Source organism: Magallana gigas, chromosome 6 (assembly GCF_963853765.1).
Source record: "Magallana gigas chromosome 6, xbMagGiga1.1, whole genome shotgun sequence".
NCBI lineage: Eukaryota > Metazoa > Mollusca > Bivalvia > Ostreida > Ostreidae > Magallana > Magallana gigas.
This window is the reverse complement of record NC_088858.1, coordinates 53,399,420-53,525,890: the sequence shown is the minus strand read 5'-3', so window position 1 is coordinate 53,525,890 and position 126,471 is coordinate 53,399,420. Positions and strand designations below refer to the sequence as shown.

Sequence of the window (126,471 nt, the reverse complement as noted above, 5' to 3'; positions counted from 1 at the left end):
ATCTACCAATCTGAAGGTCCCAAGTTTGAATATCGCATGGACTTTTATTTTCATGAATAGTAGTACAATTTAAAAATTGGGTTTTTTTTCACCAATATTGAATTTTTTCTGTCATTTTTAAGTCGATCACGTGTAAGAAATTCATATCTTTAAGTAATTTAGAAGTACAGGTTTGTATGCAGAACTTTTCATAGAGGTGTGGAGGACCCTTAATCACGTTAGTGGATAGAACCTAGCAAGCAGATAAAACATAACAAAGTTAATGGATAGATCTAAACCATTCCAAAGGATAGAACATAACCAATTAAGAAATGGGATTATACCTAGCAAGCAGATAAGACATAACAAAGTAGATGTATAGAACTAAACCATGCCCGTGGATAACACTTGACCAAACAAGACAATGGGACTAAACATAGCAAGCAGATAGAATATAACAAAGTTAATGGATCAAACTAAACCATGCCCGTGGCTAGGGTTTAACAAGGTATGTGGAGAGTAATTAACCAGTCAAGCCGACAGGACTAAACGAGATTTGTGGATACTTCTAAACTGGTAAGTGGACAGGACTAAATAAGATTTGTGGATACTTCTAAACCTGACAAACAGGCAAAACTAAACGAGATTTGTGGATACTTCTAAACCTGACAAACTGACAAAACTGAACGAGATTTGTGGATACTTCTAAACCAGTCAAGCGAACAGGACTAAATAAGATTTGTGGATACTTCTAAACTGGTAAGTGGACAGGACTAAATAAGATTTGTGGATACTTCTAAACCTGACAAACAGGCAAAACTAAACGAGATTTGTGGATACTTCTAAACCAGTCAAGCGAACAGGACTAAATAAGATTTGTGGATACTTCTAAACTGGTAAGTGGACAGGACTAAATAAGATTTGTGGATACTTCTAAACCTGACAAACTGACAAAACTGAACGAGATTTGTGGATACTTCTAAACCAGTCAAGCGAACAGGACTAAATAAGATTTGTGGATACTTCTAAACTGGTAAGTGGACAGGACTAAATAAGATTTGTGGATACTTCTAAACCTGACAAACAGGCAAAACTAAACGAGATTTGTGGATACTTCTAAACCTGACAAACTGACAAAACTGAACGAGATTTGTGGATACTTCTAAACCAGTCAAGCGAACAGGACTAAATAAGATTTGTGGATACTTCTAAACTGGTAAGTGGACAGGACTAAATAAGATTTGTGGATACTTCTAAACCTGACAAACAGGCAAAACTAAACGAGATTTGTGGATACTTCTAAACCTGACAAACTGACAAAACTGAACGAGATTTGTGGATACTTCTAAACCTGACAAACTGACAAAACTAAACGAGATTTGTGGATACTTCTAAACCTGACAAACTGACAAAACTGAACGAGATTTGTGGATACTTCTAAACCAGTCAAGCGAACAGGACTAAATAAGATTTGTGGATACTTCTAAACCTGACAAACAGGCAAAACTAAACGAGATTTGTGGATACTTCTAAACCTGACAAACTGACAAACCTGAACGAGATTTGTGGATACTTCTAAACTGGTAAGTGGACAGGACTAAATAAGATTTGTGGATACTTCTAAACCTGACAAACAGGCAAAACTAAACGAGATTTGTGGATACTTCTAAACCTGACAAACTGACAAAACTGAACGAGATTTGTGGATACTTCTAAACCAGTCAAGCGAACAGGACTAAATAAGATTTGTGGATACTTCTAAACCTATCAAGTGGACAAAACTAAACAAGTTTTGTGGATACTAAACAAGTTTTGTGGATACTACTAAACCTGGCAAGCGGACAGAACTTAACAATGTTTGTGGATAATACTAAACCATTAGCAAGCAAGAAAAGGATAAAATCAAGCAAGCAGATTGGACTAAACATATAAAGTAGACAGGGCTTAATTAATAAGTGAAGAGGACATATCAAAGCTAGCAAATGATTCAAATCAATATTACATTGTAGGGTTATTGAGCAAAACAATCATAATAAATGAAAAAAAAATAATAAAGGCACTAGTCTATTTTCTTAAACTGACATTTTTGTCGATTTTGTAAAGACGGCAATTTATAAATAGAACCCTTTATTTCATACAAAAAGTTCCCTACAGGGTTGAATAATACAATAAACTGCATAGTTTCTACCCACCATATAACAGTTTTTGTAATCCGAGCTGTGCAAGAGGTCGGGTTAGTAAAGTTTATTGAGGTGTAACGCACTGACCCAGTCTTTACAAACGTACTTTTCCCTCCTGCCATAAAATCAGTACCAACATGAACCTTTCTCGTTTTCTATGACACAGAGTCTTCTTGCCTTCTTTACAAAACAATTTAAGTGATTATATTTATCACAATATTAGACTCCATCAGGGAGGTGTCAAGCCGGAGTCCAGAGAAACCTAAATAACAGCGCCATGGCTCTTTAACGAGGACTCGTGTGGTCATATGATAGTGGCATGTTTCCAAACTGCCTTCAATTCTTTTATAAAGTGGCATCGTTTATTTTCAAATGCATACAATGAAACGCCTCAACTGCCTCAAACGAATGATATTCATTATATGCTGATACTTCAACATTACATGCGGATACTGTGTCTTTATATGCTGATACTTTAATCAGTACGTTCAGTAAAATTAGTAATCAATCAAACCATAAGCTTAATGTGATTGAAAGCACGGACAGTGCTAACTTAAGAACCTGTAGTACATGTAGTCCTCCATTTATAAGAAGAATTGGCTGTTTCTTCTGTGTAACCCACTGATTGACTGATTTACGTACTGTTACCTGCTTGGTATGGATAATATTGAAATGAATGATCAAAAGTGTAAATGAACACATTACAATATTTCTTTGGTGGCTCATAGGCTATGAAGCTACCGTTCATTGAACAAAAATAAACAGATGACTTTTTTCCTGCTATGCTCGATTCCTTCATACCAGAACGAATGCAGCTCATCATCTAGTTGGCATCTTTTACTATTGCAATGAACCATCCCTTATATACTTTTCCCAAATGCCCGTTCACATGATCACATGTCATTTACTGTTTTTTCTGTCCATGTGTTAATTATAATATATTTTAAACTTCCTTTGATGATAACACCATTGATCAAATCTTTACCTTAATAAAAAGTTGATCAAATCTTAATGTTAATAAAAAGTGGAATAATATTCTTGTAAAGCAATCAAAGGCAACTATAACCTACGTTATACATTAAATATACATAGAAATTGTTAGATCATGCAATAATTGCATTAAAGATAGATATAGTTAAACCGGAATTCGATTTAATTTCTAAAAGCTTTTTTCAACAAAACATTTCGTAAAATAATCCATAAAATGTAACTCAGTGGTCGATTGACCGGATGGCTTGTTTACCGTCAGACTGTGATCAACATCCGGTATCTGGTTCGGTCCTTCCCATATCGTCTGTATCTACTTTCAGCTGTATACATCTGCAACAGGCCACCGTCGTTTATCAACCAACACAGACTCGAGATGACAGTAAGCAATCCATGGTACTTATATCTAATTGGATAACGCTTTGTTCAATGTTCTACAAAATTCAATTTGCTCAAACCAGAGTAATCGCAAGGTCCCAGGGGATAGACAAATAAAATTATTTGGTTTATGAAAAGGCCGAGATAAAAGGTTTTTTTTTTATCAAGATAAGGGTTGCAAGAATAAACAACTCTCTCTCTCTCTCTCTCTCTCTCTCTCTCTCTCTCTCTCTCTCTCTCTCTCTCTCAGAAAAAAGTCACACAACGAAAACTTTCCATATAGCAAAGAATGGTTTTTGAAAGTACTGAATTATGTGAACATTTACTGTTCAGGTTTAAATAATTCATTCGTTATGTCTGAAACGACTTCTTTGATTACTCAAATTGTGTAAAAGTGATGAATAAATGATGTTTGTAATTTAGACTTTCGCTCAATCAATGTAAAGGCTCCTGATATTAAATGTTTTCCCCTGGATTTGATAAGGGTTGCCAGCTCCCTTTGACCAGTTTTTATTTCAATGTGAATGTGATACTTTATGAAAAGGGGGAAATAGACAGGAGTTCTTATAATGTAACTTGATAAAGAAGAAGATATATTTTCTTTTATTACACGACCTTAAAATTAAAAAAATATTTGACTTCACTGAATATACATAGAGGGCATCTTGAATTTGTTTAAATTAACTAAAATAAAAATTACAGAGCAATGGATTTGTATTATAGATTCTTGTTAAAATTATTAATAATTACTCATGAGGTAATAATAATGTTAGCAGTTTTGATATTGATTCACGAGGCTGTAAAGTTTAAAAAGAAATAAAACCAGTTCAAATTAACTTTTACGGAGGTATTAAATAAATAAATATTCTAAAATCGCAAGTATTCTTGAGCAATAAATACTACTGAAGTATATATAATTATTTGAAAATTACTTTAAACTGAAAAAAATATGACTGAAACTGTACCTCGTTATTGATTTTATGATCAATCTAAAAAAATCGATTTTTTTCCCTTCAAATTGTAAAAGCAAGACTTTAATATCATAAATATATTTGTAGAAGTGCAATTTATTTTAATAACATGAATATATAAAGTGGAAGAAAAACTTGATACTAGGAGCGTGAGTTAATGGCAGGATTCCACTATTATGACGAAATAAATAATAAAAAAACCAACAAGATAGAATCTTTGAAGCGTTGGGTTCTTACTTGCGCACGTGTCAATAAATCAACAATTGCACATGATTTTGTAATAAACCAGAACAAGTGATGAAACACTTTCTGCACTCAAAAGAGGGCAAAGCAAAATTTGAATATTTTATAAAGCGTTCTTTACATTGTTTTAAGAGCTGTGTTCCATGATAAGTCTTTGATAAATATAAAAAATAGATAAACAATTGCACGTATTACTCCCAGTACCAGAGAATGCCCAAGCGTCTTATCACTCGGCACTGGCTCCGTGCCCCCAATTCCCACTCAACATTACTCCCTCCGAGGGCTTAAACTTGTCGTCAGAAGAATCCTAGTCGTGAAATATGTGTCAGATACCACGGTTTGGTCTAATTGCCGGTTAAAGAGATTCAATTATTGGTCTATATTGCTACACCGCCACAGTGATCTGTAGAGACTGATGAACTAGAATCATGAACGGTTGCAGTCAATGGGCTATTAGACGTAATTAGGGAAAAGTTATCGAAATGAACAATTTTGTTTTCATTTGATTGTTCCTTACATAAAAAATGTACTAAAACAAGAACACGGTTTCTTCACATTACATAACTGGACTCAAGAACCATAGAGTTCTGTGAAGCTATTGGAATATCTAGTTGCATGGTACTTTGATTCCAAGAACGGAAGTTTAGGACGGAAACTGCAATGTCGTTAAAAGAGTGCAACGGATGAAGGGTTTACTCCAATGGCGAACCCGTGGTTTTCCAGACGCCAGCCAACAATTGTTGTTCAGCTATTATCGAAGCTCATTCATTTTGGTCATCCTTAAGGAAGAAATTGGTGTCCAACCTTTATTATTTAACGACCCCCTGATGGGCACATTGTGACGTAACAATTATGTGTCACATGACGGTAGATATATGTAGTTATGTAGATTCGTCTCCTGCGTACGTTGAGGTTGTTGAACTTTTTCCGAAAACAGCATTAAATGACTAATTTTGATATTGACTTTGCTCTACCGGAAGCTGGCTAGACAATAACAACGACGACTTCCGATGGTTACTTATAGTGCGATTTCGTTAATTTTCTTTTTCTTTTAATGTAGTTTCTGTTCATAATACGCACTTATATTCTTAACTGTCTAGCATGAGAAATGTTTTTTCAATGTGTTTCTTCTAATTTTTCTGTTGTCGATAAAAATATATATGTAAGCCTTAAAAACGACATTTCAAAAATTAAAGAAAATGTAACTATAGCAATGGACTATATAGATTTTCAACGACACGCCGGTTTGATTAAATAATCTAATTATAACGTTATTCTATTTGGTCTTTATAGTTTTGAAATCTCTCAAATACCGTTCCGTATTAGGGAATTAAAAATATGAAAACTTTCTTTCTGATCAATATTGCTGACTCAACCATTGTTTACAGGCATTTTATGACAACCGGTGCAACAGTCATTGCAGTTTAAGGAATTATCTGAATTTAAAAAGGCCATTTTTGCGAAAACAAGAACTGATTTTAGGGAGTGAAGGATACCATAAAATGGGAGTCGTCCAACATCTCAAAATCCGTTTGTCACCTGGAGGTCATTTTAAGCGAAATGAACGGATTTCGTTATGTAATATGAAACTAGTTTTACTAGGGCTTCGCTACAGATCCAAACGCAACTTGCATCACCCAATCTCGCACCGAAGCCTGATTTCTGCTTAAGAGATTACTAAGTACAGTCTCAACACGTGGCATTAATATCAGGTGTTTCATAAAACCTTTCAAATCTAAAAATTGGATATTTAAGACGGCATTGTTCTGATACGAGTTTAATGCAAGATTGCTCATAAAGAATATTAACGTTACTCTAAATGCCGTTTTTAAAACTATAGCCCCTCTTTCCCGCAGAGCACGATTTCTAATCGAACACACATTAAGTTTGGTGGGAGTTCTTTCTGATACAGGGTCTGTATGGATGAGTGCAACTTGAAGTATGAGAAATAGATAGGCAACCAATTTTAAAATGCACCACTTTGTTGGATTAGGGTATATCAATCAAAGAAAAATCGTGGATTGTATATCTAGTAGAAATAAATATTGAATATATTTTAGTTTAGATTTAAAAATGATGAAAAGAAAAACAGTATAGCATAAAGTTAATGTACCTCAGACAAAAACATCAATAATTGCAGAACCAATGAAAAAGTCCTTAAAACTGAACAGTACGTTAGAATTGCAACAAGATGGTAAATTTTAAAAAAGGGTTTTAAGCTAAAATTGAAATGAAAAGAAACAAAAACAACAAACAACTTAATCCAACCGTAAACGACGTACATATGTATGTACGTGAATGTGTACCTGCAACAAATGAGTGTGTGTGGAAGATTTTTTTTTTGGAATTGATGGGAAAGCGGTTCCTAATGACTATCAACAAGAAAACAAACAGCTATTACAGTCAAAGAAATGAACGATCGTCATTATTCGCGCAGTGATACGAGAGGACCTACATTCTCGTGGAATTACCCGCGCACGTGTCTCAGCGTGAGGGGGCGGCTTCCCCCTGATTGATCAGCCTAGCACACGGCAGATACGGGTCTTCCCTGGAGGGATTTCAATTAAACAATTACAAAGTGTGATGAACATTCAAAAACTGCCGAGAATAAAAGTGCTTACTGGTAAAAGTTGTGTAGCGTGATTGATGGATCGCCGGTTCTTCTGACTGAGGTCTCCATTCCTAGTTTATAGTTCTGCCAAGACATTTCCCTGCAGTTTTTTGCCGTGTTATTTTCTTGTTTATGATCACTCGCCAGCCTAATCATACTCTCAGAGCATGTTGCCAAATGTCGAAGATTGGAGATTTATTTAATAAAACATTGAATCATGAATCCTTAATAAAAATAAAACTGTAACAGAGTGTTGCCCCGAACTGCACTTAAAGATAAGTTACAACAGCAAAAATATAAGATAAGCAAAACATAGATTAAAAGTCTTCATCTAAAGAACAACATACTAGAATAAAAGTCGGTTGGATAAGTTACTGGGTTCCTAGCATATAGAATTTAAAATGTTGCCTCAAATAACGTTTCAGTTGTTTTTTAAAGTGCCGAAACGAAACGTGCTTCTTTCAGCAATAACCTTCTTATCTTACATATCACAAGTTATCAAAAATGCATTTTATATCATGTTACATAAAACTTGGCTCGATAACAGGGTCGCCTGGGAGTGATTCTTCTTTTAGCACTTAGCAATCACAATGTGTTTCATATGGATCAGAAGTCTACAAACTCGCACAAAATAAAAATACAGAAATTATTCAAATGCACCGAGTACACGATTCTAATGTACGTCTGATTCTGGAATTAACAATGTTTTATATATGAATAACATTTTTGATAATAAAAATGACATCACATTACGACTACTCTAGAAATAATTATAATATTTTCTGCAGCAAGTTCACAATTGCAACTTATCCGTTCCTACAAGCGGAAAGAACAACTTTGAATGTATTTTGTAGGCTTCCATGATAATTTATGACAGCCTCTTTTCATTTACAACCAAGGGAATGAATACCTAAAATATCCTTAGAGACATCTAATTTTCTCAACCTAAACTACATGTAACTGATCGAAGTCACTTAATTTTGTAAATTGATGACGTTACAGATTCGTTGTGTTTTTCTAAGCTCAGTAGGTAAGGTTCGGGATGTTGCCGTTTGCAGATTCGGACAAAAAGTTACCCAGTAAAATTTAAAGTCACAAGTCACGTGGTAAACAGTCTTTGATGGTGTTTGGTCGTTTTCTCCTAGTATTGGATTCATGTTTATTAATTACTTTTTACGTGGATGCCAATGCTTGTTGTAATAGTAAAACATACATGGACTGGGTAAACAGCCAAACCTGTGTACATTGATTATGGCTGTCTTTAGGCCTTACAGTGCTTGTATATACATGCAATAATTGTTTTGTAAAATTAAACGGTAAAAAACATTCTTCAGTTTTATAAACACCAGTCTCTATTATTCTGATTAAAGTGACGTATGACTCATCCATGTTTTAAAGTACAGATGAAACCAAAGCAAGTAAAATCAACACAATGGCAAATGACAATGCCCTTCGCGATGATCACAGAATACAAGGTAGTTCTTCAGGTAATCAGGAAGATCGTTATGATGTTCTAACACTAATTAAATCATCCATAAGCCTTGAAGACTATATGCATCATTTCTAATTCACAAGTTCTATCAATGTAAAATAACCACCTGTAGCTAAATGGGGAATTTAACTAAATTTGATCCAAAATATTTTTGTTCATTCACAACGGATGATGACCTACAGTCAGCATTGATCATCTCAATCTTGCGTAGCTATGAGGAAAAACTGAAGACAACGTCTGAAGTCAAAAGAACCAGCCTTGTCATAAATATTAGTTATATCTGAAAAAGCATGCCTATTTCCTGGTACAAAAATTCAGCATCCTTTTTAAAATAGTTTCCACCTCCCTGTCTGTTGCTATCTGTTGCTAGAGCTCTCATGACTCTACGATACGCACTTACTTTATCCTTTGTTGACGGCGGAGGCCGCGCGTTCGAACAACCCTATCCATTTTCTCGTGCTAGTTGATTGCGTTAACAATTTGTACATCAAACGGTATCGCTAATTGTCTCATCACACATTACCGTACAGGAAAACAAGAAAAGTTTGCTCTGAAGATATCAGTTCATTACCAACTGCATGCAATGACTTAGCCTGGATTTAAAACGTTCTTGTAGACTTTGAATGAATCTGCATCGAACATATATTTCGCTTATTTTCTTCGCATAAGCGCTTCTACTGTTATGGAGAACTTTCATATATCGTTTGATCAATAATGCAGTAATATCAGATTTATAGTAACAATACTAAAACACATGTGATTGTTGAGTAATTATTGATTAGCGATTCTGATAATGAGTCTTTTTTTTTATTTAATGCATGTATAATTTACTTTACCCCACTACATATGGAAATTGTTCCGTATTAAGAAACAGAATTATTCGGTGTTTGGGTAAGTCGAGGAAATAGTTCATGTCTTTGGGATTCATTCAAAAAGTACAGAATCAGAATGAAACTGTACATCAAGTAAAATTTGTCCCAAAATGTCAATATTCTTACTACAAGCGTGATGCCTAATCGCATTAATGTTGAAATTATCATTTTTATCACATCTTTACTAAAAAAGATCCCATATTTTTATATTCGGTAAAATTGGAACGTAAAATTTGATACGTACATCTTCTAAGACTTCTCCTTTCGGCAAAATGACTACCCAAAGCTATGCATAATGTACATGCGCATTGTAAGCTACGTAACCCGTCACTCCGCTAATCACCTAGCTATACAATTCAGTATATTATGAAAATGATTCGATTTCTCTTTAAAAAATTATTTACTGAATCATTTTGATTACATTTATTGAAATCAATTTCTACGGATTTTTATTTTCTATATTATTATTTTGATTAAATTGTTATAAAAATTATAAAATGATAAAATTAGACACTTAAAGTAATACAACTGTGATAATCTTTTACATACATGTTCGTTACAAGCAATAAAAGGTACGGTAAAACAATTTGCCATTAAAGAGTCAAGGTCGTTGGTTATGACCAAACATTCAATGGTAATTTTTAACATTTCAATACTTTAGATCTTGTTTAACACAGTGATTGGCAGGTTCGTGGTTAGTAACGGTGTGCTCCCCTCTTCGTCTCGTTCTCGAAGATTTACAGCACTCATCCATCAAGTGAAGGTCATAATTTACGAAGTTTCAGGCATTACCAGCAGGGTTAGCATAATAATGGATGAGGTCCCAAATCCATTGATACCAGCAAACCCGTATATAAATAACCGGCAATGAAATCCCCGTGTGTTGAGCTCATCCACTAGATATATCCGTTTTACCTACATCTGTGCAGCTAGTGCTCTCTTCATATATAATTCACTTCAAAAGCTTTGTAAGCTACTCCAGCTTACATAAAAATCTAAATATATCGCACTGTTTTACTAGTGTTTCCTTTCTAGAACTTTTAATCTCTTTCTGTGCCAGCGGCGTGTCAAGCGCCTCGGCATTGCTTCCGGAAGTCATAGAGCGTCCTGGCTGCTACCGCAGGAATTTTTGTGTCCCTAAAAACGACCTTGTACCTACTTTACCATGACCTTGACTCCTATGATCATCGTACAACTATATGACGTAGTCCCAATTATCTCACAGGTAACAATGAGTCTGGATATAAAAAATATATTGTTTAAATACATCTCGAAAAATAAGTTGAGCGAAAGACTTTAAGTGAAGGATTGTAACAAAGGGAAGTTATGGTAAAAAAAGGATTGCTGCAAATAGTTCTATGCCAATATCCTCATCAAGATTGTAAGGAGTGCGCCATTTTAAAGAGATACAATGAAAAGAATATTGGTTTTATCAAATATAAAGGGATAATTATAAAGGATCGGTCAAATTCCTGTACGAAGTGGCGTTATCGTTAATAAGTATCAACAGGGCAGATGTTTCAGCAGTGTGGTCCCTCAATACCGCTACAGGATTGTAAAAGATGTCTGAACGTAGCGTGACTGCAGTCCCATTATTTCCACGAGCAATTGTAACTACGATTTGAAGAGATAACTGAAGTGGTGCAGAACTGAAGTTCTCAGTAGGGGTTTCTCACATAGGCACTTGACGTCATTAATATTTGTTCATTATTTTTTTTCCTTCTTGATAAAAACATAGGTTAAACTAGAGCAGAGCTCGTGGCAAAGCCACGAGTAGGTCTTCCGTTGTTGCTGCGAGATGAAAATTTATGTGATTTGGTGTCAAACGATTATAATGACTAATGACTAAAATTTCACTTCTGCTTTTGTTATAAAAACGTGCTGTGATTGAAAGCCTGTATAAAGACAGGAAGAAAATGTTTTAGGAAAACTATTTGTCGAACACAGTTTGTGTTATTGTTTTGAAAACTCTTTAAGGCCCTGTCACACAAAGTTGCGTTCCCAGTGCGTGTTCACGGCGTTATTAATGGATTAATGGAATCGCCGTAGGATCGCAAGAAAAATTCAGAAAGGCGTTCTTACAGAGCTCCCAACTACGTTTCCACAGAGTTCTACTTTGCGATTGACTGCCCTCTAGCTGGGTATCCGCCGAGCGCTCATGACGTGCTAGGAATTTTTACCGCGCATCCACAGCGTGCTCTGCGCGCTGACTGCGTGCACATGCGCTGTTGGAGACTTTACGGCGCTGTCATTGCGACCTTACTCCACTTCTACGGCGTGTTTATCGGAACGCAGAGCCACGGCGCGTACTTTGTGCATGTTCAAAGTACGCGCCGTCGCATGGCGTTCTAAAATGTTCTAGGCTAGGATATCCCACCGCGGCGAACGAAGATGCCGTTGAGTTGTTACGGCGCTGTAGAAGACTCTAATTCGTTTACCATGGCGTTTTACATAATTCAATTACGCAGCGGGATCGCTGTGAGGACACGCTCCAGTGTGACAGGGGTTTAAACAATGAGAAGTTTAATGGCGAGTTAAATTTTTCAGGGTAGCATGGATTGTTATATGTTACACGTACTGATGATTCATGTAAGGAAATGTAATAAAAACGTGCATAAAAAACACGTAACTTCTGTAAATAAATCTTTCTAATTTTTTTAAGACTATGTGCAAGTTTGAATTTGTTTCGTGCTGTCAAAATTGGGTAAATAGCCAAAATTGATGGCATCTATGAAAATTTATTCAGGGCTGATATTATTTGATAATACGAGTAGACTTGAACATTTAAAATGATAATCAGCTATCTAAGATCATCGGGAGAATTTATGCATAAGTGAGCGTCTAAAATTTTCTTCTGATATACAGACACCGCTATGTAACGTAAAATTTGATATTAACATTATTTACAGAAATGAATATTACTTCTCCCTACGATGCAATAATATTCAAAATCCCTATTTTTAAGTCAGTTTTTTCTCCTTTATCGGATCAACAGTTATTCTCTCGGAGAAAGTTTACGTATGTATTTAAAAAAAAAAGAAGGAGAAATTATTGAGGCAGGGGGTCTGGGGACCGCCTTGAGGCCCCCCGTGGGTCCCGGGCAAAGCCCTGGTGGGGGCCCAGGGGGCGAAGCCCCCGGAAGCTCCTGGGTTTTCATGTATTTTGAAGGTAAAACCAGGCTCAAAATATTTTTCAGTTATGTACACTTTACACAAAAGCCTTTTACATATATATAACAATTTGACACATATTGTTACTTATACTTAATACCTGTATTGGATTAAAAACAAAACATTTTGGGCATTTATGAACTCCCAAAATTAACTAGGTTATCAAAGTTACAACATTGTAATGTCGTTACGGTATCCGACCCCCTATTAGCTGTTAGAAATATCTGATGCATCAAATCTTCAATATTCTTACATTAAAATAGTCTATTTACCTAGAAAAAAATTCAAAAAATATACAGTTATTCAGAAATGTCTGCTTGCGTCGCAATATGGAAATGACAGCGCAGTCTACACTTGAAACAAAACTGCTGGGATTTCCAGTCGTTTCTTGGTCGAAGCCCCAAGTTCAGGGCCCTGGGGAATTTGTTGCAGCCACCATAATGAAATGACCAACACTGCTTGTTTTAAACACAGTTTAATTGGTTTGTTATCAGAACCTGTCAACATGCATTAGGATTAGATGTTTATAGATGTTTATAGAGCAGCAGAATTACAGTCAGCATAGCACAGCTAATGTATCGATGAGGTGTAATATTGAGTCAGGCATAATTATAAATAAAGTGAAACACAAAATCTAACTTTTCTATGTAAAATTTATCAAAATCATCTACAGTCATGCATACTTTGAAAATTTTAGGGGGGGGGGGGGGGCGATGATTTCTATGGCGACCACCTGCATAGCATAATGTAGTCGTATTTCATAACATCTTATCCCAAGAAAACATTACATTTGACTTAAAACTTTTAATTATAATATATATTATTCTGTTCATAACTATATATAATAGAAGTTTAGCGTATTCGACATGTTAATTTATTATAGCCACGTTCTCAGATTACGATCCCGCACCTTTAAAGTAGATCCAGTGTTCTGTGACGTCACACTTTTTTGTTAAACTTTGAATTCTTTAAAAAATGTACAAGATAGTTTTATTTATTTTATGTGAATATAATCACATGGATGTAATTAGAAATATTGGTAGGTTAAAGATATTTTCGCACTTAATTTTATACTAAATTTCCAAATTTTTTATATATTTTATCTATGCAAAGGGGAAATAACTCTTTTTCTGACTTTTCTCTCAGTTGTATGTCTAAATGCTATAGTTTTTCTTATTCCAACGATTAATTTTAAAAAAAATTTGTAATTTTAGTTTTCTGATAAAGTTGACATTAAAATTAAACAAGAAAAACAAATTTCTGCCTACAAGATTTTACTTTTAACAGAAAAAAAATACATTTTTCTAATGCTAAAATATGCTTTAGTTTATGTTTATCTGGCATCTCAAAAAGTGTGATGACATGTATATATTTTCTAACAATTGATGACATTTAAGTCTATTAAGTCGAAATCAGTTCGGTTTTTCAACTTTCCTCAGAGAATTTTACGAGTATGGAGCTACCTTAATGTGAAAATGAAAGTCTTGTTGTTTGAAAATTGACCACTTTGAAGAAAGCACCCTTCGAACTGTTGATGAATTACATAACAATTGATGATCTGCAGCCATAAATAAGCTTGGGCTATATATGTTCTGAGCTGTTTGCGCTGTTCAAAGTGACACAAGATTTTCGGTAGCACGTAGCGATTGAATTTACGCAATAAAGAAAGTTGAAATTTACAAAGACTGACCGAATAAAAAAACGGGTGGGAAAGAGAAACACGCTCAGGAGAAAATGTTACACATAAGAAGTCACTATCAAATGATTTTCGACAGATCTGGAATTTAAAAAAAAGAGAGCACTTGGCAGCGGGACGGTGGGAGGGCAACACAGAAATAAGTTCGTTTTCACAATGAAACTAACGACCATGTAGAAACAATACAGAAGTTATTAATATGTGACCGATAGAATCTAAACAAAACTTGTTTCAAAACTCATGTGAATATTCTTTAAAATAATCACCGAATGCCTTAATTCAGGGCATTCTCTTATTGTGTCAGCACCTACCGCAAACATGGCACTTTGATCATAATTTGATTTGATTTTTTCAATTACCTTGTACGCTGTCGTATAAGTCAATGCTAAATCAACTGTACGAGTAAAATAAATTTATCGGGTGCGGGTGCGAATCTTGTGTATTAGATAACCGTTTACCGCTAGGTAGTGCAGCCGTGGATGATTTCCTCGGCCGCGGGCGAAGGATAGATTACATAAAGGTTTAACGCATACACACGCACAGCTCAGAACCTAGAAAGATTTGAAAAGTTTGCAATTTAATGACTAAATTCTATCAAATAGAAATTCTTTTTATACTTAAAACCCACAATTGATATATATGTCTGATATTGCATTAGATTTAGAATGGCATTGCTTTTATTAATTAACTGAACGATTTCTTAATTGACACCCTATCGTTTAATCCAATTGAAGAATAAACCTTTATGTGTAATCAAAACTGAAATAATTCTTCAGTTCGCAGCTAGATTAACTCATATATGAGAGACGCAACTCTCGTGTATTAGATAACCGCTGACCGCTAGGTAGTCCAGCCGCGACCATGGTGACCGATTTTCTCGGCCGTGGGCGAGGGATAGCTTACGTAATAATACACAACTAAAATGTAATGCACAGAATTTTTTTTCAATAAGTATTTTGTGTTTTACTAGAAAAGAGAAAGAATGTGTTGTTTTTCGATTCTCGTCTTTAAGGATTGTGCACTATAAGAACTAAACAACAATGACTTTAACTTCTATAAAAAAAAAGCATGTGTTCTAATTTTTTTCTCATGAATTGAAGCCTCCTGTATAAATCATCATACTTTCTGTGGTAACTTTTTGCCAGTTTTACGCGCAAAGACTTTCGTTAACTTGCCAAATGAAAGCAGGTACATGTTAACATGTAAAGCTTTTTACACTCACACTACACAAATCACTTACAAAATAACATTGTAACGACCTTTATGAGATCCCAACAAACAACTTTTCCAGCGACAGCAATATCGAAATGCTAACCGTTTTTGAGTTATTAAGCACAATCTTTTGAGGGCTACTGGCCCTTAATTTAAGGGACCAGCCCTTTTTTTATTGGTGTCAAATGAAAGCCCTTAACATTATGCACAACTTTTGTTCTATATGTATTTAAGAAATATTTCAAACTAAAAAGGTACGAAGCTAAAACATGAGAAAAATTTCGCTATTTTTAAAACATAGATTTCGATTGATTAATTCGAGTGGAATAATTGGAAGAAACTAAAATCAAAAAATCAGAGGACAATATTCAAAGTGTCAATAATAAAGATTTTTAACTATAAATTATTTGCTACGGACCATTTCGGAGCCTTTGTCTGGAAACTAACGCCCCTAAAATTTTAGAAAAAGGGGAATAACTCAAAACCGGAAGTTGCGATTTCAATTTTTTTTTGTGCTCTAGAAACCTTATTTAATTTACAACATACCGTGAAAATTTGAATGAAATCAGATGACAAACAAAAAAGTTATTGAGGATTGAAAAACGTCTAGAAGAAGAAAAATTATAATGAAGAAGAACCATCAGAATCAGTACAAGGTCTTCCGTTGGAAACGGAAGACCTTAATAATACCGCAAAAGCAAAAGGTTCGCCGTACCTCTCAGCTCAACAGGTTACATTCTGAAGGCACGTTCTAAATATCATTGGAGCGGAAAAAGGAGATAAAGCTAATTCATTTCGTGATTAAATGAATTTAATTGAAAATTGTAGTTTTTTTAAACGGATATGGTCACTAATTTGGTCAAATTTTATTTTTTTCTGTTTTATGTTTACAATAGAGAGGTTTAGCCAACCAACGTGTACGAGTAGAAAGAAAATACGTGCATTATGTCATCAGTTTTTGTAATAGGCTTTATATATTTACTTATTTATTATATGATAAGGCTGTAATATTTAATGCAACTACTTATACCAAGAAGAATAATTTTTCACTAAATGTATTGTGATGTGGAGGTTTTTAATACACTGATTGATTTTTTGCAAAACATGCAATGATGATTCTTAAGTATCCGTTTTTAAAAATCATACACATATGAATAATTTAAACAATGGTGTTTAAGAAAAATAACACTCGCTATCTTTAGTTTTCGATGGTGACCATTAATACCCATAAATATAAAACTTCCTTATTCATTGCTCATTCATTTTAAACATAAATAAAGAGTTCCTAGCATTTTTCACCTAGACTAACATCCATTTTAGGTCTAAACCGAGAATTTTCTTTTCAACGTTCAAAATGTAAACAAAAACATGACCTAAGCTTTGTTTACATAACAAAGAGTTGCGAGTTATGCATCGCTTATATCTCGACAACTGACCTTCAAATTTTGGTATTTGCAGAGGCACTTTACATGAGGGTCGGATAGAGGGAAGTTTGAAGCAGTGTCTGTACTTGTGGCTTAACGAATTCCGCAGACTTCCACGGAAGGTGACATTCTTTTACAAGCATGGACACATGTTTCATGATATTGCACGCTACGAATATTTAATGACAAAGGATCTTCAGTGGCAATCGAAAATAGATGGAACTGAAAATTCATTATCAATTCTTGAACCAAGATCGAGTCTGATCTCCTACACCCAAGATAACCCTGAATCCCTTACCCCAGAGTCAGCTTTAAAAGTTTGAAGAATCAGACGTAGGTTTTCTCATAATAAGGAATTTAGGAAATATTGGTTGAATACGAAGAGATAGATCTCTGTATACATTATTTGATTCTCATAGCAAAGACAATAAGAATGGAAGAAATGTTCCAGATGGCAAAGTTGTTGTGCTCCAGTTCTCTTTCCTTTCATAGTTGATAACAGTTATAATAACGTTACAGAAATGGCGCGTAGTCTAAGTCACTATGACCAACCATTTGAGATACATAGTCATCATTGTTTAAGAAGCTACAGATAAAACGTTATATGCTGAGCCAATTCAGAATAGTACATAGTATGATTCTATTGTTCAGACACAAGAGATACCTGTTGTACAACCACAACATACCGCTGTTGAAGAAACAGAAGATATCTAATATCTTTATGAAACAGTCACAAGAAGTCACTTCTGATGTCCATACAAAAAAAAAGGTCCAAATTCAAGATGAACCTACTGTGTCTGAGGTCTGTTGAGAGCGGAACTTGCCGGACAGTAGTTCACGTGACCATAAAGCAGATGATCAAATGAAATGTTTTTATTCACAAGCGCATCCTAGTACGCACTTTCCAATTGCCATCAAAGATGTATACAGACAAAAGGAAAACAACTAACAACATGGTACATGTAGAACTCGTAAAGGAAACTGTAAAATTTGCAAAGTAGAATGAAAAGGATTACCATGTAAAATTGAATTATAATAAGTCAGAAGAAATGGCAATATTAGTAGACTTTACCATTCAAGTTCAAAGTATGGCAGACATACACAAAGGAGAAACACCCCAGCAGATAACAAAAAAGAGTATAGTGTAGAACAGTTTATATACCGTTTTCGGACAGTACGATCCAGCAAATGAACATGAGGTTTAACACAACTGGCTTAAGCTGCTCTGTGTGAGATTGGCATCCGAACGATGGAAATAGCATCACTGAGGAAATAATTTCTTCTTTTATGGACCATAACCTCTGCAAGAGCTCCACTTATTGAGGAAAAGTTGAGGGCGATGATATATCTGACTCTTGAAAAACGATAAGAAAAGAAATATTTTCCTCTGTGATTTTATTCACATTTTTTGGAAGTAAGTAAAGAATAATGTTTTTACATTAAGAATATTCACATTGAAATGATAGTGATGTGATCTTGTGAAATGTGTTAGTGTAGTGGAAGTGTATATAGTGCTCTGTTTTTTGTTAACAGTTGATATACAAATAAGTGTTCATTATATATGTGTTATATATATATATATATATATATATATATATATATATATATATATATATATATATATATATATATATATATATAACATATTAATTATTCAGTTGAATAATATAAGTTGAAGTTTTATAATTGTTCATGATTGTAATAAATGAACATGTTGCGCCGTGCAACACCGAGCAAAATTGGCGAAAGGTAAATTTGGTTCACTGGGAGCACTAGTTATGGCACAGTCAGAAGGACCTTCCATAAGTATAGCAGTTATTACAGTACACCACAGTTTTATCTATTGGGGTAGCACGCGGAAACTTAGCTCTGAAATATACCAAACGAGCGTCCAGGAGTATTATGGATGAAGAGAGATTGAATGCCATACTTCTTCTTCACGTGTGTCACATTAAGTAGTTGATATGTATACCAGAAAGCAACCAAGTAAAATGCTTTTCCTCAATCTTTTATCAGAGAAATAAAATTTACTACGCACATCTTTTATTGTTGATTAATATTGTGTATTAAAAACAATATATGGTATTTTTTCTCAGTTACACTCGATTCATTAAAAGAACTGTTATTGAAAATACTTGAAGTTCATATTTACTCTGCAAAATCTCTAAAAACCAGGAGCTTACCTCCTGTTCGCCCCCATCTTAGATTCCTGGATCCGCCCCTGATTCATGTTCATTATAAATCATTGACCTATACATTAGGCCTTCAATACAGGCAAAATTCAAAGCACATTATCAGTTTAATAATTGAATGCGCGCTCCATAGTCATTTGATACGGTTTAATTGAACAATTCTGTCTTGTAGAAGCCAGCCGCCAAACAAAAAAAACACCTTATCCCCAACCCTGTAAAATGTATAAAAATAATTTTGCGGAACCGCTCATTGCAGAAACACTCGTCAAACTGTTCAAATGACACTTAAACTGACATCCATTCGGTGTAAATAATGATGTACTCCCTAAACCATCACATTAATTTAGATATGAATTAATTTCTATCAAATTATCGTGGTCATTCTTTTCAAGTTATTTCATTATTAAAGGTTCATAGACAGCAAGGATAGAGATGTGTGCCCAAAACTGTTTGATAAGTCTTTGTACAGTGATAAGGATAATTCCCCACGAGACAAATGGCCCGGAGTTCTATCGTGCATTATATTAATTCAGTTTTATTTAGTGTACAGCACCCACGCATCAAACGAAGATCACCAACGGTTGGTTTTTTAATTCATAATTAAATTTTATTAAATCCCAGCGGAATTTAATGAAATTTGCAGTATTTTTGCTTTCTTTTTTTTTCTTTTTATCGAAATGCAGATCCCATATTTTTCTATCTTAAAATATGAAAATAAATTTTTAAGAAATGAACTTTGCGAAAAGTAAAAAAAAAAACGTCTTCATTATCGAGGAAAAAATTGAAAATGTAAATCAAATATGTCAAAACGTTTTTGAGTAGCATGAAAATATAATTTGTTTGTTGAAAAACCAAAACTCTCAAATAAAACTTTGCACGATCTGTTTCATCTTTGGATGTCTAACTAGAAAAAGACATTAATGATAACCTAGCAACAAAACGTGATGGTTTTAATTTTTCCATCGTCAATTTACCTAGCTTATATAGCAGTATACCATCATCACCTGCGTTTGGGATTTATGTCTCTCAGCTTCTCAGCAAGAACATGCTCTATAAACGAACAATTTCTTAAACGAGCTACTAACAAACAAGATGTTGGAACAAGAATATCAAGAACCTCGACCAAAATCATCTTTACGCAAGTTTTATGGTCGATACAATGACCTTGTCAGCAAGTATAATGTTTCATTAGGACACATGCTGACTGGCGTTTTTCATACTTGTTAGACCATTATTTATACACCGGACTGACTACAGTTTCTTCCGTTTTGCATGACCTTGACAATGAGAACACAGTGGATGCGACCGATCGGCAGGGGATGCTTTCTCCACCCCTAGGCACCTGATCTCATCACTATCTTTTGAGAGGTCCGTATTGCTCTGCTTGAAATTTGTATTTCACTTCATGGAATTTTGAGACAGTTTGTTATTGTTATTTTTCACGATATAGTTTGAAATTTTCGAAACTTCAAATTCAAATGAATTTAGATCATTACAAATTACCTCTAATAATGTTTATAATGCAGACATTGTACGATGAAGTGTTGGACAAGAACAAAAAAATCATGTGACTGTACTTATATCATTTATGAACAGAAATAGCACTGTATAAAATTGGACAAGTAAAAAGCTGTCAATGTGACAGCAAACCGGGTTTTCTTTTACCGGTATGTGAACTGTATCCATAATCCATGTCAACCCCTATCCAGTGAAATGGAGTACCCTATATGCAATATTTTGCCAAAAAATGACTAAGTTCAAAAGCTGGTATTTTTTTCATAAATTATCAGAAATCAAAATCCTAGCAATATGCACACCTCTAATATATGTACAATTGATCTGCAAAAGAACAACTTCCTATCTTGAAAACTGTAGGAGGAGTTATCCGTACAATGAGGGTACCCTATATGCAATATTTTGCCAAGAAATGACTAAGTTCAAAAGCTGGTATTTTTTCATAAATTATTGGAAATCAAAATCCTAGCAATATGCACACCTCTGATATATGTACAATTGATCTGCAAAAGAACAACTTCCTATCTTGAGAACTGTAGGAGGAGTTATCCGTACAATGAGGGTACCCTTTTGGCAGCCGCCTTCCCGCCCGCCTGCCATTTTCACCATTTTAAAAACCGGATTTTTTCCGTTGGAAAACCCGGTTAAAAATTGTTAGCTGCAGGTCTGTAGCTCCCGGTATGAAAAACAAGAGGCCCATGGGCCACATCGCTCACCTGAGGAACAATAGGTATAATAAAATCAGCTTAATGGAGTCATAATTAATACAAACTATCTGGACAATGTACAATAATACATGTAGATCCTGTATAAATAAAATCCATTTTTCCCCTGGATATTCTTATGTTTATAATCATTAGTCCCTTTTCTAACAGGATGATTTTATAGTCATATCATATGTTGAGTATTGCAGTTCTCAAAAAGATCCTTAACAATAGTTTATATATGGGTAATAAACCTACATCAAACTCTGAACCTTCTTGTTAAGCCAAAGAATTGTCCAGGGGCCAAAGTCTTAACAATTATAAAGAATCATTTGGCTGATTAGTTTCTGAGAAGAAGATTTTTAAAGATTAACTCTATATATTCCTATGTTAAACTTCAACCCCCCATTGTGGCCCCATCCTACCCCCGGGGGTCATGATTTTCACAACTTTGTATCTACACTACCTGAGGATGCTTCCACACAAGTTTCAGCTTTCCTGATCTTATGGTTCATGAGAAAAAGATTTTTAAAGATTTACTCTGTATATTCCTATGTAAAAGTTCGACCCCCCATTGTGGCCCCACCCTATCCCCGGGGGTCATGATTTTCACATCTTTGAATCTACACTTCCAGAGGATGCTTCACACAAGTGTCAGCTTTCCTGGCTGATTAGTTTCTGAGAAGAAGATTTTTAAAGATTAACTCTATATATTCCTATGTTAAACTTAAACCCCCCATTGTGGCCCCATCCTACCCCCGGGGGTCATGATTTTCACAACTATGAATCTACACTACCTGAGAATGCTTCCACATAAGTTTCAGCTTTCCTGGCTGATTAGTTTCTGAGAAGAAGATTTTTAAAGATTTACTCTATATATTCCTATGTTAAACTTCAACCTTCATTGTGGTCCCACCCTACCCCCGGGGGTCATGATTTTCACAAATTTGAATCTACATTACCTGAGGATGCTTCCACACAAGTATTAGATTTCCTGGCTGATTAGTTTCAGAGAAGAAGATTTTTAAAGATTTACTCTATATATTCATGTGTTTAACTTCGACCCCCCATTGTGGCCCCACCCTACCCCCGGGGGTCATGATTTTCACAACTTTGTATCTACACTACCTGAGGATGCTTCCACACAAGTGTCAGCTTTCCTGGCTGATTAGTTTCTTAGAAGATTTTTAAAGATTAACTCTATATATTCCTATGTTAAACTTCGACCCCCCCCCCATTGTGGACCCACCCTACCCCCGGGGGTCATGATTTTCACAAATTTGAATCTACACTACCTGAGAATGCTTCCACATAAGTTTCAGCTTTCCTGGCTGAGTAGTTTCTTAGAAGAAGATTTTTAAAGATTTACTCTATATATTCCTATGTTAAACTTCAACCCCCCATTGTGGCCCCATCCTACTCCCGGGGGTCATGATTTTCACAACTATGAATCTACACTACCTGAGAATGCTTCCACATAAGTTTCAGCTTTCCTGGCTGATTAGTTTCAGAGAAGAAGATTTTTAAAGATTTACTCTATATATTCCTATGTTAAACTTCAACCCCCCATTGTGGTCCCACCCTACCCCCGGGGGTCATGATTTTAACAACTTTGAATCTACATTACCTGAGGATGCTTCCACACAAGTGTTAGATTTCCTGGCTGATTAGTTTCAGAGAAGAAGATTTTTAAAGATTTACTCTATATATTCATGTGTTTAACTTCGACCCCCCATTGTGGCCCCATCCTACCCCCGGGGGTCATGATTTTCACAACTATGAATCTACACTACCTGAGAATGCTTCCACATAAGTTTCAGCTTTCCTGGCTGATTAGTTTCTTAGAAGATTTTTAAAGATTTACTCTATATATTCCTATGTTAAACTTCGACCCCCCCCCCCATTGTGGCCCCACCCTACCCCCGGGGGTCATGATTTTCACAAATTTTAATCTACACTACCTGAGGATGCTTTCACATAAGTTTCAGCTTTCCTGGTCTTATGGTTCATGAGAAAAAGATTTTTGAAAGTTTCTCGAAAATTTTCATAAATTCCTAATTATCTCCCTTTGCAAAAGGGCGTGGTCCTTAATTTTCACAACTTTGAATTTCCTTAGGCTAAGGATGCTTTGTGCCAAGTTTGGTTAAAATTGGCCCAGTGGTTCTTGAGAAGATGTTGAAAATGTGAAAAGTTTACAGACAGACGGACAGACTGACGGACGACAGACAAAATGTGATCAGAATAGCTCACTTGAGCTTTCAGCTCGGTGAGCTAAAAACTATAGTTCAATTTACGACGCACAAAAATTGCGCTTTTTTGGACTTGTTAACCTTATTAATAAAAAAATTCCTTTCGGAAAAAAATTTAATTCTTCAGGTAATTTAATACGGATATCTTTCTTAACTTGCCGCTGACTTTCTTCCAAAGACGCTAACCGACTTTGGAAAATAAAGTATGTTGAATTCACATCGAGATCGAGAGTCATCATTTTTACATATAAACAAACTGCACCACTTCACTAAACGGGGCTGGTGATGGTGTTTCAAAGAATATCAGAGGCAGATCCGAGGATTATTTTAAATCTAATATTTGTTAAGAATATGTTCGGAAATAAGATTAATCAGTCCAAAACTGGCGCAATTGTTTGTGCGTCGTAAATTGCAGTCTTTTTTTTTGGGGGGGGGGGGGGTTACCACTGAAGGCACGGTAGCTCCCAGGTCGTCCATCTGAATTTTTTCAAACGGAGAGCTATAGACCGGCAGCTTGAAACATTGTAAGCAGGAAGGGGAAGATACTTCGCCGCCATCTTGACAAGTAACAGTTCCGGTATAACAATGACCTACTTGGCTAGTACACGTGATTAGGAACATAGTGCTAGATTGCAAACGCAAAAAACTTGCTTTAAGTTAAAAAAAAAAAAAAAGCAAATATCCGAGATGCGATGGAATTATCCAAATCCTGCTGCGTGGGGATTGGTGCTTAATCCATGGGAAACTCGTTCACACAGACTCAGTGGAATATGGCGGTGCCTTTACAGCCATTAGATGAGGAGGACCTCGGGCAAAGTTTTTTGCACTTCTTAGTCACAAACGTATCGCAGGGTTCGGTAAAAGTAGGACTTAGGTTTAACTCTACGACGGAGAAAAAAAAAAATGCAATAACCACAAATATTGAAATATTTTAGAATGATGCTAACAATTGTAGCCGCTGACTGGTATTAAAATAATAAAAATTACCGCTACAGTTTCAAAATATAAAGAGAAGCTGCTTTGATACGAAGAATTATGAATATTGAACACATTTCAATACTTCTTAAAAGTAAAATTACATTTATTTGTATCATTTATATATCAAGTCTTTTATTTGTGGCTTTGATTTATGTTGTTTTAAAGTGTAATAATTGGAAATAATATAATCATAAGTAATAAGGAATAATACTTTAATATCATGAGGTGATAATTTCGGTCTTTATGGGATTTGACCACGCCCCGACCAAAAATTATCACCTCATAATACTCAAAAAATGATTCCTTTTTCCTTAAGTAAGAGCATCAACTATATAATATACGGGGTTTATTTCTCCGTATAAAGTACATAAAAATGAATTAACTTGCCATAACCCTGGACAGTACAGAACTAAAATTAACCATGAGATATATCTAATTTACAGATGCAGCATGTCTCAATGGTGCTTACGTATCAAAGAAAGAGTCCTAAATACTCTTAACTATGACATTCAATATGCATGTTTGATTCAGCCTTTAACAACTCAATGTATTAACCTCTGTTACGTGTTCTCTTTTCTACTTAACATGATAATCCCAAATTGAAGTTAGCAGAATATGTAATTTTCCAAAATAGTGAAATAAGATGTTGCTTAGTGACAAACTGAAAGTATACAGTGTATGTAATGTATCTGCTGGGTATGAACTGTAATGTATTTATTTTAAAAATCCAATTTAGGTTGAATACATGTTGCATACGGTAACTGGCTCATTCATTCTATTGAAAATGGTATCAAGTTTATGCATATACATCACGTGCACCTTATTTGAATATGTACTAGTTCTTTAAATCTAATGAATATGGTAACCGGGTTGCTTAAAATGTAGTGCCAGAAACTTTGCGGGGAAAACTCTTTTTTAAGATCAAATAGATATGATGTAATGATAATTTTCAAAGGACTAAATGAAAATCGTCATTTTACTGTAATTCTTTGTTTTATTTGTACAGATTCATTTGAAGTTTTTTCATAATTTACATTTTGATTTAAGTGCCCACAAATTAAAAATATGACACCATAAAATTTTAATATTTCCGCCATTTTCGCATTTTAAAGCAAAAAAAAAACGGCTTGTTTTCAAGCAGAATTCTTAAAAATAATTGAGCGATTGATTGAACAAACAAAATACCTTAACCAGAGGTGAAGGTCTCCAGTACTTATAAGTGACAAAAAGTTCTTTGTTGTTCAAAGAGTCGCTGTATATTTCCCATATATACGTATATTAACTTTTTCTTTCTAACCTTTGCATTTAGTAACTATTTCTAGTTTGCCGATAAACTAGTTCCCTTTACTTTCTTTCATTAGAAACTGGTTCTTTCGTACTTTTGGATAAATTAATTGATTCTTTTTTTTACTTTATTTATATAGATTGAGAATAATACAGTTTATTTATAAAACTAGTTCACATTGTTGTCCTAAAATCGTATCCACAATCAGCAACAAAATACAACAATAGATAAAGTTTTGAGAAGTGTGCCGAACATGTGTTTGAACTGTGAGCAATTATATTTTACATCAAGTAAAACGTATCTTAAAATTAAAATAAGGTAAGCAGACTTAAAATTTTCAAAATAAATGTTAGGCGACATTAAAAAATTGTAATTGTGCATCCATTTTATGAAAACGAGTATATTCTTAATATTCTTCTAAAATATGGTTTAGCTCTAGAGATGTAAAATAAAAATGAAAAATGTGAAACAAGTAGGTAAAAAGGTTACGTCCCTGGGTGGGCTCGAACCACCAACCTTTCGGTTAACAGCCGAACGCGCTAACCGATTGCGCCACAGAGACTTGATTGGAGACAAATTAGCACCTGATATAAAATGTTAAATCTCTATTAAATCGAGATTAATATGTATTAGACACAATAGTTGTGCCTTAAAATAATCAACTGACCAGGTAATATGATGACCTTAATAAATATCAATCTATACGTAGCTATCACACTTATCTGGAAGTGTTTATCATAATTATACGAGGGGTTATCAAAATGATTCATGGACAGGGGCCATAGAATAAACTCATCACACGTAAAATGTTTGTTGTGGTCATGATGAACAAAAGTTAAGAGATTCTAAACAGTTTAGTGTACATTCAAATTTGGAGTTATAAATATTACATGTCGGTTAATTTGATGTTCATATTCTTAAAATATATCGGTTTTTATTGAAACAATGCTCTAAAAGTGTAGGTTAACCAATTTAATCACGTTACACGTTATGCAAGTTATCAAACTGTAGAAATATCATTAACGTTAGTTTACTCTTCCATTTGAACCACCGAATCATCCGCATGTAACTTTAATAATAGCAGCGGAACATCATTTATTAAGTTATATCAATTCAACTTTGTTATAATTATTGCGTGTGTGTCAGCCACATACTTACGAAAACCTTTTACTCGTTTAAATTGTTTTATGTAGAAAATCCTCGTTAATTAACCCATATTCTTTATAGCTAACGACGGAGGTATTCGTTAAGAATGTTAAAAAAATGCAGAAACAGAATTCAAATATGATATTGAAGTATATGTATATACCTGAGTAGCTTTTACAAAAGGTGTTAAAATACACCAAATATATGGATACACAAAGTGAGGTATCGAAATGTTCGCTGTTATTAAAAAAATATATAATTTGTTTGCAGGGGGGGGGGGTAATTACTTAACATTCTTAGTTAGCAATTTAGGAAAATGTTAACCCAGTATGTTAATGTCACTCTAACCTTCGTTTTTAACTTAATTAGAAAATTTGAAACGGGGTTGCTAACAAACTTTTTCATTCAATTTAAATTGAAAGAAAATTTTGAAAACAAACACAGCAGTCAGAATAAGAAATCGATATATACATTCGAAATTTTTTTTTTCTCTATTATATTTGAAATGAATGAAATTCGGTTATTTCGCTTTATTTTAAAAAGACAACAATCGGATATAAAGAAGAACAGATAAGGGCAGTACTTATTCTTATCAATGCTTTTATAATATTTTTTTTCGTTTCTGTCATTGTCTAACAAGAATCTTGAAAAGAACGTGATCATACATCGCTGGTTTAGACATCTCATTCTAAATTGAATTGGTGTCGGTACTAATTTTAGTGTAGGACTGAACAAAATTAGTTTCCCACACAAATGTTTTATCAGTGGACTGACTGAAATCCTCTTCTAGCAGAAGCAATAATGTAAGTTGCCAGGGGAGAGGAAATTAGATTTATGTAAAGTGAAGCAGAATTGGAACACTAGCAAATTAGAAATGATATACTTGAACATGATTCTCTGACTTACTCATAACCGATTTAGAAAATTTTGATACCGAATCTAGGGCAGACTCTTTGCAACAGTTACATACTTTATTGTATAAACCTGAGGACCTGCCTAACAGTCTAAACTTCTACATCTGTTGCATCCAGATAGTCATGTAAATGACGCATTGTATCATAGATATCTTTATTTTCGTTGTATTAATTTGTCTAAGCTCAAGGCTATCAAACGGATGAATTCTGTTATAAGTTGTAAAATGACATAGTTTACACACTTACATGTATGCTATGCCAGAAATATACTGTATCAGGGTAACGGTATCTGTGCATTCCAGTGATATATTTTTTTTTAAATTCTTTGACATTTTTGAAAGTATTTGTAGTCTGTTTTTCCGTTTTGTTTTACGAGCAATGTCAGTTTGAAGATTATGCTTTTAAAATTGTTATGGATTATGCCAACAAAATCAGCCTGCTTTTGAAATATCAAAAGGTTTTCCTCAATATAACTGAAAAATAAGCAGAATCGACAATACGAAACATTATTCCACTGATGACGTGAACGTTTGGTTCTGCTTTTATCAAATAATAGAGAAAACTCGTTATAACAATCTGAGTCGATGCGACAGTGAACTAAATAGATTTTGACATGCATATTATTTTACTAGTTGGTGTCAAATTACAGTACGTCCATGAAAGGTGTGATCAATTTTCCCACGTTATAAAATAACTCGCGCATGTTTGTCTGCATAAACTGAATTCTAAGTAAAAGGTTACAAGAAAAAGTACTCTGTTAGAGTTGTTAACTGCATAATCTAATCAATGAACATGTATATTACGATCCATGCTCACTTCACCTTTAATGACTAGGATTACACGATGCCTTGAAGGGGCATGGTCACGATTTTGGTCAAATTCTATTTTTCTGTTTTTATTATTTACGATGCTTTAGGAATGCATTTCCAATGACCAAATGAAATTGGAGAGTCAGTAGTGAAGTTATGAGCAGGATACAGGGCTCAAAATTCTTTGTCATGTAAACAAGGCTCGTGCCCTGTTTTTGTTTACATTAGTTCAATGTACTGGTGAAAGTTCTTTTTCAAGCTGATTTTTCCATCTTCTTATTCATTTTAAACATAAACAAACAGATCTTAACGTTTACCACATTCATTCATTTTCGGTCTAAAACTGGAGTTCTAACTTCAACGTTCAAAAGCTTTGTTTACATAGCAAAGAATTGTAATCTCTGTTACTTGCTTATAATTCAACGAATGAAACTTAAGTTTTGGTTGCTTATTAAAAATGCCTTACTGAAGCATTGTAAACATTAAAATCAGAAAATAATTTTTGACCAAAATCGTGACCATGCCCCTTTAATTCCATCTGTTACACTGTGCCTGATAATTATCCCAGTAGCAGAGTGATACAGAGCTTCTATATCCAATTAAATCATATGTGCTTTGTAATAAACCATTGCCTATAGAATATATAACCACTTCTGTTTATTGAGCATCTCATAGGAAGATGAAAACTCCTAAAACAGAAAAAAATCCTAAAGGACATTAATGAAAACCTGAAAGATATTCAAACCAACTTATTTCCGAAAAATAAATTTTCTATTCAATTGGAGATTTAATTTTCTGACCTGATTAAAATATCCTAAAGAAAATGAAGTCAAGTCCTTTTGTAAATTTGAATTTCTTTAAGAAATGTGTTTACTCACTCCAAGGAAAAAGAATTTTCAATGGGGATAAAAAAATTTCAATTAGTTTTTAATTTTAATAAGGTATTTATCATATGCCGAGTAAAATACACTCAAAACAAAGTTGGTTATATAGCCTATAGGCAGTGGTCTATCATTAACCCTTTAATATGATTCAGTTAGAAACTGCGCATTTAAAGAAGGCAAAACACCTTGTCACTGAGAAAATAATACACCACACTGTGCATTGCGTGGTTCACAAATATCAAAACAAATATTTATTATTGAGATGGAATCTTTTCTAAATGTTTTGAATGTTTAAGACAGGATATTTTAGAATTAATATTAACTCTATACTGTTGAGAGTTTAACCTACCCTCTTTCATGATCATGAAAAAGGTAATAAGTCCACCTCGAAAAAACTAAGATTAAAAGTTTGTCAAGGAAAGGAACAAAATAAAGCAAGACAGTGAACAAATGAAATTCTATACTATATAATGTATATTATTGTATAAGGTATGAAAAGCTTAAGGTTAAACGCGACATCTTACATTACGTGTATTTTCTTTTTCTCCGCAATGGCAGTGTGAAGATTTTCACTTCATAATTCCAAAATTATATTTTCATGTTATACAAGGATGATATTTTTTCTATTTGGATATATAGTTTCAGTTGAAAATATTTAATTATTATGACTTTATAAATAAGCATTCAGTTGCATTTTGCATGTTATTGAATGAACCGAAAAATTTATTAAAATATTCTAACTCCAAAAATAACTGGTAAAATATCCTGAATTCTTCTGGGCATGAACAAATAAAGAAAAAAAGATATCAAGGACGTTTTAACGGTAAAATAGGAAAGCAAAAAACAAACAAACAAACGAACCACAACCGATATTCAGGATAAAAATCAACAGCCAAAATGAAATTCAACAGAGAACAAGCAGATTGGCTGTTTTGGTTTGCAAAATTTGACAGTTTTGAAATTTAAAGAGCTACGAGCTCGTATATGTAGATGTATGAGAAATTATTACAAACAGTCAATAGTATTTTGCTCTTTAATCAATTCTGACTGAAATTTAAGCGCAAGAAAGTTTGCTGCAATATATCTACATCTACACTACATATCTGTCTCTGAAATAATAAAACATCTCTAAACGCAATTTGTTTTTAATATAAAAACAGATTTCAATTCAAAATGGTATTAACTCTAAGATATGAACTCAGGCTTAAAACTTGGGTGCGGTTATTTTTGGAGGGATACGTGTAATTTGATACCAATGAGCAGAAAAAACTAGCAAATTTAATCAAATGGTATCCCATCATTTTTGGTAGTAAAATGATTGTTTTCTCTTATATTATCAAGAACATTAACCTTACCTTTCACTGTCATATTTTTTAAAAACAGTAAACATAAATAATTGATATATGGGAAACCAGTTTGTTGAAACGGAGAAAACCCTTTGCAGTGGTTATCAATGATTAACTTCTCCTTGTGTTATTTTGTCATACCTATCTTGAAGAATGAAGGTACTTGGTAAATCCATGATAGAACGATATTTATTTATTCCAAATCAGGGCCCTTTAAATTTGAGCACATAACATATATCTTCATAAAACAATACATGCACATGGTATTATGGTTGTCGTATATAACTATTTGACATATTTATCAATCTGTTGTCGCTTTATGATAAAGTTTAGATAATTGGGCCCATGATTGAGACACCTTCAAATGGATCTTGTAAAGTATTGTAAACAAGTGTCACAAATTTGTATCATATGATGTATAATTACATAACATAATGACAGATAGTTCTGTAAGGCGATAAATGTAAGGTATGAGACAGAACACTTGTTTTAAAAATGTACCGATACGCTTAATGAACACAAGGTGACGTGTCATTTTGCTGAGTTAAAACAACTGATAAATCGCTTTGACAGTTGTGTGACGTATTGTGAACGAAATCTCCTTTTTAAAAATGGCATGCAAGCCAGCCAACAACATATTCACTTAATTATCGTTTTTAATGCATTCAGAATTGTTTAACAGGATCATTAGGATCATTTATTTAACAGGATCATTATTGATAAATGAATTAAGTAAATGGTCATATGAATATTCTTTTAGGTAATTGAAAACTTTAAAAAAGTTTGATTAACATCGTCTCTGTGGCGCAATCGGTTAGCGCGTTCGGCTGTTAACCGAAAGGTTGGTGGTTCGAACCCACCCAGGGACGTAGTCTCGTTTTACTATAATTGGAATGAGTTATGATTTTAGTACTTAAGGGCAGACGAAATGTTCCTCAATTTTAGATAAATTTTTCCAGGAATTTGTTAATGTTTTACTACTACTTTGACAAGCTTTCTTGCAAAAAATTAGGGTACCTTACCGGGCATTTCTGCAAAATACTAGAGTATGCAATTTCCTATATAATCTTCTTGAATTGCTGATATAAAAATAAATACATCTACAGCACAGCGAAATTCACTATATTAGAACTATATCTCCGCCGGGGCGGGGCTTTGAACTCACGACCTCTAGAACCTATACGCTTCTGGCAGTGAGCGGCCATGGTTCTAACCATTCGGCCATCTAGACATATAATCAAATCCAAGTAAATTTTGATCATTTTTAAAGTAATTATAAAATTAATATTTTTTATTGGAGCTGTTTATTACGAGGAGATACAAAAAAGATTCTCGAGGAACGTGTCGTCTGACCTGAAACACCCAGCACGCATGTGTTGAGTGAAATAAACAAAAAAGAAAAAGGTGCACATAATAGGTGACGAAATGATTTTGCACTACAGTTGACATTTTAATTTTAGTTTTTTAAATGATAAAATATCAATAAAATATTGAATTATAGTTCTACCAAACTTCAATTTTATAGTTATACCTTTTTTCATATCATAGATCAATTTTTTTCCATGATACAATGAAGTATGAGTACCCTCAGAAAAAAATTATGAAAGAGCGAGTAACTAGAGCTGTATACATGTAAGCAATTAAAAATATTATACATGTATTACGGAAAGAACATAATTAAAAATTAATCATTACACGTTCTGATTTATCTATAGTTAAAAAGTTATACATACAATGCTTTTTAAAAATACAAAAGTCAATAAGTACATTTCCCATATATAACTTTTACATATAAGGGGTTGGTGGAGTAGTCAGGGTGGTGCCCCTTCTGTTTTTGGTGGTGAATTTAGACCCGAGTCCTCCATAGTCTTGGATAGGAATATTCAAGACCGTTTGATTTAAGTTTTTTGTTTGTCGTCAACACAAAAACCCCTTTGGAAAACAAGTTAGTTTTCCATCCAATAGCATTAGGTGTGACCACGTATGTTTGATCAGTGTATTGATGATCATTTGCCTAAAACCATTGGTTTTAGGCATTTGATTCCCGTTGTTACCTCTGCAAATGGTTGTGAATCCGTACAATTTAAGATGTTCCAGAAAGTAGTACCTTTGACCTATCTTTAGTCGGTGGTCACCATACCAATCGTAAGTATTCTCAATGTTCATGCTGCTGATAGGCAAGAGTCTCTATAAAAGATTTGCTCTCTCTTAAATCTCTCAATCACCTTCAATACTTCTTCTTGAACAAGATTGAGGGAATTTCTTAAAATATGCTCTATTGTTTTCACTTTTTTTTGTCTTTTCTTGTAGTTTCATCGATATCTTTTCTAATTAGATGGCTGCCCTTATTAGACGAAATCTATATTAGATAGCAGGTATTACTGTTGATGGATTTACTTTTTACATAACATGTTCACTTGTATCAATGTCTTTTCCGTGTTCATTTTTAATTTACCAACAGACTCAAGCAGAATTCTAATTCTTGATAAACGATTTAAGTAAAAACAAAGAATTTTAGGTGGGTGGGGGTTGTTTTTTGTTTTTGTTTGTTTGTTTGTTTTTTTTGGGGGGGGGGGGGTGTTTTTGGGTTTTTTTTCTTTTTTCTTTTTTTTTACTTTTTAATATAGCCTTGTCATCTTCAGTCATTATTTAATTAAAAAAAATCTGCGCATATGAATCCATGCTCGTTTCCCTTCTCAATTCAACTATTCAAAGCCAAAAAACCTTATGTGTAACATTAATAGCTTTTGTTATAACAAAGAAACTCAAACTTCTATAGCTTCTCAGAATTGCTGTCTCACACAAATTTATCCACGTATTGGTGCATTGAAGAAAAACCAAACAATTTGACTATAGACCTCAAAGACTTTTAATCCTCAAAAGCATCTACTTCTGTACTTTAAACATGCAATGACTAATCAGACTTTGACGTATATATGGACACAACGCCATGCTCAATTTCCTTACGTCCACAGAATACCTCGCGCATGTGTGTCTGTATATATTGAGTAAAACGTTACAAGAAAAAGGTATTCTGAAAGATTTATTTGATGTAACTATTTTATGAACAGATATCTTCCTGATTAATGTTCACATGATCTTGACATCTATTGTAACTTTGCCGTAATTCCATTTAAACCCAATCCCTGACAGTTTTCATTGAATTTGCATATTTAATATACTCATGTAATTGATCGCTAGAAATGTTAACAAATCAAGCTTATAATTAAGTGTACAGTACACTTTTGAGAGTTAATTTTACCTTCTTCCGTAAAACAAAAATATGCAAGAATGGCGAGAAAATGAAAAGAGAGTTATGAGACACATAAAAACCATCAACAAAGATGCAAGATATAATTTCTTTAGATTTGTAATGTACAAGAAAATAAGAACAGAATTTGTACAATTGAAGCACAAGAAATTCGGCTGATCCTTTTAAAAATAAAAACCACAGAGAACAGAATATGTGGCTGTTTTGATTTACCAAGTCTGAGATTCAAGGAATTTAAGGTTACAATTACAAATCGTTTTTTTTTTTCATCAATTTTTCTTTCGACGAACCTGCCATTTAGAAATCTTGAACCAATGATAAAATATAAATGTACTGGGCATTACGAATTTTATATACACCACATATCTACCTTTGCAATTGTTTATGCATGCCAATGGTTTTAAATAAACAAAAACAAGATTTCACTACAAAAAGCGTTATTCTATGGTATGATAGCAGAATGATATGAAAATCGACTTTTAAAAGAATCTAATGAATTTATTTCTTAATTCATTTATTGCCTTTGTGTATGTTTAACTTTATACCAATGGACAGAGAAAATCATAATCTAGTATGCTGAATCAAATAATGATTGATTATCACTGGTATTTTGTCTTATCAAGAACTTTAACCTTAAGTTTCACTGCTGTGCAAGAATACATTTACTTGATAATATCAACTGGTGAACCATTTCATTGTAGAAACTGGCTTTACGTCTTGCAACGATTAAAAATTATTTGTCATTTACTGTGTCTTCTGTTATACCAAAACAAAGAATAAAAATAAGTAAAAGGGAATATGTGTAAATATAAGTAAATTACCCACCCAAGGACGTTAAAGATTTTTGTTAAATATTTGTACTATATATGTAATCAAATACCATCATATTTGTTATACAACAATTCTGGATGGTTATGGCTATTTTGAAACTATAATAATCTCTGAGAGAAGAAGAGATTAACGTAAAGATACAACAAAAATATCTAAATTTAAAAGCTAAAAATCTGGATTTTTCCTTTACTAAATTATAACTAATAGCAAAACAAATCTTATCTTTAAAAAATTAAGAAGGAAAGATCTAACTTGTAATTTGGTGACCATTAAGCCTCTTTAAGGATTCTACATGTTACACAAATTACCATCGCATCTACCAACAAATCTTTTAATAATGATCTGCTGTAACCTACTACTTAGTTAAGGACATTTCTCCAATTTAATTTCGAAATGTGGATGTTTATCAAAATCTTTTTACTTAGCTCTTCTTATGGATCTTTATAATAATCGACATTATACCTGATATCTTTGAACCTGCTTCAGAAGCAATGTAAAAATCAATATATACTAATTAATAGACTATTGCCTAAAATATATATAACCACATTTGCTTGTAATTTGGCTCCCCTATTGGCAAGATATTTTCTTTTAAATATTAATATCCCATGAAAAATAATTCCATAAGAAATCTAATATCCCTACAGGATATTCCTGTAATACCAATATGATTAAAGTATTTTTTACAGGATTAAATTCAACCGATTGTTTTCTTACAGGAAATTAAGAATTTCTTTCGGATTGTCAAATCCTTTTAAAGTTTTGTTTAACTCCTATCAGAATTTTAATCCAATAGAAAGTTCTTATATTCAGGTAGAACATTCTAGATATCCCAATGAAAAATCGTTTTTTCTAAAGAGACAGTACGCCGCATTTTATCAAAAAACCGACTTGAAAAAATTTTCCGATCGGGTTCGGTATTTTTGTACTACTCATGAATGTATAAACTTTCAGAAAATTACAAAGTTCTCCATGAAATAAATCTAATTATTTCACTAAAATTAATAATTACGTATAACCTATCACATATTTACATCGCAGCGTGTTACGGGGTTCAGCCTTCTATACTAAACGCATGCGTATTTACTGTAAACAAAACACATGCAGGGCTCGCGAAGTTCTTCTGGACATTTTAGTTGAAAAAAATATGTCTTTTCTACTTCTCCCAGCTATTAATTGTTCAAAGTTTTTAAAATAACCACAATTATTAATTTGTAAGAATGTATTTTTTCGTGTTTATCATAGGAGTTGCTACAACCTAAATTCATTTTTGTACATGAGGTCCCTTGACAGTGGCGTAGCGCCCTTTACGCAAAAACGCAAATGAATACACAAAATTTTGCAAAGCAAATAGGTCTTATGATTTGAGTTTCCTATTGTTTGCACGTAAACAAATCGTATTGGGACCCCACTGAATCATAATCTGCATATTTAGTATTCAGTTCTCATCGTAAACCATGCAATTACTACGATTCCGGAAAATACCGTCATTCCATAATTTACATTAAAATGAATTGGAAGTTCGTTTGAATCATAAATTAATATGGACGAGCTATACCTTTGACTTTCATGTTATTGGCTTAAAGAATGATCTACAATAAACTTATTGAAATGAGATGAACAACTTTTAACTCCTTTCAAGTTTAAATATTCATACTAAAATCTGAAAACACATCAAGTTTAGAGTGTTTGTCCGTAATTGTATTCTGTCAGTCTGTACTTACATGTAATTTAAAGTCGGCGGCCGGTCGGGTGATTAAAATTTTGACAAAGTCACAATACATTGTGATAAACTTGATCAAAAATTTGTCATTTAGGTAAGTATGTTACGGTTTATTGGAATCATAATACTTAAAAAATGTCATATTTTTAATGCTGTTTTGTCATTCAAATAACATAAAATCCAGGAGCTTCCGCGGGGCTTCGCCCCCTGGGCCCCCACCAGGGCTCTGCCCTGGACCCGCTGAGGGCCTCAAGGCGGCCCCCCAGACCCCCTCCCTTTTTTTGAATACAGTAAATTAAAAGGTAGCTACGCCACTGCTTGAGGGGTTATTTGACATATTTATGTCTGTTCATTTTAAAATGAACCAAAATTGGTAAACCATTAATAAATTATCGAGTAAGTGAGGATGTGTTCCGTTTAGAGAGTCCTTTTAACCTCCTATAACCGTATGACCTTAGTCGGACGAAGATCTTGTAGTTTTCAGCACGTGTCAATTACGGTCAATCAAAATCCACGTGATACAAATAAACGATATAAGATTATTCCGGTTTGTACGACCCTTAAATTTCTGGAAGCTCATATTACGTTAATTAAGTATGTGAAAGGGGTTTTGATGTATTTCAACTATTACAATCAACGTTATTTCTTATTTCCTAACGATACAATAAGTAAATCTGAAGTTATTCACACATAGGTTTTCAGCTGTACACATACTGTCTCTTTAAGGAAAAAAACTATTTCTCCAGATGACTTTTTTCCTTTAAGGTGAGATACACCCATAACAAAATTGGTTGTAAACTTTTTAAGCAATGGCTAATCATATAACGCACAATCTGTCTGATGACTCCAATAAAATCTTCAATACATGGACAATAACCAAAAATTAACATGGCTTATGGCGAATAAAGATATACAAGTACTTGTACAACTCAATGAAATGATTCTTCAAAGTGGTGTATAATTTATTAAATACATATGGTGTTTTATTTATTTCAGAGGGGGAATTCGAAATTAATGAGAGCAGAGGAGCATCTCAAACATTTCTATATTGTGCATAGATTGTGAATAAAATATTTTAAAAAACCCCACCGACTACAAAAATTCGAAACAAAAGGTACAGTTATAGACCTTGGTATATAATTGTATGTTTCAAACGGATATATTAAATATTAATAATGTTTATTACATTGATATGAATAACTTGATCTTACTTAATAGAGGTAATTTAGAACCATTTTAACAAGAGCTTGGATTTTGGGTAATTGTGTCAAACAGCAATGTGACGTAGGCCTGACTATTTCATTGCTGGCCACTCAGCCATTGCTTTTTGAAATCAACAAGATTTCTCTGGCTTTTGAGCTAAAACTAAGCATATTTCGCTTGAAACCGCATCATTTTTAACTTGTGTTGACGCAAGAAATAGATAGCTACGTCCTACTGAAAGTCCAATGTCTTGTTAAAATGGTTCTACATTTTAGATGCAGCATGGTAAAATAACTGAAAGCTGATAATTTTTTTATATTTCGTCTCATAAGGAATTTTACCCCTGAGATTAACTGCTGTGTCAGTAACACATGTATGATATCAACTGGTTAACCAGTCCTTTCTATTAACACACTATTCTCGTTCCGGCTATTATAAAAGATCTGCCAGTCCTTGTGTCCTGTCAACTCTGTTTCAAGAATGTTATTCTATATAAGTATGTTATAAGTATGCAGCAAGTCAACATTGGTTTATGACGATATGGTCAGTCACCTGTATGATAATATTTTTCAAGGACAAAGGTAGAACTTTATTTACGATAAGACAAATGAGATACAAAGGTTCCTGAATGGTTGAGTTGCAATTAAACAGCTGTTTTACACACTGAATGATCCGTTTAATTACAGACTAGGTGGTGTCATTCTTTCAAGGGAAAGCAGTGCTTGGACAGCTGCTTGGTGTATTGTCAACGGATTAAAAGTACGTTCAGATCATTGAATCACACTGTAGCGGTATAAATTGAAACATGCAGTTGGTCTCGAACATTGGATGGTCGTGACCAATTTTTTAACATTACTTATATCCTTAAGATGAAAAACTCTGTGTAAAGATAAAAGAAAGTATTAATTAAATCTAGAATATTAGGATTCTTTCTATACCAAATGTTGGACTAAAAATCATATGTTTAAAGTTATAAAGTAAACATGAAGGCATTCATTTTATATTGTTGGGCATCCAGCCTTTTATATATATATGCCATATAAATGTTATTCATTTTTAAATATTCTCAATTTTTTTTGTAGATATCGTCTCTGTGGCGCAATCGGTTAGCGCGTTCGGCTGTTAACCGAAAGGTTGGTGGTTCGAGCCCACCCAGGGACGTCGCATAAATTTTGATTTTGATGTGACCTCCCACCCCCACCCCCTTCCTGTATATGGGTTGACGTACAAACTCAATTAATGACAATTTTTGATTTCCTAATTTATACTTCCTTGATTCTGGAACATGTGTATACAATGTACGGCTATTATAACATGTTTAATTATATTTCCTTTCGAATAAAATTGTAGAAGATCAAATGTGTATAATTTAATAAATAATTTTTTTTACCATTGTACATTATGTAGATGGTTTTCTAAACAGTTCCTTTTATTTCAATATCCATACTTACCTGCATCAATTATTAGCCATGTGCCCCGGGCCCTTCGATCATGCTCTAACATAAAAAAATATTCCCCTACCTGGAACTCTTTACTACTCTACCTCCACTCAGTAAGTCAGTTTAAGTTTGGACACCGCCATGTTTGGTTGTTTTTCTGTAGTGTGATGATGATTGAATAAAGTTGTTTTTTTTTCTTTTTATTTTATTATTTTTTTTTTTTTGCTTACGTAAACTTAAGATCGTGTAAATGGATACCTATAAGAAATGTGCGCAGTGTACGAAGGATATTAACGTTTTAGACGACCATCAAGATTGTTTTCGGCACTGAGGATTTTTCTTGTAATATCTGTAAAGCTTGGACTCCGGGACGTAAATCCTTTGTTCTCTTTAAATACTCTTCCAAACATCAGCATGGACACAACAACAAGTCCTTGTCGTCCGTTGCCAAACTGTCAAATCTAGGAATAAATTTAGGTTTCCAGAACTTTTTTGAGATCAGCATCCGGCAAATTACTAATTGCGCACGTATTGCGCCTTGCACTACTTTATTTACTATGCAATGACAACCACATTTCTAATTACACGTAGATTACCAAAAACATTACCTTGAAAGTAAAACATTATACAATTTCATACATAATTCAAATCGCGTTATTCTTCACATATATGCGTAAAGATCTTAATCGGGAGTAAAATTCGCCCACTAAAACTAAAGCTTATTCATGCCTTGCTACTTCGTAAATAAACAAAACGGTGCTTTGTAATAATCTTGTTTATCATGTTTATTGTATGTAGCGCAATGCTTTCGTATTACATGAACATAGCTGGGACCCGTTTCACTAAAAGGCGTACGCCCGGCGTAACCTTACGCCTGTCGTAAGTCCGGACTTAAGTCAAATATTTGGACTAAGGTCCGTTTCACTAAAAGGCGAAACTTTGCGCCCGCCTTGAGTTAAGGTCAGACGACACGTTCCTCGAGAATTTTTTTTGTATCTCCTCGTAATAAAGAGTTCCAATAAAAAATATTAATTTTATAATTATTTTAAAAATGATTAAAATTTAAATGGATAGGGTTATGTGTCTCGATGGTCGAGTGGTTAGAACCGTGGCCGCTCACTGAGAGAAGCGTAGAGGTTCTAGGGGTCGTGAGATCAAAGCCCCGGCCCAGCCGAGATAAAGTTCCAATATAGTGAATTTTGCTGTACTGTATATTTATTTACTTTTATATCAGCAATTGAAGTGTATTTTCAAGAAGATTATATAGGAAATTGCATACTCTAGTATTTTGCAGAAATGCCTGGTAAGGTACCCTAATTTTTTGCAAGAGAGCTTGTCAAAATAGTAGTAAACCATCAACAAATTCCTGGAAAAAATTATCTAAAATTGAGGAACGTGTCGTCTGACCTTAAGACAAAAATCTACGCCTAGCCAAGGGTAGTCGTAAACAAGAATTGACTGCTAATTCTGTTGCTGAGAATATTGGTGCTGACCGTAATGTTAAATTGTAACATTTGTCATGTTAAATTTTATTAATTTCATATGAAATTAAGAAAATAAAGAGTTTTGATAGGTGGTACCAATTTTCCCTCATTGAGCCTCCAGGCTTTACTCTGGTTTAAATGGAATATCGTTATATTTTTTATATAATTTTGATAGGTGGTACCAATTCTCGAATAGAAACTTTCTTACCATGTTTTATGCACATTCTTTATTTTTGCATATGCCGTTTACATTTTAAAATGACATATTTAGACAATCGATATATAGTTTTCATTCGATTATTTTATTCAATAATTTGATTTACGTTTCATATTTTTTTTGTAAATTCTGCACTGAATAATGCAGAAAATATACATACATGATGCACATGTAGTACAAAGATATATTTGTATAAGAAATGTCTAGCATTGCAAGCATTTCACCCCCATCCCCCATGCAACTTCCACGCAAAATATGTGTGAGCGGGACATTTTAAAATTTAAAACTCACTAAGTGAATTATTAACTTTTATTTTACTCTTTTTTATTCATTTGTTTGGTGAGTAAAAGGTGTTATTTTAGGTAGTTAAATCACAAAGGTATTTTCAGTATTGTTAAAATGTAAATACCAAAATATGATGAAAGCTCCAACTATGTTTTAGAGTCGTCAAAAGTCCCTATTTTTTTATAATGTCTTAATCATACAACCGATGCAAACACTGACTCCAGATTAAATAGATTTTATTTCGTAGATTACATACACCTACTCTTTATTAACTTCAAAGTTATATGAAACCTCGTTCAATATACTAAATACACATTTAAGTGTACTTGGGTAGTTTATGTTGAGTCCATCATACGTCTGACACATACATCTGTACCTTGGATCTGATAACTTTGGTGAAACATTTACAAATATTTACATTCTACTGTGTTTTTCCATTAAATTCCGTGATGTTTAAATGCCTCTAAATGCAACACCTAATCACTGCGTATGAATTTACGAGTACTAATTTACATAAGAAGTTCTCAAACAGTGATTTCTCTGTTATCGGTTAAAAAATGCATTTCATGAATGTTGTCAAAACACCATGTTTTATAATTATTTAACAAAAAAGTTGACTTTATTGTTAAAAGCAACATTTCAAGAGTTATTTATCATGGATTATATTTTCATGCTCGTCGATCTCATCTCAACAGTCTATGCAAAAACCAGTTTAAACCGGTTTTACAAAACAGCTGTTCTTGCTGTTACTTATTCACTCCCTCTTTCTGCACTTTATATCGATTTATTTAAGTAAACAAATGATTTCTTCAATAAGGGAATGTAAATATAAGCATTAAATGATTTATTTTTGACGTCGTCGTGTCAATAACTGCCGTCAGGTGAGCAGACAAATTATCATAACGCGCTAACGCGCGTTATTGAATTTGTCTGCTCACCTGACGGCAGTTATTGACACGACGACGTCAAAAATAAATCATTCAATGCTATAATAAACGTGCATGCACTTATGGTTTGTATGTACCCTTTCACTTAAATAAATCGAAAAAAAAATAACTTCGGAAACAAATTGTGTAAAAAAAAAAATTAGACTTGGAATTCATCAATTATTTCTTAGGTCATTTTTGCTCCACATTTTACATTCATTTGACACAAATCTTAATATGAAAGAACTAAATATATTTATATTATTCTGAACCTCTTCGGGTTTTTTCGGGGGTTTTTTTTGCATGAAATATTAAAATTTCGTTATTTTTAGTATCTGTTGTATAATTTTTCGATGCTTGCTTGCTTAATATTGTCTAATCCATGGTTAAAAAGCTCATTACTGCATTTATTCGTATATTTTCTATTTTTAAACAAATTCACTGATTTTCTTTCAATGATATAGCAAGAGGAAACCAGAAAATTTAATAAAAAATATTTATACTCGGGCCATAATTGACGCATGATCAAAAGAGAAATTCCAAGGGTGTTCGAAGCATGGTTAAATCACCATGGATATCGATAAAAAAAATAGTTCTGTTGAGTTAATAATTTTGAATGAACATATCCTATATACTATATCTAATATATCTTTCAAATAAAACATTTTAGCAAGTTTTGCTGTGTGATTTTGTCACTTAACAGGATTAGTATGCCTGAATACTTTACGGTTCTCTCTCTCTCTCTCTCTCACGCAAACACAATTGACAAGTTTCTATCTTTTTATCTATATCTAAAGAATATATATCTACAGTACAGCTCACGAGTATCCCGACACCCACCGTGTAAAAAACACGGTGGAAAACGGTCTGTGTCGCACCGTGCACACGGTGTGACACCGTGTATGTGTATTGGAAAATTCCAGAAAAAGCACCGTGTCGCACCGTGGCCGCCTGTGTAACTCCGTGGCCACTGTGTTACTCCGTGGATATCGTTACCTGAGACGTTGATAGATATAGCGTATGTTTAGAAATAAAGAAATTATGGCTAAACAAGTGTTGAAACATATACATCCTTTTCATATTTAAAAAAAAAGAATGTCGACTTAAGTTGCACGGACCCAGAAAGTTGTCGAGGCTGTCAACGTGAAGTTAATTTTTTGTGATCTGAAAACTCGACGTAAATGGGTACCTTTTAATCCAGTTGTTCTTAAATAAATTGAAATAAATTCACCAAAAATATTTAATAATCATTTAATATATAATCAAAATTCAAATCAATTTAATTCATCTTGTTTTTTTTCTTAACACACGTGATGTTGTAACTGACGATCCTATTAAAATGTCGGGAGCTTAAACGTCTTATTTCTGTGATCTGTAAACAATTTCTGATTTATTGATTAATTTACTGCCTTACTTTAAACCAATTAGAAATGAGAAATGAAAACATTTCTGACCATGTTTTTCTAAAAACATGTGCTGTTGATGTGCTATAGTAAATAACAACCCCATATTACCAGTGACTCGAATAATTTGGACTTCAGCTATTTATGTAGCAATAAATAAACGAAAAATCACTTTTATATTATAGATTATAGATAAATGCATGTACAAACTCTTGTTAAATTATATTCAAGCATTGTACATGTATTAAAAATATACCCGCATTTCATAGAATAATTTTCAACTTTATTTCCGTATAGTTCGTAATGTCCTCGTGATTTCACATGAAAAAATCACTCGTGCGATGTACGGAAGCTGATCAGATATACAGCATTGTCTTTCATCTTGGGTTCTATACACAACAGGTGTTATTGTCTGTCTTGTTAGGTGTCATTGGAATTTACAACTAACTGTGTGTATATTTTGACGTCTGAACAGGTGTACTCAAGATTCCGTTATTCACACCTTTCCGCGAACACCTGTTTGGTAACTCATCACAACCCGTCGTGTGTATGGTGTGAATATATCTTACTTATACTTTGTAAGTTCAATGATTTTTCCTTATCTCTAACATACAAAAAAATTGTCTGTAGATATGTACACAAACAACTACACGGAAGACTATCGGCGCGTGGACCCGGGGAACAATTCAGCAACTCTATAAATGCGGGAATTTCACAAAGTATTAACTTGCGATAAGAAATTATTTACCGGGTACACATACATGTATGTACAAAAAAACCCTGATTGATTAAAAAGATGAATGAGATAATACCGGTAACTTTTTGCAAGCATTTAGAATAAACACAACTTTACTGATGTGAAATAGCGTCGAAATTTTAACGAAAAATCTTATAACATCATCGAACTTTACAAACTTTTAGTCATTGTGTTGAAATCTTTATCAAAACCATGGATCTAAAATAAATGAATTAAATTCATACAAATAGAACTCTTATAATTCTAAAATGATTGTACAAAAGTACACATACACAGAGAAAGAGAAAGAGAGAGAGAGAGAGAGAGAGAGAGAGAGAGAGAGAGAGAGAGAAAGAGAGAGAGATTGATTTTACAACTTAATATTCCAACCCTCATGCATGCAGTATAAGAATGAAGAAACTTAACATTTCAAACACTGAATACTTCATTGTTAAACATTTTTCTATTTTGCGGACTTAAAAAAACAATAGAACGACATTTTTTCCATATCATGGAAGGAGCACGTGGTCTATCTCGCGGGCTGATTTGATTGACAGGGATAACACGTGGACCCTGACTGCATATATTCTATCGCAATTTTAGGGAAAAGGGTTCAATATAATGGAAACTATAAATCTAACTTATAACACTGAATTACAAGTAAAATGTACTTATTTTAAACTCATACTGGTATTCTCTCTCTCTCTCTCTCTCTCTCTCTCTCTCTCTCTCTCTCTCTCTCTCTCTCTCTCTCTCTCTCTCTCTCTCTCTTATATGACGATCATTAAACATCAAACAGTAATTATTGCAATACTGAGTAGTTTCTTGGAACACAAATAATTTCTAAACTCAAGTTGCTATAATGATGAAATAAAAAATTATCAAGTGCCGATCCACGGATTCTTAGCGCTATGAATATGTACCGTGCGGTACTACATGGACAAGTACATCACACATATGTATAAAAGAAAGAAAATTTGAAAATATTTTAGATATAAAGCTGTATAATTATATTATTTAGAGAAAGTACATTTGTTTTCAACAACCCGTTAGATTTGTTATCGTTGAATAGAGTATAAGTGAGAAAAGATCACAGTTATGGTTCTATGCACTATTGAAACTGCCAAACTACAGTAACTACGATTACTACTACGTTTAAAAACGGACTGAAACAAAAACTTATGGAACCCTTTATTTGAATTTTAAAACTGAAAAGAAAGTGTTAGTGTTTTAATTGATCAAACCTTTATGTGGGCGATATTGATTTTTAATATTACCCAAAATCAACCGTATCAATCGCATACGTCTGAAAATTGCGTGCATAAAAATTTTATTTATTTCTATTTCTTTGTCTTTTTCTTTGATTCTCTTACGTACATCAAAAATATTTTATTCTTTATAAGTTTTATTCCTAAATCCTCCTTTTTTCACAGGTAAATACCGCGTGTTACACCGTGTTATTGTCCGTGTTGCATCGCGTTGCACCGTGTCGCACCGTGATTTTTCTCGTTCTGTGGCCGTAACAGAGAACAATAGATCAAAGGTACCGACACTTCCACGCTCAGCGTGGACTTTCAAACACGGTGGTCGGTGTTTTTGTCGGGATACTCGTGAGCTGTACTGTATCTATATATCTATATATTTATCTATCTATCTTCCTTTCTACTGTTTATCATCTGTCTGCGCATGTGCATAAGCTCGTTGTCGAGAACGTAAGTCTGGCCTTAACTTAGTCCGATACTAGTGTTTACGGCCCGGCGTACGCCTCTTAGTGAAACGCAAAATCGAAAGCATGTCCCAGTTAGACAACAGAGGTCTAAAATATGGGTTACTGTTAAAATGTCCTATATCAAACTTGATAGGTCTGTGTTACAACTGACAGACCTTCCTCTTCATCCTGCATGAATGGTAGCTATGGCTGTTATGTAACCAGCTACAGTATTAGTTTTACAACCTAATTCCTCAGGTAAATAAGCAAAAAAAAAATAGCCCAATCATCTACAGAGGCTGAATATGGAGAATTATGCCGTCTATCACACCAGCTTCTGTAAATTACAAGTCTTGTCCGATACCTCCTCTGTCGGTTTAGGTTCTCCTTGCCTGCTTGATATAGTCCTGGGCTTTCGAAGAGAACTTTTTCTTTCTGGAATCAGACTTGAAATTTCCATTTTCCAGATTTAGAGACTCGGGATTGGTATGTCTTATATTGCATTCCTTTGTGTCAGCATCTTCCGTGAAGTTTTCTTGGAATGTCTACCAGGAGTTCTAGTAGAATTGGGTACCATCATTGTCTCGGAGAGTATTGAGCAATCAACACCAGCACACATGGTTTCTTCCGATGTTTCCAATACCTGAGGTATCAATACTGGTGGGGGGAACATCTTCAAACATTCTTTTCCATGTCATACTGAGTGAATCTATTGCCCAAGATACCGGAAGCTGATCCGAAAAGGGGAGCTAAAAAAACACTTGCAACAGCTTGTTTTCTCTCTATATTCGGAGTCTATACGTCTATATTCGGAGTGGAGAACTTCAAGAAAAACTTGTTCACTAACTCCTGTTTTATTAGGCTCCATTCGGTTATCTGATATCCCTGTTGACCTCGTTGACAGTCGTCTGCCAACAAATTCTTTTTACCTGGTATATGAGCAGCTTGGATCACTATTCCTGGATTTGCTCCATTGAAATATCTCCCAAACAAGGCAACACAGTTGAAAGGACTTCGCCCCCCCCCCACTTCCCTATTGAAAAAATATGACACCACTGTTGAGTTGTCTCAACAGAATTCATGCTCTTCAGCAGTATGCTTTCGAAATGAATCTGAGCTAACTGAACAACCCTCATTTCTAATTAGTTTATATGACAACTGCTCCACTGGGAACTTCAGGTGCCTGAAATCTGGCCCTGGGGCCATAAAACTTAGACGAGCTCACTTTTTATCTCAGTCTCAATTTTCCACTATATATTCCTTGTGGAAAAGTGAGACTGAGATCAAAATAAAGTTCATCTAAGTTAAATGGCCCCAGGGCCTAATGATCGTTCATATGGGCTCCCCAGCCTTGTGATGAAGCATCTGTCCACAAGGTCACATCGTGTACCTGCTTCTTTTGTAAGGGCACACCCCAAAAAATATTTTCCGGTCGTTTCCACCATTCTAGGTGTCGGAGTAATGCTTTCTTCACTGACAGAGACTGCGTTAAACTGTCTTTGCGTTGGTGTTCATGTAAAAGACAACAGGTAAAACTGTATTGGGTGCATATGTAATCTTGCCAAAGGGGTTAAATCGATGACTTTAGCCATCAAACCCAAGAGTCGTAAAATGTTCTGAGGTACAACACTCTTTTTTGATATCATTGTAATCTCTTGTACAATGTTCTTATACCTCTCCTCTGAAGGAAAAACAAGACCCCTTCGTGTGTATTATGAAGTATTTGAGTGTGACCTTTCATTCAGGACTTTTTTTAATCATTGTAATCCTGTATACATTATAGGTCATAATTGGATCAAAATCATCTTATAAGATAGTGTTACTTTTTTATACTAGCGGAAAAAAGAAACTGTGCATTATTTAATGTATGAAAAAACATTTAAAAATTACAGTGAACAAATTTTATTTTTTGTAATACTGATAACACATGTATTTGTAACAACATCTCATAACACATTAATGTCAACGTCGAATAACGTCAATTTCAGCACACTCGAAAGTCACTGTTATTTGAAATTGAATTAACAAAATTAATAACGCGTGTGACCAACATTTGCGGTCACGCATGCTTGACAGCGACGCCTCATTGATGACACTAAAGTGTTCAGAAATGCTTGAGGGATGTTGTTCCAGATGTTGGTTAAAGCCTGGCCTAAATCAGCCAATGTGACTGGCTGATTTGGTAAACGGCGTAAACGTCTTTCCATTTCATCCCAGACGTGCTCGATCGGCGAGAAATCGGGGGAAACAGCTGGCCAAGGCAAGACATCGACATTCTGTTGAACAAACAAGTCCCTGACTACACGTGCAACGTGTGGCCTTGCGTTGTCTTGCTGCAGAGTGACGTGATTTTGATGTCTCTGTATGAAGGGTATCACATGACGCTGAATAATTTCATCTCGATAGCGTACGCCGGTGAGATTTCCATTGACAATTTGTAGAGGGGTCCTTCCACGTGCTGATATTCAAAGTCAAAAATTTTTGCTTAATCTAATAATGGAAGATTAGTTGGATCGCGGCAATTTGAAGGCCAATGAGGAAAACATGTTCAACCATTTTGCTTGTGGTATATGCGATCTGAGGAAGGAAATTATATATGAACAACTGTGTAAAAGTTTATGTACTACGACATTAGCCTTCAAAACTTTTTATAAAATTGCCATTTTTTAATATTTTTTGAAATATAAATCTTATCATAAGGATATCAGCATTTCCTAAGTTTATCGTTAACGCTGAAGGTGATGAATGTTTACAATGGGGGACAAATCAATCGTCTAACAGGAGTTTTAAGGTGTACTGTTGCCCAAACACAAATGGTTACAACGTAATACATTTATTGGGTCTCCTGCACTGTAACATTATTAACCTCAAGGCCGTTATGTCTTTTAGTTCAGATGGTTGTTCAGGCCCTGTTTATTTCCTTCGTATTGCGGTAAAGGTTTTGTTTCCTTCTTGTCAAGGCGACTAGAAGGTTGAGTTTTTCGTGCAGAAGTTCCTTATCTGCGGTGATAATAGAAGGACATGCGTCAGGCCAGATAGGGCACTTTGCTGTTAACAAAAGGTCCATAGTTCAAACTAATTGATAAACGTTTATTGTTGTTGTTTTGTTTTGTTTTCATTGGGGGGGGGGGCGTGCAAATCGTTGTGGATAATTTGGTATCCGTCTCCCTTTTGCTTTTGATTTTCATTGAGTGTGTTACATGTATAATACGGAGTTGTAACTAAAATATCTTGTAAAATTGTTTTAAAATAACAGTTGTAACGTAGTATCAATTCCTTTCCTTAGTGAAGACATAATAATGAAGACATATGATACAGTCTATAAACATTGAATATATTTTTCACAAATAAATTTGATAATTGTTAGTTCATTAAGATAAACTTTATTTCTGGTTTTTATAATGCCAAGTGACGTATAAGTCTTATATAAACAGCAATGCGCGTCACAAAGAGATGAAGATGAAACAGCGTATCGACATGGATTCTGTGGTATACTACTTTTCATTTTGACTTCTCAGCATCTAAACGATTAACGTTTCTTTTACGTTAGCCCTATCGCTGTCTATAAAAATACGAACTCAAGTTGTATACGAGTAAAAATATAGGTAACAAAACAACAGATATTTTCTCCAACTTTTCTTCACAAAAACCAAAATACAAATATGTAAATTTGTTTGACTTAACATTCGATATTGGGGACAATCTTTATGATTGGAGACAAAAAGCATACATCGTCTAGGTTTATAAGTTAACAAATTTCAAAAAATATCAAAAACACAATCCAACGGATAGAATCTTGATTCAGATGCTTGAATCAAACCAAAGATTCAGTTCGTCTTTAAGATGTTTTTAAGCACTTTCTATGATGCACTTTTATATATAGACAACAAAATACTAAATTTGTGAGAGGGTAAAAGCCACCATTAAAAAAAGTATTTAATACCAGTCTAACAAATATAGAATTCTGGGTAAATGTTAGCAGATGCTTTAAAGTACACTTCTTTAATAAGTACGCTTGATAGAAGGTAACACATTAGTTACGATGTTTGTAATGAATATTCAGATCTTTTTCTAGACATTTCAGAGTGTAAAGTCCGTCAATTGGAAACTCTCTTTGGTTGTTTCAATTTGCAATCTACCCTCGATAAGCACTTGAAAGATTCTGCTCCTGCCATCATTGATTACAGAAAATGCCTATGCCGATTCCATAATAAAAATCTAATTCAACATATTCTAGCATGTCATATACCTGACGGTCTGTCATAACCTGCACCAATACTTCGTCACAGAACCTTTCTAAACTCGAAATTCAATTATATAAAAAAATGTCTAGTATATTGATATAACAGATAGACAATTCATTAACGATTTTTTTCTCATGTGAATATTCTTTTATGGACCCTTTTTATGGTGAATTAACTACATTTTGTATTTTTCAATAATGATTTACAATTCATTTCATCGCAGTTGCCAATCTGAGCACACATGCTGTATCTGACAGTATGTGATGCTCGAGTCCAGGATGGTGCAGGTGCTTCGTGATAATTACAACTTTTGGTAACGTAATGACTGAAACCTGTCTACACCTGGGGTTTAATTATTTTTACAAGTTTTTATTCCCAACTGTATAATAAATTTAGAATGTATGTATCTAATAGAGTGTCTTGTCTCATTCATGGGCCACAATGTATTAGCAACAAAACCGAGATGCAATCATTTATCTATCGAATGTATGGAAGGGAATTACCGCCATAATTCTATGTATCTTGCTTTTATTCTTATTATGCTTACTTCTTTATTCTTCATTACATTTACACTTGCATGTCACTTTATTGTTTTCATATTCATGCTTATTCAATTTCACTTTGATTCTCTTTGATCCTTCATTGTTTGCTTAATTCTATGTTGCAACATTCTCTTCTTATTCGTGTAAATTCTTTCTTCTATCTCTGTTACAAACGTGAATTCAAACACGCAAACCATAAAGCACTTTCAATAAAGACGAATACAAGTTGCATGAATTTAATGCTGCATTATGACGTCAGGCGGCAGTGTGCGCGCTACAATTGCTGCTCCCGAAGATTTATTAAAACGAGACTAACAAATGGCATACTTGTAACTTTAATAAATTCGTAAAAACATCTCAAATTAAAGGCTTAGTATTGGAATATGAAATCATGTTAATATAATTAACTTTTAACAAGCCACGATATACGCAGACTTAAAAAGATACGGATTTTTTTTTGTGTACATGTAAAATGCCACCGCGCGGTTCTAAAAAAAATCAGAAGGGGGGGGGGGGGTCTGAGAGATAATTTTGTATTAATTTTTTTATTGGTTGATTAAATAAGTGTGAATTTTCCATTGGAGGTGGATCTGATCTCATTCCAGATCCGCAATGCAATGATGTACCGTATATATATAATTATGCAGTAACAAATTATTTGCAGGAACGCTTAATGTTTAGAAGAGGAAGCATAAGTACTTGTCGACAGGACTTTATTTTCATTTGAGGTGAAAAGAGGTGGGGTGATGCACGGTTCTGTCCACAGGTACCCGTGGAACATGTAGATGAAATAGAAATAAATTTAAACCAAATTAAAGATGTTTTTGAAAAACAATAAAAGGACTGGGGTACGAAATACTTAGAAGTAGCTTTTCTTGTACTCTAGTACGTGTGAAAATTATCACTTGCATGAATCACTATGTACATGTACCTCTCGTTAGGCTACAGTACTGTGTATCCCTGATTAAATGCAATGAATTAATATCCGCGTGAAATTCCGGGTTAAAAAACTTAAATCTGCAGGTTTTAAAATCTCACTTATTTTTCTAAAAGTTTTGAACTTGTGATATGAAAACTAAGTTTGTTGCACGCGATTTTATATTCTTGCGATTCGGCACAGAACGGTGGAGTCTCAGAGGTAAACGCGGTAAAATTAACGAATCTAAATTATCAGTGAATTAATTACACAATGAGTAAACGAAAACAAACCAGGCAAAGAGATTAAAATACGGTATGTGATATCGATATGACTGTTTATACGTTTTGGTTTAAAATCTAAATCAAATCTTAATAAAAATTCTTATACATGTATAAAGTTCTAAATAAAATATTTTTTCTTCCAAAATACAAAACATTAATAATGTATGCTTCTTATTTACACAGATTTTTGAAGTGATAAAATGTGTATGTATCACTCACAGCCATGCTTATTGTAGGTGTGTTTATTTTAATATAAATCATGTACATGTAACTGAATGTCCATGTTTAGATTTGAAGGTGTTTAGGCTATGATACATGTAACTTAGAGACATAAACCTCATACATGTCGTCTTAAAAAAATGAATAGTTGAATTGACCGACTTCCATAAGCTTGGGATGATGATAATTATGATACGTGTCTAATTATGAGAACTGTAAGATTATATCGTCTCATATAATAACTGATGTGCAGACTTAGAATTTTATTCTATTTTAGGAGGGGGGTCCAGTCACCCCACCACCCTTGAAAATTCAAACTTTTTAAAATTCACATAGTAAACCTACTGAAAATAGAACTCGACCTACCCCCCCCCCCCCACCCCCTCCCCGGCAAACAAAATTATAAATTATCCCTTAGTACATTAACCTCCCCTCCATTTCTTGATCTGAACATATAAACATTGGAGCGAAATGTTAGGTGCGAAACATCCCACATTTAGCTAGCTACGTTGGTTTTTTCGGGGAGCAGCAATTGTAGCGCGCACACTGCCGCCTGGCGTCATAATGCAGCATTAAATTCATGCAACTTGTATTCGTCTTTATTGAAAGTGCTTTATGGTTTGCGTGTTTGAATTCACGTTTGTAACAGAGATAGAAGAAAGAATTTACACGAATAAGAAGAGAATGTTGCAACATAGAATTAAGCAAACAATGAAGGATCAAAGAGAATCAAAGTGAAATTGAATAAGCATGAATATGAAAACAATAAAGTGACATGCAAGTGTAAATGTAATGAAGAATAAAGAAATAAGCATAATAAGAATAAAAGCAAGATACATAGAATTTTGGCGGTAATTCCCTTCCATACGAATGAGACTCTAATGTGGAACGTTCTGGGAAAAAAATATGTGTGAATTTTGCAGCGTGAGTAGCACGTGAGCACCTCAGTCACATGTTCCTGAGCAGGGACGGATAATGTGATAACCGCGGAAGTGTGCGTAGTGATTAGGATCTAGTGAGTACTGCTTCAGGCGGACTGATCTAATAGTTCGGTCACACTAAGCCACAGCTGTGCTGTACAAGAACAGGGGAAGCGATACTATAGCGATTTCAATGAAACAATTATCGAATCGATTTTGTTAGAAACTTGGAATATTTCATTTATGAATGTGGATAGTGCAAAACACCTGAGGCATTCTGATATCGTTTCATTTTTGAGAGGAAATAGATGATTGTCTTGATACTGGGTTATAATAGACAATTTACTAGGAACTCATGGATGCACATCCGAACATTTTCCTTTATTTCACCCTTTATCAGACCTCGCCATTGTACCGCGTCATTAGAATATCCCGGATTTTCTGATGTAACGTAATTTATTGGTAATTACAGTACAAAAATCTCCAATACTTGAAAGTCCTATATAGGAGAAGGTTTTGATAATTTGTTCATAAAGCATCCCTTAATAAATCAAACCTCACGTATTTCGAGATTAGACGAAATTCCTCCTGCAAACTCCTATCACTGTAACTCTTGAATTTAAAGTAAAATGTCATCGGCCACGGTTTCGTGTATCTTTCAGGGTCGTTTTAAGACATGAACATTCTAGGTCAAGTTCAATAATAAAAGATTGGTATTGATCTGTCATTTTGGAGAAGAAAGAAAGGAAATAAATAGAAGTGCATGATGCATGATGAAATATGATTGCATGCATATTCTAGATTCTTTGACCTTGGTGCTGGTCAATGTCATTCCTTTTATCGCCATATATGGAAAGCAAACTGCCAATCACCGGAGCTGAGAGAGCATTATTTTCATCCTAGAACATAGAGAGGACGAATTTTTGTTAAGAACCATAAATTCTAATTTTTTAAAAACTTGAAATTCATGCAGTTTTCTTTTACACAATTGCTCTAAGAGTACATTCACAGGGGCCAAGCTCGTTTTAACATTAATTTCAATGTAACCATAAATAAAGAAATTAATGTTAAAACGAGCTTGGCCCCTGTGAGTACATTGTAGTCGTTTGTAGCGCAGGTCTGTGTCCGTTTTCTGTCGGGAGTTTCCTTTCTTGAACTGCTCGGAATGGGGTGAAAGCCTTATTGTGATAAAGAGTCCGGGGCATCTATTGGATCTTTTTCTGTAGGTTTCCCGGTCATTGACCTGGCCCACTGAGCGTGCACTCTCTAGTGCATGGTGAAGTTAGCCCCCCCCCCCCAATCTGATCGCAGAACCACTGAAGTAATAATAGAATTAGATTATTCCATTGCACCTTTGTTCTGGTGACCCTTTGGAATCACCACAAATGATTTTTCCTTTTAGAACTATCGTGAATCTCTTTGAGTTATACGGTCTAAGAAATATACAAGTATATGGAGCTGGTTTGGTGAAAGCAGATTTACATCTGAGAATCAGCTTTACAGTGGGTTGTTAAAGGGACTTGGACACGATTTGAGATCAAAAATTTTATTTTGATTTTTTATGTATAAAATGATTTACTGGTGCATTTTAAATGATTGACCAAAATATCGAATGTTAAAGTCAAGTTAGAAGCGAAATAAAGAGGTAATAACTGAATGTTATGTAAACAAAGCTCGAGTCTTATAGCTGTTTACAAAAACTGTAATGTAGGGAATTGCTATTCCTTAGACAAAATGACATGTAAAAAGCAATTTAAACTTATATAATATCTTCATAAATACTATTCTCAACAAAAGAAAGACACATTTGATTGAAACTTACACCAATACAACACAAATGTAAAAAAAATGACAATATTCGAGCTTTGTTTACAAAACAAAGAATTATGAACTCTGTATTTTGCTTAAAACTTGATATTTGACTTTCAAATTTTGACATAGCATTATCAACTTCTTTATTTGTCAGTATAAACATTGAAAATGGAAAAATAAAATTTGAAAATTTTAAGTCAAATCGTGGTCAAGTCCCTTTAAATTATGTACACATTATATTGATAGATTTGGATGACTTTTGGTTTGTACCAGCCCTACATGGCCCCATTGAGTATCTTTATTGTGTAGATGACATTTTTTCCACTCATTCAAGATGAAGGTGATTTTCCAATATGTAAAATTTAGCGTGTTACCATGGGCACTATAGACGTCAAAAACGTTTTATAGGAAAAAAATCTTTTTGTAGTCTAATACCCTACAGAAAGAAGTTTAATACCCTTGAGAAATCTGCCACCGAGTAAGACAGATATATATTAGGTGAAGTTGAAATAGGAAATAAACAGGATACCAAATGAAATGGCACCCGATATTCCTTCGTTGCTTTCAGCCATAGACACACCTTACATCAGACTGGATGCGATTTCAAAAGGTGTGAAAAAGGAAGTATGGGCCAGTATGAATCTGAGAAAATGTTAGTGAACAAGGAGAGATCAATAGAATTCCCTCTCTGTAGTGGGGGTAGCATCCTTTATAAGTCGGGCACGGCCTCCAGCTTGTTTCTTGGAGAGAGTCATCATGCACGCATTCATCACACACCCTCGCTCCCAAGTAAAGTGCATTGTCACATCAGTTTTAATTATCTTCATTTTCTGCTATGACTTTTCAAACCCTGGAACAAAGTACATCGAAACAGTCCGAATTATCTGACGTTTTCCTGGCCTTTTTAACTCACCTGAGCCAAAGGCTCAAGTGAGCTTTTCTGATCACAATTTGTCCGTTGTCTAGCTGTCGTTGTCGTTGTCGTCGTCGTCGTTAACTTTTCACATTTTCATCTTCTTCTCAAGAACCACTGGGCAGATTTCAACCAAATTTGGCACAAAGCACCACTAGGTGAAGGGGATTCAAGTTTGTTCAAATGAAGGGCCACGCCCTCTTTAAAGGGGAGATAATTGAGAATTATTGAAAATTTGTTGGTATTTTTCAAAAATCTTCTTCTCAAAAACTATTTGGCCTGAAAAGCTAAAACTTGTGTGGAGGCATCCTCAGGTAGCGTAGATTCAAATTTGTTCAAACCATGGTCCCCGGGGGTAGGGAGGGGCCACAAGAAGGGGATCAAGTTTTAAATAGGAATATATAGAGAAAATCTTTAAAAATCTTCTTCTCAAAAACTATTGGGCCAGAAAAGCTCAAATTAAAATGGGAGCATCCTCAGGTAGTGTAGATTCAATTTTGTTCAAATCATGGTCCCCGGGGGTAGGGTGGGGCCACAATTGGGGGATGAAGTTTTACATACGAATATACAGAGAAAATCTTTAAAAATCTTCTTCTCAAAAACTATTGGGTCAGAAAAGCTCAAATTAAAATGGGAGCATCCACAGGTAGTGTAGATTCAAGTTCGTTCAAATCATGGTCCCCGGGGGTAGGGTGGGGCCACAATAGGGGGATGAATTTTTACATAGGAATATATAGAGAAAATCTTAAAAAATATTCATGGAAAGTTTTTCGGTCCAAAACTTAGTACTTAGTGTGAAAGCACAGGTTATGCAGATATAAGTTTGATGAAACCATGATACCCTAGAGAAAAGTGGGGCAACAAAATGGGGGGGGGGTATATAGGAATAGAGAAAAATCATCTTACAGGTACAGCAACAAAAGGGGCTTGGTATTTACCAAAAGAAAGAGGTGGATAAAAATTGGCAGATTTTCAATTTTTTTTGCAAGATCTACTGTACTTCGTTGTCAAGATATTTTGATACTGTTATGCTAATTTGATCAGAATTAAGGCAATTGTTGCTCAGGTGAGCGATGTGGCCCCTGGGCCTCTTGTTTAACGATTTTGATATTTTATATGCCAGGTAAACCTTCGGACTACGAAACACTAAGTACTATCACAAACCTATTGATAAATGCTTTTAGGTTGAATGTGACAAAAATTTATTTTAATAGCACTTTCTTCTGTAACTCCTGTAATCGGTATAGTGATAAGATCTAACATATTTATTGAAAATTAACCAAAAATCAAATGCATTCTTATATATATATATATATATATATATATATATATATATATATATATATATATATATATATATATATATGTATCACAAATATTCTTAAGTTTTTGACAAATCAGACGTTGCTAATAAAAACACATCAAATTTAAAAAGAGTGCTCCAAAAGACGTCCTTTTCTATACATGACAACGTTATTAAGTCGGCAATCGGTTTTTAGAACGCAGTTCGCAGTTCGCAATTGAATAGTGAACTGCGTTCTATAGAACGCAGTTCGCAATTCAAAATTTAGTGCGATTGAATAGTGAACTGCGTTCTATCTAGAACGCAGTTCGCAACTCAAAATTTAGAATTCATATTTGGGGCCCGCTTGCCTTATATGCAATTGAATAGTGAACTGCGTTCTATAGAACGCAGTTCGCAATTCAAAATTTAGTGCGATTGAATAGTGAACTGCGTTCTATCTAGAACGCAGTTCGCAATTCAAAATTTAGAATTCATATTTGGGGCCCGCTTGCCTTATATGCAATTGAATAGTGAACTGCGTTCTATCTAGAACGCAGTTCGCAATTCAAAATTTAGTGCGATTGAATAGTGAACTGCGTTCTATCTAGAACGCAGTTCGCAATTCAAAATTTAGAATTCATATTTGGGGCCCGCTTGCCTTATATGCAATTGAATAGTGAACTGCGTTCTATCTAGAACGCAGTTCGCAACTCAAAATTTAGTGCGATTGAATAGTGAACTGCGTTCTATCTAGAACGCAGTTCGCAACTCAAAATTTAGAATTCATATTTGGGGCCCGCTTGCCTTATATGCAATTGAATAGTGAACTGCGTTCTATCTAGAACGCAGTTCGCAATTCAAAATTTAGTGCGATTGAATAGTGAACTGCGTTCTATCTAGAACGCAGTTCGCAATTCAAAATTTAGAATTCATATTTAAGCGGGTCCCAAATATGAATTCTAAATTTTGAATTGCGAACTGCGTTCTAGATAGAACGCAGTTCACTATTCAATCGCACTAAATTTTGAATTGCGAACTGCGTTCTATAGAACGCAGTTCACTATTCAATTGCGAACTGCGAACTGCGTTCTAAAAACCGATTGCCTATTAAGTATTAAGTCGATGAGTACGCAGTACAGTTAAGGGGGTCAATAAAAATATGGGCAAATTTTTGTGATGAAAACACGTATACTTTAGTTAAACTGGCATGTCCTTTTTAAAATCAATAACAGTCACTCAAATGCAATATATTTCTAAAATATATATATAACAATACAATATTTTATGTTCATAGTGGTCACGTGATATGGCAGTCGCATGGTACAAGCAGATGTATTTGTGGTTTTGAGGTCATTTAAAAAATTCACTATTGCAAGGGCATAATCATGTCAAAATTCACAACTGAATTATGAAATAACTTGATGTTATATCGTAGATTTTGAAAAACGGTGCGAACTTTTTAAGATAAGAATATTTGTTAGTAGAAACCGTAATTTATAATGCATATGTTGAATAATTTTGAAGGTCACAGGGTTAATTTCATTAAAAAATAATTAATTTGTAAGATTTTACAAGGATCGTAGAAGTTTTTAAGTTACATAGCATATTTCAAATTCACATGTAAAAGTTTGTCGGGATCAGGTAAGTGTATGCCCTTGCAATTAAGTGATTTATTTAGGTACTCAGATTTTAGATATACGATATTTTATACAAAACCGAGGTGGCTTCTTTATACGATGCATACTTTTAACAAAATGAAAATAAGACTATATAGGTAGCATTCTACTAATGATAATTTTAAACAAAATATTCATTTATACTTTTCCGTTAATGTATGACATTTATTTTTCTTCGCTATAAAACTGCACGATAGCCTTCAATGATTTAACTTAATGCGTCATTTTGAAGCATATGACGTCATATTTTGTAGTACAGCGAGAACGACATCTCGCTTATTTTTCAGTGTGTACGATATAACGGACATCAAAATTGTAAGTAATAACATTTGTTGTTTTTAATTAAAAGATTATTATAAATTAATTTTACTAATAAATAGATTAATAAGTACTTTCGAGGTTTGTAATATACTGTGATGTCATAATGCACATTTCCCGTACTTTTTGTCTGAACGGAGTTTATTGATAGCCTTAACTGTGCTGCGTAAAATTCTTCCCAACGGCCACTTTAAGGATCCCATTTCTTAAAGTCTTTTCACAATTTAAAGAATCTGTTGCTTGTTGAGTCGCTTTTCCTCATGGTATTCTGTTTTTATAACTTCTACAACTGTATCTGGAGTCTGCGTTTGATAATAAAGTACAGTTTAAAAACAGAAGATGCCTGCTCTCTTGTCCGATTTACAATGTATCCTGACAGCCAAAGATTTATGATGCAACTTTGTGACATCTATATACTACTTTATTATAATAATAGACTCGAATTTTTGGTCTTTAATACCGAAAAATCGGAAGAATACTGTCTTTTGTTTTATATATTTTAAACATCATTGGTACTTGAAGATTACCAATTTGTTTTTATTTTTTCTCAGTTAAGCTTCGCTAATTAATAATCGACGAAAATTCCTCAAAAAATCCCGGAAATCACCTGGATTTTTTAGATTTTACAATCTTACGCTTGTGCAATACATTCACGCTAACCGGGATCTTTAGTTTATGTTTCCACAATATCACATCTGCATGAATTAACTCAGAAATGATAATACATATCAGGGTAAATTTTTATTGGACTTTTGCTATATAATCTGTTCATATATATTTATGATTTCTTAAGAGAAAAAGTATAAAATAACAAATATACATTTCAACTAAGTACTTATACTTTTGTCTTCGTGATGACAAAAAATATTTGAGTTACACTATATTTGTTAGGAGAGTGAAGATAGAATATGTTTTATCGTAAAAATGAATAATGTCCTACGGACCCAGTTTTACAAAGAAAATACGTGTACGTTGGTGAAAATGCGTTGCAGTCTTCCATTCTTTGGATTAAAATGTTTTGTTAAAAGGTATTTTCAGTCTCAAAAAGGTTTGTTGTGATGAATTTGACTGTTATTTTCAAGGAAACCTCATTAACTTTCTACAAAATCGTTCCGGAGCGATTCTGCAATTTTCTGCGACATTACGGGTATAAGGGAGGCATTCTAACTGTGGGGAGTGCCTTTCCCGAGACACGGTTAGATTTATCAAACTAAGGAAATTGTAGTGAAATTAATACCATTATTTTAGGCTTATAGCTTTGTTATGCAAATGTCAATAATAAACTGTGTCGATGTACCAATTTCGTAAATGTCCGATATGCAATGTCAACCCATGCACGCACGGGTCAAAGTCTAGTCATATTTTAAATAAAAGCACTTTTTCCTCCAAAACCTTTTTGTGAAAAATTAAAAGGTTTTACTCTTTGAGTCACAATTAACAAGTTTTGATCTAATATTATTTTGCATATACGAATTTCACATGGTATCAGATATTCTGGGACCCGCTGTATGTTAACATTAAATTGATGACGACTAATTACTGTAGAAGAAATCTATATAAAAATATTTGTCTAAACCGTTAGGCTGACAAACTTGATTAGTACTTTTCTTCAAGAAGTATTATGGAAAGAGAGATAAATCCTGACAGTAGGTTATATTCTAATCCCACAAAATATACACGTAAGTTTTCTTTCAACACTAACATGCGTATATGCAAGTATGTTACATGTATTGCTTTTTGAATAGTGGAGAAGAATTCATACGGTCACAAAGTGGAAGATTAAAAGTTCTTAACGGTGTCGTCAACACTAAAATATTGTGTAGAACTATATTGATTGATGTTCAATTACAGTTGGTATAGATATTATATTGTTTCGATTATTGTACTTGATTAAGTTATATGAAGTGAAACTTTGAATTTTTTCACACTGTTGAATACGGTCGACTTCTGAGGCGAGCGAGGAGAGTGTTAATATATTTGTTACAGTTGGACGATAATTCCAGGGAGAGTTGTCCTTCTTTATCTTTAAGTTATGTATCAAAGACTTGATACAATTTTTTTTTTTATATTTTATGAGAAAGTAAAAAAAAATATGTTATGTTGCAAGTAAGACACTGTACATTTTAAATTTGATGTGAGTATATGCATGATATTAATATGTAATAAAAAATGCCCAGTATTGTAAGTTTATTTTTTAATACAAAATAAAAAATATATGAAATCAAAGAACATCTTTAGTTCATATTTTTCAATCCTATTGAAAAACTGTAATCTTTAAGAAATGAGTCTTATAGATATGTGTGTGTGTGTGTGTGTATGTGTGTGTGTGTGTGTGTGAGAGAGAGAGAGAGAGAGAGAGAGAGAGAGGGAGAGAGAGAGAATGTCCTATATAGCTAGCGCTATTGGTCGGGTTCCGGTCATCCGAAGATTTTTAACGTGGCCATTTCGGAGTTCTGTGGTTGTTTTTGTTGTTGTTTTTCTTTCAAAAAATGCCACTCCCAGTATTAGAAAAAAATAAGAATAAGTGGACAGAATAGTCTTCCTCCATCCCCACCTCCCAGTCCCAGTCAGAATGAAAAAATTACATGTATCTAGTCGAGTCCTTCCTCCCCTTTTCAAACCGTGCATGTCATTTTTCCTCCTTAGTATGTACCACTGTGTTGGTTTTTATTGTTATCCATTCGGGGAAGTCGGGGGGGTGGGGGGGGGGGGGTACGTGACCATGAGGGGGAGGGGTCTAGAACATCCTCAGTCTTTTTTAAGAAAAAAATTAACCTTGTTTTTAAAATTTAATTTGGAAAATTAGATAAAAGTAAAAGTTCAAGCTACTCACTCTCAGTCTCAACTTTTGTGGCCCCTTAGAAATTTTTGTAATCTCAGCGAGATTCGTCGAGACTGAAAAATTTTTGACGGACGTCTCTTCCGAATCTCAGACCAGTGCCACATAAAGTGATTCGGAAGAGACGTCCGTCAAAAATTTTTCAGTATCGACGAATCTCGCTGAGATTAAAATTTTTGTTGAAATTAACTTGTAATATTTTTTTTCAAAGATGACATTTTAAAATTATTATCATGAGTGGGCATCCCGGCCCTCCTCGATTCTCCGGGCAAAATAATATTTTGAAAATAATATTTTATGTACACTCAAAAGTTAAGTGATAAGAAACAACGTATTTCTCTAATCAGAAATCATGTTACTCATATTTACATATGCATTTAAGGTCCAAAATATGACTTTAAAATTTTCCCGGCTTTTTTGAACGATTTGCCTGGCAAGTAAAATATCAAAAAATGCCAGATATTTCGGTCTTTATGACGGTATATTTCAGTTGTGACTGTTCTTGCTATGGAGGGATACCTGAGACCAACCCTCTAAATACCTGAACGCCTACACCACGTGACTCACAGCTTTGAAACACCTGTAAAAAGCGCCACCGGAAGTGATTACTAAAGGTTAGATTTGGATTTTGCAAACAGAAAGTGTGAAACCAACGAGAATAGAAAGAAGTTTAAACATGGATAAACAAGTAAGTATCTTCAAATCTACTGATCTCTAAGAGTGTAGACACCTACTGTGACTTTCTGACATCGGAAACACCTGGTTATAATACGGTACCTGGGTATCGGTTGTCGGTTTTGAATATGACTGTCATTCATTGGGGGTCAGGCATTGGTCACTCCGTGTACCCCGGTGTCACAATGATCTGGCTGCCAATTAACATTTTTGCTAAAATTAAATGAATTAAATTGGAGGAATGGGTAGGCAGTGACTGTGTTTACCTGAATAATGAAAACATATAGAATTGTAAACAAATAGGTACATCGTACCTATATTTATTAAAACATGTAATTTAAAACGATAATCTCCGATATTTTACTTTCATATGTCATCCGTGTTAAAATGTCTACATCAGAAACATTTTCAACTCATTTGAGATATTATTTTTACCGATCATGATTAAAATAAAATGTCTCTCCAAATTGATCATGTTGATATGATGGATTTACCGAAGCTAAACTCAAAATCCTTTGTCTAAATGACAAATGGCATACATGCAGCATATGTAGCAAATGCTGAATCGATGAACTACTTATAAAATATAAATCATAATTCAATAATTAAATATATACATGTATGTCAATTTGTACATTGCATGCATGAACAAGTATAACTTTGTTAAGGCATATATAGCACTGAACCCAAATGTGAATAATTGTTAGGGACATTGGATCAATCTGAAGAAACATACATCATTAACATGATACTCTGTGTTCAAGTTTAATAGAAATGACATTAGAGAGAGGAATTTTAACTGAATGAGAAGCTTGGATTAAACGAGTGTGATCAATCATTGTGTGGTTATATTCCTGTATTGAGATCTACAAGGTAGGGATAGTTCTATATTGTCGGGGTCAGAGGTGACAGTAAGACGGGGGGGGGGGGGGGGGCTACAGGTCCAGCTATTTGCCGAGTCTGCACATTGTGTGCATACCGGAATATACACTTGGTGCATCGTGGCACAAAACGTTCTCGGCAATTATTGCCAAGCATAGTTGTTGTCAGTGACCATCAATTTTGGATCATGATGTACGCATGTATATACAATGCATGTACTACTGTGACAAATATGGATAAGACATTGAATTTACTTTTACCGTAAATGACAATTTGTCAGCTTGGCTTTGGATATATACGTTTAATATGGTGCCCATTTGTGACGAGATAGGCTTTGTTTACTAGCTCAGAGTCACTGAGTATCTCTTTGTTATGGCCTGGGTAATAAATTGTTCGGATGTCTGTAGGCTAGGTGAGGTTCACGTACCTGTAAATCAGGTAAATAAACTTGAATGACCAACAAACGGGTCAAGTATTTATATACACCTATATATACATGGCTACAGGACAGCTTTCATTTACATTAACAGTGAATCATGACTAATTTCTAGTCCACCCGATAATTGTTAGAGAGTTCACAGCTACCCAGAATAGCTATATCCTAAGGTAGGATGTTACACCATCAGATGACCAATATCAGTGATTGACCATAAATAACCAGATAGCGATCATAGCGGCAATTAGTGGCACAAGTGATTATAATGTTACCTTACATGATTTAATCCCCTGGTCATCCAGCAGGATTAAGTCTTCAGGAAGGAATTAATTACCAGGTAATAATCATAAGACTGATAAAACTGCTCTGACTTGTTTTTCTGTAAATCACAGACCCATTTAATACTGACCATTCCTGTTTATTCTAAAATAATTGCCCCTTTTTATTTTATCTTTCTGGCCAATATCTGCAAGCAGTAAATTAAAAGATGCTGCTTTGTGAGGTCTTAACTCGGGGCACTGCTAATTGTCTGCATCAGATGTACCATGTAGAGTTACATGTATGTAGACATATGCATGTAGATTTAGAAAAAAAATACCCAAAATGATAGCGCAAAGTCTTTATAATCACCAAGATTCATTCATGTATTTTAAGATTGAATGATTAGCATAAAAGCTAAGAAACTTGCAGTAAGTTCAATTCCTTTGTCACATATGTTTAAACTGTTGAGGAGGATTTTCTTCAACTTAAGATTTGAACATGGAATGTGATTGATCTTTCTGGGAATTGATTTGATTTTTTTTCGAGAAATGCAAATATTGAGTTCCTAAATTCATAAGTTGTCAGGAATGCTCTCCATGATATGATAATGGTCTGTGCATGTGCAGTTTAAAGATTAATAGTTTTTTTTTTTAGCAAACTGTAGCTGAGCTATTTATATAGTACATTTCAAGTAATAAAAACTTTATAAGCACCTGAAGTCCCTCCGTATAGACACTGTATACATGGTATATATGAGCTAGCCTGTCTGATTACGGGGGATTCTACAGTGGAGTGTATACCTAGCTTAGAATTACCAGTCTGATAAAGCTAATAGGCACTCAGTGGACTTGATCTCTTATCTCCCGGTCTGTACTTTTACAAGATGTATGCATCCATGCAGAGAGTCGGACAATAGACCAGGAGATAACTCTTGAGACGTTACGTAATACTGATTGTTTTATAGAGTAAATCTTTGACACACTGATCACACCTGGTCATTAGAAATCAGCAGTTGGAGGGAGAGAGGGGGTCAGGTTTACCTGTACTGTCTGGTGTGTTTGATTCTGCATGTTAAATGAAGTAAGTCCATAATACATGTAATACTCTTCGACAGGTGAATTGTTTACACCTGTCCAATGTCTATTGTCATGAATGAACCTTTAAGAATCCTTGAAAGTCTGCATTATTATATATTTTTGAGAATTTGGGAAAATAGAACTGCATGCAGATCATGCAGATATCATGCTAATTTTGTATGTTCAGGGTTTATGACTGAACATTTTCGTACCTCAGATACCTGGTAATACTACATATTTTCTGGAAATGGAGCTTTCATTAATTTTGTTAACCACCTTGTTATAAGATGCATCCTATGGAGATTTAGGTAATATACTTCTCCTTTCACTCTTTCTTACTGGTCAACATACAAAATGTAAGACAGAATAACTCTAAATTGAACGCCGTGGCTATTTATAGACCACTATTTCTGTGGAATGCCATTCCAATATCAATCTTCTATGGTTGCCCCCTTGTCCGTTAGATCAGCTGTTTATCTCACCCCCAGGGCTGGACTGGTCACTGAAGAACCAGTATGAACCGGTTTGATGGTGAATTATGCCGATGCAAGCACTTTTTTTCATGTCCTTGTGGGTTTTCTGATAGTCCAGTTTTATTCTCACATCACAACAGGAGTTTCTTGACCTTTTAAAACTGAATCCATAAATGCATTTTGTAATTATTACATAAAACTTGAATAGGATAAAATTGATGCAAAGATTTGTCAAAAAATTAACTAAGTTATTTGATTGGGAGTGGGTTTATACTTTTCAAATGGACTGGACTCAACAACAAAGAAGAAAACAACTTCTGTCTTGCGGCATTATGGTTACATACTTCAAAAAACTTTTAATCTGGATATTGATTATTTTTTTTTTAAAGTAGCTTTAGTTTTAAAAAAAGAAATTTTAAGGATCAAAGATTGAGAACTCTTCATTATATAAGTTTAAATATTTAAAAACATTATTTTTAAGAGGAGTTTATGTTTTATCAATATTATACACACCGAAATATATGTAAACATACATCAATTACATAAAATGACTCTGAGTCAGGCTTTTTTGCACTTAAGGTAATGTAAAGGGGAAAAGTTGAAGTAAAAATAATTAGAGACCAGTGAAAGTTTTTATAATTGAAAAACTTCATGAATACAAAAGAGACTGTTTGACGTCACACTAATTAGTGTGTGTTCTAAATTAGTCAAGTCAAGTTAATGGTTACATTAGGTTACAACTTCTAGAAATAGAACTGTCCCTGTAATTTATGCATGTAAAATACCGGAAATTATGATTAACTATTTTTTTTTTATGGGAAAATGGCTGGAGACCGATAATATTACATTGTTTTCATCCATGTACAAAATTGTTTGCCATTATGATATATTCCATAAAGTAGAAATCATTCCTCTGAAACAAAAATCCAACACTAAGCTGTAAGTTACAAGCTTCAGACCACATGCAGACTGGTACATTTTTGCAGCAGATAAAATTATAAGAGATACATTTACATGTACATGTAGTAATATAAAGTTAACTACTAGTAGATATGAAGATTCTCTGAATTACTGAAATTGTTTAGTGACTGTCTGCATGCAGTTATTACCACAAAATCAAGTTTGAAATCAGAAACAAAGTGATGCTCTAGATCTAAATGGGGTAGGGAACTGAGGTGTGATGCCGGTGCACCCTACAGATGATAGAATACAGCTCATGTATAATAGAGGGCCAAGGGAACTGGACCGCTAGTTCTCTTTGATGACCAGTGAGTACTTCCTGCTGACAGATCAGAGTGTCGGTACGTCATGTGAATGAGTGATGGCATACTACCGCGGTGTCCATCACAAAGAAATCAAGATGATGTATTACGTGTTAGTGACGAGGGCATCAGACGACCTTGTGCTATAGAGGGACTGGGTCATCAAATGACCTCGTGCTTCAGTGTGCTATAGAGGAACTAGGTCATCAGATGTGTGCTATAGAGGAACTAGGTTATCAGATGTGTGCTATAGAGGAACTAGGTCATCAGATGACCTTGTGCTATAGTGTGCTATAAGGGAACTAGTTCATCACATTACCTAATCACAAGCTTACTATTAAATAGTAGGATCTTTAAAAAAACTGCTTAAACTCCACTTTTGGCAGTTATAAGAGGAGGTAATGGTCACATACCGAGGGATCAATGACATTGTGTACACAGTTTGTTTCATGCTGATGTCAGCTGGTATAAGATCTCTGTAGTATAGAAAACATAATTATGGTCTATCAGTATTTAACTTGACGATTGTAAACCCAGCATGCATATGCATCACAAATTGTAAATTGCAAATATATCAAAATTTTAACTGTTAAATGTATTCTTATTTGTTTAAGGGTATCTAATACAGTAGAACAGATGTAAGAGAATCCTTTGATTTTGAAGTGTGGTCACTTTAAGAATTGGTCAAGGTTAGAGATTAGTCATGGTTCAGGCTGTGATGTTAAGTGTAATCATTATATTATGAAACAACCTCAAGGTTACAGATTTGTACAATCTTTGTGTGGAGCAAAATGAACATTCGGACCAAGTTTACCTTCAATATTAAAACATTCAGTGGTCATACAAAGAGCTCTTCAGATTGAATAAAAAGATTGAATAAAAGAAGGCCGTAATCCCCAGGACATTTAATGTGGGTCAAGGCTGAGAAATAAAACTGTACAGTCCAGTTTATTATGCTGTGTCAGCACATTTTCAAGTTAGACTTTATATAAAATAGCTAGATTTTATATTGTCAATGTAAAGACTCTCCAAAAGAAATAAAAAACCAAAGGCTGTAAAGTTTAAGATTTTTAGGACTGACTGCATGTGCTGGATTATTATAGCTATCCAGAAAAAAAAGGATGTTAAAGGCTCCAGGACCGGGACTCTTGATTTAGTTCATATCATGATCAAAAATCTTTTGACAGGGACTGGTAAATATTAATATTATCTGCATGGGCGTTTCACTTTCCTGGCATTTTCATTTATTTTTTTTTCCTATATTAATCTGATTACTCTGAGGTATAAAATGCATTCATTACATCATAATCGTGTGATTATGTTTTCTGAATTAATTAAGCCTATATCTCGTTATTTCTTGACTGGTCTGGTTTTCTTCATGTTTTCTGTCGGGAGTTTATATCTACGTATATACATACCTGTACAATAGGTGTCCTTAGAACCAGCCTCACCACAAAACTGACATCATGTATTAGTTACAAAACTAATGGCGAATAGTAAAATTTTGATATCTTTTACAAGTTTTCATAGATTATAAAGGTCAGAAATGCTAATTAAACAATTACTACTCTTAGCATAAGGCATTAAAGTGATGCATAATATATGCATTTTGTCAGGAAAATGTTCCAAAACAACTTTCTCATCTTAAAAAAAAAATGAATGCAGTCCATTTGAAAATAGGTTTAGAAAAATAATTATGAAAACTTTAAAACGTGGAGTAACATGCTGCAGTCACGCAGTGACCACAGTGAATTCTCTAATTCAAAACAATCTGAAGGCCAATTAAAACAGATCTTCAGTTGGAGATAGATTCAATTCTTTTGTCATTTGCATTGTGCTGTTTTGTTATAATTTCATCAGATTAAAGAAATTCAAGTATTATAAGAAATCAAATAATTATTTCTTAATTAGAGGTTTAAGTAACGGCGTCACTGTTTCATTTTGTAAACTGGTAGGGTATGATCACGATGATCATTATGATGTAGCTGCATAGATGACCCTTTGGTGTTGTGTTGTTAAATCCCCAGTGTCTGGCTCAGACAGCCTGTCACACTCTATCATGGGTGTCTATTGTAGCCTGGTGCGCCATTCTTTGTTAGAACACCCCGGGTGTTTACAAACACAAAACACAAACCAGATCTTTCTCCCCATCTCTGCTTCAGTCGACCATCTAACGAGTTATAAACAACACAAGCAAAGGAAAATACAACCTAAAGCATCTAACATTAACTGCAAACAACAACCGCAGAGGAAAAATAACACCTATCTGTTTTTGGACTTGTTGATAATAATTTATATGATGCCCCCAAAAATCTAGGCATAGATATTAGATTTATAATAAGATGATACATGTATTACAACAGCATCGTAGATATATAAGCAGCATAATCAGTGACGTCTTAATTGTTTATTTTCGATAAGACATAACATTCAATACTTATTTTTTATCAGTAACATAAAAGTACAAATCTACCTGCATACTCAGGTTTCTGAAGTGTTACGTCAATCGAGCACATCTTTTTACGTAAAACTGATAACTGACTGACCATCTATCTGAATGTAAACAACAGATATTTGTTAAGATCTTTTATAATTCCTCTCATTTAGATTATGTAGATTGGGATGATTTACTTATAGTAAAGGTGACCCCTGTAATGTGAAACATAAATTATTGAGATTTTTGAGACAACAATTGTACTTGATTATAATTCAGTTAATGTTGGGAAACCACTAGAGGTAAACGTAAGGTGAAAAAAAAGTACTGTTGTTTTTTTATGAGGTGAGCTCATTTGATATTGAAATACTGAATTTTCTACAACACATAATCTTTATTAAATATTTTATGTCTATGCCATTTGTCACAACACGTGACTGCTCTCTTGTATAAGAAGACGAGAGTCTTACACTCAATGCACTAGTAATGTGATCGCTACCAAAACAAGGCACCGATAAAATCGGGTGTATATAACAGAGCTGCATAGCTGGGCATCACATTGGCAATTGAACTTCAAGAAGGCTAGACCCACTCTTTGCAAAGGGCTCTCTAAATCGCAACCATTGTGAACGCTAAATATCGAATCCAACTTTGACCTTCGATGTTTCTACATGTAATGGTAAGCTAGATCAGTGTACTTGAACTAGAAAAAAAATTACGGTACATTTAAATGCTGGAAAGTAAATTAGCTCTTTGACTAAGTTGAAAGAAAAGAAGTAGACATTGGACTATAGGAGAAGTTTAAATAAAGCAGACAATTGCTCTGTTCTAGGAGAACAAAGGACCAGGTCTGTATAAAGAGGACAGAATAGAGCTGGCCGCAGGTCAGTGGAGCGGTCATCACTGAATTCAAATTCAACAGTGCCTTCATTACACAACCACATTTAGTGCTCTGTGACGGTCCAGGGACGTCACTAGATTTTCTGAGCGAGAGTCCCGGAAGCCTCTCACTGTATAAAGGTGTACTGTGTTCGTCAGAGTGACACCTTTTGGTTGTTAGCCGTGGTGAGCAGACGTTTGGTGATTCTCTCTGTCGTCTGTTCTCTCTCTGTGAGTGACAGTTGGTCGCAGGACAGAACTGTATCGCACAGAAACCGCTAACAATCAGGGGTCCCCAGTCTCTCCTGTGTCTCCATCACTGGATGAATTATCCTTAATATCCTCTAATTAACCAATTATTGATTGATTGGACTGGATAAGTGTAAAGCCAGAGTTTGTAAGGTTTGTACCTAGTGACTTATTGACCGGTGTAAAGTTGTTGAATTTCTGGAGGGAATTTAATTTTCTGATATAAAATCAATTCAATGTTTATGCAGGAGCCTGTTATTTTTCTTGAGTTGAATTGTTTTCAGATTTATAAAACTGCTGTCATCTGTATGGACCAAGTTTTGTGCTTTACCTTGGTTTTAGCATAGAAACGCATGCTCTAAAAAAATGAATTAAAATTTTAAATTGTGCAGGATGATTAATTTTCCTTTCTTTTCAGTTATTAAACAACTTAGAGCAACTTTGTGACGTCAGTGAGAATTTTACCTAATGGCTATTGAAGAAACAAAGAACCAGAGGATGGATAATACAAGCAGCATTCTAGAAAAGCAGATAAACAGTGAAATCCTGAGACAGGCCGCCTCCAAGACCCTGTCGGTAGGAGTAACGTCCCTTGAGATCTTCAGAAACAGGGTATCCAAAAGAGTGAAAATCTTGGACGTCAAATTATCGTTATCTTACCAGGATAATTTCCAGACAGAGACTGAGAGATTGGAGAAGCAGTTAGTGAGGCACGGGAAGAAGTGGTCTTGGCCGGTCCCCCAGGGGTCACGCTCCATTGTCACATTTCCCTATTGTCCCGGGGACAGGGTAAATCTCAATGTGGGACTTATTGTACACACGACCAAAAAGCATGGATTCTTTAGCAAAGAGGTTATCACAAATCCGGCTGGAAACGCGACGGAATGTATAGTGATGGCAAAGAACAACGGTGTGGGCATTGGCCTCCCCCTCCACACCGTCATCAACCAACACATCAGGCTGAACTTTGATGTGGACGGTTACGGGCACCACCTGACCATGAAGCTCCGGTGTGAGTTACTAGGGGAGTCCAAGGCCAGCCCCTCCCTCTGGCTCCGTCCCTCCACAGCTGACAAACCGTTCAGAACCTCAATGTCCCTGTACGAAATCTTGTCCAGCAATGAAAATTTCCCACCAAAACAGAAAGAAGATGGCGGGAAGATGAGGGGGTACATCTGCAACAGTCAAAGGTAGGAACTAGATATTCAATAGTTTAATACATATGTAGATAGAGGAGAGTTTATAGATGTTCTGTTGGAATTTTACCAAAGGTAAAGGAAAATTATCACACAGTTAAACTTGTCGAGGAAACTGCATAATAAGATTGTTAGTTTTAAGCAATTAATTATAGTTAAGTTCCTTGTTACAAAATTAATCTTATTAGCCTGAAGGAATACATGGATTAAAATAGCAACTTTAAATTATGATGTTGGCAACATTTTCTACATCTGCCTGTTTATTTTTGGCGCAGGTTGGTGAATTATTTACGGACAGCAGTGACTGAATGCTGGTCGTTCCGACCTTGTTGCTCAAATCAGGAAATTCCCTCGGGGATCCAAGTCAGGCAGATCAGTTCCAATAAACCCATGGCCTGCTTGATTCCAGTGGTGGAACATCGGGAGTACAATGTAAGTGTAACTTCACATGAACATCATGAGTACAATGTAATTTTAATGTCAAAGGGGCTTAGTGATGAATTCAGTCAGAAAAGTCCGGCCAAAAACAGGGATCCATGGGTTACTGGTTCCCAAGGGTCATTGGCGTAGGGTCCCTCAATCATAGAACTGGTTGAAACCAGCTGAAATTCTGGTTCTGACTTTGATGATTTCAATCATGTGGAATGGGTCAGAGTTGGTCATCTAATTAATGTAATTCAGGCAAAGGACATCAAAGGAACTGGACAAAAGATAACTCTAGAATTGGGGAAGATAAAAGGCCAAGGTTCAGGTACCTGTCCCAGTGTTTGGTTGAGAGCACATGAAGCTGCTGACCACATCATAGCTAGTACTTAACGATTACTTCACAAAAGATGACGAGTAAGCCTGAGGCCATATCTATTGGACCATGCAGTGTTATCTACCTTAGATTATCATTAGATGAATCAAGGGTGGAATATAGCTCTAGCAATTTTAGTTATGGTCAATAGCCAAGATCAACCTTCCTGTGGCCCTTGTATGTAATGTTATCTATCTCTCCATCAATTTTTGACGCTAGAAGAGGCTTTCTCACCTGACCCATTCACCTTGTAAATTTTCAAGGACATTTTTCATGACACTTGATATTAAGGCAGCTTTTAAATATATTTTCATGCTTTTTTTAAATCCCAATTTTTCTCTCACTTCGATTTAATTAAACATTTTATTAATGACCTCATAAACATTTATTACAAGTACAGATATGTCAGACAGACATTCCTAAGTCATATCTAATTCTACTTTGAAGCTTGTTGGCTTAAAGGCCACTTGCATTTATGAAGCTCCTTTGTTTTAATTGAGTTGGAAAGCCAGTTGTATGACTCAGTAAAGGCGATTAATATACCAGTACCTAAATTAATTAATTTTGTGAGCGAAATTTTAATAAATAAAACGAGACAGAACAGCCCTGTAAATGCATGTACACACACTTGGCACATCTTCATGCAGGGTTAAAGTTCAGAGCATAGGAAAATTTCATGTCTGCCTAAAGTTGAATTTATTAATTGTTAATTGATGACACAGGAACCTTACCTGTACAACACATGAAATAGCAAGGAAATGTTAATGGCAGAAGATTATGCATCAGGAAATATCTACAAATGATGGTAGCTGGGAGGGCATGTTACGTACTTCACATATAATGCTTTAATCTCCCTCAGTGATGAATCGATTTGTAGGATAATTAAAAATGACTGACATATTACATTACAGCAGAGAATGCTTACATTTTATTGTGTAGTGTTCGGATGATTTGAGTAAAACTATTAACATTGATATTCTATGATTGTGGTGGTTTTCAAATACACCCAGCTTGATGTTATTTAAAATATAAAAGATTTTTGATTTTAGAAATAGAAAATCTATCAGTAATTTTAATAAGTTTCTTGTTCTCTGTTTAGTTTGGTCAAATTTTTTCAAAGAATTTCTGTTACTAACATTTCTGAAACAAAATAATCATAGTCTGACATTAGGAAAATCTTGAATTTTTACACTCAGTATTTATTTTTTTTAGAAGAACACATTTTCTCATCATTAACATAGCATTTACTTGTAATAAAATTTTCCTCTTGATGCCATTTAGTTTATTTCTATACCCTGACAAAGTGACAAAATATTGATTAACTTAAATACTATCATGTATCACATTGTAATAGCAATTCCCTGCAAATTGTACATTGTTAATATTTAAATTGCAAAACATCACTGACAAACAGAGACAATAGAAATTAGGAGTTAATGAATACTTTTAAAACAAAGAAATCATTGTTCAAACTAAGAAAATTGATTTGATCAGGTCTCATAAATTTTGTCGCTATGTATTGATGACGAGGGATTGATGACAGGTTGTATGTCACTCAGGTGTTATATGCTCCCTATTGCGTAAATCATTGTAAACTAGACATTAAAATTGCATCCTTTTGTGAAATCATTTGACAGTTGATATTAAAGACAAGATAAATTTCTTTTTTATGCTAACGATATTCAGATCAGTTGATGATTACCAATATGGTCTTGTACCAAGTTACCTGTACCTACTCAAGTCAAATCAATAGCCAAGAGGTCACAAAGTCATGTACCCTTCATCAAAAGAAGCACTGAATTCTAATGTGAAATAAATGGCTGTTGGGGAATTAAATAAGCCTGAAATTATCTCTCTGGATAGATTGACTTTTTATTCCGCTGAAACTTCAGCGGTCACTGGATCAAATTACAGGGGTCATTTACATGAACTGCGTAGAGAGACGTTGAGGTTACATTTTCTCACCTGGACAGGCGTGTGCCTGGCAAAGTCACATATTTTCTAGCATTTCCTGATGTCATTTATTTGTAATTTAGAATTATCTGCATGCCTAACATGTTAATAGTTATAAATGATGGTAAATTACCATTGAATATGGATGAAATTAGTAAATAACAAAGGTTGAATTTTCTGAATAAGGTTAAAACTGACAAATGTTGACTAAGAAAAGGACATTGGCATACAATGTAGTAACAAAGATAGTTAGGATCTTTTGGAATAGTCTGTTCCTGATACGACAGATGAAATGAAAATACAATGCAAAATTCCTATGACATACATTGTATATTTATACTTTTTGAAAGTAAAGTTTTCAAGGTAGAAATTTCATGTAGGTTAGAAATGTTTTTATTGGATGACTTTTGTGTGTAAAATCCTCATTTCAAGGAGAAATGAAGGGCACAGGTTCTCATTGAAGCGGCACAGTGTTGATATCTAGGCTAGTAGAACTTCTCCAGCTATTATTTACCAGTACGCAATAAGTGCATGGTATATATCATTATTTGCATCGTAATATATATGTTTAATATATTCAGTTCAAATATGAAAGTTATTTTTGTAATTTATGATGAAATTCACATTTAGTTTTTGATTATATTCATTCAGACGGTAGCAGGAGGATAGGGTCATTGACAGAGTCTGCGATTCTTTTTCACGTCGCAGACGGCTTCCATCAATCACCAGACATTTACTGTTTTTGTTGTTGTTGTTCATATTATTAGATGCACATAATTTTCAAATGTTTCTGACCGTGCAAAATATTAATTACCACATCTGTAGAGTTTTTACTGTATTTATCAGACAGTTTGAAATGAAGTTTTATTAGTTAATAAAACATTTTCAGTTTACACAGTGAATTGGGTGCAAGTTTCAGTTTTCTGCTGGTGCAACTTATATTTTATCATTCAGTTGAATTTTGAGTATACTGCACTTAAACTAGCAGGTTGAAAAAATGTACAATGGTATGAGTCAAAATTCCTCTCATGATTCATTGATAAATTCTGGATCGAATTCTTGATAGTGTGTGACCCTGTGTCAAAGAAATGTAATAGCTTCTGATACAACAACATTTCCTTGGCATTCCAGTATGCATTGGACGATAAAATAATAACACACCTTTGTTTTGTTTTTTCAGGGTAGACAGCACCTGAAGCTTGCTCTGTTGGTTGTGGGGAGTCGCGGCCCCTACTGTCTGTGTGCCACTAGATGGCGTAGTGCAGGTGAGTCAAAGATGCACTTAGAAAATTCACTAGCTCATCCTTTAAGTTAGAATATTTAACCATCAATATGGGAATCTTTCAAAAGAAATAAGGGGCTCATGTTGTAGTCCAGTATGACTGTATCATTTTCCTGTAAATGACAAATCAACTTTTAAACTAGAAATTTCATGCATATTTGCAATCCGTTAAAAATGTTGTCTGTCAAACATTGGGATCTGATTTTATATTTAACAAGATGCAGGTATGTGATAGACGTCAGGGTTTTGGGAATCCTCTAGAAAAGGCTGTTTATGAGAATGACTGCTTCTAGATTCTTTTGACTTAATAGAAAGCTCTACCTAGCACAGTTTTGACAGTTAGGAAATCTGCATTTATTAATTGTTAACCGCAACAGAAATAGCCTGACTTGCTATTTAGAATTATGAAGATTCTGGGTTTTTTTCTCTCCTTGGATGAAGTGGATATCTGATGAATCATCAATGAATTAGGAAATAAGTGTAGGTTTGACAGACTGACAAGCTTATAAAACATGTCATTGTATGTAACAACTGAAGTTGACAGCGCTTTGTAGACGTCTTTTACCACTTAGGACACTTCCTGTATTTTAGCGGCCATTGTACGTCAGGTATATTAAATATGACTATAAATAGGTTCACACACAAGGAGCGAGAAGGAAATCACTTGTCAAAAAGAGATTTACAGTGGTAACGTCAGAAATTGACATACTGCGCATAGGTCCTATGCTAGGGTGCTTGCTCTCCTCCAGATCAAACTGGTTTTCTTGCAAAATTTGCACTATTGGCGAAGTAAATTGTGCTTCAACATTTTTTCTATTACATTAATAATTTTTTGGGCATATAGTTGATATTTTGTTGTTTTTAATTTCATAATTTAAAAATTAATAAATATGCTGGGTTTTTTTAGAGATACAAAAGGTAAAATTTCCATTTAACAACCATAATGAACCTATCAAAATTCTAAAATTGGAAGAAGAAATATTTTATAAAAGGTCTATAAGTATAAACTACTTACAAAGAATTTTTCTGTCAAATCAAAGGTCATAAGTTGATTAGTGACATGTAGTTCTCGACTCCTGATTGACGTTGTGAATTCATTAACTTCTCATATCAAGTAAGAGCAGACGTCATCAGTTTTATTTTTACATTCAGTAAACATGATAAAAGACTAAAACTTGTCAGTTTAAATTTGGCCCTATAATTTAGTAATTGATATACTAGCATATCAAAACCAAAATAGCTAATTTTTTATGGTTAGTGTCTGCACTGTCTTTAGAAATTCTTTTCAACTCTGTCATCTATCATATTAAGTTTCATGCACTTGCTATCAATCATTATGCAAAATGAGATAATGCAGGCCTACATGAAACCTGTATTAAATATTTGCATTTCATTCTCCTTATTTTATGAAGTTTTGTAATAATTATTTACTTTTTGTTACAGATAAGTTTGACTTCAAGATTCACTACTACGAGAAGGACGAGACATGGGGACAAAGGATAAAATGGGCAGCACGTGACTTCCTGGACGTCGACCACATCATCACTAACAGTACCGCACACCAGTTCTACTTCAAACCTGAGAGGGAAAACACCTTCATCGACCTGTGTGTAGGACTGGCCCTCAAATTCCTGGTGCGGTGGTCAGATGAGATCATGCCATGGAAACTCGAGGGTGCTCGCGAGTTTACCGAGGCGGACTTTGATCAGTGCAATAGCATAGAGGCAGATTTACTGGGCGCCCAGAGACCACGATCTTCTGTGAGCTCGCTGACCAATCAGAATGAAGGTCTTCCTGAGTTCTTAGAATCTCACAATCTTGCGCTGTTTTCAGACATTGCAGCCAAATTGTCACATGTCACAGAATACATTCCCCCTGAACCAGAAGTCCCAAGGAGCAAGTTAACGCGGAGAGGAAGTGGAAGTAGTTATGGAGAAAGTAATCATGGCTCCGAACGTTACATAAAAAAGGAACAGAAATACCGCGGAAGCACAAAGAAAGACTTCAAAAAGGCAGGCAGTGCAATAGAAATTCGTAACGAGAGCGACGGGGACGATTTTACATCGGGATTTGTGGAGGGTTGTTCGAGTGGTCCACGGTCCTGTCCTGGGTCATACGTAGGCATCGAGTCCCTGATCGACTGAGAAAAGAACCAATATCCATTGTATATGTACATATCATTACATAGAATGTTAACAAATTATGTTACTGAGAGGAAATCAGACTCTCAACACTGACCCATTTCCATTGTATATTTAAAATGTTAAAATATTTTATAAACTGTTTTTATTCAAAGTATAGATAGGTTGTGTATTGTTGTGATAAACAAATTCCAGAGAATTCCAAAGTACTGCAGTGAAGAGCTTAGCACTGTACGAGTACACATAATTAGGTCATAGTCATAACGTATTCACCCAGCCACCCTTCACCGTTTTATTCATGTTTTCATTTTATATTATTTGTAATTACTATTTTTTAGCTCTTTCAGTTTGTATTGCAGTACAATTGTGTTTTTACTATAGCGAGCTGTGCATCATATGCAGTTGACTAAATTATTTAAAATCAGAAGAAATATAGCAATTTATGGCACAATTAGTTGTTCTAAACTATTATAGCCAAATTTATAATATCATATAAACAACATATAACTGAATAAATACTCAGGCTTGTTTTGTCACATAACAAATTTCCCCTGGAAAACAGTTTTTGATGTACAGCACTGCATTGTGGGTATAACGGCCAGATTTCATTTATGGTTTATGATTTTATAATTATTGGTGACAAGTTGTACATAATATTGATTATGTATTGTGTATAAAAAAAACCCTGAACTATATTTTATATATTTTGCAAGCTGTTAAGTAGTCTCATTGCAATTGTAACCATTGTTGCTCTGTTTTTCCATGCATTTTTCAATGTTGAATAAATTATAATGTGTTAATGCAACACGATTACTGTTTTATCATCCGCTTTTTAAAAAATTATTTTTACACCATCTACCTTGGTGCATTTAAACATTTTCGTTTTTCGCAAATGGCAAAATCATCAGAAAAATCTGTGAGGGTCTAAATGAGTCATCCTAATTAATTAACATTCTTTACTTTTATGAGAAGTTCAATCCATTTATCATGGCTAGGTCATTATCTTCAACATAATGCTCAGTGGTCACATGACATAACTAGACAGGTCGTAATATTTCATACGGAGCCGTCGCTTAGCCGTCGCTTATAATGTCTTGTGTACGAAATTTTGCATTAATTTGAATTAATAAAAAGTAGGAAGTTAACATCAGGTTTAGACAAGGATTTCTGAATGGAATTGCCATCTTGATTTTAAATGCCTAGAAGGTCTTTGACTTTCAACACAGGGTTTGGTCGTGGAGTATGATGGTTATTGTAAAAGTCTTTACAGTAATCATGGAATATACCACAGAGAACATTGTTCTCCTTCCTCATGTTGTATACTTCATATTTCACATCTGTGTGCACAGAGTTGTTTTTATTCATTCTGAACATTATACATAATATTCCATTATATTCTTTAATTAAGAGTTCATGACATTTTTTTATCATTTTGTCAGGAGAAAAAATGTCGAGCAATCTTTCACATGGTGCCTGTCTGTACTTGCATAATTGGTCGTCTTGAGTACATGTGTTCTGTATGTCAATCTGTTTCACTGTTTGTTTTTATATTGACTTGTGATTTACTGTGTGATTGGATTATTTTATCAGAGAGTATATGTTAATTATACTTTTACACTACCTGTCAGTGTGCTTACCAATTTACCGTTATGCAGTCTTTTTCAAATCGTTTTTTGAGTTTATGATATGAGTTTGGGTCTAAAGATCAGCAAGAGCTTATTCACAGATTGTCTTTTGTCTTTTTCTGTATTTGTGTATATTTTGTAGTTAATTGTGTCCCACACTGTATCCATCATGTGTAGTTGTGTCCCCTGTATTGTTAGTTTTAGTCCTGTAGAGGGCACTGTGTTCAGTTTGTATTGGGCACCAGTGATGCGTGTCAGCCCCAAATTGTTTTACATCAAGTTACAGCTCAATAAAATCACTAAAACTAAACAATTGTGTTTCTCTTGTAGTATATATATGCTGCATCAAGGACAAAGTGAAAGTACCAGTGATATATTAGATAAATTTATATGCTTCTGTGATTTTGTGCAACTGTGATAAGCACATGCAGTATACAAAGATTCCTTGCTGTATGCATTCCATCATTCCTATTGTAAACTTTCAAAGTGACCTTGGATGTATTCAGTAGATATTCTACCTGGCATAATCAAATTACCAGTATCTTGTATTAGCCTTCCCTGGTTGTTGGATGGGTTACAGAAAATGTAGACAAGAGTTTATATCTATAGCAGTGAATGTTTTTTCCAGTGAATGTGGCATAGTGCAATCGCTCTGCAGGCATATTCCAATATTATATAGCACATTCAAGTGAAACTGATTTACAAGCCATTGAAGAAAAGAACCAAACAGTTTTTTTTTTCAATAAAAAGTTTTATTGCTATTGATAATGTAGGTCATAACCAGCAGTGATAGTCAGCTAATTCAACAATAATAAATAGTGTAACTTGTATATACACAATGTGTTCTATATCAAACGGAACCTGGTCACTCAGTGAGGTCACGCTGTGTAATAGAAACAACAGGTGATCAATGCATCAATTCTCCACCCCCTCAACAAACGAGGGCTCCACTGCAGGATATCCGACCCCAGTAACAACCGCCCACACAGTCTCTGACTAGGTCCTCCCCTAGCTACAACTACAGTCCACAAATGTTACATACTTCATATCACTGTACTCCTTAAAGCAAGGCTATATTATGCATACTGACACAGCAAAGGGAAAAATGCAAATTGTCCAAAATTAATGAATTCATACAAATGACATAAATCTACTTTCACTGTAACTCTGCATGTAGCACTGACCCAGATGTTGTAGCCGGCTTCCCTAAATAAGCCAAGGGAAAAGCTGAAATCTAAATACAATATTGTGTGGGGTCAAACTTTAAAGAATGATTCAATTCAAAGCTTTAAAAATGTCCATTATTAATTATGAATAACATGAAGACTACACAGTAATTTACTGATTTTCTGTTCTGCACTAATTATAATTTTTTTTGAAAATATTTTTTTCGGAGAAAATTTGAATGCAATTTTATGCATACTATGACATGATAGATTTTAATTAATACCAGGTATATTCATCTCAGATATCACAGCTAGTATATAGACCTGCTAAATACACCAAAGACACATTATTTCTACATTTCATGATTAACTATAAAATGAGTAAAAATATTGTACTTCATGTTTTCACCATTGGTTTACACATTTCAAAACCTTAGTCATTATCATAAGTCAAAATTCAATATATTGTCACATAGGCATACCTGTTAACCCTCCCGCATTGCGCGGGAGACTCCCGCAAAACGGCCTAAAAATCTAAGATCTCCCGCATCCAACCTATCTCCCGCGCGGGAGACAAATTTCTCCCGCAAACGTCGTTGTCTCCCCCATAACCCCCCCCCCCCCCCCCAATTCTGAATCTTTACATGCAAATTTCAACAACCACTGCGGGTTTTTCTCTGATTTTGAGCTCAAAAAGCTGCTGTGTAGCTTGAATATAACAAAATACATCCAAGTACTGTCTACCGTGATCATAGTATGACATGTTATAGTCCAGTTTACTTTTTACGATTACTTCCGGTTTTGACTTAAATCAGTTACGTATTTAGTTATGCATAGGCCTTATAAAAAAGTAAGTAAAAGCTTAAAACATCTTGATTTTAATCTGTAACACCAAAGAAAACAATACACAGCCAGTGGTGTCACTAAACATGTGCACAGGTAAAGCACCCAAGCCACGTGCAGTGAGTCGTGACTAATTCTGTCTGGCCAACACAGTCGGTAAAAATCAAAGTGAGTTTGGAACACTGAGTGTTTATACAAGCTACCGATAAAAGTGAAGCTCGAAGAAAAAGTGTAAAAGCATTTCACAAGAGAAGTTTATAGTACCGGTACTATGAATTACAGGGATGCTATAGACATTACAACAGAGATAATTTTTAAAGATACTGGAGAAATACATGTTGTTTTGTAAATTAAAAATCTATTCTATATATAAGGCAAAAAAATTTTTTTAATGAATATTATTTATTGTTATACTTTCATGTTAAATACTGAAATCTGATTGGTTAAGACGCAGTTAATAATATTTACTATTACCCTCAGCGTTAGCAACGCACTTGGCAACGGGTAACATTAAAAAATATTACATGCGCGAAAATTATGCGCGTACGGTTCGCTGTAGAATTCACGTTATTCCTATATAAAAGCAGTAAAATTTTCTTAAAAATTTTAAAAAAGACATTCAGTATAACAAAATAAATAGTGCCTGTTTGGGAGGATAACAGTTGAAATTGACACCCCTCGAAAACCATTGTCAACCTCCGCTTCGCGTCGGTTGACAATGGTTTTCTCGGGGTGTCAATTTCAACTGTTACCCTCCCAAACAGGCACTATTTATATATTGGTATTTTCTTAACTGGGTTTCATTGCAAATTCAAAATACGCAAAATAAATTTTCTGTGTTTACCCTAGATGTCAGCATGCAGTGATGGTTCAATACTGAACAATAAGAAGACTTAATCAATAATAATTAATATAAAAAGTGGCACTGCACTATTGACTTCTTGTGTTGTACCTTGCAAACAAAATAATAGTTTTCTGAACATGTACAGCAACACAAGTTGTAATTGCACACTGGAAGTCATAGAAATAATAAAATTTAAAATGATTGCAAATGCATTAATAACAATGGTAAAATAAGGTATTTAACAGTATTTTTAATATATATATTTGCATTTCACGTGAAAAAACGTCGTTTACGCAAAATCTCCCCCTTAGCCAAGTTGGTAAGGGGGAGATTCTCCCACATAGCAGCTTTGAAAGGTTAACAGGTATGCATAGGTCAACTCTGATACAAACTGTTAAAATGCTAGAAGAATAGAAGTTAACATGTATTTTCAAAAACACAAAAATACAGACACAAAAAAAATTATTAAAAAGTTATGTTACGTCATCTTTATAGTCCCCTTAGAATTGTATAAATATGCATGTTTGTGTAAAGGAATAGTTCTATTAATTTACCAATGTCTGTGTGGAAGGTACCGATTTATTTATACCTTTACATAGAGTATATTTACAGTTTATTATAACACATTTTCTTTGGAATAAATTTGAGAAACACATCACAATACATTAATTTTTCCCCTCAATTCTATTAGAAAGGGGAGTAACTCTCACTGAGATTTATGACCATGTACTAAAGCAACATGCTCACATTTATCAATTTAAGGGACTGTAATGGTACAATTTTACTCAATTACTTATATAACTACCGATACATGAGTGAAATTTTATACTGAGGTATATAATTTATCTCTCTAAGAAATTCAGCTTTCCCATTGTCTAATAAGTGTAGAGACTAGTTTGTCATTTTCTATGGAATGCAAAAGATGCAGGAATATCAAAGAAAATAAATTAAATATATAATGAAAAATTTTGGTTTCAAAATATAGATATAAATATGAAAGCTTAATAACAGAATTAAAACATTAAAATGCAACATAATATATAAAACAAGTGCATTTACAGATACAAGAAAATCATAAACATCTGGCCAAACTGTGTAAAGCTTTACAATTAAAGAAAGCATCTGAAATATGAAATACTTTACAAGAGACTAGCTTCCTTTCATATTACAATCTACATTGCACATACCTATACTTGACAATGTGTTTATATCATCGGAATAATACAATTTCACCACAGATTTAAGCTATTAAAACCGTAAGAAAATGTTTGTTTCTATAGAACAATATTGCAGCTACGTAATTAAATAAAGTTAACTAGAGACATGGTTTAGCAAAAAACTATAAAAGCCTTACTTGTCTCAAATCTTTGTTTGCTTTCAAAGTAAGAACAGACACCAAGTTGTTAAATTCCACAAGGCCAATCCAAACTATACCAGAAATCGACACACTGTCAGATATATACCACACATAACAGGTAGTTGAATACATAGAAAAAACCCTAAAAAGCTACTGTTATCAGGTTTATCTCATTGGTTTACTAAATAAATTGACTAGGTATTACCCTTATATAATATGTGAACATGTATAAGTAAAAAAAATATCTACCCCATTAAATACACTTGCAAGTATTTCTATTATCCCTCTAACACCAGTCTTACCCTAAATCAACAAACACAATAAAGAATTACTTCACTTTTCATCAAAAGAAATGATCAATTTTCGTTGTTAAAGGTTCAAAAAGCAGAAATCTATTTAAAAACAAATTTCTGCAATGGAATGTATATACCGTATTTAAAAAACACTTAGTCTTTTACCTGGGCACTAGAAAATTGTAAACTTTATTTGGTTAGTAATTTTGGTGGGCATTTAGTATCTTTGAAAAATGTAAATGCTTTCTGACAATTATTTGGAAATTCAGTTTTAATAACAATATACAATAAATAGCAAATGCTTACTTTCATTTTAATACACATATATACAAAACACAACCGATGATATCAATCCTGTAAAAACAAAGCTGTGACACAAATAGAAAGTTATAAAACATGGGATATATACAGGTAGATACAGATATATCTGTATCTACTTGTATTTTGTTACACTTAAACCATACCATTAAAAAACAATATGGGAAAACTAAATTTCAAACCAATACTAATTCCTCTGTCAATAGCTGATATCATACGGCGAACAACTGACAAAAGTTGCTGTTCTTCATTTACCATCATCTACATAATGCTACATGTAAATATCACAAAATAAATAAATCACTAAGTAAAAGAGTGTAAGCACTTCATAAAGGAACACAGTCTAGAATATCAGGTTACAGGACTGACAAACAGCTAGGGCTGACCAAGTGAGATTGGTAACCACACTCGAGTATTAAACTACTCACAAACAATGGAGAAGGCTCGAGCACAGACTTGAGTACCTGACCAAAAGTTAACACCATTTACAAACAGCTAAGGCTAACTAAGTGAGATTGGTAGCCATACTTGAGTATTAAACTACCCAAAAATAATGGAGAAGGCTAGGGCTAGGGCACACACTTGAGTACCTGACCATAAGATATCAGAATTCACAAACAGCTGAGGCTGGCTGAGTGAGATTGGCAGTCACACGCGAGTTAGCTGCTGTTGGTCCTGTCTTTGTTTTATTTTCTTGAAACAAGCAGAACAGTAATCATTTTGCTCCGGACTTCCGAAGAAATCACAGCCAGCAGTTTTACATGCTTTAGCTACTTTAGGCTTATCCAACTGTCTGACAAGCTCTGACATAGGGCGTCTGTTTGTCTGGGGGGAAGTGGTAGGGGGCACAAAATCAGACACAGGGCGCCCCGTCTGCTGGGGAGGGCCAATGCTGGGTTTCCCCACAGAAACTGGAATTTCCTTCAAACGAAAGGAATAGTCCACATTGTCATAATCTGGAGAAGGCGTCCGGGCCCTGACTGGGTTTGAGAGAGCGTGAGTTTCCCTGGTCTGGGCTGCAGTGCCTGGTTTGGTAGCCACACTATGAGAAAAAGACTGGGGCCGCATCTGAACCTCAGGCTGGGGTCTCTCGGGCGGTAGATTGACCTTCTGAGGAGCAACATGGACGGGTTTGGTGTTTGAGGTAACTGTTTTATTGTTGTGCGCTGTAATTTCCTCCTCGTCTGTCGGTATATAGAACTTTGATTTCCCATAACTCTCTACAGTGTCTTTAGATGACTGTTTCCCAGTCTTGTATTTTTCCTGTAACACAGCCTCTTGTTTGTGATCATTAAAGCACTTAGAACACATATAGTGGGTCTCTGGATGACCAAACATCTTACAGCCTGGATTGATACATTCGTTGTTTCTATCCATCTCCATGGACCGGCGCCGTATCTCCTCCCCCCGTGCCTGTCTCTTTTGTCGGTCCTGCTGGAACCGATGACGGGCGTCCAACATGTAGTTCTTTATCATCTCTTTATGCACCTCCGTTTGCTTGGTTGACACTTTGGCACAGATAACCAGAGACTGCTCTTGCTCTGCGAAGGCTGCTATGGTCATGGGTACTCGTGTACTCTGAGTCAGGCCACTGCCCACCGACCCTTTCTTGCTCAATTTGCTCTCTGGTCCCATGTTCTTCAAGGCCTTGCCCACACTGCCAAAGTTCTTCTTGAGTTTCTTGTTGATGCTCTTTCCGAGACTCCCGAACTGCTTGGTGACATTGCCGCCCTGCTGCTGTGTGCCCTGCTTGTCTCTCTTCTTGGTGTTGTCGTCCGACTCTGTGGACCCCCCACTTCTCCTATCACAGTCACTGTCGTAGTCCAGGTGAGTGGCAGGGAGGCGCTCGGTCTGTAGGTATGAGTTCAGCAGGTTGATTTTGTCCTCCTCACTGTACACAGTCTTTGCTTGTGGACCAGAGGTATTGGTGTTTGTGTCCCAGTTGAAGGTCGGTCCCGGGTCAACGAGGAAATGCACAGGAAGTAATTTGAGAGCAGGATCCACCAATGGGATGGCAGCTGAAACAGAGTAAGAAATTAGATTGGAGAGGCCACTGACCAGTAAGAAACCCAATAAACATAGAATCTGATGTTTGAATTCTCATCATGTCAGAGTTATCACACATTATGACATTTTGTAATTTTTGTTCCTGATGAGGCCTCAATAGAAACCTTAAACTGCTATATCAGGTTAGCTCGTGGGAACATTTACAAGCTAGATGTCATCTATCATATGTCTTTACGATATTACTTACTTGGAAGACAATCTTTTTCATCTGTTTCCATGGGAACTAATGCTGAGAAATGAGCTGCATCGTAGGTTAGAAGAAGTGGCGACTGGTAGCAAGACTTGGGATCACATTCCAGGGGCAGATAAATCCCTGTAGAAACAGGACATGTGACACAAATATAGAAGCAGTAAGTAATCAAGAGAAGCATGGTGTTTCATAGAGTTATAGTTAAATATTTGAACAAAAAAACCAACATTTTTTGGAGTTACAGAATTTCTAAAATTTACACAAAAATCTTTTTTATCCCTGTCATGCTTTTACCGGTAATTTGAAGGGAAACAACTGCAAGATTTACCTCCGAATGGGATGGGGGCCAGTGCCTCACCCATGGAGTCCTTTAGCACGGTGTCTGCGACAACGATAATGACCCGCTGAAGGATGTGGGACAGAACGAAGACATGGAACTCCTCCAAGCTCTCGTAGATCACAGGGCCATTCTCACTGAGAAACAGGAAATATCACTTCTTATTAATGCAGTGAAGGTGGTGAAATGTCATAGCTTATAACTATATATATATGAACATTGAATATGTAATAATGAGATTTTTATTAACCCTAGTTAATACTACACTCTTGCTAAACAACTTTACCATCATTTTTAATGTTTGTAACATTTTTCAAATAATGTCAAATCAAAACACATAGTTTTATAAGTTTACATTTTTGCAAACATACATGTACAGTACTTGCATAACAAAATGTATACCAAATTCAGTCAAAACTGTGTCTTACACAGCACAAACATCATACAAAAAAATTAAAATGTGAAAATTAAGGAAACGTAGATAAATGGACTAACTCGCTAGAATTTGTGATGAGGCTGTCACAACAGCTGCTGTTGCGGCGGATTCCCGGCATTATCCGAGGTTCCGTCGACGCCAGCTTCAGTACACTGTTCCACTCCGTCTGCCACTCATCCTCCGAGAAAATCAGATCTGCCTACAACCCAGACAACAGACATCAGCAGGTGCTCGTACAGATTTGTAAATTGTCAATATTAATCTACTGGTAAGTTATCTAATCTAACAGAGAGGACAGTGCCAGTTATTGACTAATCACCCTCCATCAAAACCATCTACAACTGAACAATTCATTATTATTTCTAAGGCAGTATGTGCAGTGCTGAGCTGATATCTAAAGGACACTTAAGTGTCACTGATCTGAAGAACTAAATCTATACCAGTATATTAATTTCTAATTTCTTGGTCCAGAGGTAGGAAGAGATGTCAACTTTATCTTGGACCCTGTTAGCTTCTGAATTCCCCGACACAATGCATGACGTTAGAGATACATACTACTGTATCATACTTTTGATCCAAGTCTTACACAAGTATATCTCTTTGCATGTAATGATATCAAGTGAAAGTTCAAGAAAAAATTCAAATATTAATTTAATAATGTTAGAAGAATAATTTAACAATTTTCATTTCAACCCTTTCCTATCCTGTGATATCATCTGGTTTGATTGCATTTATCTTAGTCATATTCAGCTTGGCTGAAACTGAATTTGCAATAGCAATGTACAGGTATATGTATATGCAGGGTTACAGATAACCAAGTACAATGTATGATGTGTATATATAATATTTGTTGATATCAAAATGCACAAAGAGCAAGAATTAGATGTATTTCAGCTGATTACATTATTGTTATTCAGAAAAGTAGAATTTCCGATAGATGTTGATATGACAATATTATGAGATGGTAAGACAATATTATGAGATGGTAAGAGACCTGTTAGAGTTACCTCCCTCTAGTTTCAATGTCTTACCTGAATCTTGGCAGATTCCTTTACTGGTTAATTAGACATAGACACAATATATTGGGTAGAGTATACATGTATATATGCAGTGGTCAACAACAGAGTATATTTACATCTACCAAGTATGATTCCCTCTATTTCTTATGGAAACTTATAGTTAATTCATAGCTCTATAGAAACAGCCAGACTGAAATCTACACGCCCCATTTATCGATTGGTCGAAATCTATAGAGGCTGAAACTGACAAGAAAATGACAGGACAGATATCGACACGCCCTGTTTATCGATTGGTCCAAACCTATAGCGACCTAGGAAAAATCACGGACTGCATGAAATAACCATGACAATGTCAGACTCAGTCTCACAGGAGACGATTTGGCTGTTTCTTTTAGCTAACTTACTTACGTACATTAACAGTAATTTAGTGAATTTTACTTACTTTTCCTAATCAATTTATCAATTAGCTTAAAGAAAGATGTTAATATAAACAATAAAATGTGTTCTTTAATGATTCATTTGGGTTATGAACTCAAGGTAGTGATCATTGCAGAAAAAATTTACATAGCGGGTTATGTATTTTTTCTGCAATGTCACTACCTTCATATTCCGAATGAATCACCAAAGAAAGCATTTTATTGTTTAAATAAGACAAAGAAAGATACATGTTTCCAAAATAGATAATAATATACAATGAAAGTGTTGGATTTCACACATTACAGTATTGGACAATCGGAGACAGATTGAAATTTACTACTCTATTCCCAAAATGCAACCTTATAGAAGTTCTCAGGGTTTTGGCAATGAACTGACTTCCTGTGGCTGTACACCAGGGAAGTCTGGCTGTTTACTACAGTGGCTTGTTTTCGAGGCTATTTTTTACTTGGTTTATACTGATCTGCTATTTATGTGTGGCGAGTTTTTAGGTGATTTGTACCAACCTGTTTGTTTTGTGCAGCTTGCTGCCAGCGCCACCTTCTGTACAGAGCCTGCCGGTACGACTTCTTGGTTAGAGTCTCGTAGAGCTCTCGCCGCAACATCAGCTGGCGGTCATGGATCCCCCACATAGCTGCCGAACAAAGATTGATTAAATATTTAATACAAAATCAAAAGGTTTGGTACAGTGATATAACAGTACGTATATGATTTGCAATGTTGTTATCGGATCTTGACACAACTTCTAAATACTAGTAAACACATCTCAAATTTTTTGAAATAAATACCTACGGAATCAATGAATCTTACAAAATTTCTGCAAAACTGACAAAGTAACACAACAATATTATTGAACTTATGCTTGAGATAGTTTTATATGCAATTAGTAAAATAGCAATAAAACTGTGTCTCAATTCCCTGATACTCAGTAATACATGTTACATACTGTTAGTTTATACTTCTTCATATGTAAAAACATATATCACAGAAAAGTGCCCGTGAATGAAATCTAACTATAGAATAAACTTAATTTTGTAAGTTTAGAGCATATATCTTCAACATCAGAGTATTACTTACCAAGAGAGGCCGCATGCAGCAGACAGTTTCCATCCCCAGTGGTTGCCATGGGAAGCAGTCTCTGGCAAATTCCCATCTCTGCCCACCAATTAAGACGCCCTATGTAATATTAGATTTGTGACACTTGTGAGACACAGAACAGATATAATGACAACATTGTCTCTAAAATTCATACACAAAATTTTAAAATATTTATGTACACATGAAAAAGAGTTTTTACTTAATATGAAATTCCTTTTTAAAGACATACAAACTGACAATCAAAACAATGATCTGGATTGATTTTATGTACCAGGTCTATGTTTATTTGATTTACATTTGTAGTTTCCTTTATTACATGAGACAAATCAAAATCAGTTGGAAAATTTTAATATTGGTAATTCCTTTTTTTTATATCTTTAAAAAAGAATCATAACTAAGACTCCTGGATTCTCACCTGCACTCAAACAAGGACTCTTATCTGTAATTTTTACCTGGTCTCTCACCTAGATTCTTGCATAGATTTTCACCTGGACTTTTACCTGTACTTCCAAACTCTTACCTGCCTGTTCCAGTGACACCAGCGTGGACGTTTCTATCAGGTCCTTCTCCAGGAAGGCCCGGTAATCGGATGAGAATACGGTTAGGTCCGGGAGGATGAAGGTCTGGACAAACATGTGGTCGTGGCTGGACTCTGTGATGTCCTCTAGCAGACCCTTCCTGGCCATGTCCACCAACGACTCGTTCTCCATGATCTTAGAGAAGCCACGCTTCAGAACGTGGGGGGCTGAAACAGAAAGGTTTGGTCAGCTACACAATGGTTGACAAGTAGGAGTTAAAGATCTTTTCAACATTTGGAAACAAGGCAAAGGTTATTTCAAAACCTGAGAGCATATACATGTACATGTTATATCATTATGTTTTTCAAAATATAGATGTAACATATCTATTGATGTCTTTTTAAAATTATAAATTCTAAGAGAATGTTCTGTGATTAGGTACATATAACTTACAAGCTGCCGGGGATGGGGTTACGGCCTTACTCTCCTCTGATGAGGACTTCTTGATAGGTTCATTAACAGCAGGAGAACTTTGACTAATAGTGGGAGTGGATCTAGTTCCCTGTGAGGTGTGCGGCAGTGCAGTCGGACCTGATGATATGTTTGTAGAAGTGACTGGCTTGGTTGTACTGGTAGCTTTGGCTGGTTCCCTGGCACTTCCAGAAATTACACTGGGCTTCGTATCTACAGGAGCATAGGACTTTGTGCCAGCTTGAGGCTGAGAGCTGGTTGACTTACTGCCAACAGTCTGCTGAGTGACCGACTTTGAGTTGACTTGAGGTTGAGTGACTGACTTGGATCCAGCTTGAGTCTGGGTGACTGACTTAGAATTGACTTGCGGTTGAGTGACTGACTTAGATCCAACTTGTGTCTGGGTGGTGGATTTGCTGGCAAGCTGCGGGTTGAAGGTCATTGTTGGCCCCATGTTCACTAGTTGCTTAGAACCTGAGAGATCGGGGTAAGGGCCTTGAAGATTGGGTCCCGGGGGCTTAGCACTGATTGGGGGAGGGCAAGAAGCATGTGTGTGGACCACTGGTTTAGGAGCCACCACAGGAGGGGTTGAGGAGAACCTGTGGGTGAGGCTTGAGTGATGGGGGGCAACAGGCTGACTTGAGTTGATAGGGGTCATCACACTGTGTCCTGAAATAATACAACAGGATTACTAAGAAGTTAGTGGTCATAAGGTTCAATAAGATTGGCAAAAATATATTGCTTCCTTTATATGTCAAACAAAATTTAAAGTAGTTTCAATAAAGTATGTTTAACAATGTAAGGCTAGGTAACAAATTCAATGATGTTAATACACATGCATAGTTTTATCAGAAACTCTTAAACTCTTTAAAAATTCAATCCCTATCAGAAAGTTACATATCCAGTACTAATATTGTTTGACCTAGTATAATATCAAATTCTTAACATAGGACATGGCAAGTGATTTAGTAGTGATTGCATCGTGTCAATGAAAACCATACACTTTTATACAGATCTGAGCTGAGGGGAGTTTAAGACATGCCTTTGTTGGGGACTCTCTCTATTGGGATGATCCGTTCCACTGGGGGATTCCTGACCTCACCATAGGGGTCAGACCACTGGGGGCACAGGGGGTTACCTGGCACTGCTAAACATCAAATCAATGCTGACATCAATCATAATCAGAGACATGTAGTAAACAAAAAGACATCAGTCAACATGTTATTAAATCAATAGAAGAGCTAAAAATATATCTAGAAATTGTTAAATCATATAATGCATAACGCCAAAGTAAAACTTAATTGCGATTATTATAAATATCTGTACATGAATGTACAATAGCTTCTGATTCAAGAATTTTGAAATTCCTAGACTTTATATATATATATATACCGGTATATATTTATCATATATATTAAGACTTCTTTCTCCTGAACTTGTCTCTTCAGTCTATTTTGGACTTACACCTAGAGTATCCCGGGGGTCCCTCTCCTGGAGGTCTGTGGGCGGGGCCAGCCCAGCCCGCTGACACCTGGGGTGGGGGGTAGACAGACTTGATTCTCCCCGTCCGAACATGATCCTGGAACCTCTGAATCCCCCTCCCCACATCCCAGTTCACTTCTGAAAAAATGTCAAACATAATGAGAACCTCCCACCACAGACGAAAGATGACTCAACTTTATAGAGAATACTTAATCAGGCGGTTACACAATAAATCTTGTTTATTTTAGTAAGAAAAAAATTAACCGTGGATGGAATTTCTTTAAAATGCTCTAATTCCAATTGAATGACGAGACACCAAATATTTCATTTTATGAATGGCACATGCAAAATCATGTTAGCTGTCTGACATCACAAAGATAAAGTTTAAAAAATTCATTTCAGTGTTCTTGATGAAACAAATTCAGATGAGCTTTAATCTCAAGGCAAGAGCATTATATACGGTAATTGTTTCTATTCGACAAATTACATAACACAGAGTAGATAAAAGCATTTAGGAGAGTAGAGAAGAAAGCACCTCACAACAGCCAAAACTTGAGTAAGAGACACAGCCAACAATTCAATTTCTGGAGCTGTAATGTAAGTCATCACTGTACCAACGCAGCCACTATTGAGATATGTGAGTCGTCTATTCTCTTTTGAGAAGTGGACAGGCATAGCCTACATCCATGGATGTAGGCTATGCCTGTCCACTTCTCAAAAGAGAATAGTGAGTCGTCATGCAAAGATAACTCACTGATTGGAATCCCTCACACATAGCTCCATATTATAATATGTGAATTAAATGTAATACATGATACATGGTGTACTTCTAGGTCAAGTAAGTGACTGACCAACTCTCAACCCCCCCCAAAAAAACGATCCTTCCACATCACTGTATTTTCACATGCCAAGGGTTTTTTTCCTTGATCCTGGTGACTCCAGTGTTGATAAGTAAGACAAAAGGAATGGAATAAAAACCATGTTGGCTAGCATTTAGCAACGATGTACACACTGGAGAAATACTACTACAATATCATACAGATACATGGGTTTTCTTTGAGAATCTTAGTAAACATTCACTACACACTATCTAAGTAAACATTCACTACACACTATCTAAGTAAACATTCACTACACACTATCTTAGTAAACATTCACTACACACTATCTAAGTAAACATTCACTACACACTATCTTAGTAAACATTCACTACACACTATCTAAGGTACAACCAGTGGCAAAAACAGGATTCCTAGAGGACAGCTCTCAGTTTCTGCCACATCTTCAGGCATGCTAGTTTTGATATTGGTCAAGATTTAATGTTGATGTCAGACACTTTCTGAGAGTTGAAATATAATAGAGGGATCACATTTATACAGTGTAAGTGTTGTACAGTGAAATTTTCACATCACAGTTGTAGAGCTGGACCTACCTTGGTATGATGGCATTATATATATATATATATACACCCATAGAACTGGGACTATTTGGTTTCATGTATTACACCTGTAAAAGCTGCTCTGTCAGAGGACCTACCTGAGAGAATTTGGGCAGCGAGATCTGGCTCCAAACCAGTGTTGTCAATGAAGCTTCGGAGTGCGTTCTGCTTCTCCATCTCACTACCATCTCACAGTCATCTCAGTGACAGCAAGTACATCTCAGTGAACACCTAGAGCAAAACACAGCCAGAAACATTAATTTATCTAAAAACACACCTTATGACCTAATTATAAGACAATCTACGACATTACAACTTAATAAGCATGACAATTGTTGACATATCCATCTCACTAATTCCTAATCTTAATGAGATGAAGGACATCAGACAGCCTAAAAAATAAATGTCTAAATATGCTTAACCCTCTTGGTAACAAACTTTGATGGAGTAGATACATACATACATACATACATACATACATACATACATACATACTGATCACCTAATGCACATGGAGAGGTCCTATTGATTCACAATTATTCACCACACTGTCAGCATGTGGAAACTGTATAAGGAAATGAACCTCCTTTCTGTTATCAGATCATCAAATCAAAGCTACTCAACATGGAGTGCTATAAAATTTCCGTTTCTGGGAGCATATTTAAAATTTGTCTAATCAGTAATGATAGAACATGTAATCTTCAACACATAAATCAATTTGCAAAGATGACATTTTCAGAGAAATATTTCCTCTCTGTTTTATTTGAATGGTAGTACATTTCCTTATATGAATGTAAAATATTTGAAGATTAAGCTCATTCAAAACAATGAAGTTGGTTGCAGCACTGCATCTTAATAGAAGATCTTAATAATTCAAAATCTAAGTGAAACCAGTTAGATGTCTTGTTTTGTTTCTGTGTATGAGTAAACACCACTTTATGCTGGTTTCGAAGAGAAGCTAGAGGACATTTACACTAACATGTCTGCTACTGTACACCATCCCCTGACAGTCTGAGTCAGAGAGAGAAGCTGTGTGTAGTCCTTGGAGACCAGTTCTGAGAAAACACCCCCCCCCCTCCCTTTAAACAAAAATTTTCAACATACATCCTAGTATTGTACCACATAAAGCACTGTAACAGCAGGATTGTTCATTTGCGGGTCTCTTTTTAAGATATACCTTGTTTATATATACTATAAGAACATGTACTTCATCCTCCTCTATATCTACCAACAACCTGGTTATTATCTTAAGCCACATAATGGTTACTGTACCAGGCGTTGGTCCATGTATACCGACAATCAATACACAGTACTGGCAATAACTACAGAGGATACTGGATGGATTTATTGCTGTCAGGTTTACCAGATATTCTAATCATTGAAAGATGGCCAGAGTTAATTTTGTGCTTATTACTTAAAATGCTTGAAATTAGAACTGAAAGATACAGTGAAAGATCACAGAATTGATGCACAAAAACTGTCAGAATATCTGAATCAGCATTGCCAGAGAGAGGGGATGATCTTCAGAGGATACTCGTTACAGCGGTTTCAGAGAATACATCTGTACAATGTCACCCACTTTGTGTCTACTCCTGACTAAACAGGGAGGTGCTCCAGATTAGCAATAATTACCCCAATACATTCTGTGTGATTATAGTTAGAACTTTATACCCAATACAGGATAAAGTATAAGCACGAGTGTTGCCTTTTATAGACTTTATCCCCTGAGAGCAAGATTAATTGTACAGTGTACCCAGTGCACGGAGACACACCAGTATGAAAAAAGCTTGCGCTGTTACATATGTATAATTAAAGTAAAAAAGAAACCGTCTCAAAAATTTAAGCACATAGATAAATTGTTAGAAATCTGAATTAATCCTAGTATGTGAAGACGGAAAATGTACATTTAACTCATCAATGACCAAATTAACTTTTTCCTATACATCATTACCTCAGAAATTATGATGTATGTCACATATTTCTCCATATTAAATTTTCAAAAACCTTTTCCATGATTTTCCTTTTATTACTGAGACATTAAATAAAGAAAGGTTTCCAGCTAATACTTGACTGAGGCCATTCATTGCTTTTCAAAGATGTTTCATAGATAAATCATGTGCCCATTTATTTACCGAAATGTTACAGTATTTCCCATAAAAATCATTGAACCAATCACAAACTGATGATGAATTTAGTAGGACAAACATTAACAAAAAATCCTCATTTGTAGAACATAAAAACTTGATGCCATATCGTTTCCTAATTGGAAATTGTAATATGAGTGACTACATTTGCTAACCAGTGATCGGCAACACAGGCCACACCAACAAATCTGGACTTGTACATGTAGGTTTAATGGGATGCAGTATTAAGGGCAGACGCGGCCTATCTTTCATTTTTTTTCTTTTTTTTCCTATCTCCACAATGTGAAGATTTCAATTAAGTAACTTATATAATTTTATTTTCATGTTATATGATACATTGTACTTTTGTACATATAAAAAGACAAAGTGTTCGATTGAAAATAATTATATGATGACTTTATTTATATTAAGAATTCAAATGCATTATGCACGATATTTTAAAGAAAATTCTAATTATTCTAGCTTCAGAAAGAGCCTGGCAATGTTAACCCTGAATTAATTTTTGGGAATTAAGAGGTTAAATGTTAATAAATAAGGAATAATGTATCAAGGAAAATTATATAACATTGAGGAACGTCTTGTGTGTCCTTAAAAACCCCTAGCTATGCTGGTGACCATTTCCCGATGACAACAGCAGTGAGGCTATATTGATGAAACACTTCCAGCGCAAAGTTCGTCATTTAAGGATATATCGTATTCTTATAGAAAATATACCCTTTTCCGCCTTGTGTGATATAAACCAAAAATTTGCCTAGGGGTGTGATATAAACCCTAAGGGTGTGATATAAATCTTATATCACACCCCTCTCCGGCAGTCTTCGGATGTTATATCACACCCCTTTCCGTTAATCATCGGCAATTATGACATAGAGTTCGGTATGCGTCGTTCAACTCCAATCTCCGTGTATGACGTCAAAAAGTTACGTTGACGTCAACCTAGTATACAAACAGCTGGCGCAAAAATTTCATGGAAGTTTATCAAATATATAGACACGGAGCGATTTGTTAACAATAATCATTCATCAGATGTTTTTTACTGTCTCTTTAATATTTTCTTTAATTATATGATTTAAGAAATGAAGATAATAATTTTTCTATTGATCGACGTATCAAAGAAAAAATTGACCGGAAAACTTCATCAATGCGCGTAGCGCATTGATGAAAAAGTTTTCCGGTCAATTTTTTCTTTGATACGTCGATCAATAGAAAAATTATTATCTTCATTTCTTATCATTTAATAAAACATTTTCAAAAAAAAAATGTGAAGTGTCATTGATCAAAAATGTAGATAATGTAAATAAAGCGGCGCGTATGAATACAAAACAACAACAGCAGCAATATTCAAAGTGGATGCGCCTTCAGCTGATGCAGAGCTATTCAGCTGAATTTAATGGATTAAACACAAATAGTGAGTTAAAATCTGAACCGGCTGAATTGAAAACGAAAGGAAAATACATGCGATAGCTTGTGATATTATGCACTGTGCAGAAAAACTCGTATTAAATCTAGTTTTCATGTGAGATCGCTGGAATATGCAACTGGACATAACCATCCAAGGAAAGGCGAACGTGGACGAAAATAGAGGATATGTCGACAAAGAATAGTATGTATAAGCGGCTTTTGTAAACGTTGTGGTAACTAGATAGCCAGTGATGTACTTAAATGGTATATCTGCCGCTTGAAATGCGCCGAAGGATTTGATGCATTACTCATAGCTTGTCTTTACGACGCTATTTCTGATGACCGATCATGTACGGGTGTAAATTTAAAACTTATCGTTACCAAATTTGAACAGCAGTGTTACCGTGAAAGTTTATAGGCGTATATGTTCGTTATAATATTCCTGGAAAAAGAACAGCCATCCTCGCTGTAAATGTTAATTGATCTCAAGCAGACGAAATCGTGAGAGGACGCTTAATTTTCTATTTCGTGAATCAAATAATGTGTTTTGTTCATTTTTTGAAGGTTAAACTTTCAAGTTTTTATATTCACAAGGTTGCATTTTCTTCGCTGACAATAAAACAGAGACAACTTTACATTTTGTTGAGTGTTTATCTTGGAAATACCCGTTCTATAAATAGTGTTAGATCAGAACAGTTGAGAAAAGTAGATCCGGCAAAATTTTATTGATGCAGGTATCAAAGAAATTTTTCGACCAATCAGAAGCGCCGATATCTCATCAAACGAATAAATATTAAATGATATAAAAATCATAACATGGCAATTTTTATATCGCATTCTATATTAGCCCTCGGTCGCGATATATCAGCCCTCGAGCCTGACGGCTCTCGGGCTGATATACCGCGACCTTGGGCTAATATAGGATGCGATATAAAAATTGCCATGTAATAATCTATATGTATCAAACACTTTGATGACTTACTTTCTAAAAAAATGAAAATTTGACGACAAAGTACTATATCTGGTTTGAGCCTAAAATTGTCCCCTTAAATGAATATTGTTATTTTACTGTAATTCTTTGTTTTATTTGTACAAATATACAATTGAAGTTTTTTCATAATTTTCATTTTGATTTTAGTGCCCACAATTTAAAAACATGACATCATAAAGTTTACCTTTTCCCGCCATTTTCTCATTTTTAGCATAAAACGACTTGTTTTGAAGCAGTTTTTCTTTAAGGAAACATTGAGCGACTGCCTGAACAAACAAAATATTCTTACCAAAGATTTTTTTCTCCAGTACTTATAAGTGACAAAAAGTTTGTTCTTGTTCAAAGAGTCGCTCTATATTTCCCATTCGAAAAAAGATAAGAAAAATGTCAATTTTTGACTGATTTTGATTGAATTATAAAAATAGCATCACTTCTGACGTCATATACTGCCAAACCAGTGAGTGCATATAAATCAAATAAATAGGTAAAAAACATATTTTATGTCAATTCTTTCATAAAATAACACAAAAATCTAATGTATCTGAATCATTTCAAAAATAGTGAATTATGGGGGCCAAATTAGAATAATATCATGTATAGTTCTTTACAGATTTCTTCTTTCTATAAATGTCTTACAGTGTAGCGCTAAAAGTTGAAGCGTAACCTACTGATGAGCCAGTCATGAGTTTAAAACCTGCAGGAGCTCCTACTCCAACCATTTATCATCTTATAAATAAATTTCTATTTATTTTCATGATACATTTTTGGTCAAATATTTTACAATCTAATAATAATAAAACAGAGAATGTGATGATATTTGAGTATGTCATTTTTTTTTATCCACATTAATAACAGGAATCATACCTTAACCCACAGGCCTCTAAATTTCTATCAATAAGCCGTTAAATGTAGGGGAAGAGTGAGGAGTATTTATATAGAGATAGGGTATACATCTCACTCTTCCCCTACATTTAACGGCTTATTGATAGAAATTCAGAGGCCTGTGCTTAATATGTATATATATCAAGATGTTATCAATCAACGAAAAAAATATCGCTTACATTATTCGTGAAGGATTAGTGGGGAGTACTGAGATCTGAACCCAACATGGTGCTGTTTACTGTTTAGAGTCTGAGTCACGGTGATGGTGACGAACAGTCAACATCCATCATCCACCGAATCTTTTGATGTTTAAAATAAGTTGGATCTGCACAAACTTACCGCTAAAAAGGCAGCGGTTGAGTCGATAACGAAGCCTTGGTGACCACAGAAGGATTTTACGTCTTAATTTCCATTGCTTACTCGTAAAAACTGGAGTTATGCACTCATTAAATTCGTAGATGGTAAATGACACTTCAGTAGAAAAAAAAACAAATTACCGGAAGTGGAGGTGTGTGTAAATTACATTAGACCGTACGTATATTATTCGTTTCCGCGTATACATTTCGCTTCCTGTCAATGAAAAAAAATATTGTGTTCCATGGTTCTTACAACAAAGATTGTTTCCACGAGGGAAAAAAAATGAAAATTGCAGGTCAACTTTGTATTTTACAAATCCATGTTAGCAATGTCGTTCATCCAAGTCTGTTTTTTTTTTTTGATGTCCAAAACACCAATATGAAAGATTACATCTTCATATTAACATAATTAAATATCTTTAATAATTGAAGTGTTTATGAATAAATAACATATTCATAAGATTCAATAAATATACCTCAAATTATAAAAGGAAAAGTAGAGAAAAAGAAGTAAAATTCTTTCATAAAATGAAAAAAACGATCTACAATAATTTATTACATGAAATCAACATTATAAGATCACAGTAGAAAAGATCATTGTACATGTAGCAACACATTATGAGTCAGATAAAACACTGAATGGTTATTTGTTCACTGGGCCAGTCCCTTATTCTCGCCTTTCCATCTCTCCTCTAAATGAACCTCACAGCCTAGGTCTCTCAGCGCCGCCTTGGTTTCGTCTTGACATGACTTGTGGTTTCTCTGTGCATCCTGGATCAAGCTCTCCGCTCCGAGCTCAAGGAACAAGTTGCAATACTCACGGGTCCTTGCGACGAGATTCCTGATAGCCATACAACACTGTCTCTGTGGAAGAAACAAACAAAAGCTATTTTTAACAACTAGTTTAATGGTGTACGTACATGTATGAAATATATCACACTTATGGAAAACCTTAACTTTTAGTTTACATCAATTGATAACCTTCTCTCTACTTAAATTCTAAGTAAAAATACCCAAATAATACTACTTATTTTCTAAAAAGAATTCTTATTCATCTATTTTATGTTTAAAAGTCATAAACAGGCATGGATAACATGCATAAATAAATAAAGACAAAAAATTCCTCAAACGTGTAGAGAGGCAATATGTTCCTGTAAAGATCGAGAGCCTTATGAAAAGTCAGTACCTGTACATTAACATCTTGACTGTGGATTTTCATGGCTTGCAGGAGAACATGGTGTGCATTTAACTCCATCACCCTCTTACAATTGCTCTCGTTTCTGAGCACGATCGCACCGAGAGTTGCCGCCCCGAGCTCGGCAATTCGGGGGTTGGCCTGGTGCTTGGTCATGGCAGCCAGGATGACCTGGACCCCCCCATTTTGGACCACCGCCTCCTTGACATTGTCATTCCCAGCCAGAGCTTTGGTGACACTCAGGGCTTGTTTGGCAATATCCTAGGGGAAAAAACAAGCTTTATAATAACTAAGCTTACACTGTACCAATGACATATAGAGCCATTTTAATAAACCATATATATAAAGTTGTGCCAAACAGCATTATGATGAAGGCTGTCTATTTTTGTCATGAACAAGATTAATCAAATTCTAAAGCTGTGCCTAGTCAGGTTATCTTAATACATGTACAAGTATTATGACTTGTAGGGTAATTCTAATATTATGACTTGTCAGGTAATTATAATATTTCGACTTATAAGGTAATATTAATATTATGACTTGTAAGGTAATCTTAAAGGGACTTGGACACAATTTGAGATCAAAAATTTTCTTTTTATTTTTTATGTATAAAATGGTTTACTGGTGCATTTTAAATGATTGACCAAAATATTGAATGTTAAAGTCAAGTTACGAGTAAGATACAGAGGTGAGAATTGGTTGTAATGTAAACAAAGCTCGAGTCTTATAGTTGTTTACAAAAAATGTGTTGTAGAGAATTACCATTTCTTAGACAAAATGACATGTAAAAAAACAATTTAAACTAATTCAGTATCTTCATTAATACCATTATAAACAAAAGAAAGATACTTTTGATTGAAACTTACACCAATACAACACATATGTAAAAATGACAATATTCGAGCTTTGTTTACAAAACAAAGAATTATGAACTCTGTAACTTGCTTATAGCTTGATATTTGACTCTCAAATTTTGACATAGCATTATAAACTTCTATATTTATCAGTATAAACATTGAAAATGGAAAAATAAAATTTGAAAATTTTAAGTCAAATCGTGTCCAAGTCCCTTTAATATTATGATTTGTTTCGATTCATTCAAGATTTAGATAGTTACACACTAAAAGTCAACTGTCTTGCTAAAGTTTATGAAAATTTTGTATAAAATTGTTCTGTTTGACTCGAGTCACATTATAAATGTGAACTGTCTTTCACCTTTTTGGCGATGCTGTCCTGAAATGCGGACAGAATGAGGTGGATCCCTCCCATTTCCATCACGGCCTGACAAAACTCGTTACGGACCACCAGTTTACTGATCGTCGCAAACAGCTCGCTCATCACCTCTGGCTTCTCCTTGAAATCTACAAATTTTAATAGCATACAGTATACCATGTCGTTATTCAAATCTGCATGTACTTGAAACATCAATGAATCTAATGAAACCATGACTACATGTCCTTTTTATTTAAAATACAAATATGTTTAATTTTTGCTTCATTAATTTAGAATAAAAATATCTTGACATTAATTTTTTTCTTCACTGTATTGCTAGATTGGATCACTTCTGTAATTAATAGGAAACGGAGGATGTAAATTCCATGTTTAAGAGAACTTCTGATCTTACAGTGAAATGCCAGATGAGATCTAGAGAAACTGAAATGCCATCCAAGTTCTTTACAAAACTGACAGAAATGGGATTTTACATCACAACAACAAAATACTGTGGAATCATTAGAATTCGTGGTGGCTCAATTTTCGTGGTATTCGTGGGTAGCCCTCCCCCACGAATTTAAATCCTCAACGAAAACAATTTTAGAAAGAGTTATCTTTGTTGCTGAAACAGAAACCGACGCATCCACGAAATTACATCCCCACGAAAGAGCAAAAAAGTCATAATCCACGAAAATTGGCCCCCTCGATTTTAAATGATTCCACAGTATCAATAGGTCTCCTAACATGTAAATGACCCATTGGCAGATTTAAGATTGTTAATATAGTCCCACTTCACAAACTGCTAAGTGAAAACATGATCATATTAAACTATTCCACTCCTTCAATACCAACCTTTACAGAGATCGATGATGAGTTTGAGTGCATTCCCTTCTGTCACAATCATCTTAGCATGCTCATGAGCCTGACCGAACAGGACTCGGATGTCATCATCAAATGTCAACACCTGCAGGGTCTGGCACGTTACCATGACAATGTTAGCTTGACTTCTGTGTGTTTTCAAAATGGAGGCTAATTTTTCTATCAAACCTAATTTAACAAAGGATTGTCTGTTTGCTTCGTGTTTAATGCATGTGTTCCTCATGAACAGAAGGGCAAGTTCTAAAACTTCAGGATTTGATGAATGAAGTTCCAGCAATTCTAGAAAGAGTTCCTTCCCTTTGTTATCTAACAAATCAGGTTGTCCATTTGTCAGTGAAATCATGGATAACAAAGTTTGTTTCAGAAGAGATAGGTTGTCTTTGTACTTTTCCACAGCTTGGAGGAGAGTATTATAAGCATCATTATTGCCGGCAGTACACCTGACAGCTAGATCTTTGTCACATTCCAGCTTCAGCTGGGCTAATACCTGTAGAATGTCCTCCTCTTTATTCGCTGACAGGGAGGATTTGAGAGAGTTCAATGCAGAGATCACAGGGAGCTCTTTCTTCTCTCCATCAGAGCCATATAAGGATGGATCTTGGATAATGTTCAAAAGATTCACTCCCTACAATGAAAACATATCTACATAAGAATGGAATATCATAACAAAATGTACCAGAGTATGATTAATAGATCATTTAGATTAATACTCTATATTGTGGATTTCAGCTAAGTCAATCCTTTTTCTAAATAAGGTGATAGAAATATACCTTTCTTACATAAGTATAATCAAGGAAGTTACAAAAAATCAAAAATGGTTCATAGTATTGATACATTTCACTCTAATCTTGGCAAATCTTGCCAGTTCAAATCAGAGAAAAACTAACTGTCTAATGTGTGACTGTACTTATTTAAGACGAAAGTGTAAGAACAGTTACAAATGTATAACATCTGACTATTTATTTACAACTTAAAGAAAAGACATATTATTTATAACCTATGACGATATGTTAAAAGCTATCCAGACCTGTAAAAGGAAACATGCTTTCTAATATGTGTCAATTCATACATATATCAAGTTAAATTAAAGGACATCCTGTTGAACCTATGACTATATATTTTTTTTCTGTCTTACCTGTGACTGTTTCTATTTTCTTTCTATTAACTTAAGATTGTGTCTATTTTTGTCTTACCTGTGAATTTGTCCACCTTCTTTTTAAACTCATACTGCATGTATTTTCTACATAATTTATGACTGTGTCTATTTTCTGTCTAACCAATGTGTCTATTATGTAATCTCTGTCTATTTTCTGTCTAACCAATGTGTCTTTTATGTAATCTCTGTCTATTTTCTGTCTTACCTTTGACTGTCTATTGTCCATTTAACTTATGACTGTCTGTTGTCCATTTAACTTATGACTATTCATTTTCTAACCAGTGTTACCTCTATTTTCTGTCTAACCTTCGACTGTATAAATTTTTTCTCTGACCCAGACTCCATCTATTTTCTATTTTACCTGTGACTGTACCTATTTTTTGTCTAACCTTGCTGACTGCTTATTTTCTGTTTACCCCATGACTGTCTCAACTGTCTGTATGATAAGTGAGACTAGGGATGGGACGATCCACCGATGCAACGATGTATCAGGGTATTTTTTTTATGATATTTGGATCGATACATAAATTTACCATTAATACAACGATACTTTAGCGAACTTTTTTTTATTTTCCAAGAATATCTGAGCTTTATATATCGGCTATTTTTAGTCCGCGCGTCTAATATGAAAGTACAAAGATTAAGAAAAACCTCGTAAAGTTGTCAAAACTGTTATGAAGCTAAATCTGGAGTGTGGAAAACTTTCGGATTACTTGTTTATAAAAAAGTAGTAAATACAAGACTAAAGTAATTTGTAAATTGTGCAACACTCATTTTACATATATTGAAATCACTTTGGACATGCGGTAATAAATTGACAGATTCAATAAATTTTAAGCTCTTATTCATGCTTTCCTTAAGTTGCATTGTATCATGATATGTATTGTAATGCATCTCATGTATCATGATATGTACCGATTCGGCTAAATAAAGTATCGTCCCAGCCCTATAAGTGACTGTGTCCACCTTTTGTTTTACATGTGACTGTGTCTATTTTCTGTCTACGTAACCTGCAAATGTATTTATATATGTATCTAAATTACTTTCTTTTCTGTCTCACCTGTGACTGGAACTGTTCCACTGCGTCATTGACCGCCTCCTCTGCGCTCATCTCAAACTCCACCATATTTTCTTTGACCACATCGTCAAACGTCGCCTGGGTGATCACCTTAGCCATGGTAAGGTGTGTCTATCTGTACCTACTGTAGACGATGGGACAAACTGCAGTCTTCTATCAAGCATGTAGACAAACTTAAAGTATTAGAACTGATTGGCAACATCGTAATAATTGTAAACAGAGAACGAATGACTCATTTTCAACAGTCTAGAAAAATCCACATAAATTAGTAAAATCAAACACATTTTCTACTATTTCTGTTGTTATTGCTAAACGCTATAGTGATTAAATATATATTTGAATTGTGTATACATATAAAAAGTTTATATACAAACCCCCCCCCCTTCCTACCTATAACGACAAACCGGGTTATGTTAGGACACGCTGTTTTGTTTACAGTGGTTTTGGGTGCGTTGTGGTCGCAGCAGTCGTTCTTCAAACATTTCGAATTGAATTAAAAAATGGTGTTCTCAGTCGACCCGAAATCACTTTTTGAAACTATAAAAAAATGTTATATTTAAACATAATTTTTTTCCCTATGACTGTGTACATGTAACTCTTCCCTTTCCTTTACCTTGGTATATGTACATCCACAGGGTATAACTTAAAATGTCATTTTTAAAAAAAGGTTTTAAAAATATACCCCCCTTCCAGAAAGCTATAAAAAGCAATTTTTTTAGACAATGTAATAAACATCGATCACAAACCAAGTAACGTTAGCCATAATATGTTTTGCGGTGCTACCGTTCTGGCGAGCACAGCAAGAATTACACATACCCTGCATCATTGTCAACCTAGAGAGAGAGAGAGAGAGAGAGAGAGAGAGAGAGAGAGAGAGAGAGAGAGAGAGAGAGAGAGAGAGAGAGAGAGAGAGAGAGAGAGAGAGAGAGAGAGAGAGAGAGCCCGGTCCCTGTTTGTAGGTGTGTAATTTCCCACTTTTAAATTTAATGGTTTGACTATATGCAGTATCTACATAAATTTTTTAACTGTTTATTTTTTCATTTTATTCCTTTTTATTTAGTTCAAAATGTCCTTTTGTTTATTTCCTCCCTACTCATATACTTACCTGCCTACTGTACATGCATGCACAATTCTGTAGCTTAAAAATGGTTTTATTATGACGTCACAAACGTTGAACGCTGTAAACTGCAACGTCACAAGCAGAAATCAAAGTTCACGCTCGTGGCTGTTACTGTGGCTCTTCCATTAATATTATTTAACATACCCTTAGGATAAGATAGGAATTTTAAGGTATGAATCACATTTGCAGACAAGGCAAGAAGTTAAAAAAATGTAAATATAAGCATTAAATCATGATTTTTTGAAGTATACTCTCATAACTGCAGCGGTGTGTGCATAACGCGCGTTACTCAATTTGTATGCACACACCGCTGCAGTTATGAGTGTATACTTCAAAAAATCACGATTCAATGCTATAATAATCTCTATATAAAAAAATTAAAAACAAATCATATGTCAATGAGGCAAGTATCGCAGTTTATATTGAAATAGCTAGTACACTCATTACAGATGTTTGATCCACCTCTAAATTTATCGCGGGAAATAAGCATGTAACAAATCTTTTGAAACTCTCCAAAGCATATATATGCGGTACTCAAAACGTGTCTTCAAACTTAAAGACAACCTAAATTGCGAGTTAAAAGTCGGCCATTTTTGGCATAGCACCACGGGTGAAAACATTAGATAGCATTATGGGACGTAGACAAAAAATTTTCTTTGATGAACTGTAGGTTTGGCTCGTTCCTTTTCTCGCGCACACTGGTTCTTAGCGCTCGCTTCGCTCGCCGCCGCGCAGCGAGCTGCGCTCGCTATTATAACTAATTTATTTGAATAAATATAGTATAGTCTCTCGGTCAGCCTTTTTGTTTCTGTAATTCTCAGATTTTTTACAATCCATCCAATAATAAAAAGTTAAACCATTATTTGTGCATATTTATTTAAGACAAATCAAACACCTCTTGTATCTGTCTAATAACATTTGAAAGCCCCACTGACTGAGGCAAAGCCGACAAGCTGCATTGAGGGTTGTCAGGATATAGTTTATGTAGACTAGCATTATTTTTATTATTCAACAGAATAGGAGCAACAGTTATTCCACTACCACAGGTTTCACCTTGTCCAGATGATACATCTGCGACACCTCGTAATTGGTCCCTAAAGGTATCCTGTGGCAAAGGCACCAATAAGGCACCATTTGTCACTTTGGTATCCTGGTTAAAGGGCACCACATGAGTATTGGTGTCAGCAACAGAGAGGTCTGAAACAGAATGTTCTACAAGGTCTGTTCTTGATACAGGTGCTTTTTTGTTTGAGTCTAGAGACTTCACTCGCTTGACCGGGGGCAGTAATCCGTCAGTGCTTCCATGGATCCGCAACATGTGTCGCCTTAAATTAGTCAATCGTTTGAACCCTACACCACACCAACACTTGTGAGACTTCAACTCGCTGTGCACCAGACTATGCCTTTTGAGGGCATTTTTCACCTTGAATGTTGCCTCACACACATTGCATTGAAACAGCCGGGAATCATTATGCTTAAAGGCTATGTGTGTGTCAAGTGTGTTCTTGGCATGAAATGCTGCCCCACAGACTTCACACACAAAGTTACGTTTAGATTCAAAATGGAGGTCCATATGTCGCTTCAGATTGTTTGCCTCCTTGGAAGTGAAGCTGCAGAACTCACACTGATGTGGAGCTTCTTCTTTGTGGTTCTTTAAATGGCGCTGGAGAGCTTGCTTTCTGAAACATTGATCAATGTAAAAATCCTTTAAAAACTTATTATAAAAATAATCTTATTTGAAAAAAATTGTTTGGGAATACATGTACAGGCATTTTAAAGTACATTAGAAATCACCCTAAGAAAGTTTGAATAACTAACCCTAACCCTAACCCTAACCCAACAATTTTCGAAAATTATATGCACTTATTATACACTGTTTAAAACAAAATAATTTGATATCTGTTTGCAACACTTTAATTCATTGGCTAAATCATAAAATGTACACTTGTGTATACTTTTGTGTTGACATGATATTCTCCTGTGCTAAAATCACATAAATTCGCATGACCTTGCGCTTAAATTTTATACTACTGTTCCTATAATGAAGCAAAAATTTGTCTGATTTGTGTTTAATGATGGTGAATTGAATTATAAAGAATAAATAGTATACCGGTTTATACTCATATGGTATTTTATTTTGGAATATAATATTTTTCCACAGAATTTGCCCTTTTCCAATAATAATTTTTTCAATATCACTGAGGTCCTTTTCAATTTTCCATTAGAAAAAGAGTGAATTAATTCTGAGGAAAATAGTATTTTCTAAATATGATAATATCTTGTTTAATCATGTAAGAATATGGAGAATATTGTGGCTAAGTTGGGCTAACCTGAAGTATTTTCTTCCACACATTGAACACAGATATTTTTTTTCGTTGATGACATTTCCTTCCTTCACTAGGTGTCTGTTTGTCTGTCTGTGTTTCAGCAAGCCTTTCATGGTTCTGAAACTGGTTCTGCATTTACAACATTGAAATGGCTTCTCCTCTGAAATTTAAGTTCAGTTCACAAGCACAAAACCACACAAATGATAAAGTTGTATAAAGATATGCATAAATGCAACAGAATAAACACTAATTCTACGCAATCATTAAATTTGAATGATAAACAGTTTGTGACTGTGTATTTCAATAAAGTCTACACAATGTACATTGTACAACAGTTAAATCATGTCTCCACCTTTAAAGGACTGGAGGACTGGACAATTAGTTAGCACTTGGCCTCACCTAGAACTACCTGGACTCACCTGTATGTACCTGCCTGTGGAATTGTCCTGCTGGTCTTGATCTAGAACATGATGAATCCTTGGATTGTGTTTCCAATATTTCTTGAGAGGAGTTATTTTCAACTGCATGAGTTTGGTTTTCTGTCCCAGAGGAAATCAGATTTGGAGCTAGAAGATTTCTTAAAGTTTCTCTACTATTCAGAGTTTGAAGATGGTTTGATTCGCCGCAGAGCGAGTTGTGAGTTTGGATTGACTGAGTATATGTGAGCAGTTGATGACAGAATCTACAACAACAAGGGCTAGATCGGTGGACAAACACCAGGTGCTGTAAATAAGGAGTTTCCTGGGAAAATTTATCATCACAGAGTAAGCAAGAGAAATTTTGTTTTCTGTCATCTTTTCCCAAGCATGCAGTTTCTCCATTTTCAGCAAGTCTTTGTTTGTAGGCCGTTTTAACAAGCAGTTTAATTGGTTGCCTTCTTTCTATTGGCTTTCTTTTTCTGTGTTCCAGTCTATCATATTTAGTGTTTTCCCAAGTAAACAAAGGGGAATAAATTCTTTCAAATAAATTTTTACTTCTGTTTGGAGGAAGATGTTGCAAACTGTAAGATTGCTTTTCCTCATTGCCAGTATTTTCAATCACACTGTAAGTGTATACGGTGTGCTGTTGCTTGTCTTCACCATTGCTTTCACAGGTGGGTTCTACTGATAGACACTGGTCTACACCACCCCTCACAGATTTTTCCAATTCCTCCTCTAATTTTGATATTTGTTTTTCCAGGAGTAGACTGAAAGTCTGTATAACATCTCCAAGTTCCTTAGCCTTAGCTGTTTTACAACTTTCACTGGTTCTGGAAGTATCTAGTACTATTGAAGAGTTGTATCGTCTAACCACAGACAATAAGAACTGCAGTGCCTGTCTCTTCTCTGGTTCAGAAAGGAAGTTGAAAATTCCCTCTGCCTCCTCAACCTGCATCAGGGCAATATTCGTGTAACAATTACTGTATTTAACAATAAAACAAGCTATATATAGAGAGAGAATGAGCGAGAGAGAGAGAGAGAGAGAGAGAGAGAGAGAGAGAGAGAGAACCCCTCTTTCCCCATGTGACCTCGCCCTAACCCCAGGCTTCAAGATTTCTACACTACCTTAATTCAACTGATAAAAGTAAACTTTTCTGGCCTATTTTGTTCTATTCATTCTTTTGTAGTAATTTCACCCCTGTCAGGTGAGCTAATTATGTTATCTAGCATATAGGCTACAGTTGAATCAAGTTTAAAACTATTACAGCCGCTATATGCATGGTATTAAAGGACTAACGTTATTCTAAAGAAGTGCTAGAACTTTCAAAATTAATGCATACCTTTACTATAAATTTCGCTGCACTTGGATGTTCCATAGAACACTGTTCCTGATACTGATAGCCGTTTATTTAAAGGGGAACTGCCGTTTCGCTCCGATGGGAGGATTCACGAGTACCCATGCAATTCGCTCCGAAAGACATTTTATGCCGAGACGTTTCTCCCTGAAAAAAAAATAAACGTTTTCTGAAGTATTTAATATGACTTGAATTTAACATATTGTCACTTTTTAGGTGTTAATATAATATGTATCGAATATTTATAAATTTATATAATATATCACGTACTGCTCTACCAAAGCGGACTTTAATTATGAACTTAACATAAAGTTATGAAAATTACATGTATACAAAGTTTTTGATAATCGTTTGAGGCACAGTGAATAACACAGGCGCTTAATTGTTTCATACAAGAGGTCTATTGACTATGTTATTGTATATAGTTAATAGACCTCCTTAATGAAACAAGCGCATGTGGTGATAAAACATTAAATAATGTACTGCAGCTATAGTGTCATGAGAAAGCTTTATATATTAATTAATATATTAATTAGGTGTCCAGGTAGCGTATTGGACAATGCACTCGCTTTTCACCGCTGCGACCCGAGTTCGATCCCCGTGATCGACAGAGGTAGTATGTGATAGGGTATGGCGGTCGCCCGCTTGGACACGTGGGTTCTCTCCGGGTACTCCGGCTTCTTCCCACACCAATGACCCCCTCGCGCTAACATCCGTGCCAACGAGAGATATTAATATAAGTTGTAGAACTTGTTTATCAATCGTTGTAAAATAAATAAAGTTCAGGTTTTTTTTTTATTAATTAAGTTTAAATTGTTATTTAGGATTGTTCTAGGTGTAACAAAAAGAAGCACGTGTAAATACATATATGTGACATTACATGTACATAATTCAATAAATCTGTATTATAATTAAACATACTACTTATAATTCACTCATAATTTAAGATATCTGTGGATCTAAATTTGTTATAACATTAAAAAAAAAATCCACATTCACTCTTGTTTCGCGCTCAAATTTACATTTTACTTTGTTCATCATCGACGTTTCAATATTTGCTTCTATTTTTTACATACTTATTACTAAACAGCAAACCAATAAAACTAATTGCAGTGCTAGCGCTTTAGAGCTTTTTCAACATTCAGTTGATTAGATTTTAAGGTAAATTAAAAGGTAATTTATAAAAGTTTCATTCTGAAGTAGAAATAAAAAGCTTCAGGTATAGCAAGACATAAACACCAATTAAATATGTGCCCGTTTACTCGTGATAAAAGCTGTGTTTAAGTCGAAGTCAGAACTTGTGTTTGAATATCTCGGACCGTACTGATTGATATAAACATCATTTATTTTGTTCAATTTTAATTGCACAAGTTACTAATATTCTAACAGATTTATCCCTCTTTGCAAAGGTTAGATTTAACTTCTTAGATTTTTTTATTTCTCACAAATAAAATTTAATGAAGTAAATTTAACACTCTAAAAAGTTTTAATAGTGTAACGTGGATAATTCATTAAAAAATGTCAAATTTCAGGTAAAACATTTTTTTTTTTACTTTTATTATCAATGGGGATTTCAAAGAACTAAAAAAAGCAAAGACATTTTTTTCTTAAGAAAATCTATGAATTGGAGAAAGCAGCGCAATGTAGGTTTTTATGATTAATAATGTTTTGAGCATTGTGGATTTTTTAATCAACTCAGGAAGACTGTCCATAATCTGTCAGAGGCATTGTATGAAAGAATGTGTCTCGAGATTGGAACTCCAGAACAGATAGCCTCTAGGAGAGATATAGTTGACATCGAAGTGTTTCTGAAGAATCAAGTAAGAAAATGTGATGGGTTCAACAGAATGGATAGTGGAAGCGAAAGAGAAGGATTTAGATTACAAAAATCAGATATTGATATTATGTATTGGCAATTGGATTATCAAGTGATCTGGGAGTTCTCCCAATCTAAATGTTTTAACTTAAACAAACAGGTTCTGTTTCTCGCTGACAGCTCTAAAAGTCCGCCAGGGTTCACTTTACTTTGGTTACCATATGGACGCGCTAATGAAGACATTTTTCAGTTTGTGTAACAATGCGTAAAAGGAGTTATATCTCAAGTTCTAAATACATAGAGATGAAAAGCAAATCATCTATTCCTGGATCCGAAACAAAAGGGCCTAGCAGAAGAGGTAAATTACATGATGTAGAATACGATGAAAATGATTGTTTTGTCATTGATTTTTGGCCTCCCTCTGCCCCCTCGTGGATAGACAGATGTCACTCATGGCCCCAACCTCATGTAGTAAATGATATTGTCAGAAATGGATGTCACTTTGTAGTAATAGGACACAAACTGGGAATTCATGAAGACAAAGAATGGAGAATTTCTTTCTCTCTGGCAGAATACAAAATTGTGTACTCAATGAATCACACACAATTCTTAATATATGGAATGCTGAAAATATTCTTAAATAAAATGATTAACAAAGGATTAAGTGATGAAGACAAAACATTGTGTTCCTATCATATTAAAACAACTATTTTTTGGGCCATTCAACAAAGCACTCTAGATTTCTGGTGTCCACAAAATCTCCTGGCTGGTTTTTGGGTCTGCTTTAAACTTCTCCTAAAATGCGTGTATAAGGGAGTCTGTCCTAATTTTTTCATTCTAGAAAACAATATGCTTTTGAGTAAAATGCATGGCAATAAACAACATCAATTGTTCCATCAATTGTATGGAATGTATAAAAGAGGTGTTGCAATCCTGCTAGACTGTCCATTAATCAGATCCTTTTTAATTGATGCCCTTTGTAATCCAAGACAAATAGTCAATACCAACCAAAGAAGTCTAACGTCAGAGACTGCATTTGTTATATATTTAATTCAAGAGATGGGGGTAAATGATGCACTTCCAAAACCGGATCTACATGCCTATATGGTAGCCCTTCTAACAGCAGAACAGTTGATATATTCACCACTGTCACAATATCAGAAGGTCATGTTCCTGCTTTTATTTTGCATAACATGTCAAATGAAACTGGTGTCAACAAACAAATGTATGTTGTTAACAGAAAGTCTAGTCAGTTGTTCAGATTAGCATCACAGTTTGGATGTGTTTCTGACATGCCGTACATTGCTATGTATTATTACAAGACACTCAGGTACAGGGAAGCAGTATCCGTTTTAGAGAAGACGAAGAAAATGTTAGTAAAACCGTATCTGATGTATGAGGGACATGTAGATCACAACAGTTATTCAGAGGCTGTAGGCGGACAGTCCTTGTCAATAAAGATGAGAAAGGCATTGGCGCGAGATATCGTTCTTGGTACTAAAATTTGTTACATTAATGAATTGATTCCAGGGCAAAACAATGATCTATCTTTGCTGTATATTCCACCTTTCGTTTTGTTACACATGCTAGAATGTTTCATCTATAAACAAAGCAATAACGATTCCAGCTTTGATAAGGCTTATAATAATCTAAAGGACCTAGTCCACCATGATGAAAATAATTTAATTCCTCTCAACCTTAGAGACATTTCCTTGGAGATCCTTGGGATCTGTCAACATAATGCAGGGGACCTTCAAGCTGCCCATTTCTCATACCATCAGGCACGTCGTCAAATACAATACAATAAAATAGGAGCTGCTACCAGACAGAGAATGGTTGATTTAAATTTGCCAACCTTTGATGCAGATACTAGGTATTCACAACGTGAAAAGCACACGGTGCGAAATGGTTTGTATTACACTGTAACCTACCATGATTACAGTTAACGTATATCTAACATATTCCAATCATATCAATTTATTAGATGGACAATTATCTAAAGCTCAGACTAAATAATTGTTGGCTTTTTATTCGTAAACAATCAACTTAGAGAGTCTTTTTATGGGGTTTTACTTCATATGTGAAGTAAATGCAACGGTTGTTTTATAAAAAAATATGTTTAACAATGTATTGGATATGATGTCTTAAAATGTTTGTGATATGGAAATAGAACATATCGAAGATTAAAAAAGTAACCTTGAAATTGTAATAACCTTGTTCAATGTTAATTATATATATGATATGAATGCAATTAAACAAAAGGAACATGGTGCGTTATTTTGTGAACGCCGTTGTTGATTATACTGGATTCAACACGGTCCTCTTAAGTTAAAGTTAAGAGTTAAAGTTAAAACTATTTTTTTACTTAAACATTAAGTTTACCAATTCCACTTGTCACTTTAAAAGTGTATTTTTTAACAACAGTAATCAATTATTCGTTAATGAGTTGTTATGTGCCTTTACAATGTAGAATTATCAATCAGAACACATTTTGTAAAACCGTAACGTCACAAAATGATGTTTGAAATATCTAAAAATACCCAGTACAGTAGGACCTGATAAATAAATGTAACTACCGTCAATTTTGTTTTTTTCTTTAAAAAAAGAACTTTAATTAGTTACACTTTATACACTTTATACTACATGTAAGAAGAAATTGTAACTTGTGATAGAAGTTCTAAATATTGTTGGATAAATACTTCATATAATTTATCCTTAACACTTAATTTTCATCACTTGTTGCATTCATTTTACTGATTTTTTTCTATGGTATCAAAGAATGTGCATGTGATCCATGTAGTATTTAACTATGGCTCATTTGAATGTTTTAAAAATGAACATTTATGGATAAAATCCAATTGGTATGTAAAACCTTTGATCTTCAGTCAAACAACATTAGTCGCATTTTGAAAATAAAAGAATTAATGTAAAAAGTATATTACAATGTACATCGCAAGTCACTGGTGTAGTTGAAACGCACTCAAACGCACTCTTAAACTTTGCCTACTGCAAAATTTGAGTTTTCTTCAGATAGATAGATAGATAGATAGATAGATAGATAGATAGATATATATATATATATATATATATATATATATATATATATATATATATATATATATATTATGAACGTAATTTTGTTTCTCTTGAATAGATTTCAGCCATTCATGTATCATAAAACTCAAATTTGCGTATTGTCAAAATATTTCGTTGGCATTGTATACTGATGTAATGTAAATTTGGATTTGTCATTGTGTTAAAAGATTTAACAGTAAAACTGTTCTAACAAATTACATGGAATATTTGTTTTCACATTTTCTTTGAGATGATCATGACCTTATTATACAAAATGTAAATTGTTGATATATTTTACATTTCTATCAAGCAAAGGTTCGATATCAACAGCGCCAGCCCAACTAATCAAACACTTGGAATAACTCTTATAAATATAGGTTATTTTACCTGGTCAACGTTCAAGCGAACACCAAAAATGGAAATAGCTCTGTGACACGCACATTATAGTTTATATATCAACATTTAAAGTAACATAAGAATATACATGTATCTGCTTTATTGTTGTTTACGTTCAGTCACAAATACAATTTCCTTCGTTTAAAAAGATGTTAATTTTTAAATCATGATTTCTAAGAGTGGTTCCTATGATAACTACTTAGTTACTCTCCTAAATAATGATACATTTTCACTAAATCAAAACTAAATAAAATTGTTTTGCTCCCATTACTACAAACAAAGCCACCTATGATGACGTTTTTAAATTTCTACCTATGGAAATTCGGAATTATGGGTAGTAAAAGTATAAAGTAGTAAATAGTAAAATTGGGTATTTTCTACATTTTGAAAAATTGCCTATTTAAATTTGATACTTTAAAACTCCAAATTCAATTAGTTTTTAATTTTTGAGGAACTAAAATAAATTCCTCACAATTCCTGTCAGTGGGGAATGTTCAAACCATGGTGTGATATTGAAAGGGTTAACATATTTTGTGTTAAAAAGAAACATGTAAGTTAAAACCGCTAATTCTGATTTCCATGGAAACTGTCATCCAAAAAAATAAATTAAGTTGGTTTTCTTCATAAAGCTTTTGAGTACTACTCTCCGAATAAAAAAATGCATATTGGGAGTATTTGTTTGAATTCTTTGGTTTTTACTGGGAATGACCCTCAATTTACTTATTTTTAGTAGGTATACATTTTAATGGTTTGGATAATATTGTTAGCTAAATAGCTATTCGAATTTTAAAATAACACATGGTGTTTTTTAAGAAATATACTAAATTCATCCTAGGACCGCGCACTATAATAATGCATTAGATAAGACATATCTGACATACGTGGTTCTATCCGGTACGTGTATTTTTGTTATGTACTAACTAGTACCTTAAAGAAATCTCAACTATGCTTCAATGTTTGAGTTACTTGTGTTGACTCACAGAACATCAAATAAATAAATAGATAGGCGAATAGATAAAAGCTAGGACACAAAGGATAGATAGATAGATAGATAGATAGATAGATAGATAGATAGATAGATAGATAGATAGATAGATAGATAGATAGATAGATAGATAGATAGATAGATAGATAGATAGATAGATAGATAGATACTAGTAGATAGATAGATAGATGAATCGTGCACTGTAGCTTTTATAGCCTGGCAATTGCTTACGCAATGAGCCCGGATAACAAAAGTTTTCTTACCACAAAGGGTTTCTTTGCAGTCCATTGTTGTTATTATGTCATTGTAAAGTACACAGCTTGTACATAAGGATTGTTATTTGGTCCTTTTGAAATAAACACTAGCAAATAGAATCCACATTTCTGTAAAGAAACACGGATATACCACTGTTCTTGTAGAGAAAAACCTTTAGAGATATAATGAATTATCATTAATTTATGTTCCATCTGGGTAGTGATTAAAACCAGGTGTCGGGCGAGACTCAGTGCTAGCCGTCTATAAAATTGAACGTGGTCATGCAGAACCAACAGGAGTCAGCTGTAACCCCAATACTAGAACACGTGTAAGTAAAACACACACACCTCTCTCTCTCTCTCTCTCTCTCTCCCCGAGACATAAGCAACAAGGATATGGACATGAAATAATCTAATACATGAACAAGTAACAACAAAATTGGCAACTTTGTCCATACTGCTGTATTTATACAGGATAATCGTGTTTATTTAACTATACATGAACGGTTTGCACAGTCGATCATTCTTACACCTCTATCTCTTGTAGGATTACATTACATTACTGACTTTCTACATAAAGACAGTGTCAAGAGTCGCTCTTCTACATGCCTGGTGACTTTAAATATGTGATTTACAATTACCCCTATAGTAAGGAAATGCATGCAGTCAATCTGTATTAAAGAAGACGGGAAATCAGTTGTAAAACTATTAGCTAGGTCACAGTTAAGGATCAAAGGTCAGGAGCCCCCCTGAGCATACGCTGTTATAAAGTGAAAACTTGTTTTTTTAACTTTCGGATTTTATACCTACACAAGTGTAGGTATACACTTGCCTGGTCATACTGAAACAAGACAGGTCGCAGTGATGTTTTCTGGGAGAGTGGCTGTCGTGACAGGGTCGGCCCAGGGGCTGGGGAAGGTCTTCTCCGGAGTCCTCCTGGAGAGGGGGAGTAAGGTAAGAGAGAGAGAGAGAGAGAGAGAGAGAGAGAGAGAGAGAGAGAGAGAGAGAGAGAGAGAGAGAGATCAAGTCACAAGGAAAACCCTAAATATGTGTTTGTATGTTTTTAAAGTTTATAGACCGATCAAGGACAAATCTGAACGTTTTTTAAATAATATGTGTGGGAGGTTGGTGTATATAAATACACTTCATGTTAACTTTTCCGCTTGTTAAGATTTTTAAAACGTCTTATCACAAGGCGTCATGCATCATGTATATCAGATTTAAAACGTTCTCCAGCAAAATCACTCAACAGAACATATCTTGTATTTTAATTAAAAGAAAAAAGAGGTTTGAATACAGTACTCCTTTTGGGTTTTAAAGAGTATATTTATACTTAATAATCTTATGTACATAGTATATTTAGCTTAGATTCATGCACCATGTCTTGCATTTTATTAATCATCTTAAATCTATAACTTTATAAGCTTGATTGAGACATTTATTAATTAGTGTTATTGAATTTGTATGTAGGCCACTAATAAATTCCATTAATTCATTACTAGGTCTGTATTTCTGACGTTAACCAAAGTGAATTAGAGAAAACTTACAAAGAGTTCAAATCAAAGTATGCCGAAAACGTCATATCCCAGCAGTGTGACGTCACGGATTCAGAGCAACTCAAAGGTTTTTCAAACATTTTTCGTCAGACATATCTAAAAAGATCTAAATAAAGTTACATGTGATTATTTTATTAACAGACAATTTTGAATTAAATAAAAAAATTATGTTTATACCTCAAAATGTGGCAATGATATTTTTATTACGGATTGCTTTCTATTTAATAGTCATAAATATATTTGACAGAGGTTTTCAGGAAAACCAAGGACACATACGGACAACTTGATCTGGTGGTAAACAACGCAGGGATTGTGAATGAGAAAAACTGGCAGCAATGCATCGACGTTAACCTGGTAACGATTTCACCCGTCACCGGGCACCTGTCATCTATATTATTCTTTAAGCTAAAACGCCAATGTCAATCAATAGCTGTGATGAAAATGTACTTAGTCATTTTTTGGAACAGAAGGTCTATTGATTCTATGATAATCCCATATAGCAAACGTACAGCATATGGTCGGATTTAAATGTCTAAGTGCTATATATTGACTTAGGGTTTTTTTCATTGAGAGATTATATCGGTTTATATAGTGACTTCTTGTCCTTATAGGCGGGGGGGGGGGGGGGGGGGGGTGTAAAGTAAAATGTTGTCCGAATGCATTAGTTTATAAATACATGTAACAAGTACCACGAGTTCTTTATTGTAAGCGGAAAGAGGGGAGGAGTAGGTTATAACGATTTCCGTTTCCCTTAGTAAGACGTTAAGCAGTTACTGTATTAGGTCGTTGAATTTGATAGGAATGATACAATATGATATAACAGAATTATTAATTTATAAATTATGAATTTTCAAATCAAATGAAAATGCCATATATTGAGTTACCTACTGACGCCAGCTGCCTCTATCAATCTATAAGATAGTTAATTATCAAAATTATATTAGTTTAAAAGGATACAAACTATTTAATACCATCTTTATTGATATATCATTCTTACATAACTATTCACTCTTGATTCAAACATATTTTTATATATTGATATACTCTGGGGATCGGACATCACTTTTGTTACATAGATCGACCTCTCTGTAGGCTATTACTCATTACATGTAATAACTTTTTCTGTGAAAACTTTTTTTTGATACCCGGTATTCGAGAGATAGATATCTTTGAATTGAAAGCTCATGTCGGCATAATATATAAAGAAGCTTGACTCTATTGCCGATGTTCTGTTGTAGAACGGGACGATCCGCGGGACCATGCTGGGCATGGACTACATGCGGAAGGACAAGGGCGGTAAAGGGGGCATTATACTGAATATGTCCTCTCTGGCCGGTAAGACTGCAATCTAATTAAAACTAGATGTTAGATCTAATTAAAACTAGATGTTAGATCCGCTCGCTTACTCGCTACACAAACGAGTAAGCGAGTGGGTCTAACATCTGATTTTTATTACATTGGTAAGGCTGTCTCTTGTATCTTCTCTTCTAAACGTCTCTAAAAACTCTGCTTTTTCTTTATTTGTTTTGTAAATTGAAACACATCTATCCAGTTCTATTTTTATTTCTTCAACACACGTTGTACTGTGAATTTTTTTATTCTGCGTGCCTGCTTTTGTGCATGACTTGCAACATTTTAATTATAGGAATCTTCCCTGTGAATTATACTCCCGCCTACGCAGCCAGTAAACACGGAGTTATAGGTTACACCAGGAGTTGGTCAGTAAGTATTCCCAACAGTAAACACAGAGTTATAGGTTACACCAGGAGTTGGTCAGTAAGTATTCCAACAGTAAACACAGAGTTATAGGTTACACCAGGAGTTGGTCAGTAAGTATTCCCAACAGTAAACACAGAGTTATAGGTTACACCAGGAGTTGGTCGGTAAGTATTCCTACAGTAAACACAGAGTTATAGGTTACACCAGGAGTTGGTCAGTAAGTATTCCCAATTAGTAAACACAGAGTTATAGGTTACACCAGGAGTTGGTCAGTAAGTATTCCCAACAGTAAACACAGAGTTATATGTTACACCAGGAGTTGGTCAGTAAGTATTCCCAACAGTAAACACGGAGTTATAAGTTACACCAGGAGTTGGTCAGTAAGTATTCCGAACAGTAAACATGGAGTTATAGGTTACACCAGGAGTTGGTCAGTAAGTGTTCCCAACAGTAAACACGGAGTTATAGGTTACACCAGGAGTTGGTCAGTAAGAATTCCCAACAGTAAACACGGAGTTATAGGTTACACCAGGAGTTGGTCAGTAAGTATTCCTACAGTAAACACGGAGTTATTGGTTACACGAGGAGTTGGTCAGTAAGTATTCCTACAGTAAACAGAGAGTTATAGGTTACACCAGGAGTTGGTCAGTAAGTATTCCCAACAGTAAACACAGAGTTATAGGTTACACCAGGAGTTGGTCAGTAAGTATTCCCAACAGTAAACACGGAGTTATAGGTTACACCAGGAGTTGGTCAGTAAGTATTCCCAACAGTAAACACAGAGTTATAGGTTACACCAGGAGTTGGTTAGTAAGTATTCCTACAGTAAACACAGAGCTATAGGTTACAACAGGAGTTGGTCAGTAAGTATTCCCAACAGTAAACACAGAGTTATAGGTTACACCAGGAGTTGGTCAGTAAGTATTCCCAACAGTAAACACTGGGTTATAGGTTACACCAGGAGTTGGTCGGTAAGTATTCCTACAGTAAACACAGAGTTATAGGTTACACCAGGAGTTGGTCAGTAAGTATTCCCAATTAGTAAACACAGAGTTATAGGTTACACCAGGAGTTGGTCAGTAAGTATTCCCAACAGTAAACACAGAGTTATAGGTTACACCAGGAGTTGGTCCCAACAGTAAACACAGAGTTATATGTTACACCAGGAGTTGGTCAGTAAGTATTCCCAACAGTAAACACGGAGTTATAAGTTACACCAGGAGTTGGTCAGTAAGTATTCCCAACAGTAAACACGGAGTTATAGGTTACACCAGGAGTTGGTCAGTCAGTGTTCCCAACAGTAAACACGGAGTTATAGGTTACACCAGGAGTTGGTCAGTCAGTGTTCCCAACAGTAAACACAGAGTTATAGGTTACACCAGGAGTTGGTCAGTAAGTATTCCCAACAGTAAACACGGAGTTATAGGTTACACCAGGAGTTGGTCAGTAAGTATTCCTACAGTAAAAGCGGAGTTATAGGTTACACCAGGAATTGGTCAGTAAGTATTTCTACAGTAAACACGGAGTTATAGGTTACACCAGGAGTTGGTCAGTAAGTATTCTTACCAGTAAGACAGGGTTATAGGTTACACCAGGAGTTGGTCAGTAAGTATTCCCAACAGTAAACACAGAGTTATAGGTTACACCAGGAGTTGGTCAGTCAGTATTCCTACAGTAAACACGGAGTTATAGGTTACACCAGGAGTTGGTCATTAAGTATTCCAAACAGTAAACACAGAGTTATTGGTTACACCAGGAGTTGGTCGGTAAGTATTCCCAACAGTAAACACGGAGTTATAGGTTACACCAGGAGTTGGACAGTAAGTATTCCCAACAGTAAACACAGAGTTATAGTTACTCCAAGAGTTGGTCAGTAAGTGTTCCAAACAGTAAACACAGAGTTATAGTTTACACCAGGAGTTGGTCGGTAAGTATTCCTAACAGTAACACAGAGTTATAGGTTACATCAAGAGTTGGTCAGTAAGTATTCCTTACAGTAAGACAGAGTTATAGGTTACACCAGGAGTTGGTCAGTAAGTATTCCCAACAGTAAACACGGAGTTATAGGTTACACCAGGAGTTGGTCAGTCAGTATTCCTACAGTAAACACGAAGTTATAGGTTACACCAGGAGTTGGTCAGTAAGTATTCCCAACAGTAAACACAGAGTTATTGGTTACACCAGGAGTTGGTCGGTAAATATTCCCAAAAGTAAACACGGAGTTATAGGTTACACCAGGAGTTGGTCAGTAAGTATTCCCAACAGTAAACACAGAGTTATAGGTTACACCAAGAGTTGGTCAGTAAGTGTTCCAAACAGTAAACACAGAGTTATAGGTTACACCAGGAGTTGGTCAGTAAGTATTCCTAACAGTAACACAGAGTTATAGGTTACACCAGGAGTTGGTCAGTAAGTATTCCCAACAGTAAACTCGGAGTTATAGGTTACACCAGGAGTTGGTCAGTTAGTATTCCTACAGTAAACACAGAGTTATAGGTTACACCAGGAGTTGGTCAGTAAGTATTTCTACAGTAAACACGGAGTTATAGGTTACACCAGGAGTTGGTCAGTAAGTATTCCTAACAGTAAGACAGAGTTATAGGCTACACCAGGAGTTGGTCAGTAAGTATTTCCAACAGTAAACACAGAGCTATAGGTTACACCAGGAGTTGGTCAGTAAGTATTCCCAACAGTAAACACGGAGTTATAGGTTACACCAGGAGTTGGTCAGTTAGTATTCCTACAGTAAACACAGAGTTATAGGTTACACCAGGAGTTGGTCAGTATGTATTCCCAACAGTAAACACGGAGTTATAGGTTACACTTGGAGTTGGTCAGTAAGTATTTCTACAGTAAACACAGAGTTATAGGTTACACCAAGAGTTGGTCAGTAAGTATTCCCAACAGTAAACACAGAGTCATAGGTTACACCAGGAGTTGGTCGGTAAGTATTCCTAACAGTAAACACAGAGTTATAAGTTACACCAAGAGTTGGTCAGTAAGTATTCCTAACAGTAAGACAGAGTTATAGGTTACACCAGGAGTTGGTCAGTAAGTATTTCTACAGTAAACATAGAGTTATAGGTTACATCAGGAGTTGGTCAGTAAGTATTCCCAACAGTAAACAAAGAGTTATTGGTTACACCAGGAGTTGGTCGGTAAGTATTCCCAACAGTAAACACAGAGTTATAGGTTACACCAGGAGTTGGTCAGTAAGTATTCCCAACAGTAAACACAGAGTTATAGGTTACACCAGGAGTTGGTTAGTAAGTATTTCTACAGTAAACACGGAGTTATAGGTTACACCAGGAGTTGGTCAGTAAGTATTCCTACAGTAAAAGCGGAGTTATAGGTTACACCAGGAGTTGGTTAGTAAGTATTTCTACAGTAAACACGGAGTTATAGGTTACACCAGGAGTTGGTCAGTAAGTATTTCTACAGTTAACACAGAGTTATAGGTTACACCAGGAGTTGGTTAGTAAGTATTTCTACAGTAAACACGGAGTTATAGGTTACACCAGGAGTTGGTCAGTAAGTATTCCTACAGTAAAAGCGGAGTTATAGGTTACACCAGGAGTTGGTTAGTAAGTATTTCTACAGTAAACACAGAGTTATAGGTTACACCAGGAGTTGGTCGGTAAGTATTTCTACAGTAAACACGGAGTTATAGGTTACACCAGGAGTTGGTCGGTAAGTACTATCGTTATTTCCAACCTATCCACATCATGTTATTCCATGTCTCCTCATCATACCCAGCTATCCAATTTAAACTTAAACAATAATTAACAGCACTCCAAATTTACAATTTATATTTAATTACCTCTACCCTCAGGTCAACCAATGACATTCTTAATAATGATCACATTAAGGTATCATATACACTCTAAGAGACATCCACTTTATAACAAACTAGAGCACGTACCCTCCAGATTCCCAGTCTTACAAAGTAAGTTAACATTTCCATTTTTATACTTTTAGATATACTCTTAAAACTTCCAGCCAACACTTTATTCTTGTACATTATTCGGGTATTTGCTTTAGATAAACAATTCTTGACGTCGAGGGTTATTCTGCAACATTTACGAAAAATCCTACCTTTTTCTTTAAATACATAATTGTACGTAATCAATGTTATATATCAACAACTCTTTTGTTTGTAGATGCACCCGGATGTAGTAAATAATGGCGTCCGGTTAGTCTGCCTCTGTCCAGCTTTTGTCGACACGGACATGATAAAAATGGATGACGACTCAAAGTTTGTCGGAACGGATTTGGCTCAACAAGTGATTGAGAAATTTGGCGTCATGAGGTAAATATATGAATTTATATGACGTGAAAACATTTCTTGCTGTTCATTTTATGTCTCTGTCACATTTTAACCAATGGCTGGACGATAGAAAGGGAAAAAAAACGAATGCATGAAAAATGACTGGAGAAATGTAAACTCAAAGCAGTCATTAATGAAACTCCCAATTATCGAGTTTCGAGCCGCTGCTACAGAGAGTCAGGCGACAATCGACAAACTGTCGATCTTTCAGGACTTCCATCGATTAAATCGGTTTTATTCTTCCCGAAACGTTCCGTCAATCGTCAATAAGAAGTCGACGATCGACGAAAAAAAAATAACCGGTCCACCTGCTAAGATGGCGGAAATTGGGCATTATGACAACTTCCAGTCTCTGGACTGTCGTCTAGTTTATAAGTCCATCGGTCTATGACCGGTTGTGGAAATGTGACAGAGGCATGTATACACAAATTACATGTTATGATATTTTGTTATTATTTGCAGCACGGATCATATAATCCCCGTGTTTGTGAACGCCATTGAGGATGAAGACAACAATGGAAGCGTCATTTCCATCACGTTGAAAGGGGCGAATAAGGTCCCGTTACCTATGCCATAAGTTCGAGTAGACTAGTTGTTGTTTTTTGTTCGTCACCCTATCGACATGTAGCACTAGACAATCATTTTACCAGTATGATTGCAAGCAACTTGAATTTTTTTTATCGTATATAATATATATTCGTCTTTACTACTAGATGATAGCCCGCGCAAGCGCGGGAAGTAACACTACACACTATGTATTATCATATAATGCGTAATATGTTGAACCATATTTTTGTTCATTTTTGTATATACATGTACTTTGTCCGATTTTTTCTCACCTTATTCTTTAAAATTGAAATAAAAAAATAAACTGCGTTGTTTGATATTAAAGGAGCGGACAGGGATGAAAAATCTTAACTGAAATGGGTAATATATAGATGTACGTGGCTATAATCCTGTTTGTTGCAGCTGACTGAAAAAAATAAACTTTTTATTGTATTTATTTCAAATCAGTGAATTGGTATTTAGTGTATCTCTCTCTAAATTTGGTTCTTTTGGTCAATTTTCAATATAGTTTGTATTACTCTCCCAAATAAGAATTTAAGATAAAAGACTGTTTTGAAAAACAATCTGGAGGGGGGGGGGGCATCCCCTTTAAACTTAAAAACGTAGAATACAATAATATGTTCATCAATGTTTACAAAGTGACCCACACTGTCCGTCAATTAGTCAACTTGTTTCTGTCACCCCGTTCTGAAAAGTTAATTCTTACCATTTATACTAAAATCGCATTTATTGTTCCATTTTATCCAATTTAAACTTTTCGTATTAATAATAGTCCAATCCATGGTATCTACCCGCGATGCATGATGAACTCGTCCTACACTTTTCGTTAATTAGTCAATCCGCGTTCTTGGTTATCCCGTTCTGGAAAGTTCTCAATCGAATGTGTATCAAATCT

General features: G+C 34.8%; 5 protein-coding genes and 3 non-coding genes across 18 annotated transcripts; 4 read left to right on the top strand and 4 right to left on the bottom strand.

Annotated features, from left to right (window-relative positions):
• Positions 1 to 26,626: 26,626 nt before the first annotated feature.
• Trnan-guu (transfer RNA asparagine (anticodon GUU)) lies at positions 26,627 to 26,700 on the bottom strand. Its single transcript has one exon. It is a non-coding gene; the product is annotated as a tRNA-Asn (tRNA).
• Positions 26,701 to 32,032: 5,332 nt separating this feature from the next.
• Positions 32,033 to 32,106, top strand: Trnan-guu (transfer RNA asparagine (anticodon GUU)). The gene has a single exon. It is a non-coding gene; the product is annotated as a tRNA-Asn (tRNA).
• Positions 32,107 to 39,352: 7,246 nt separating this feature from the next.
• Trnan-guu (transfer RNA asparagine (anticodon GUU)) lies at positions 39,353 to 39,426 on the top strand. Its single transcript has one exon. It is a non-coding gene; the product is annotated as a tRNA-Asn (tRNA).
• A 23,542-nt stretch (positions 39,427 to 62,968) lies between these two features.
• On the top strand, positions 62,969 to 80,367 carry LOC105335500 (uncharacterized). Of its 4 annotated transcripts, XM_066086790.1 has the most exons (6): positions 70,412 to 70,609; positions 70,763 to 71,211; positions 71,477 to 72,248; positions 72,530 to 72,686; positions 76,187 to 76,271; positions 77,732 to 80,367. In XM_066086790.1, exons 3-6 carry the CDS (start codon positions 71,527 to 71,529, stop codon positions 78,430 to 78,432), a joined length of 1,665 nt encoding a protein of 554 aa, XP_065942862.1. In that variant the 5' UTR covers positions 70,412 to 70,609; positions 70,763 to 71,211; positions 71,477 to 71,526; the 3' UTR covers positions 78,433 to 80,367. The 4 variants fall into 4 exon arrangements, with proteins under 4 accessions (XP_065942861.1, XP_065942864.1, XP_065942863.1 ...); XM_066086789.1 differs by lacking the exons at positions 70,412 to 70,609; positions 70,763 to 71,211 and adding an exon at positions 62,969 to 63,119; XM_066086792.1 differs by lacking the exons at positions 70,412 to 70,609; positions 70,763 to 71,211 and adding an exon at positions 65,624 to 65,765.
• A 4,482-nt stretch (positions 80,368 to 84,849) lies between these two features.
• Positions 84,850 to 100,287, bottom strand: LOC105335503 (OTU domain-containing protein 7B). Of its 3 annotated transcripts, none has more exons than XM_011439400.4 (12): positions 99,964 to 100,287; positions 94,465 to 94,597; positions 92,911 to 93,066; positions 92,489 to 92,593; positions 91,429 to 92,115; positions 90,978 to 91,202; positions 90,437 to 90,535; positions 89,866 to 89,993; positions 87,965 to 88,104; positions 87,461 to 87,606; positions 87,130 to 87,255; positions 84,850 to 86,893 (listed from the first exon to the last, which is right to left on the bottom strand). In XM_011439400.4, exons 2-12 carry the CDS (start codon positions 94,541 to 94,543, stop codon positions 85,524 to 85,526), a joined length of 3,261 nt encoding a protein of 1,086 aa, XP_011437702.3. In that variant the 5' UTR covers positions 94,544 to 94,597; positions 99,964 to 100,287; the 3' UTR covers positions 84,850 to 85,523. The 3 variants fall into 3 exon arrangements, with proteins under 3 accessions (XP_011437702.3, XP_011437705.3, XP_011437703.3); XM_011439403.4 differs by having other exon boundaries at positions 92,489 to 92,590; XM_011439401.4 differs by having other exon boundaries at positions 100,124 to 100,286.
• Positions 100,288 to 100,645: 358 nt separating this feature from the next.
• Positions 100,646 to 106,189, bottom strand: LOC105335502 (armadillo repeat-containing protein 6). 4 transcript variants are annotated; one of them, XM_011439398.4, is made up of 6 exons: positions 106,065 to 106,189; positions 105,643 to 105,784; positions 103,400 to 104,051; positions 102,551 to 102,696; positions 101,327 to 101,596; positions 100,646 to 101,004 (listed from the first exon to the last, which is right to left on the bottom strand). In XM_011439398.4, exons 2-6 carry the CDS (start codon positions 105,757 to 105,759, stop codon positions 100,792 to 100,794), a joined length of 1,398 nt encoding a protein of 465 aa, XP_011437700.3. In that variant the 5' UTR covers positions 105,760 to 105,784; positions 106,065 to 106,189; the 3' UTR covers positions 100,646 to 100,791. The 4 variants fall into 4 exon arrangements, with proteins under 4 accessions (XP_011437700.3, XP_065943080.1, XP_065943078.1 ...); XM_066087008.1 differs by having other exon boundaries at positions 106,051 to 106,167; XM_066087006.1 differs by having other exon boundaries at positions 105,643 to 105,813; positions 106,051 to 106,139.
• Positions 106,190 to 107,639: 1,450 nt separating this feature from the next.
• LOC109619669 (zinc finger protein 596) lies at positions 107,640 to 117,554 on the bottom strand. Its single transcript, XM_034461484.2, has 5 exons — positions 117,417 to 117,554; positions 110,867 to 111,028; positions 109,527 to 110,475; positions 109,111 to 109,267; positions 107,640 to 108,459 (listed from the first exon to the last, which is right to left on the bottom strand). Exons 2-5 carry the CDS (start codon positions 110,900 to 110,902, stop codon positions 107,658 to 107,660), a joined length of 1,944 nt encoding a protein of 647 aa, XP_034317375.2. The 5' UTR covers positions 110,903 to 111,028; positions 117,417 to 117,554; the 3' UTR covers positions 107,640 to 107,657.
• Positions 117,555 to 117,602: 48 nt separating this feature from the next.
• Positions 117,603 to 125,887, top strand: LOC105336455 (15-hydroxyprostaglandin dehydrogenase [NAD(+)]). 3 transcript variants are annotated; one of them, XM_066087004.1, is made up of 8 exons: positions 117,603 to 117,736; positions 118,223 to 118,361; positions 118,910 to 119,030; positions 119,211 to 119,317; positions 120,202 to 120,298; positions 120,609 to 120,685; positions 124,843 to 124,991; positions 125,472 to 125,887. In XM_066087004.1, the coding sequence occupies exons 1-8, from the start codon at positions 117,690 to 117,692 to the stop codon at positions 125,584 to 125,586; spliced, it is 852 nt and encodes a 283-aa protein (XP_065943076.1). In that variant the 5' UTR covers positions 117,603 to 117,689; the 3' UTR covers positions 125,587 to 125,887. The 3 variants fall into 3 exon arrangements, with proteins under 3 accessions (XP_065943076.1, XP_034317379.2, XP_065943077.1); XM_034461488.2 differs by having other exon boundaries at positions 117,604 to 117,736; positions 117,955 to 118,361; XM_066087005.1 differs by having other exon boundaries at positions 117,719 to 117,736; positions 117,988 to 118,361.
• Positions 125,888 to 126,471: the final 584 nt, after the last annotated feature.

What these genes read in the sequence shown, in the direction of transcription:
- LOC105335500 (XM_066086789.1), top strand. Translation starts at nt 71,527, where the DNA reads ATGGCTATTGAAGAAACAAAGAACCAGAGGATGGATAATACAAGCAGC. An exon ending in TACATCTGCAACAGTCAAAG is followed by an intron (nt 72,249 to 72,529) that starts GTAGGAACTAGA and finishes TTTTTGGCGCAG; the next exon opens with GTTGGTGAATTATTTACGGA. An exon ending in CACTAGATGGCGTAGTGCAG is followed by an intron (nt 76,272 to 77,731) that starts GTGAGTCAAAGA and finishes TTTTTGTTACAG; the next exon opens with ATAAGTTTGACTTCAAGATT.
- LOC105335503 (XM_011439400.4), bottom strand. Translation starts at nt 94,543, where the DNA reads ATGGAGAAGCAGAACGCACTCCGAAGCTTCATTGACAACACTGGTTTG. An exon ending in AGAGAGAGTCCCCAACAAAG is followed by an intron (nt 92,116 to 92,488) that starts GCATGTCTTAAA and finishes GTATTATTTCAG; the next exon opens with GACACAGTGTGATGACCCCT. An exon ending in GCTGCATGCGGCCTCTCTTG is followed by an intron (nt 89,994 to 90,436) that starts GTAAGTAATACT and finishes TTTGTTCGGCAG; the next exon opens with CTATGTGGGGGATCCATGAC.
- LOC105335502 (XM_011439398.4), bottom strand. Translation starts at nt 105,759, where the DNA reads ATGGCTAAGGTGATCACCCAGGCGACGTTTGACGATGTGGTCAAAGAA. An exon ending in TGGAACAGTTCCAGTCACAG is followed by an intron (nt 104,052 to 105,642) that starts GTGAGACAGAAA and finishes TTTTCATTGTAG; the next exon opens with GGAGTGAATCTTTTGAACAT. An exon ending in GTCAAGATGTTAATGTACAG is followed by an intron (nt 101,005 to 101,326) that starts GTACTGACTTTT and finishes TTTCTTCCACAG; the next exon opens with AGACAGTGTTGTATGGCTAT.
- LOC109619669 (XM_034461484.2), bottom strand. Translation starts at nt 110,902, where the DNA reads ATGGAACATCCAAGTGCAGCGAAATTTATAGTAAAG. An exon ending in CAGCGAAATTTATAGTAAAG is followed by an intron (nt 110,476 to 110,866) that starts GTATGCATTAAT and finishes GCCCTGATGCAG; the next exon opens with GTTGAGGAGGCAGAGGGAAT. An exon ending in TGTGGAAGAAAATACTTCAG is followed by an intron (nt 108,460 to 109,110) that starts GTTAGCCCAACT and finishes TCAATGTTTCAG; the next exon opens with AAAGCAAGCTCTCCAGCGCC.
- LOC105336455 (XM_066087004.1), top strand. Translation starts at nt 117,690, where the DNA reads ATGCAGAACCAACAGGAGTCAGCTGTAACCCCAATACTAGAACACGT. An exon ending in ACCCCAATACTAGAACACGT is followed by an intron (nt 117,737 to 118,222) that starts GTAAGTAAAACA and finishes TACCTACACAAG; the next exon opens with TGTAGGTATACACTTGCCTG. An exon ending in GGATTCAGAGCAACTCAAAG is followed by an intron (nt 119,031 to 119,210) that starts GTTTTTCAAACA and finishes TATATTTGACAG; the next exon opens with AGGTTTTCAGGAAAACCAAG.